The sequence below is a fragment of the Glycine soja genome, chromosome 2 (assembly GCF_004193775.1).
Source record: "Glycine soja cultivar W05 chromosome 2, ASM419377v2, whole genome shotgun sequence".
In the NCBI taxonomy this organism is placed as follows: domain Eukaryota; kingdom Viridiplantae; phylum Streptophyta; class Magnoliopsida; order Fabales; family Fabaceae; genus Glycine; species Glycine soja.
The window spans coordinates 4,051,799-4,170,440 of record NC_041003.1 but is presented as its reverse complement, the minus strand read 5'-3'; the positions used below and the strand labels follow the sequence as shown (position 1 = coordinate 4,170,440).

General features: G+C 31.6%; 15 protein-coding genes and 1 pseudogene across 24 annotated transcripts; 6 read left to right on the top strand and 10 right to left on the bottom strand.

Moving 5' to 3' along the window:
- Positions 1 to 3,502: 3,502 nt before the first annotated feature.
- Positions 3,503 to 5,010, bottom strand: LOC114369666 (rac-like GTP-binding protein RHO1). Its single transcript, XM_028326909.1, has 3 exons — positions 4,536 to 5,010; positions 3,711 to 3,798; positions 3,503 to 3,630 (listed from the first exon to the last, which is right to left on the bottom strand). Exons 1-3 carry the CDS (start codon positions 4,632 to 4,634, stop codon positions 3,503 to 3,505), a joined length of 315 nt encoding a protein of 104 aa, XP_028182710.1. The 5' UTR covers positions 4,635 to 5,010.
- An 8,453-nt stretch (positions 5,011 to 13,463) lies between these two features.
- LOC114370499 (GDSL esterase/lipase EXL3-like) lies at positions 13,464 to 16,226 on the top strand. Its single transcript, XM_028327863.1, has 5 exons — positions 13,464 to 13,797; positions 13,920 to 14,050; positions 14,154 to 14,387; positions 14,847 to 15,102; positions 15,771 to 16,226. The coding sequence occupies exons 1-5, from the start codon at positions 13,515 to 13,517 to the stop codon at positions 15,962 to 15,964; spliced, it is 1,098 nt and encodes a 365-aa protein (XP_028183664.1). The 5' UTR covers positions 13,464 to 13,514; the 3' UTR covers positions 15,965 to 16,226.
- A 3,014-nt stretch (positions 16,227 to 19,240) lies between these two features.
- LOC114369656 lies at positions 19,241 to 21,461 on the top strand (annotated as a pseudogene).
- Positions 21,462 to 23,780: 2,319 nt separating this feature from the next.
- LOC114381357 (F-box protein At4g35930-like) lies at positions 23,781 to 26,434 on the bottom strand. Its single transcript, XM_028340598.1, has 4 exons — positions 25,997 to 26,434; positions 24,891 to 24,965; positions 24,677 to 24,786; positions 23,781 to 24,355 (listed from the first exon to the last, which is right to left on the bottom strand). The coding sequence occupies exons 1-4, from the start codon at positions 26,408 to 26,410 to the stop codon at positions 24,094 to 24,096; spliced, it is 861 nt and encodes a 286-aa protein (XP_028196399.1). The 5' UTR covers positions 26,411 to 26,434; the 3' UTR covers positions 23,781 to 24,093.
- Positions 26,435 to 32,507: 6,073 nt separating this feature from the next.
- LOC114381316 (protein MID1-COMPLEMENTING ACTIVITY 1-like) lies at positions 32,508 to 38,124 on the top strand. 9 transcript variants are annotated; one of them, XM_028340555.1, is made up of 9 exons: positions 32,508 to 32,901; positions 33,230 to 33,330; positions 33,495 to 33,925; positions 34,870 to 35,285; positions 35,505 to 35,605; positions 36,422 to 36,493; positions 36,819 to 36,925; positions 37,352 to 37,445; positions 37,644 to 38,124. In XM_028340555.1, exons 3-9 carry the CDS (start codon positions 33,512 to 33,514, stop codon positions 37,694 to 37,696), a joined length of 1,257 nt encoding a protein of 418 aa, XP_028196356.1. In that variant the 5' UTR covers positions 32,508 to 32,901; positions 33,230 to 33,330; positions 33,495 to 33,511; the 3' UTR covers positions 37,697 to 38,124. The 9 variants fall into 9 exon arrangements, 7 of the variants coding, with proteins under 7 accessions (XP_028196356.1, XP_028196346.1, XP_028196364.1 ...); XM_028340545.1 differs by having other exon boundaries at positions 33,193 to 33,330; XM_028340563.1 differs by having other exon boundaries at positions 32,508 to 33,012.
- Positions 38,125 to 42,294: 4,170 nt separating this feature from the next.
- LOC114381308 (SKP1-like protein 1A) lies at positions 42,295 to 44,091 on the top strand. Its single transcript, XM_028340528.1, has 2 exons — positions 42,295 to 42,691; positions 43,657 to 44,091. Exons 1-2 carry the CDS (start codon positions 42,398 to 42,400, stop codon positions 43,828 to 43,830), a joined length of 468 nt encoding a protein of 155 aa, XP_028196329.1. The 5' UTR covers positions 42,295 to 42,397; the 3' UTR covers positions 43,831 to 44,091.
- A 501-nt stretch (positions 44,092 to 44,592) lies between these two features.
- LOC114381299 lies at positions 44,593 to 51,967 on the bottom strand. Its single transcript, XM_028340519.1, has 10 exons — positions 51,810 to 51,967; positions 50,164 to 50,200; positions 49,887 to 50,034; positions 48,901 to 48,969; positions 47,635 to 47,664; positions 46,749 to 46,781; positions 46,021 to 46,091; positions 45,543 to 45,624; positions 45,080 to 45,172; positions 44,593 to 44,940 (listed from the first exon to the last, which is right to left on the bottom strand). Exons 3-10 carry the CDS (start codon positions 50,016 to 50,018, stop codon positions 44,881 to 44,883), a joined length of 570 nt encoding a protein of 189 aa, XP_028196320.1. The 5' UTR covers positions 50,019 to 50,034; positions 50,164 to 50,200; positions 51,810 to 51,967; the 3' UTR covers positions 44,593 to 44,880.
- A 9,247-nt stretch (positions 51,968 to 61,214) lies between these two features.
- On the bottom strand, positions 61,215 to 66,047 carry LOC114381290 (la-related protein 1C-like). Its single transcript, XM_028340514.1, has 6 exons — positions 65,404 to 66,047; positions 64,618 to 65,137; positions 64,385 to 64,541; positions 64,191 to 64,281; positions 62,421 to 62,492; positions 61,215 to 62,286 (listed from the first exon to the last, which is right to left on the bottom strand). The coding sequence occupies exons 1-6, from the start codon at positions 65,779 to 65,781 to the stop codon at positions 62,011 to 62,013; spliced, it is 1,494 nt and encodes a 497-aa protein (XP_028196315.1). The 5' UTR covers positions 65,782 to 66,047; the 3' UTR covers positions 61,215 to 62,010.
- Positions 66,048 to 70,611: 4,564 nt separating this feature from the next.
- On the bottom strand, positions 70,612 to 73,030 carry LOC114381280. The gene is made up of 5 exons (XM_028340503.1): positions 72,760 to 73,030; positions 72,567 to 72,685; positions 72,424 to 72,481; positions 71,919 to 71,996; positions 70,612 to 71,089 (listed from the first exon to the last, which is right to left on the bottom strand). The coding sequence occupies exons 1-5, from the start codon at positions 73,028 to 73,030 to the stop codon at positions 70,896 to 70,898; spliced, it is 720 nt and encodes a 239-aa protein (XP_028196304.1). The 3' UTR covers positions 70,612 to 70,895.
- Positions 73,031 to 75,902: 2,872 nt separating this feature from the next.
- Positions 75,903 to 81,022, top strand: LOC114381257 (pre-rRNA-processing protein esf1-like). 2 transcript variants are annotated; one of them, XM_028340479.1, is made up of 8 exons: positions 75,903 to 76,050; positions 76,247 to 76,809; positions 76,896 to 76,967; positions 77,088 to 77,293; positions 78,292 to 78,454; positions 78,653 to 78,781; positions 79,198 to 79,901; positions 80,342 to 81,022. In XM_028340479.1, the coding sequence occupies exons 2-8, from the start codon at positions 76,264 to 76,266 to the stop codon at positions 80,637 to 80,639; spliced, it is 2,118 nt and encodes a 705-aa protein (XP_028196280.1). In that variant the 5' UTR covers positions 75,903 to 76,050; positions 76,247 to 76,263; the 3' UTR covers positions 80,640 to 81,022. The 2 variants fall into 2 exon arrangements, with proteins under 2 accessions (XP_028196280.1, XP_028196287.1); XM_028340486.1 differs by having other exon boundaries at positions 75,918 to 76,058.
- Positions 81,023 to 81,345: 323 nt separating this feature from the next.
- LOC114381272 (aspartyl protease family protein 1-like) lies at positions 81,346 to 86,135 on the bottom strand. Its single transcript, XM_028340495.1, has 10 exons — positions 85,590 to 86,135; positions 84,590 to 84,728; positions 84,075 to 84,313; positions 83,532 to 83,756; positions 83,275 to 83,410; positions 83,106 to 83,188; positions 82,930 to 83,026; positions 82,785 to 82,845; positions 81,842 to 81,913; positions 81,346 to 81,756 (listed from the first exon to the last, which is right to left on the bottom strand). The coding sequence occupies exons 1-10, from the start codon at positions 85,892 to 85,894 to the stop codon at positions 81,566 to 81,568; spliced, it is 1,548 nt and encodes a 515-aa protein (XP_028196296.1). The 5' UTR covers positions 85,895 to 86,135; the 3' UTR covers positions 81,346 to 81,565.
- A 5,774-nt stretch (positions 86,136 to 91,909) lies between these two features.
- LOC114381248 (aspartyl protease family protein 1-like) lies at positions 91,910 to 96,377 on the bottom strand. The gene is made up of 10 exons (XM_028340467.1): positions 95,753 to 96,377; positions 94,882 to 95,029; positions 93,843 to 94,081; positions 93,528 to 93,752; positions 93,291 to 93,426; positions 93,134 to 93,207; positions 92,951 to 93,050; positions 92,785 to 92,842; positions 92,440 to 92,511; positions 91,910 to 92,306 (listed from the first exon to the last, which is right to left on the bottom strand). Exons 1-10 carry the CDS (start codon positions 96,043 to 96,045, stop codon positions 92,077 to 92,079), a joined length of 1,575 nt encoding a protein of 524 aa, XP_028196268.1. The 5' UTR covers positions 96,046 to 96,377; the 3' UTR covers positions 91,910 to 92,076.
- A 3,319-nt stretch (positions 96,378 to 99,696) lies between these two features.
- Positions 99,697 to 102,793, bottom strand: LOC114381240 (CSC1-like protein At4g35870). Its single transcript, XM_028340455.1, has one exon. The coding sequence runs from the start codon at positions 102,392 to 102,394 to the stop codon at positions 99,974 to 99,976; it is 2,421 nt and encodes an 806-aa protein (XP_028196256.1). The 5' UTR covers positions 102,395 to 102,793; the 3' UTR covers positions 99,697 to 99,973.
- Positions 102,794 to 106,940: 4,147 nt separating this feature from the next.
- On the top strand, positions 106,941 to 111,957 carry LOC114381232 (probable protein phosphatase 2C 46). The gene is made up of 5 exons (XM_028340441.1): positions 106,941 to 107,348; positions 107,446 to 107,980; positions 108,445 to 108,812; positions 110,630 to 110,866; positions 111,322 to 111,957. Exons 2-5 carry the CDS (start codon positions 107,662 to 107,664, stop codon positions 111,580 to 111,582), a joined length of 1,185 nt encoding a protein of 394 aa, XP_028196242.1. The 5' UTR covers positions 106,941 to 107,348; positions 107,446 to 107,661; the 3' UTR covers positions 111,583 to 111,957.
- A 1,222-nt stretch (positions 111,958 to 113,179) lies between these two features.
- Positions 113,180 to 117,065, bottom strand: LOC114381214 (probable serine/threonine-protein kinase PBL23). Its single transcript, XM_028340419.1, has 7 exons — positions 115,710 to 117,065; positions 115,341 to 115,541; positions 115,007 to 115,075; positions 114,726 to 114,794; positions 114,454 to 114,513; positions 114,046 to 114,368; positions 113,180 to 113,729 (listed from the first exon to the last, which is right to left on the bottom strand). The coding sequence occupies exons 1-7, from the start codon at positions 115,849 to 115,851 to the stop codon at positions 113,289 to 113,291; spliced, it is 1,305 nt and encodes a 434-aa protein (XP_028196220.1). The 5' UTR covers positions 115,852 to 117,065; the 3' UTR covers positions 113,180 to 113,288.
- A 368-nt stretch (positions 117,066 to 117,433) lies between these two features.
- On the bottom strand, positions 117,434 to 118,295 carry LOC114381222 (putative germin-like protein 9-2). The gene has a single exon (XM_028340430.1). It carries the CDS (start codon positions 118,213 to 118,215, stop codon positions 117,598 to 117,600), a length of 618 nt encoding a protein of 205 aa, XP_028196231.1. The 5' UTR covers positions 118,216 to 118,295; the 3' UTR covers positions 117,434 to 117,597.
- Between the last annotated feature and the right edge of the window lie 347 nt (positions 118,296 to 118,642).

The following is a 118,642-nucleotide window of genomic DNA, read 5'->3' as shown; positions in this document are numbered from 1 at the left end:
TTGTTTAAAGTTTGATGTATACAAACTTCGAGCCCATTACAAACTTTACAATTAGGATGTAACTTGGTAGTATTTATTTCAACCGTGCCATGCCTTTATTTTATTAACCCTAATTTGTTAGATACATAATTGAATTAGCTTATTCGTTGGATATTTTACGATTCTTGGTCTTTATATTTTTTTAATCAAAATGATGAGCATGAACATCAAGATAGGGAGCTAAATCCCAACTAGGTTGGCACCTAAGAATTCAATCATCCTCTGCTATCAAACCATTTTTGTTTTAGCATTAAAAATCTCAGACCAAGCAACAACATATAGTGGGTGGACATTAGAATGGGTGGTGGAAGATAGAACAAGGCTGCAACTAATTTGAATTTCTAAATTTGCTTGGGAAAGCTTGACGATTAAATGGAACTTACCAGTCTGAAGAAGAAAATAGGTGACAAGATCGTTAAAACTAATCGCTTACTTGGGTTCTTCAATGTAAGTAATTACGGTTTTAATTAGACAGATTTCTAGGAATCTCCTACTGATTGAACCTTTTGACTTTTTTGTATACTACCATGTGTGATGTTTTATGTTTGATAACTGTTGTTGTCTTGTATACTAAGCATTACTTATCAATATATGCACGTAACTTGATTGGCAAATTACAAAGAATTATACTCAATTTTATGAGTAAGTATAGAGGTAAGGTTTTAGTAATTACTACTATCTTTTTACTTATGATGGTAATGTCTAGTTTGTAGGATTAAAAGACAAACAAAATTTTGTTTCTTAATGATGCAAGGATTTATTCAACACTATTATACTATTGTTGGGTACTTATTATTTTTCAGATATAAAGGAAAATCATCTTTGAATATTCATATTTTTAATTCACTACAATTTGAGATAAATTACTAATCAATTACTTAGTAATAAAAAGGGTTTAAAACATCAAATCAAGACTAATTCGTGCCATGCAAATTTATTACATATAACATGAAAATATGAAAATTCTTATTAGTATACAATGGATTTTTAATTTGTTAGTATTGTGTATTTGCCTTATTAATCAAAAACAATAATGCTTACATGGTAAAATAACTTTTTCAAACAAAAAAAATGTTAAGCAATAATAATATGCTAGAGTTTTCTTTTGTCTCACGTGTAAAAATGGTTTGTTGAGTATTAAACTAGTATTTGTTTTATATTAGAGCCTAACATTATGTGCTCAAAATGAAACCTCCTCATCCATAATTTCAATCAAACCGCAAAAAAAATTATTAAGGGAAACAAGGAAAAAAAATCAATTATAAAATAATTAAACAACAACTAAAAAATAACTATTTTTTTTAAAACATAGCAAGCATTATAACAAAATATAAAATATTTAAATATATTCAAGCAAATAAGATTGTTATCCTAACTAGGATATTCCAATGTATTAATGCATAAAATATAAGTTCATAAAAAGGTGAGAACCATGAAAAACAAATTTGACAATTAGAATTCACAATAACTCCAAAAAAGCAAAGCAACAACCACCTTATGCTTCAAGGAGATCTAGAGTATGTCAAACAAACACCCAAAAGACTCCAACTTCTTCAACGAAGTGAAGAAATGGAATGAGAGAAGGGCAATATTAGGTAGAACAAATGGTTTTCATCAAATGATTGAACATAGTAAATCACAATATTGAACAAGCCTTTTGTGCTTTACTCTTCTTTTTCTTTTGCTTTGGTGGTTGAAGGACAACTCTTATGGCTGCATCAAATACTGCCTTCACATTCTGCAATAAAGGTCAAATATAAATTTATGACTACCAATTAACTTAACCATTGTGTGAAAAGAAAAAGGAAATACATTTAATTATATACCTGTTGTGATTTCGAACTGCATTCAATGTAAGCAGGTGAATTAATCAGCTTCCTAAGTTCTTCTCCCTTCAAAAAGATGAGCAAATTTTAGATTAAAAAACAAAAATTGATTACAAACATGCACTAGAAGTGTAAAGCAAATAAGCAATTAGAGGTCCACAAAAAATAATACTTACTTGAACAGTGGTAATGGGTACGGCACCAGGATGATCTACGAAGAACTGCTTATCATCTCGAAGGTCTGTCTCATTTCAAATAAAAAAACGGTAAAGGATTAACTCTTAACTGAAAGAACAATTGGTGATAAAATATGTAGAGGTTGAGAAATTTTTTAACAAAATCATTTGTCCCTTAAATAGAACAACACATACAAAAATTATTCACATATTATTTATAAGTATTAATACTACTATGGAGATAGGATCAATCCATCTACACATACACTATCAATAAAAACTTTACCACGATGAATTATAATTTATAATGCAAGTTATTAAAATTTTACAAGATTAATATTATAAGTAACTTTTTTTTTGTTAAATGTTACTTAATATCACACCTCTAAAGGAGAAAAATGGTAGTTTGAACCAAAATACCTTGTTAACCAATTTCAAATATTATTTTTGCATTTGATAAATACATCATAGATCCAAATAAACAAAGTCAAGCTTGATAGCTAAGACCTCTAGCATTGCACTAGATAGACTCTCAATTGCATTCATTATAGTTGTCCATAAGAGTTGAACACTATGTCTAATCAAATGGATAAAGGAGAAACAAAGAAAAAGTTTATATTCACATATTTTATTATTAACAATGTCTAAAACTTCACTAATGATGAAGAACGGTTAAACACTATCAATTATTTAATCCTCCCAGTAATTAGTTAAAAGTAAAACACTACCAATTATTTAATTAATCCTCCTAATAATTAGTTGACGGTAAAATGTTAATATAAGTAATGTAAAAATCCTACCTTGCAAAACATCCTTGTACAAAGAGACAACAAATAAGAGTAACATCAAACTAAAAATATTCAATGTATGATCATAATAATTGCAACTGAGAAAACAAATAGAGGTCAAAACTTTAAAATAAAAGGAGATATGCTCAATATATACCAAATATCAATCTTCCATTTCTTTCTAGATTGTAACAATCATTTTAAGTAGTTCATCTTTTATAAAATGAACGCAATAAAAAAGTTATAAATCAATCACATTATTATAAAGTAAAGTACCCAAAAAATATCAAACTATAGTATTATATGGATCATGAAATTTATATAATTATGATTCCAAAACACAAAAGTTGCTTAATAGTAGTATTATAAATTAATGTGCTAGAAGAAGCAATTAACAAATGCACAGTATCATAATATCAAACATTAAAAAATTAGGTAGAAATTGATTTACCAAGCTTTGTCCCAACCAAAATAATGGGAACATCAGGTGCATAATGTTTCAACTCTGGAATCCACTGAAAATGAAAATAACACACAATTTATTAGCACTTTTTAATTAATATAAATAGGATATAGTTCTTTACAATTATTATGGAAACATCACATTTACATTAAAGGTAACATGTAGAAGTGCATTCTAAATTTGAGCAACACTAGGAACTTAAACTTTGGACTATAGTGGAAAAAGTACCTTCTTGGAAACATTTTCATAACTGGCCTTGCTTATGAGAGAGAAAGCTAATATGAAAACATCAGCACCACGATAACTCAAAGGTCGTAATCTATTATAATCCTCTTGACCTATTCCACATAATAGAATAATAAAAATCTAAAAAGAACTCAACATCCCAGAATGGACAAAGAAAAAATAACAACAATACCGGCAGTGTCCCATAATCCTAGATTAACAGTGGCTCCATTCACAACCACATTTGCGCTGAAATTGTCGAAAACAGTTGGCACATAATCCTATTTCCAAACAAAGTGAAGAGATGCAAAAACAATGATCATTTTTCTTTATCAATAAACATATTTATAAGATAATATCATATATAGCATGAAACACAATCCCAAAATATATTGACAACTTGGGATAAATTTAGCACCAAAATCTCTTTATTTCCTTTATCGCATTCAAATCAATACCCAACACATCAGTGCATGTGATTCTAGTATTCTTAATAATAATAATAATAGTATTTTGTTACTTCCATTATGCATGTTAGACACCTTTTGTCGTTTCCCAATGGAGAAGACATGTAGTTATACATAAAACAAATCATACCCCCCTAATTATTTCCTTTTTCTTTCTTCTTTCTTAAAAAAGAGTTGTCATATAATAAATTGAAAAAGCTCTAGAAAGACTACATATTCTTAACCTCAAACAATTGAGAGAGGAAACATTTTCATTTTGTCAAGCAAACTTTTCAAATAAACTAATTAGACTTGCAAGCAATTAATTCTACTTCAAAATATAAGTTTCTCTTGGAGAGCAGCCAAGAAAAACTCATTCTCTTTCAACCTTTTTGTCCATTTGTCAACATTTATCGCATTGACCAATTTCACATTTTTAGATTGAACAATAGTTGTAGCAACTCATTCTTTATTAAATCCAAAACTCTAAAATCCATTCCAAAAAAGGAAAATTAAAAAAAAAAATTATCACTAATACACAGAAACAAAATAAGAGGAAGAAAAGAACTAACAGTGGGGAAGGTGTTGCTGGTGTAGGAGATTAGCAAACAAGTTTTGCCCACAGCTCCATCCCCAACAGTGACACACTTGATGAACTTAGAAGCGCTCATCTTCAATTACCCTTGACTCACCTCAAAAATGAAACCCTCAGATCATTCACCTGAGGACCTTGATTGATAGAAAACTCACCCAAACACGCACTCTTCCAATTTTCTCCTCCTCCTCCAATCAATACAATTTTCTGCTTCAATCATGCATTTGTTTAAGGAAAAATGAATATCTAGAAACTTCCATGAATGCAAAGAGTAAAAATCTGTAAAATACGCACCAAAAGGAAAAAGGCCCAAAATAAATTTGGATGGGGAGAGAGGAATTTGAGATGAGGAAGAAGGAAAATGAGAAACCCTAACCCTTTTGGAGGAGATGGAAATTATGCATGAGGGAATGTGAGTTGTTGTTGCGGAATGGGATCAGAGAGAGAGCAAGAAACTTTCTAGCCCGGGAAATTTTGCTGTTGAAGCGTTCATTATGTGAACCAATCTTTGCCAACTTTGTTAATATTTTTTTTATTTTTTTTACTTTTAGATTATAATTACAGTTATTTATTTGTTTCTTATTTTTATTTTTTTGTGTTTCTTATTTTCCTTTTTTGAAGGAAATTTTATACGATGGATCAATCGCAACCAAACTCGGTTTCTTCTCAAGAATGTTCGGATCGTGACTCTCATTTTTATGTGTTCATAAAAATTGTTTTATAATAAAAATCATAAGAACATAACTAACCAAGGGAAAAGGCAACAAAATTAGCTAGAGAGATGAAGAAATTTTGTTATACTAATCTTTAATTCAATTTTTTTTTCTCTAGTATAAACAATGAATTAAAAGATAATTTTTTATTAATTTCGTGTGGTTTGAAATGAAATTTACTTTATTAACATAACTTTTAATTTTTTTCTTGCCAAATAGTATGAGTCACATAGAAAGGAAGTGATTAACCTTCAATTTTTATTTTTTTCTTCAATATATATAAAACAAAGAAGTTTTCCAACAATGTTTTCTCGCCCATTTTCCCCACAAAACTTTTTTTCCTACCCAAAAATCAACAAAGATTTTCCATCTTTCTTCCAATACAAATATACTATAGATCTCAATCAACGTGACTTAAATTTTGGCATGCAAATTTAAAATCGGTGACTGCTATTAGCAAGTTCCAAAATCGGTATGGAGAACTAATCTATACTTGGTCTAATCAATACCCTTCTCGAATATGCATTCTCTATCTTCTTCTTTTTTAATCTAAAACCCTTTTTTTACCTTTTTGCATGCTCTTCATTTCCTTTCTCTCGTCCCATTCAACAACAACTTTTGCTCTATTTCAAATTTGTATATCGATTTACTCTTCCTTTTCTTTAACATTTGATGCGCACTTCATCCATGATCCTTCATTTCTCCATTGTATGTATACAAGTCAAGCTCTTCAAAACCACCAATGCGCCAATGAATTCAAAAGTGAAGCGTGGTCTTAAAAATTCGCATTTGCTTCTGGCCAGGTCTCTCGTGGATCCCATAAGCAATATTGATTTGAGTGACGAAATGGATCTCGTAGATTTCTGATTTTTTTTTGTTTTGTAAATTAAAACATATGCTTTTTTTGTGTTGTAGGTGGAGATGAAGTTCAATGATAAATGGATTGCGTGTGTTTCTATCGGAGAATAGACTTTTTGTGGACACATCTCTGACTAAACTTTTCATTTTAATACTTCATATCAATTATGTTTCATTTTGTCAAAACAAAGAAGAAGATAAAAAGAGCATATTCTATTATGTTGTTTATGTTAAGTAGTGGTTCGAGTATTGATTTTGTGTTATTGGTGGTGCAACAGAAACAACCCAACTTGGAGCTTTGTCAATACTCTAAATAATGACATTTATTTGTTAATTTTATGTTTTGCTTCTCTTTATCCATTCCTCTAGCTGGTTTCCGTACAATATGTAAACTTTTGTTTCAACAAATTTTGGAGAGCCTCGTCTCCTTTGAATTCCACTTCTAAGAGTCTTTCCTTCCATAACTAAATGGTATTTATCAATTTGTACTCCATTTGAATATGATGAAGTTTAGTATAATCACTTTTTGAAAAATATATTTTTTGCACAAACTGTGTTCTTTAACATTACAAGTGTATCAAGAGTCCACTGATCTTATTTGATTTACTCATTTTCTTTTGCAGCCTTAAACAGGGAAAAAGCTTATAACTCTGTAAGTACTTGATGGATGACGACGAAGAGACTACAAGAATCTAAAATGGCTCCATATATTCAACTAACACTACATTTTTTATTAATTAAATATATGGGAGAATGGTGACTAACTATCAAGTGTGCAAAGATTTGTTAACATTTATGCAGATTTATGGCACCTAATCAGCGAAGGACAAACACGAATGATGAACTTGCAACAACCTCGGTTTGAATGACCAGAGTTATGCGAGAGCAGATGGAATGGAAGCGGAGTCATCACCAAATCAATTGTGCATTCGAACTCTCAATATGTGGGATTATCTGAATTTTGTAAGAATGATCCACCATTTTTTTGCAACAGTGTAAATCCTATGAAAGCAGAAGTATGACTGCAAAAGCTAGAGAAAATTTTGAGAATTATGAGATGTAATGATGCAGAAAAGGTGGATTTTGTTACTTACATGCTTGGAGTTTGATGCAAAGCATTGGTGGAAGTGTGAAACAAGTTTGAAACAAAACCAATTATCACGAATTAGTGGTCCTACCAGCTCAAGTAGAAATACTGTCTATCGCTAGAATAATTATAGTCTAAAAGAGAAGGGGAAGTTAGCACAAAAAATTGTCATATACTGGTAATTAGCATTGAATTAGATTTTTTAGTATAATGTTTGTACAGCGAGAAATAAAGGGATACTAATAATTTATTTTGATTATTGCACATTTTGATTAAGTAACGGCGTAGTTTTTGTAGTATCTTTTTTTAAAAAATGTTTTAAAAATTAATAACAATAGATAGCTGGAAAGTATTCTTGTATTTCTTCATCCATGCAACTGCCCTTAAACTCTTCTTGTTCTCTTTTAGGTTATTTTAATAATATAAGATGAGCAAACCCTTTCTTAATATTTGGACAAAAGATATTTATATTATGAGAGTTTCTAAAGCAATACATTTTTATAACTACGGTAATTAAGATTTTTGGTTTCTCAGTAGGATCTTGAAGTATTTTTATAAGTTTCAACTTTTTTTTTTGTCACCAATGGATTAATCATCAACTCAATATTTAGTCATACTTAAAGTTCATTATTTATCTTCAATGATGTATTTTGTGAGAATCAAAGGAAGATCCTCTCTCATAAATTCAGTACTCATAAATTCAGTATGTGTTGTCAATTGAGCTACAGCCCATTAAGTAAAATAATACATTTTTACACGAGCATGATTATTTCTTATTTTAAAAATAAAGAAAAAACTTATTTAGTAAGAATCATTTTTAAGAGTAGATTAAAAATAAAATTCAGTTTTAAAATAAAAAAATAAAAATACTTTGAATTATCTTGATTTTCTACTTTCAATTTTTTATTACTTAAAAACTTCATTGCTATTCCATTTTCTTTAATCTCTCACTCCTACTCTAACAATTCATTTAAAAAAAATATATATTCAAAAAATCAAAAATAAAAACACAATCAAAGATATCCTAAATACAATATTTGTTTTCTTTGAATACATAAACCAACACTAATAACCCCAAAAGTTAAGATTTTCTTCAAAGAAAAAAGCTTTTAGCAATATAGAAAATGAAAGTCACATAGGAAAAAAAATTATGAGTTTCCTTTCCCATTAGATCAGTTTCAGAAAGATGGAGTGAATAAGTGATAATTGTAATAGAATTTGTACCTTCTGTCTAATGTCATTAGTGTTGACTCCAATCAAATTGCTCTTGGCCATCACCAACCAAGAACATTATCAAACTATCATTCTCACTCTTCCCCACCCCTCTCCCTAACAGTTTCTCCTTCCCTTTCTTCATTCTCTTCTTTTTTTTTTTTTTTTCTTCTTTCTTCATTCATTCTCCCCTTCCTCTTTCCTTCTCTTGAGTTTCTACACCCACATTGTTACATGTATTTTGTTCGTTTTCGTAAACTTAACGGAATCATGATTTTATTATGCATTTTGGCACAACGGAATCAAGATTCCATTTTTTTCTCCGAGTTTTTGGTTATGCAATGAAATCATGATTTCATTGTGTAATAATTTGTGCTACACAATGGAACCACGCTTTGGTTGTACATTATGTATTTAACCACCATTGCACAACAATGAAATTGTGATTCATTTGTACACTTTTTTCACAGAACCAACTACACAACAAAATTGTGATTCCAGTGCATTAGGGGGTGTGAAAATGTTGCACAGTGTAATCATGATTTTGCTATACATTTCTATAACAAAATCTTGATTTTATTGTGCATTTTAGGGATGAGTAATTTTGAAATTTTGAAAAATGATAGGATAAATAACAAAATCCATTGGAATCAAAAACAAACTCCATGTCTAAATGATCTGGAGCATCTGTTATTGGGCTTGGGCCCTTGATTTGCTTAAAACAAAAACAGAAGAACTAATTTCTTTGTTAAAAAATAACTTCTCTATATAGTGAAACTTAAAGTTAAAGGATTGATTTTTTATTTATTCATTTTTTATATTTCATTTCACACACACATATACATTAATATATATATATATATATATATATATATTAATTCAATCAATATAAAATATATAAAATTAATTTTATATGTTATTATTATAATAGTGATTAATGTTAATTAGTATAAAATTATTTAAAATTAGTTTTATTTGTTATTTTATTATAATAATTAAAGTGATAATTAGTATAAAATTATGTAAAACTAATTATGTGTTTGTTTTTATTATAATAACAATTAAAGTTATCATTATTTAATATAAAAATTAGTTTCAATTTTATGTGTAAAAATACTAAATTTTTTAAAAATTATTATTTATTAAAAGTTAGAAATTTAATAATTACAAATAAAAAAAATATTTCAGCTCCTCTTTTATAAGGTTTATGGAACTATCCCTGAGTCTACACGCATTGATTCATACGAATTTCATTGAAAAAATCACCCAAAAAAAAATCAATACGGATTTCATCGTATAACGCAACGCCAAAGTGTGATGCAACGGTAGTTAATTTACCAAGCTAAGAAGTTAACCACATTAATTCTGGGCCAAAAGATACGTGAATTGATCAGTCAGTTATTAGTTGCTTTCAGCAAATATGTGTAGGCACATGCGAAGAAAATATATGAGTTGAAAACACGAAACCTAGTAGAACAATCAGATTTTGTAACCATGTATGTAGGCATGCAAATTCGTTATATATTGGATTATTACAACTTCCTTAATGCATAAATGTGGAATCCATATTTTCTTATATATGTTAAAAAGGACGTAGCCACGTAGTATATCATAATTAATTAGTTGGGTCGATCAGCTTTTGTCTACAGCTAAATATTTTTGCTATGTTGATCCGAGATCTCTTTCCTTCACCTCATCTTGCTTCGTCTCTTCAGGACTACCCCTAAAAAATAGCAGGGATGATCCATAATGAAAAATTCAACACATTATTGTATTCACTGCATTAAAAGAAGATAACGGGTGAGAAGGGTTCAATGGGGAGCTAGACCGTTGGAAAATTGTAACCTTGCCACAATTCAATATGAATGAACACTACAACAAGTAAGCAAGAAAATGTTGCTTTTGGTGGAAATGGAGTACAGAGGTTGGACCAGGTAGACACCTAATAAAAAAATAAAAAATAAAAACAATCATACTAGTAGACTTAAGTATATGAGTGTAAATGAGTTAAACTGATACCGACATTAAAAAAATTAGGCATGACTTGAAAAAAGAACATAAAAATTGAGTGATTCAATCTCAAGTAATATATTTAAACAAGTCTATTAAAAGTTTAGGTTTAACTTGATTAAAAAACCCAAAACGTGAATATTATTTTAAATCTTAATATATACTATTTTAAATCTTAATATAGTATATTAAGTAATATATATTAGAAAGACGCCATTACATTCACAACTTATAATATTAAAAATTTAAACCATAATTGAGTTAGTAATAATTAAATAATATTATTTTAATTTTAATATAATATATTACTAAATATAAACAATAATAACATAATGTTTATAACTTCAGTATATTTAAAATTAAACTTCACTTATAAAAGTCATAATTCATAACACATTTCTGTCAAAAAAATCATCACATAAAATTCAAAAATATGCATAAACTAATTCAAATATGTCATAACATTTAATTTTAATAATACAAATAATATTTATTGGTAATTATAATTAAAAACTAAACAAATATAATTACTAATCATTATAATATTGAGCTTGAAATATATTGATGATCACAATATTGAATTTTTTAATTAATTTTTTTCCAATGTCCTAGAAATCAGTTATGTGGTTTTTTGAACCGTTTTACACTTCTTTACAAGAAATCGGTGTAACATAATAAATTAGTTGTATTTTTTGTGTGTGAGTAATGAATTAGCATTTTTTTTTCTTTTTATTAAGATAGGTTATTAGTCTATTAGAATGCCAATTTGTATTAGTAAAAAAGATTGAATATGTGACTTTTCTTCTCTTTTTTTATTTCTTAGCATTCAATCAATCATATATGTTTGTGAATAACGAATTAGATGTATAGTTCAATCTTGTTGAAGCCTACAGGCATGGCATAAAAGGTTCATGGCTGTTGCCAACTTTCCTCGATTGTCATTACTATTGGATGACTTTGCTAATCATGTTCCATGTGATGTGCCCCATTGGCGATTGCCGTATTCCTATTAATTTTTTTTTACGTGATCTGATAGCTAAGATATATATATCTCTTTCGTATATCGTCTCTAAGTGAGAAACTTTTACTTAATTTTGTGGTAGATATTGTCTAACTAAATATTTTTTTTCACGTTATAAGTAAGAAAGTTTCTTCACTCGGAAAATATCGAAGAATTTCTTTTAGTTGTACAATGCACGTGGTTAAAGAAGACTTGTGAAATGATTTGCTGAGTATGGTCCTGCCAATTTTGAGCTCGTTTTATTTGGAATTTTATGGGGAAAAAAAAATGCTTGTTCTAAGCTGCATACATATTCAGCCAATTAATGTAAAGATTTGTTTTTGTTTAAAACTAAGTAAAATTAATCTTGATAGAATTGATTTTGAAGCGTTGAACTTAATTAAAATGCGCATCTAATTAATCTTGATCATAAAGTTACCTTGAAACATGTGTTTTTCATTAAAAAAAATGTGTGAATTGTCTTTCCGATCTTAAAAAGAAACAATGACTTATAAATTGTTAGAAATCTCGTTGAGGATACTTTAACTATTATTACTTTCTAAAAATCACATTTAAAACATAAAATAATAAACAAAATGATAGTAACATGTTTTTAGACATATATCCAATACATACATAAGCAATAAAATCACGTCTATTTACCCAAAAAAAAAAAAAAGCAATAGAAATCACGTCAAAGGTTTGATGTATGTTATTTTTTATCAGACTCAAACACAGCCCCTTATAACCCTTGTCATAAGACAATTAGCATAAGGATGAAGATTGTCGATAAAATCACGTCAAATGTAATAATTTAGCAAAAGAGCAATAGTATATTTCTAATGTTTCACATTAAGTGGGCGACGCCAAAACAAACACACTCCTTTTTTTATTATTATTTGTGAATGACCTAGGGACTAAAACATCATAAATAAGACAACTTTATTAATAATCATGAGAAAATAAAATATCAGACAAATTTGCTATAATAAAGCAGTGCAAAAAGGACGGTAAAATATAAAAAATAGTCTCTTTTTTTCCATGAATGAATAACCCATGCTTAGTAAGTAAATCTACAACTTGGTTATTTGTTTCTCTATATATGTGAGACTACGAGATTATTCCACTCATTCCCGCCAACTCCCTTATAGCTTCCACTAAAGACCTGACAAAATGCATTACTGGACAAACGCCCCTCATTAGGTTGAAAAGGAGTCACTAAATACAGAAAAATGCAATTATACGCAAGGCGACCATAAACAAAAACGTTTTTTTCTAACATATACGTACTTAGTTAATCAGTGAAATATAAGAATAGGAATAAAAAATAATGATTTTATGTTTTTAAGAGATAAAAATTAATTAGGTTTAAATATATTTTTTTTCTTTAATAAATATCTGATTTTTACATTTGTTTTTTAATAAAATAATAAATTTATTTTTAATTATTGACATTCTTTTAGTCTTAGATAAATTAATCAATTTTTTTATTTTTTCCTTATAAAAAAATTATTCGTTATTAGTCTTGACTAATACAACATTTTGTTAATTTATCAAAAAGTAAATAGAAAATTAGTCAATTTATTATAGACTAAAATAAAATAAAAAAGATTAAAAATAAAATTATTATTTTATTAGAGATTTAACGAAAAATAAAAATTTGTTAAAAAATAAACACAAATTAAATATTTATCAGTCACGAAAAATATATTTAAAATTAAAAATTAAAATAAAAACTCGATCATTTTATAAGAACTAAATAATGAATACAATAGGGAGAAAGTTGGTATATGTCCAATTGTATTTTATTGAAGTAATAGATGACACCAAATGACAAATAAACTATGACATGGAAGCATATATTAGTCGGCATTATAGAAATTATGTATTATTATTAACCTGGCTTAGCTACAGAAGTATCATGCAATTATTCATGGTAAAATCTCTTGCTATGACAATGGCATGATAGCATGATATTGAAAGAGACCCAAAACAAAATCTAGCTTTCTTATAAGTTGCTTGCACCAAACAGAAGTTGCCATTGCCTTCTTTCAAAAGCAAGTAGTCATAGAAAACATGGATTTACTCTGTCAAAAGCTCCTTTCTCAATGGCTTTTAGTCATTCTCTGGTGTTCTATCATAGCCACCATCTTTCAACATGTTTCTGTTGTGAGCCTACCAAACAATGAAACAGTGCCAGCAGTGGTTGTATTTGGGGACTCTATAGTAGATACAGGAAACAACGACTATATCACCACACTTGTCAAATGCAATTTCCAACCATATGGTAGAGATTTTGGTGGAGGAAATCAACCAACTGGAAGGTTCAGCAATGGCTTAGTTCCATCAGACATAATTGGTAGAAAGTTACATACAAACTTATCTGCTCTTAAAACATGTATCTTGTATAATTATCGATAGAGAATAGAATGAACTTGTTCTTTTCTCAATTTCTCACCAACTTCTTTGCTTCATATTCAGCTGCAAAATTTGGAGTCAAGAAATTTTTACCTCCTTATCTTGACCCAAATTTGCAACTTCAAGATCTCCTCACTGGTGTAAGCTTTGCCTCGGGTGGTGCCGGATTTGATCCTCTAACAGCTGAATTAGTGGTACATACCCATATATTCAACCTTGTTCATGTTGTCTATCAATAAATAAGTTACTTTGGCACATCTTAAAGCTAACTCCAGTTTATTTTCTCCTTGTCACAAGAATGTGATGTCATTGTCAGATCAATTGGACATGTTCAGGGAGTACACAAGGAAGATAAATGAAGCGGTTGGAAGAAACAGAACGGCAATGATAGTGTCTAAGAGCATATACATAGTGTGCGTAGGAAGTGATGACATTGCCAACACTTATTCTCAATTACCATTTAGGAGTGCTGAGTATGATATTCCTTCGTACACTGACTTAATGGCTTCAGAAGCCTCAAACTTCTTGCAGGTATGCTTTGGAGAGTCATGAATGTGCACTTTCCTTGTGAATTTTGAATTCAACTAATTTTTAAATGCAAAAAATAAAGAGATAAATAAATGTTAATATTCCATCATACGTCATTTTACTGCCACCCTCTGGACAACGGTCAAATTTAGGTAGAGCAGATGATAGTGGTAGACAAATGGCATCCCACATTTATGACTAACATTTTCAGTTCATTGCATTAATTCTTTTTAAAGAGGGCAAATAGTATATCTTGAATAGTATCAAACATAATAGTTGTATTGTACTGTAAAGTAGTCAGAATACCAAGCTTGATTCACTGTTTGAATTTCTCTGCTTTTCGACGTCTTGGTAAATCACATACCAAACTTTGGACTTTGGGATTTTCTTTTCATACCTTTTATTTATTTATCTTTCTCCAAAAAAAAATTCTAAGTAAAAATACATATAAATGGATTGCAGAAACTTTATGGCCTAGGAGCTAGAAGGATTGGAGTATTTGGTTTACCAGTCATAGGGTGTGTGCCTTCACAAAGAACACTTGGTGGAAGCTTGAATAGAGCCTGCTTAGATTCTTCTAACCAAGCAGCAATGCTCTTCAACTCGAAGCTCTCCACCCAAATGGTTGTGCTAGGAAAAAAGTTTTCAGACTCTAGGCTTGTTTATCTTGATTCTTACAACGGATTGCTTAACATGCTTCAAAATCCTGCTAAATATGGTAATCACTAATCAATCACTTCATTACCTTTATTAAGTGATCATGGACCACATATCCTCATTAATTTCTATAGCATATGATTAAGTGTTATTTTTTTTTTCATAAATTAAAAAATCTGAATACATGTCATATAAAGATTGATTAGTAGCACGAATAGGTAGCAGTTCAGGACCACGTATAATTTGTCTATCTCTATATTAGTCCATTACTCCATTTATACCTTGCTGCCTATATACACCAATTTTATGTCATTATATGTGCCCTCAAAGTCACACTTAACTCAGAATGTAACATTACATTACATTCATAGAGATTTTTTTGTAATGAAAGAAATCAGTCACTAGCTGCATCAAATTCATTTGCATCTTCATATAATTATTGTGTGTTTACTCTCTGTCTCTCCTTCATGCACTTTCCATGGAACCTACCAATTAGCATGGAAAGCCCTCAACTCCCAAAGGCAATAAAAGAAGATCCTCGTGTGGCAGCGGTACTATCATGACACAAAAGGTTATGATGTGGGAGATCGAGATTCTATATAATCTACCTAAGTTGTGTTTATTTAGTAGTGATTTTTGTCCATTGTTATATCTCTTGTGATCATTAGCACTTTTTCATTTCTTGGACTCATCATTTTATTTTTATTTTTTTTATATTTGATGGTCAAGGTTTTGAAGTGACAGATAGAGGGTGCTGTGGCACGGGGAATATAGAAGTGAGCCTTTTGTGCAACCGTTACAGCATAGACACATGCTCTAACTCCTCTAACTACATATTCTGGGACAGTTATCATCCCACACAGAAGGCTTACAATGTCCTTAGTTCTTTAGTGCTTGATAACAAAATTAAGGACTTCTTCTGAGAACAATTCGAGTGTCTACTTAATGTAGCTTTATTATGTTTTTCTTCTCGTTCTCCTAGCTAATGGGTAGTGTGCATGTGTTCCTAGCTAATGGGTAGTGTGCATGTGTTCCTAGCTAATGGGTAGTGTGCATGTGTTCCAATTAGAAGTTGTTGTAAGGAGTACTATAAATAAATTTAAACGCCTCCATGTGACCATGTACCACGTAAGTTCACAGTATTTGTATGGACCTATCATTACTTTGTTATGAGAATATATTGGACATGTTTTTTTTTTTATTATTTGTTCCTGCAAATTTTTTTATTATTTTACTATGGGTAAAATAATATGTTTGAGGTCCCCTAACATACATGTAGTTTCCCAATTTTGATAGCACTCAGCATACATATGTTAAGGCAAATTTAGCCTAATAATAATAAAACAGTAAAATATTTTTGAGGTCATGTAAAATTTTAAAAAATATTAATTTTGTACTCAATTTTTTTTATTAATTTGATTCTGTAAAAATAAAACATTTTTTTTTGTCCTTAGTGTAATCTAACGAGACCAACATACTTAGGTGTATATTTTGATTACAAATGAATTAAACAATCTATGATGACTATACTCCAAAATGAATTAAACAATTTTTAGCGGTTAAAAACTTTCATAAATTACAATTTTTTATCACTTTTTGATCAATTTTTTCGTGATTTCTGATGATGTTAGAGGATAAGATGAAACAATAATAATTTTTTTATGTCTTCTGAGTGTGTTTGAGAAAGTAAAGAAAAAAGAAAGTAATTAAGCATATGAGTCACATCAAAAAACTGTTTAACCAAATTACCATTAAAGGTAAGAAAAAATATATTTTATTTTAACATAGACCAAATTAATAAAAAAATTATGAAGATGAAATTAATGTTTTTAATTTTACTTCACCTCAAAAATATTTTATAATTATTATTAGGCTAAATTTTCCTCAAAATATGTATGTTGACTGCTATTAAAATTGGGAAACTACATGTATGTTTGGACTAAATTGGGAAAATTGGAAATACTTTTACTCTTACAACAATAAATTATTCATTCTTTATAGGTTTAATGGGATATTTTATCATCAAAATTTGGTTATTTTACAAATTATATTATTAAACTTTTATTTTTGTGAATTTTACGATTCAATTATATAATTTTTGCAAATTTTACCATTTTGCTAATCTTTTGTTTAATTTCAAACGGGATAATGATACGCCGTGAATGAGTTGGCGCTTCACTGTCACCTTGGATGGTAAAACCTGAAAATTATAAATAAATATATATATATATATATATATATATATATATATATATATATATATATATATATATATATATATAAACCTTCTTTTCAGCTTTTTAATACCCTTTAATCGCACAATTCTATCTCTTATATACTTTTTCAATACCCTTCTTAAATTCAGACGCATATTTCCAGGTTTATTTGCAGCATAACAATTGCAAGTTAAACATCATACTACATATGATTCATGCCTCAAAATTACACAACAAATGTCTCAAAATATAGCCTAACGAATAAACACCTGGAACACGCTGAAAAATGAACTGATTTAATTTTTTAATTTAATTTTTCAGCCTTTCAAAAAATAAAATGTTACCGTATATCTTCCAAAAAAAAATAGTAATTTATTTATTTTTTATAAAACAAAATAATTATAGTTTATATTTTTCATTTTTAAAATTATATTGTTCATTGTTTTTTTGTATTTTATATTATTTGATAAAATAAAATAATTATAATTTATAATTTTCAGTTTTTTAAATTATCTTTTTCATTGTTTTTTATTATTATTTTTTATCATCCACGGTTTATATATATATATATATATATATATATATATATATATATATATATATATATATATATTATTTTTATTTTTTTTAATTTTCAGATTTTACCATCCAACGTGGAAGTCAGTCTCCAATTCATGCACGGCCCATGATTTTCCGTTAGACATTAAACAGAAGATTCACGGAATGATAAAAAAAAATTTAAAAATTAAATAATTAAATGATAAAATTCATAAAAATAAAAGTTTCGGTAGTAAAATTTATGAAATAGTTAAAGTTGAATGATAAAATATATAAGTCTTGAAGTTTGGAAATGTACATTCTTAGTTTTGTCTCATGATAATGTTCATGTTAAAAATGTTACTAACACATTATCTAACATTCTTTTTTACCATTTGCAATATTGGTAAAAAAAAATTAAATTTTTTTAATTCTCACTTCTTATTTAATAAGTCTCTCACGAGTTTTATAATTTTTAATAAAATTTAACTAAAATTATTAAATAATATGTTAAAAAGAGTTGTTAATATCCCTCTCAACCCTCTCTCTATATAAACTAATCTTTCTATATTTATCCAAGTTTGATGATGACCCGTATTTGTGATGAACACACCAAATATGTCTCATGACAAGGGATTTATTGGAAACTTATGTTGAGACTCTAGAAAATGCTCTTACCATAATAGTTTTAAAAAATTTCCATTCTCTTCATTAAATTGATAAAAACAGTACTATTTCTAGTTATCTAAAAAACTAGACTGTTAGAAAACTTATTTGAGTTGGTTTTTAGTTTTTTTTATTAGTTAAAAAGTTTGTTTGAGGATTCGGTAATTAAACTTTTTAAAATTGCATTTATCATTTTTAGTAGCTTTTGACATTATTTAAAATGTTGTCTTTTAATTTTTTTATATTTTTTTTATTCTTAAAATATTTATTTAATTTTTTTATTATTCTTTTTAAATATATTATTTTACATTTTTTTACTATTTTAACATCTAATTTTATCAAACACTTATGATTCAATAAGCTAATTTAAAATATTTTATTGAATACTTATAATTTAATAAGTCATTTTAAAAGGTTACAGATACCATCTTCCAAGCATAGTCTATATGTAATCTAAGATTTACTTTCCCAAAGTAAAAGCTGGAGTCCAAGCAGCATTTGCACGATTGCTGTTTTCCTATCAACAGGAAAAATGACTAGTTATGCATGTTAACAGGTACTTTTAAGGAAACACATTATATGTATGAGCCATGTTTCGTAAAAAACATGAAGACAAGATTTCCTAATGGTGGAATAACTACAGGTGCCTCACTTAAGCAGTAGCTAATACCAACAAGTAAATGGATATTGAGTTCGAATCAACAAAATATGTCAAGCAATCGCCATTGTAAATTTTTATTGCTGCAGGAAACCGTAGCATAAGAGTCAAATTCAAATCACATGATGAAGCTTTCATCCCTTAAATCTCTTGATGCATGCTTTTTTGTTTTTCTGTTTTATCCATTTGCTGTAACAGTCACATCACAATCAAAATATATTAATGTTGAAACATCAATATAATTGTTGTTTCAATATATTGAAACAATAGTGAAGGCAAATTTCAAACCATATGGGAGGGATTTCATTGGAGGAGAGGCCACAGGAAGGTTTAGCAATGGCTTACAAATAGAAGAGAAATGATTTCTGCGCAACAAATTATACATCAAAGAGGCGATAACAGACAAAAATACGAGATATAATAATTGATGTGACAGAAAGAGATAGACATAGAAAGTAGCGTTGTATGAATAACATAATTCTAAATAGAATTTGCCACTAGAAAATGCTGTCATGGTTCGTTATGCTTAGAAATTTGCATATAATTTCAGCTGAAATACTTGGAATAAAGGAGACCTTCCACCCTATCTTGATCCAAATCTGAAGATCGAAGACCTCTTAACTGGGGTGTGTTTTGCCTCTGCCGGCTCAGGATATGATCCTCTAACGGTAGAAATAGCAGTAACATCACTCTGCAGCCACCACCATTGTCTTTGCGTCTTTTAATATTTCAATTCTATTTTCAACTTTGTTTTACAACTATTCCAAAACAGTTTTTGCATTTATGTTGTATCAGTCGGTGTTGTCAGTGGAGGATCAACTGAATATGTTCAAAGAGTAACATAGGAAAACTGAAATCAGTTGAGGGAGAAGACAGCTCTCATTCTAGCAAAAAGCACATTGCAACATACTTTTTGACACCATTCCACAGAGAGTATAATATTGAAGAGTATACAAGTATGCTAGTCAATATATCTTCAAATTTTCTACAGCTATGCTTTTGATGAGAAAAATATTTAAATTCAAGATAGAAATAAATATCAATGTCATGTGAACTTCAACTATATTATCAGTTAATGCATTTTAATAACCAATATTAACTCATTGAAAGGTTCGATCCATCATTTTGTTGGCAAAATATTTTTTTCAAAAGAAACAATAATTGGTACAACCTAGGATTTAAAATAAAAGAAGCTATAAGTTTTTTGTTATATAATGACGACACTAAGGTTTGAACCTAACCTCAGGAAAAAAAGAAGTTTATGTCACAATTTGATGAAAATGTCATGCAATTTAATGAAAGAAACTTTATAAATTTGGAGCAAGAAAGATTGGAGTAATGAGCCTATCACCATTAGGATGTGTGCCACTGCAAAGAACAATAAGGGGAGGCAGACAAAGGGATTATATATGTAGAATCAATAAACCAGGCAGCCACAGTCTACAACTCCAAGCTTTCTTCTTCAATTATGGCTCTCAACAAAAAACTTTCAGAAGATAGGCTTGTCTACCTTAAAAACTATAGTGAATTCAATGAACTAATCCAACGCCACAATCAATTTGGTAAGTTTCTTCATCTAATTTAGCCTTATACTCTGTTGTGTCACCATAGCTAAATTTCATGGTAAGAAGCCTATATTAGGTACTAACATTTTTATTATGATAGAGAAAGAAAAGGATTATCAATCAAATTAATGTTGGGTAATCAACGCTCCCACAAACAAAATTATCTACACCCATAAAAGATTGTGAGAACACAACAAAAATTACACCATAGAAAAAATAATAACAAACACAAGAATTAAACATAGTTCGACACTTCTTGGTTACGTCCACAGAATTTTTTTAAAAGTATTTACTTATTACAAAAATGATTACAAGATTGTAATCCACCCTAAATAGTATATCATTCTATAAATCCGAGTACCCCATTCAATGGTTACAAGAAATAATAATACTTTCACACAAAGATATTTTTATCTCAACAAAGTAACTTTATTTTACAATTTCTCTTCTCACATATTCTCTCTTCTCTTCATGTTTATCTTCTTCACTAATTTTCTTCTTTATTTATAATAAAGATTATCATCAACTATAATAAATAAGTTCTTTTGGAAGTTAAAACAAAAATAACTTTGAATGTATCCACATTCAAATAAGATTCATCTAATAAAACATAATCTTTCATTTTACATTTAAGTCATCTAAACCTAATAATGAAAATTCAATTCTTAATATATATTAAATACACCTTATTTTTTATTTTTTAGCTTAAAACTCTACAATTACATTATGAATTATGATTCCATGAGTGACTGCTGCTTGTGGATCAGGTGAAGGATAGTACATGGACCAGGCCCTGTCTGTAATTCTTTGTCCTTAAGAATATGTGAAGATGCAACTAAATGTGTTCTTGGACATGGTTCACCGCACAGAGCGAACTTACAATAAAGCTTGTAAAAAAGAACCCTGATAAGTTTGTTTGAAAATACTCTCCTTTTTGTACCGATTTCGTAATTCAATTGAGATGAGTTATGGCTGTGAAACGAGGTTAAACTTGTCAGACATTGATACTTTAATTTGCTTTACGTATTTTGTATATGAATTCATATCTGATAACGATATTTTCTAATATTTTATTGATATGTATGCGTGAAGTATTCAAACTTATAAAAATGTTACGAAAATCTTATACAGCTACATGTGAAGACATAGAATTATTGTCTATTAATGAAAAAAAATAAAAATTGTCCTCTAGATGGATAATCTAAAGAAAGGAATTAAATTGATACTATTCCTATTTATAGACAGTGAAATGTGATTTATGATGACAATAGTTTATAATATTTATTTTGTTTTTACTAATGCTTAAGAAATATGTTGTTAATTTGGATTTGCAGAATTAGGAATATATATATTTTTAGAATAATTATGTCGTTGTATCAGATACATATCATATATACCCCCTTATAAAAAATATAAAAAAAAGATACACATCATATATCCCTCTTATGCTTTATATGTAATATATAAAAAATGGACTCACTTTTTTTTAAAATAATATTGTGGGTTCAGATTAAAAACTATGGTTCACGTCAGTACAAAGTTTTGTAAAACAATAATTACAATCGTTCGATTTCACGATTTGTCTGAGAAGCTTGTGGTTGGGACCCAAATCATTCCGTCCTGTCCTTTTAGTCTTCATCAATAACGACCACAACACTTTGATTTGACGATTTGACGCAGAGCACTACAAACACTAAACTAAGCTTGGATGCAGTCAAATACCTTGCAAATAGTGACGGATAGATGATGCAGCTACGAGAATTTGTAGGACTGTTTTTATGTTTGAAAATCATTTCTGATGGAGTTTTGGATGGAATAAAATAAAATCCATTCTATTCTTATCAAATACAATCTTCCTCTTCTAATCTTTCGTACAGCCTGCTCTTTCCCTCCCATCCCCTCTATGTTATGGAAATATATATAGAATGTGACCTAATATCCATATAGGGAAAAAGTTTTCTTGATATAATATATCAAGTTTTGGATTGCACGGGTACACAGCATTTTCCAATTGCAGGATTTATCTATAACTAATCACTACTAATCAGAATATATGTTTCTTATTTTTGTTTGGTGAAATCAGAATACATGGATGCATTGGTTTAAGTTTTACTTAAACGATTTCTAAGATTTAAGTTTAAGGGTTAAAAAATGACAACTCATAATTACAGTGAAATGTCACAATACATTAAGTGTGTTTGGATGAGGAGATTTAAAATTGTGAAAAATTTTAAATTTTAAGAATTTCAAATACTTCAATTAAGATTTTTTTATTTTTAAAATTTTGTTTGAATAAAAAAAACTAAAATTGTGAGGGTAAAAAAAAAATGAATGCAAAGAGAAAAAAATATATGATTGATGTGCTAGTTATACATGTCTTCCTACGTCAATGTTTCATGAACTCTGTTTGAAGAATAGGATCATTGGTGCGATGAAAAAATCCAAGTTGGAGAATAAGATTTAGGAAACTTTCAAGAATAGAAGAAAAGACAAAGGTTATTAAGGAAATGCGCGAATATTTTTGAAGATTTTTTTATAAGAAAAAAATCTCAATTTCTCACCTTTTAGAAGGAAATTGAAATTCCACATTTTTAACGATTTAAAATTCTGTTTTAAAATTTCAAAAATTTAAATTCTTCATAAAAAAAACATCCAAATTCTAGATTACAAAAATTTAAATTATCTAATAAATTACTTTTTTCAGTTAAATTTTTTTATCCAAATGTACTATAAGTGACTTTTTGGTAAATATCCTCAATCAATTTCCTCTACTGCAAACACATTCCAATGAAAAATCTAAAATTAAATTATTTGGAACGTCTATGTTGAACTTGAACAGTTAAAAATTTGTTTCACCCAACTAAACAGACCTGACATATCAGCCATTTGGTAGCATTTCCTTTGCCTGACGTTCCACCCAACCGATTATTAGGCATTAACTTAAGAAAAACTAATTCAATAAATTTCCATCTAGCATGATAGCATACATGCAACCACTGGTCGTTCTCCATCACAATATTGTAGCTAAAAGTAGAAGCAACTTGCACTTCGATTTGCCAACATATTTCAACATACTCATTGCAATCAAGAAAGCATATAGGTAAAAGAGCACAGCCTTTGATTCTAATACGGAAGATCCTTCAATTGTTTATAAAGGAAACTCGCAATTATTCCAGGCATACAAAACATATACAAGTAATGATTATATAATAAATATTATTACCACAACCATAGCCAACCCTCCACATCTATTTAGACATATGAAATATCAGCTAAACTGCCCCAAGACAGACTACAAAATTGCCTTTTTACTATCCTAACATTTGCTAGAGAGACCGAAAGAGAATATACACAGCAGAGAAACATGACTATGAGGCAGCAAAGAAAAAGGAATTTCGAAGACAATTGCTTCAGCGAAGTTTATTCTGAGCAACTGCCTGGCATAGTTCATCTTCATAGAAGAGAACTCTATTCGAAGCCAAAGATTTGCATAGGGGCTTTGGTATAACTGATGGCACCAAGCAGTGAGAAGGGAATGTTGACTCTGGGAAAAGAACAGCTGTAACCTGCTGCATCTCAGAAATTTTTAGGCGAGAAGAAGGTCGAAGCCCATGTCTAGGTGCTTTAGGTGTGTGTGGGCTAGGAATCCTAATTCCCTTCCCATCACCCTTGCTGCAAAAATTAATAGCAATGTGATGAATACCTGCATTAAAAACTTCAGGCAAATATTTTGGCCACATTTGGGTGAACTTCTCCATAAGTACTTATGGGAAAAAGGTAAAAATGAATTTAGCTTCTTCTACAAGATAAGATCAACTTATGCGCTTTACTTTTGTAAAAGCTCTCTTATCTAACTTCTCCAAAAGCTAAGGTGTATCAGTTGATTTTAATTTATGGAAAAACCTTAATTCATTTTCCCTTCTTATTTTCTTTCCCTATATGTGTTTATAGACAAGTTTATCCAAACCGGACCTTACTGTCAGAAACACCTACCACAAAAAAGGCCAATGCTCAGTAGGGCAAGGAGTCGTTGTACTTAACATCTCTTGCCGAGAGCGATCTGGAGTAGTATTATTGAAGTGAAACTGTCTTGCCATTATAACCTAACAATATTAGAAAGAGTTAGTCATTAAAAAGTAGCCAAAACTATAGCAAAATCGTAAGAGAACATTTAAAGGCATATAAACACAGCAGAGACACAACTTACAGCTTTTCTAATTCTTTGAGAAACATGGAAGACAGCCCTCAGTTGGTCATGGTGCAGGTGGCATAGTATTTTAACCTCAATTAAGTCAGAGAGAATGGGTCAACATAACAGAAATAGTTCAAACAGATAAGAATTAATACATAACTAAGCCATTTGATTGAATACAGTAAAATGCAAATATAAAAAAGTAGACTGCATATGTTTGTGTTTGTAGTTGTGCGGATATTGACAACCTTAATAATATTTAACAAGATTGACTAATTCCTGATTTCCTCCATAATTAAAAATAGCATGTAGGTTAAAACAATAAAGACACACACAAACACAAGAGAGATAGAGAAAGAGATTCCAGTTATAATAATATACTCCGCAAAAATAAAAAGAAAACCAGATATAATTGAGCATACAAAATCAATAAAAGCAAGCGAGAAGAAACAGGGACCATCCCTCCTCATCAATCTCAATCAGTTTTTCCAATGGCATTAGTAGTTTGCACCACTTTCAAAGCAAATATGCAGGATAATATTGTGCAATCAACAAATTAATATTCCTATATGAGTACTTTATCATGGTATTAACACATGCTACTACGTTCAAAGAAGTCAGAACACATCACTGAAACCTACAGATTACAAATACATAAAACACTGGCAAGCCATAAAATTCAACAAATCAAAAGCAAAATAAAAATAATAAAAATGAGTCAAAACAAAAAATACAAATGCAAAACATCAAACATCCAAGGACACATCAACAATTTCCCTGACATCAAATCGAAAATTTACACAACCAAGAGCAAGGCAAGCAAATAGGAACACAAGTATGCCCCAACACATTCATTAACATACCCAAATTCCAGAACCTAAGATCGTAACCCATTAACATTGGTTTTCAACAACAGAGAAACGCAAACGCAACCTTCAATTCACACAATCACTATTCCAATTAACTCATTCGAAAAATAATAATAATCTCTTTTTCCCCTTCTAGCTCCCCGGAAACAACAAACACGCACCATTTCCATCCAAACGCTCACATATCAAACAAAATACCCAAATTAGAGAAAAACTCATTAAATTAACAACTCTAGAAAACCCCTAACATACCAACAAATCCATGGGGAGAGACTCAAGCTTCGACGATTCCGATAGCGAATCGTCGAGGCGAGGGGTTTTGGGGGTCCCAAAGAAACCACCGTTGTGTTTCACCAAATTCACCGGCGACAACATCAAAGGACTCTTATAGAAAACCCTAGTATTCTTCTCCCCATAATACCCATGCGCAGAACCACCACCACCACCGCCACCACAACCACAACCACTCTTTCTGGTGTGAAAAAACGCCACTCTCTTTTTTCCGAGATCGGTGCAGCAACACTTACTAGCTCCACCACCACTCGAACCTGAAGAAGGCTTGGAGCACCGAAGCTGAGCCAGGGCTCCGGGCCTGAGGTACTTGTTCTTCCCGGAGCTCCGAACCTTAACCTTCCAACCTTTCTCTTTCGGCGACACCTTCCCCATTATTATTTCTTCTCTTGTTCCCAATAAACGCACAAAATTGGAAAAATAAAAACTTAACATTAAGAAAGTGAGTGAATGAAATTTGAATTTGGTCACACATTAAGGTGCCCGCCAAATTTCGCTGAACTCGATCTAAGTTTGATGACGTGGCGTGCTGTGGGTCCCGTTGTAGTCATTGATACATTTCGGGAGGTTCAAATTTGGAGATTATTTGTTTTCTCGTCGCTATCCTTATTTGGTTATTTTATTACATTAATTAGGTTTTAAAGTTTTATAATGAGTGGGTTCTGGCATTTTGAGAGTTACACCTTTTAAGGGAGACAAATAATACTTCACTATAAAATTATCAAATTAAATACATTTAAAATTAGAATTTAATACAATGATATGTAAAAGTTTTTTTTACATTAATAAATTAATTAGAAATTAGTTTTATATCACTTCTAAAATTGTTATCATAACTTTTATATCACTAACTTATTTTATATTACTGTTGTTTTTGTTTTCCTCTTACTATACATTGTACTGTAGTTTCAGTCAACAAAAAAAAAATTGTACTGTAGTTTGTAAATAGATTTTTTTTTCTTAAGTTTATAATAGGAAAACTAATTATTAGAATTATAAATAATAAATATATATTTAATAAATGTGGTAAATAAATTATTAAGTTATAAAATTTTAATTATTAATTTATAATTAACTGTTATAGATTTATTTTATTTTTATAAAGAGTTTAATAAATGTATATTATTAGTATAAAAAACATGCATGATAAAAGAAGTATTGTTAATCATTAAAAGAATATTTTTTATATAGACTACGAGATCTTTTATTATATATAAAAAAAATTCTTTATATATTTAACATAATTATAAATTAATAATTAAATTTAAATAATTTTATGCTTATTCATAAAAAAATTAGAAAAGTCAAAAAAGTTATCATTTTTAATAAAAAAATCTAAGATAATTATTATAGAATTAATATTGTTGAAATAATAGAGGAAAAGACCATGTTCATTAAATATTTTTAAAGTCTATTTTTTCATTGGAAGGCAATCTTGTATTTTGGACAAGAAATAAGAAAACTCATAATAACTGAATGACTAATTTGCCCCTACTTGAAGGCTGTGCCCTGAGAAGGTGGCAACCCTCGTGTCATAACTCATGAGTGATTCAATGCGCAAAAATACGGATTCGCCCCTTTATTAATTCAGCACTCGCACGTGAGTTCCGCGCTTCGCAAAATTACCGAGAGAACAGATAACGACGGCATGTACAGTAACAGATAACAGATGTACTTTCAAATTTGTTATTTTTATGTTTTTGGAAAGAAATGTTATAAAAATCATTAGAAATATTTTTGATTTTGTAATAATCCTAGGCGAATATTAAGTAGTCATGTCACCCCAAAAATGGAAGCACACTCATCATTCATCAAATTGATGAATTGACAAATAAGAAATATATATACACAAACGTTAATCATTTCTACACTTTCAATGTAGTTTTTTTTACTGTAATAAAAAAACTACTTCCCAATTTCTTAATTCATCAAATTTTAATCTCTTAAAATTAATTTTTGAGTCAAAGAAAAACACAATACTACCATCTATTATACGAAGATCACTCATGAGTTTCAAGGTTTTCCCAAAGCAACAGGCTAAAAAGGAAATTAATTCCTTGATTGAATTTTGGCTGTGTAGGTCCTCCCTTGCGGCGTTAATTATTATGGTTACACAAATTGTCTTTTGAAGAGGACTATAAGGATGTGTTTAGTTTATATTTTTATTTTTTGTTTTTATTTTTTGAAAATTGTTTTTATTTTTAAAAGATTTGAATTCTGAAAATATGTTTGGTTTGATTTTTTATTTTTATGAAATAAAAATATTGAAAATTATGATATATTGACTTCTTGTTTTTGTGTATTTTTATATTTGCTTAAAATTACATTCATTACCACCGTAATTTCATTTCAATCGAAATGAGGTTTCTGTTCTCAACTGAAAATACTGAAAATGAAAATTTATTATTTTCATTTTCTAGTTATTTCTTATTTTCATTTTCACTAAAAATGTTTTCAAAAATCCAACCAAATATATTTTCATCACCATTTTTTATTTTTAGTAAAAATGAAAACAAAAAACAATCAAACTAAACGCCCCTAATTTATTCATCCACTGAAATATCCTAACAAGTATGGAGTAATAAGTCTGAAGTCTAACAAATAATGATATGCTTTGGTATATGCTGGTAAGATATAGGTAATCTTTCCGCCACTTCTTAAAATAATGACGACAAAATTGTTTACCAACCTTGTGAAATGCTCTAGATAAAACGAGTATTTGAATTATTAATGAATGGCGAGGTATCAAGATTAGTACACATAGTGGATTTTCCATATTTTCAGTGTGCTAATTAATGGGCTGTGAGGAGTTGCAGCGAGTGAATCAACGTCACAAGCGGAAAGATTACTTAAAATATCTCCAAATCACTGTTTAAATGAGTTATTTAATTTTAAGTAAAGTTATTTAATTTTTTTCTATTGGAGTAGATGATATAGCGTTCCTTATATAAGTATCATTGTTTTACAAATTTATATCAAATAAAATATTTTAAAATTATTATAGGACCCTGAAAATTAATTTAATTACTCACTTTAACAACCTTAATATTGGAGTGAATTTCATATAAAATGTATAAATTTATGCAAAATTGTAAAACTCTATAAAATTATGATAAGCAATTCATCTAAATAACTATGATGTATTGTAGATGCTCTTAAAGAAACTCAAATAGTTAGAAACAAGTGATTAATATACTAGTTAAAGTTGAATCATTTGAATACTACTTTGTCAGACTTTACTTACTTATATATTGGTCAAACTTAGGATTAGTCAAAACTTATTTTTCTTGATAAATCGGAGGGTTAAGATAAAAAAAATTAGGAACATTCTGTGCTAATTTATACCCCTCCGTCCTTAATTATAAAAAAATTTCAACTAATTTACGTCTCTTGAAAAAGTAATTATTACATTAAATTTATCAATTATTTGTACTATAATTTTAAAATTATCCCTTTATTTTTCATTAATATTTAGAGAGAATAATTGAATAAAGTTATGTAGGAAAAATCTGATTAATACATTAAAAATTACACAAAAGTTTATAAAAAGGAATAAATAATTTTTTAAAGAGATTTTTATAATTAGATATGGAGAAAGCATTGTGTAGTTCATTCTAATCGAACTAGACATTAGTGATGCTCAATATCATTTCATTTTAATGCCTTATTTGCGAGTAATAGGCATTTATTGCTTCTTCTTTTTTTTTTACAGAATTATTTCAGAAATACAACTTGGGCATTGATAATAGATACAGGGACTACCTTGAACTAATGTTGCTCTAGCACGGTTGATTTGGATCCCCTGCAGTAAAAAATAACTGTAGGAATGCAGTTTTATATTTCACCACACACCTTTTATTATTAATTAAATAACATATCAATAAAAAGAAACAAAACAAAAGTATGTGATATAAAATTTAACCGCATTGCATGCAATTATTTTTTCACAGGATCCAAATCCTTATTATAGTATCCTATCCAAACTTATCCATTTAGATGTCTCTAAAGTCTCATATTTCAAGTTCAAATTCAATTAGAAATATAAAGTTGGTTGAGTAGTTAAAAAGAAAGAGAAAGAAAAAATATTGTGAGGTTAATTTATTTTACTAACAAATTAATCATTAACATTTATTGATAAATAAATTAAATTCTGCCTTTACTTTTGCAAACATTTATCAGAACATTAATATGGATCGCGGACAATCCAATACGGAGATTGCTTTTAACCTGTGCAAGACAGTTGCCATATAGAATCATAGAATTGACGTTCAACACGGAATTGAATGTTACATTGTGAATGGTTAATTCTTTTTATGTACATTTTTAATGAGATAAGATATCATAACAAAATAGATAAAAATTAATAAATTAACATAGTCTAATAATTCGTTTATAATTTTTTATTTTTATGTTGACCTCTCTTTTACGTGAGGGTATCATATAAATAATCACGTAAAAGAATGTGTTCCGTGTTAATTACATTTACCAGTTTATAATTGGCTAATGCTACTATTCATTCACGAAAAAAGAATGAAACTCTGATTGGTTTTCATATTCCTCTCAACCGAGAAATTAATAGGTGGTACGACCACCACATCATTTATGATGCCAGTTAATAATGATGATAAATAATTAAAATCTCTTAAATTAAGAGATGATATAATTAATTATTATTAGATAGTTACTAAATATATCTTTAATTTAGTAGATAAGCTTTTGATCATATACATGTCATATAACTATTGATCCAAATAATAGATAATGTGATAGCCTTATATCATCTAATGATTTTTTTTCTTATTCCATAACTTTTACTCCAAGTCTAACCCACTTAATTTGTCTATCTTTACTTCTAATGAATGTTTTCATTTGAAATTCTTACGATAAGAAAAGTTTAAATTAAACATCACAAAATTTACTTTTTTTCCTCTTCATATATTGGTGTTTTACATTATTCTATGGCAACCATATAAAAAACTTTCGCAAAACTTGGGAGAAACCTTCCTCTGCAGTGTCACCTTTTTTTCTTTTAAATATTCTATTCCATATTTCAGAATCTTGAGTTTTTTTTTAAGAGTGAAAGGGGCTTAAAACCAGATTACAACGGAGGATCAGCCAGAATAAAAACAAAAGGGAACTACTATTAGCACCACCAGATTTTGCTAATTGCATACTCATGTAGGTGCTTTTTACCCGTACTCCAAAACTGTCATGTCAAAAATTGTACAACAAAAACATATTTCTGTTGTACATTGATAGTTATATAACAGAAATGTGTTTTTGTCGTGTTTTTTTGGGAAACCCATTTCCTTTACAAAAATACATTTTCAATGTGTAATTAGTAATGTACAATATAAACATATTTTCGTTGTTATTTTTTTCTGATAGTCTTTACAAAATAGAAACATGTTTTTGTTTTACAAATTATTCAAAATAAAAAATAACCAAAATATGATTTTGCTATGTAAAAAAAGTAGCACATTAGTGGTTTGAGGGAGACAAGAGATAAGAAAAGAGGTGGAGAAATGAGAGAGGAAGAGAGAAGGGTTGGGTGAGTTATAAAAGAGGAAAGGGAAAGCGAGAAAGAAAGGGAGAATAATTGAGGGTGTAGGAAAAATGGAGAATGGTAAAATGGTCAAATTGTTATAATTAGTAGTGCCAATAACAATTTAGTAGTGAGAATAGTTGTTCCAAAAAAAAAAAAGCTGCTCCACAAAATTAGGAGGAGGAGTTTGAAGTAGGCATATGTTTCATGCTAAGTTTGACATTTTTCCTTATTTGAATTCCTTTATTAAATTTTAAAACTTGTCGTTCGATATTGTTATTTTTTTATACGTTGACGTAAATTTAGAAAATTGACTTAACTAATTAAATTCATTTTGATTAAATTTAAAATATATTTTTGTACCTTAACTTTAATCTAAAACCTTTCAATTAAAATTTATTTTATTTTATTTTTATTTCATATATTTTGAAAATTATCTAAAGAAAAGCATAAGTACCATCACCATTAAAAACAATAAAGAAATTATTGACATGGTATTTTATCTTACTATTGATGCATATTTTTCTACCTTTCACACATTAAAATTGATGAACGGCTGAAATCTTAAGCAATTTTGTGAAAACGAGAATCTTTTCCCCCATTTTGGGGGTAAAAAGAGGTTAAGAGAGGTAGGTGGCTAGGCACTAATCACTTTAGAGCTTTCTCAAAACAAGCTACTCATTCATTCACATACATTGGTCCCGCGTCGGTGTCAACTACCAGCAGCTAATGATATTTTAAACGCCTTGTTTGGATTACTTTGAAAGTTTTCTGCCCGAATTAAGTTCCAAACAAAACACATTCTCATCTTCAGTGTCGCTGTCCATCAAGTTAGAGTATGGGGCTATGGACACGTCAAAACAAATATAAGATAGATTCAATGGTTAAGAAAAAATAAATTGCAGCGCATTTCTTTTATTAACGAAAATTAACACTTGTGTTGCGATGGCATCACACAGAACAGAAGCACTTACAGTATGCTTGGTTTCCCGTTTCGAACGTGATTTTTAGAAACTAATATTTATAACTTCCACGTCTCAAATGTGATTTATCCATCCTCAACGAGTTTTCAAACATGCTATTACATTCACTTGAGTTGAGGCCAACACCACAAAGCAACAAAGAACCGAAACTGTAAGGCATAAAACCAACAACAGAGAGAGAGAGAGAGAAAGAAACAGTTTCTCAGGGCACGTTTCTGTTTTTTCTTTCTTTCTTACTACACAACAACAAAAGGCCCTCCACGGAAAGCAATACCTGCAATTACTTGAACTCTATATTCCTTTTTTTCCCTTCTGATTTTGACGTAGTTGTGTAGCGTGTGAGTCTTTTTTTCTTCTTTCTTTTAATGATTTTTTTCTCTTTTTGTTTAAAGCATAAGCCTTGCATTCCGTTACGCATTGTGAGCGTGAAGCCTTGAATATTCTAACAGGTTTCTTAACTGACAACACCCAAGATACTGTTTTTCATTTTCCTAAGCTAGACAAAAAAAAATAGTGTGATTAATCTGAACAGGTTTTTTTGTGAAATGGGTGAAAATTGCGGTTTATAGAAGTGAATGAATAAGAGATTAAGAGTCATTCACTCACTCAAATTATTTCTTTTTTTTCAGCTGGTTGAATTGCAATTTTTTTTGTGTTGCACTGCAGCGCCAATATCTTGAAAGGCAATGTTGTTTCTGAGTAAAGAGAACGCCATGCAGGGGAAGATTTCAAAGGCTTGAGATGCCAATTTATTTGCATAATCAAAGGTAAAAAATGAACTCTGGCATCTAAAGTCTACAATAGTTTTAATTTTAACCCTTTATGTAAAGAATCATATACATTTTCATTTTCCAATTCTGCTCATTACACCAATGATTATGATTTTTTTGTTTGGAACTGTGATGTGAGCTGATGTAGATGGATATTTTAGGTTGATTTGAGGAGAGGATGGCATCTTCTTCATGGGAATATTTTGGGGAGATTGCAAATGTGGCTCAGCTAACGGGCATAGATGCAGTGAAGTTAATTGGGATGATTGTGAAAGCTGCAAATACAGCACGGATGCACAAGAAGAATTGCAGGCAATTTGCGCAGCATCTGAAGTTGATAGGGAACTTGCTGGACCAGCTCAAGATCTCGGAGCTTAAGAAGTACCCCGAAACCCGGGAGCCTCTGGAGCAGCTAGAAGATGCCCTTAGAAGGTCTTACATTTTGGTCAATAGTTGTCAGGACCGCAGCTATCTTTATTTGCTGGCCATGGGATGGAACATTGTTTATCAGTTCAGGAAGGCTCAGAGTGAAATTGACAGATACTTGCACCTTGTTCCTCTCATTTCGCTAGTCGATAATAATCGACTCAGGGTATATGCTATTCCTTCGCTGTACTTAATTGTCTTACTCAATACTCATTAGTCACTGGAATTATTCTTTGAACATCTTAGTTGCTGTTGATCAACCATTGTCGTGCTAAGGTTATGCCTACTTCAAATTTGCATTGTTTGAGTAAGTCATCTCTGTTAGTTTTCCATTATTAGGGGGAAATTTAAGTATTCCCTAGGGATGTAATTCAGCTGGTCCTCTGGCAGAAGCAATAAAATCCTGCGTAGCAAATGTAAATCTTGGCTCGTAAAATTTAGGGTCTTGGGTCTGTGACTTGCATGTGCTGAATTTGTACAGGAAGCCAACCACATAATGTGGTTTATTTGATGGTAGATGCAACTCAGTAAACTGGGCAGTGTTCTTGAATATATGAAATATGCATTTGTAAGGATCCATTTAGATTAATTGTCCCAACGGGATTTGAGCAACCACTCTTTTTGAAACTCAGTTTATCGAGATTATGTCTGCTCCCCCCATGTATATTGACAACTATATCCCCCGATGCTTTGTGTTTCACTACATGCTATAAGGATAAGGTGACATTTAATAATGTAGAACTCCAACTCATTAGTCAAGATCAAGGTTATTTTTAAATGTTTTAAATAGGACTTCTCATCCCTTTCCTTTCAGTCCATTCTCTTGCATCCAATCATAGCCTTAGTTATCTTTTCTAAAAGCATCCATATAAAAGTCAGTATCAGTAATCATTCAAGCATTAGTGAAATCCCAATTCTTTTTCCTCGTGTTTGTGAGTAGGTATGATGGTGTTTCACACAAGTTACAGCATTTTGCTTTTGGATTAATCAGAATTTGCAAATTTCTGAACCTTTCTAAAGACTGATCTACTTTTTATTGTAACTTTGATGGACATTTGTGTTCATAAATTTGGTCTGAATACTGTTAACAATCACTTGCTTATTTGAAAGATTCAGGAGAGACTTGAAGTTATTGAAAAGGATCGATGTGAGTATACATTAGAAGATGAAGAGCAAAAGGTGCAGAGTGTTATTTTGAAACCTGAGCCTGAAAAAGCTGATGCTGTGGTGCTGAAGAAAACTCTTTCCTGTTCTTACCCCAACTTTTCTTTCACCGAAGCACTTAAAAAAGAAAATGAAAAACTTCAAGTAGAGCTACAACATTCACAAGCAAATATGGATTTACATCAGTATGAATTCATTCAACATTTGCTAGATGTCACAGAAGTTGCAGCTCTTTATGATTCTAAAAAAAATCACAAGACAGTAGAGTACAGTGACTACAGTTATTCTGATGCCAATGGTGACAAAGCTCATTCTTCCAATGAAAAAATCCACAAAAAGAATGACACTCATTCCGCATCAGGGTAATCTTATCACACTTGTCCAGATTTCATGTGTTTTGGGTAATCTCAGGAAAACTACTTGACCAACATTATAATTTATAGCAGTTAAAGGAATTTTGAGCCATTACATATCTGACCTCTAGGAAGACTCAATGTTTTTCCTTAGTTATTACTGTTTTTACCTTAAATATTACTTATATTGAATTGAGTCTGATGCTTCATTTGCCTGGTTTCAACCAGATCATCAGTTTCAGAAAAGGATCTGCTATCAACTGGAGGTTCATATCATCGGGAAGATTGGCATACTGATTTACTTGCTTGTTGTTCTGAACCTTGTCTTTGTATGTTCTCTTGTTCTGTTTTCTTCGCCCAGAGGGTTATTACAAGTATATTGTGGTTCACTGTATCTGTAGCCTTATTAATCAGAATTGCATCCATTTACTTTTCAGTTAAGTTAGCAGTACTGTTTCAAAACCCTTTCCATGAATGGTGCAGAAAAACACCCTAAACCCTAATGCACATATCTGTTAATTTGTACCAGTAGAAGATTGGTAGTTGGTCTTTTTTTCTGTATATTCTACACCTATTATTGTGTGGTTATTCTTTATCTTCATACATATTCTTATACTCAGGATGCCTCTGTTGAGGTGCATGAGAATTTGATGTTTAGGAAATAGGAATGAGGTGGCTTACATGATGTAAATGATATATTTGTGTTGGTGGACACGTGTTTCACTATGAAGATTGAGTGAGGATAGAAGTTGGTAAGGGTAATTGTTGGATTTGAATTTCTTTTCGCATTTTCCTTGAGTTAAGTTGTAGTAATTGTATAGGTGTAGTTTCAATGAGCATAATAACCCCTTGTTCTTCAAAGAAGTTATTGAGGAAAAAGATAAACACTGTTAGGATCCAATTGCAAGGAATGGAGCTTGAGTGCCATATTAGAAGTATGGGAAGGCTTTGGGCCCTTCAACTACAATAGCTAGCTTTTGTAGAGTGATCTCCCTAGTTTGTTATCAAATACAATAAAGGAGGATCAGTAGTCCCCTTAGCAACACTTAAAACAAGAGAATAAGGGGGGGAAAAAATCTCAACAGAGCTCTCCAATCCTTCTGTACTTCTCATCTTAAGTAATAAGTGGATAATTTGATTTGCAGGTTTTAAGACATGCTTCTATCCTTGTGGGACATTGTCAAAGATTGCTACCGTTGCAAACAACAGGCCAATATGTAAGTGAGCCATAATGTATTGTTAACATGAAAACGATGAATTTATATCTGAATTCTGTTTCACTTGGTGTTATTTGACTAACAAAGCTAGAATTAGACTAGATCAAGTTGCTATCATTATGCAAATTCAATATAGATTCTTCACCTACGAAAAACTTCTTTTTTGGTTGCCATGACTTCTATATATATTTAAATCAATACTAAGGTTTTCTTTAAGTTGATAATATTTTCTGCTTTTTATATTATTCTTACTATCTATTTGGTTCATTTGCCACACTAAAAAATGAGGTCGTGCTGCTATAATTTCAATTTTGTGGGTTTTCAGCTTCTGCAGAAGCATGTAATGAATTAATGGCATATTCATTAATTTTATCTTGCTGTTGCTATACTTGCTGCATGAGGAGGAAGCTTCGGAAGATGTTGAACATCAGGGTAATGCTTCCTTCCTTTTGCATAATACGACCTTAGGTGCCCTCTTTTCTTTTCCTTGTATTATAAATGTTCAGATAAAAAATTTGTAGCCATCGTTTTCCTTTGCATGATGAAAGACATTCACATTACTCCAAAGGATAAACTTAACAACTATTTTGTAAACATGCGATAGCAGCTGGCTGGTGGCTATTAGCTAATATATCTAAGTATTCTGTATTACTATTTTGTTCCTTTTCTTCTTGAAATTTATACCAAATCTGATTTATTTTTATTCGATCCCGATGGATCAATTTACAAGGAGACATCAAATATAAAATATATTTGTTAAGGTTGGAGTACTCTTTGGAATTTAGAGTTATATGGAGACTTGTTTTAGTATTTTCTGGTATCTTTTATGTTTTATTAGCCATTTACATTCTATGCCAGGGGGGATTTATTGATGATTTTCTTTCTCATTTGATGTGTTGCTGCTGTGCCCTTGTGCAAGAAAGGCGAGAAGTGGAGATCCATGGGGTTGAAGGTATGACTTCGTCATTCAGATTTCTCCACACTTGGCATTAATTGGGCTTGTCTTTCCTTTACTTGGCAAAACCTATTGAATTGGATCCAGCTGGGTGTCATAGATTTCGATTTGACTATGGTATTTTATCGCACTAATATGATGCTGATTGATTGGTGCTCAAACTGCATGTAAAATGTGTTTTAAACAATTTTGCAGGTCCTGAGAATACCAACACAAGACCTCCACCCTCACAGTACATGGAATCATAAGTAAAAAATTAGATTGACATTTGGCTGTTTAGGGCTTGAATAACGCATAAATTAGAGGCAATTGGTTATTAGAACTGTCACAGGAAGCCAGTGCCTATGCATTTTGATTATCACACCACTTGAATGTAAAGTAACTCGTCTGTTTGTTTTTGAAAGGAAGTAGTTTTCTGTTTTATGTACCCAAAAGAAAAAGTAGCCTCGAGGTTTAGCTGATGGTGCATCATAATCTTTTTTTCCTGGTTTAATATAGTTTCAGTTAATTTTAGGCAAAAAAAATTCATGATCATTATGATATAGTATCTTCACTTTCACTAGTTAATTATTAGACTATGTTTAAGGATCCCACTCCTTCCAAACTCTTGTTGTGATACTGTACATTTGAGAACTAGGTAAACTTTACAGAATTAATAAAAATAAGTGGTTTGACATTTGTATCCTTTGATTAAAGTATTAAATGTATGATGTTCAGTCCCTGATTTAGGAATGAATTTGCGATGCTTAAAATGGGTTTGACTCTAAGAGAATTAGTTGGTATATACTGAATATTTGAATTACTAATGTAATTGTGTCAACATCTAATCTTTGTTCCTCTCTCACCCTTCTTCCTCCTTCTCCTCCAACTTTTGGATTGAGGGGTCATGGTGGAGTTCGCATACGGTGATAGTGGTTTTGTTGTTGATTTCAAGAGACAAGTAACGTAGTGGTTGAAGGTTGAGAACTCCAGGTGTTTTGTGTATTTTAGAGAAGGAATTAGGAAAAGATTAAAAAATTAACTTTTTAACCAAAACTTAATGTCGTTTGGAGAAGGTAATGTTAAAGAAAGGAAGAGATGCCAGGCATAATTAAGACAAGTCTTAAGAGAATAATTGTAATTTACTAAAAGAAAATGAACTTACATTCCTATAGATAATTTCTTTAATCCCATCATATTAAATCTTTAGTGTTATAGTTCATGTATTATTTGGTTCAAATCATATATATATATATATAAGATAATCAAAGAAAACATATATTCGATTAAATTTAATAATTTATTTTTAGAAGAACATTAAATATAATAACTATCAATGTAATAAATTAAAATAATTAAAATATAATAATAATTTTAATAATCTAAATTTTTGCAATTTCAATTAACATAACAATAAAATGTGAGAAATATAAATATAAGAATAATTTGTCATCCTTATAGAAGGGGCAACATAGTTTAGATTAGATAAGACAAAGGAAATTCAATCAAATAAGAGATAAAAAAAATAGTAGAAAAGTTAAAAGAGATGAGAATAATTTATCTTCAAGAACTAAGATATAAAAAAATTAGTATAAAGTTAAAAAAAATCTCATCTTTAAGAAATTGAATAAAAAATATCTCATCTTTTACTTAATAGTATTTATCAAGATGTAGTTCATTTAGAACAATGTACTACTAATACATGAATTTATTTATTGTGAAATTTAAACGGTACTTAAATTGGATTTCAATTTTCAACCGGATAGAAAGAAAAAAAAGTCATATCATCTAATTTTTAAGAAAGTAAAAAATATTAATATTAAAGATATGATTATCATGATAACGCAATAAACGGCATTTACGAGGTCGGGGCCCACACTAAACACTACTCAGTGAAGGCTCCGAGTCCCATCTAGGCTATAAACAAGGAGAAGCCAGGCACACACCTGTTACCTCGAAAAACAACAATCATTCACTTAGAGAAAGCAAACGCATAGAAGAGAGATATTGTGATATATGTGCATGCAAGAAAATGGAATCCAATATTATATTGTGATATTGTGATATTTGTGCATGCAAGAAAATGGAATCCAATGTTATATTGATAGTAGGAATATATTATACATACACGATGTTCATATGCTTTACACATGAAATATTTAAAAATTAATTAGTATAGAATATCAAATTAACCTATATTTAATATTTTTGTAATACAAATGAAATCAAATTTTTATTTCATTATACTTAACTAATAAAATTTATTTCGTGATTTTTTTCAAAGTAAATACCAATTAACTATGGGTATGTGTTCTAATTTTTTTCATACGGTAAACAAAAAATGTATTTAAACAAACTCAGGTACAAACTAATCAATTCTGAATTCAGTATCAAGTGATGTTAAATTTAGTGAATTGTAAAGCAAGGTTTGTATGTTAAATCGGTTTAAGCAATAAAGAATAATTAAATGACAAATATACTATCAAAGTGGAAAGGTTGATGATAAAAAGTCTGACCTAGACAAAAGAAAAGAGTAATTGGATCAATAAGTAAGATTTTTTTTTTGACAAAATAATGCAAAACATAAGTAATACCAGTGTAACACTTAGCAACAAAATGACAATAGAGGAAGGGTAAAATAACATATTTGTTAGCTCATTAGGGAGGTACCCACGGGTTGACTCATTTAAAAATGAAAGAATAATAAAAATAGGAAGAGAGAAACCAATTTTCTAAAGCCAGGTGGATTCGAAAAAAATATTCTTCAAAAAATTTAACACACCAAAACATCACTATCACCCATGAATCGATACTCAATCCCAAGTTCATATTCAGTTTTATGTTGTTTTGCTATCAAGTTAGAACTATCTTACTTTTCTTGTCTATATTCTTTTCTCTTCCTACTATGTCTCGAAAAAAAAAATAGGAAGTAACATAATACCATCTATGTGTAAAGAATACCTTTGTATCTCTCGATGGAGAAGCGCTTTCACTTCCACTAAAAAAGAACAAAACCAAGAAAATAATTAAGGAAAAAATAACTAGTTAGCAAAAGAATACCGTTATAGAGGCCAATACCAGACTCTTTGGGGTTGATGTTGTACAAAAAGCCTTTGTATCTCTCCATGGAGAAGCGCTCTCACTGAAAAAGAACAAAACCAAGAAAATGATTAAGGAAAAAAAAGAAATGGGTAACAGAATAATACCGTTACTACCCTCGAAACAAAACCCAAACAAAACTCATTAAAATTACTCATTTACATATATTTAAGAATGATAATTGCAAGCAAGCCTGCGTGAACTTTCTGTTCTTCAAATTTTCCATTATAAACCAAACAGACCATAAAATAAAAATTGACACGTGTCAACAAATAAAGTGAGGTTAAAAATGTAATTTCTCTAGGCTAAAAAGACCATAAAACCAAAAAAATTGGCATGTGTCAACAAATAAAGTGAGGTTAAAAATGTAATTTCTCTAGACTAAAAAGACCATAAAAACAAAAAAATTGACACGTGTCAACAAATAAAGTGAGGTTAAAAATGTAATTTCCCTAAATTACTCCTTTATATTAGATATATTAGATAAGTGGTTTGACATTTGTATCCTTTGATTAAAGTATTAAATGTATGATGTTCAGTCCCTGATTTAGGAATGGAATTGAAATGCCTAAATGGGTTTGACTCTAGGAGGATTAGTCGGTACATACTGAATATTTGAATTACTAATTTAATATTATAGCTTGATAAAAAGATTTGAGTAAAAATATATAAGCCAGCAATAGCAGTGTCATCGTGTCAACATCCAATATTTTGTTTCTCTTGTTCCTCTCTCACCCTTCTTCCTCCTTTTCCTCCAACTTTTGGATTGAGGGGTCATGGTGGAGTTGTCCACGACGCAGACAGTGATGGTGGTTTTGTTGTTGATTTCGAGAAACAGGTAAGATAGTGGTTGAAGGTGGAGAACTGCATATGTTTTGTGTATTTTAGAGAAGGAATTAGGAAAAGATAAAAAAGCTAACTTAACATGTTTTTATTGTTCAATGAAAACTTAATGTCGTCAGGAGAAGGTAATGTTAAGACATAATTAAGATAAATCTTAAGAGAACAATTACAATTTACTAAAAGAAAATGAACTTACATTCCTATAAATAATTTCTTTAATACCATCATATTAAATCTTTATTGTTATAGTTGATGTATTCTTTGGTTCAAAACATATATTCAATTAAATTTAATAATTTATTTTTAGAAGAACATTAAATATAATAACTGACAATGTAATAAATTAAAATAATTAAAATTTAATAATAATTTTAATAATCTAAATTTTTGCAATTTCAATTAACATAACAATAAAGTGTGAGAAATGTAAATATAAGAACAATTTGTCATCCTTATAAAAGGGGTAACATAGTTTAGATTAGATAAGACAAACAAAATTAAATCAAATAAGAGATAAAAAAAAATAGTAGAAAAGTTAAAAGAGATAAGGATAATTTATCTTCCAGAACTAAGATATAAAAAAATTAGTATAAAGTTAAAAAAAATCTCATCTTTAAGAAATTGAATAAAAAATATCTCATCTTTTACTTAATAGTATTTATCAAGATGTAGTTCATTTAGAACAATGTACTACTAATACATGAATTTATTTATTGTGAAATTTAAACGGTGCTTAAATTGGATTTCAATTTTCAACCAGATAGAAAGAAAAAAAAAATCATATCATCTAATTTTTAAGAAAGTAAAAAATATTAATATTAAAGATATGATTACCATGAAACGCAATAAAAAACGGCGTTTACCAGGTTCACACTAAACACTACACACTGAAGGCTCCGAGTCCCAGCTAGGCTATAAATAAGGAGAAGCCAGTCACACACCTTTTACCTCAAAAAACAAAAATCATTCCCTTAGAGAAAACAAAAGCACAGAATCGAAAGAAGAGTTATTTTTTGAGAGAGATTGGGATGGCTTCGACGAAGAAGATCACACTGAAGAGTTCGGACGGCGAGGCCTTCGAGGTGGAGGAGGCGGTGGCGGTGGAGTCCCAGACGATCAAGCACATGATCGAGGACAACTGCGCCGACAGCGGAATTCCTCTCCCCAATGTTACCAGCAAGATTCTGGCCAAGGTTATCGAGTATTGCAAGAAGCACGTTGAGGCCAATTGCGCTGATGAGAAGCCCAGTGAGGATGAACTCAAGGCTTGGGACGCTGATTTCGTCAAGGTTGATCAGGCCACACTCTTTGATCTCATTCTGGTGAGGATTTCTCTTCTTTATTTCTTTTTCTTTTCTTTTTTTGGCTTCTTTTGATGGTTAGGGATTAGGGTTTTTGCGATTGGGGGTTTCGGTGTTTGTTAGGGTTACGTGTTGTCGTGGCCTGAAGGTTTGGTTTGTATTCGATTTTTGTTATGTAATGTTTTATTTCTTGAAACTTAGGATTTTCTTTTGATGTTGTTTGTTTAATACGTTGGTGTTGGGTAACGAGAGTGGAGTTGTGGAACCGCAAGAATCATTTGGGATAAATGTGGCCCCATTGTGACTTTAGAGGCTAGGAACTTGTGTAGGGTTCGTTGAAATTTGTATTGTTGTACTGATGTATTTGTGTGATATGGATTGTAAAATTGATTCTAAAATTGAGTTTTTTGGTTCTTTTGGTATACAAGACAAGGTTCTTTTGGTATACAAGACAATCTTCTAAAGTAAACAAAGAGAATGATTTCTTTATGAATTTCAGGATATATGTATGTATCTTGCTTTGGCAAATTTGCATCAGAGAAGAGTTTTTTTTTTCTTTATCAATGATTGATTATAGCATGTTTTATGTTGGTTCGGGAAAAGTGTGGCTACATTAATTGCTCATGATGATTGCTTTGGTCTATGGCTGTCTCTGCCTATGAAGCACCGACATAGACGCCGGACACGGACACGTGGACACCTATGATGTCCAAAATATAAAACGTAGTATGGATGTCATGTCGACGTCGGATATTGACACAGACATGTGTCGGACACCGGACATGGCAAGGAGCTGGAGTGTCCGTACTTCATAGGTCTCCACACATTAGATTTTATTTGGATTGTCCCTAATGAAAATCACTACCATGGTAAATTGCTGTAGATGGCCTGTGTGTGCAATATTTGTATGTTTTAATATCAGGTTTACTCTTTATTATGTCAATTAACACTGGCATTCCTTTGTTTTATGAAAATTTTCTATCCAGGCTGCAAATTACTTGAATATCAAGAGCCTTTTGGACCTTACTTGCCAGACAGTAGCAGACATGATCAAGGGAAAGACTCCTGAGGAAATTCGCAAGACATTCAACATCAAGAATGACTTCACCCCTGAGGAAGAGGAGGAAGTTCGTAGGGAAAACCAATGGGCCTTTGAATGAGTTTATAATTCTGCTACTTTTTAAATTTCAATGAAAAGATATGCCCTATAGTTGCTAGTTTATTTGTGTTTTATGTTTCGCGTTTCTGACTTGTCTTTTTTTTTTTTTAACTTGTGGGGGCAATCTTGAAATTGTAAGTAATAGTTGAATATGGTGGGAGGAATGCTCTTGAGTCTGGTATCTCAGCTTTACTGTTAATTCATTGTCCAACTCTTCTGTTGCTCTCGTATTAATTAAATGTTAGTGTTTGTTCTTTCGTTAGTGTTTTTTCTTTAGTTGTTATCCCTCTATAATTCGAAAACATCTCTTTTGTCCTTATAAAATGAACAAATTTAATTTTGTTTCCAGTAATTTTATTTTTGGTTTTTATCTCTCCAAATCTTTGAAATTGTTCTCCATAGCATTCATTTTAACAGTTGTTCTCAGATGATTAAATCCTAAATTTTGTTAGGAATCATGTGTTGCCATGACACCACATGCATTATTGAGTACTACTCTATTCTTAGATACAAGGAAAAGAATTATTCACGTTAGTTTAGAAAATTAGTTAATCACATCTAATGGTATCAATTTCAATTATAAACTTTTTTTTTTTCAACTTATCCTTTATTAAAGAATTATTGGAATTAAAACTTTAATTAAATAAACGATATTTTAGAAATAATAATATTAAATATGATAAAATTAGTTTAAATTTTCTTATATTTAAGAAAAAAAAAATCAAATTGAAAACATCTAGTTCATGATGCATGATCCAATCAGTTATGAAAGTGTTTGAAAGGATGACCCAGAAGGCTCATTTAAAAGAACGAAAGTCACTCATACAATGTTTTAACATTCACTTGGTGTTTTAAAAATTCAGGAACTAATACACGATTTCTAAAATCTTAGCTTCTAAAATACATGACACTTTGATATCAAGGACTAAGATGTAGATTTACTCGTGAATTAATATAATCTTTAGAAGCATTGCTACAACATAAAAGCATGGGAATGATTCACCACAGAATGAACCTTAGTCAATTTGCAGGAGAGCATGAGCAAGACATGTTATACATCATGGATCTCATCGCCGCTGTTTGCCCCATAATTTAAATTCATGCTTTTGAACTGCTAATTATGCATATAAACAAACAGATCGGAGAGCCATACATCAGCCAAAAAGAAACCAAATAATAACAAGACATCAAAATTATAAACTTTTGACCAATGGAATGATTTAAAAGAAGGAAGTTCAGAAAACTTTCACCTTCTCAACAGCTTGTGAGGCACCAGACAATACTTGATTGCCTTCCTTAAGGAGTTGTAGTCGGGTGCGCAACATTTGATTATGTTCCTCTCCCTAACAAACCACATGGTGATCAGACAAATGGAATACAAGACTCAAGGAGGAAAAAAGATTCAAAAGTAGGAGAGAAGGGTATACTCTCTTAATTGGTTTGCTTAGAGAAGGTAATGTCATTTGTGGCCTGGCCAAACTTACTTTGTAGAAACTTTCAAGTTCAAGACATTACCTTTCATTTGTATGTCATATTTGAGAATGAAAAATATAAATTGTCGATTAGAAAGAAGTGATGGGATGATATGAAAATAGTTGCATCAAAAAGATTCAGAGAGATGCACAATCCCTTAATCAATGAATCAAAAAGTACTTGTTTTCTAGTCCACTTGCAGCATAATTTGACAAGGATGCATTCAGGTAGTGTACCTACCAATTGAACCATATGCTTTAAGTGTTGGATTTCATTCTTCTTTGCCATAGACAGATTCTCAGCAACATCCATTATGTTACTCCTGCATTTGTATCAATGTTTCCCTATTGAGTTCAAATAATCATCATATAATAATCAATAAATATATGATAAGCAGGCAAACTGAATAACTATCGTGTTAAAAATATATAATAATCAATAAATATATAATAAGCAGGGAAACTGAATAACTATCATGTTAAAAATAATAATCAGCATTGCTCCCCAAGTATAGTCTGAAACCTCTATCAACATAGACAAGAAATGGGATTAACTAAATAGAATCTCGTGAGGTCGAAGATTGAGCTTCAGTAATTGTCAATATGATGGCTGATATGAATGGAATTTTTCAATATGACCACGTCACCGTTTATTATAATTGTTCTTCCACGTCCTACAATAAAATACTTAAAATGTTCTTGGCAAAATCCAATAATACCTATCTGAAAACAAGACATCCAGATCTTGTTCTTCTACAATTTTCTCCACAGCATCAAGAGTAGCTCCTGCCTACAAGAAAGATAAACTCAAAATGAAAGACTAACTTGGATGTAGTAGAATATTGCAAGTGGATGCATGCATGCATGTCCTACACAGAGTATGCCAGTGGGTGGCCCAGTAGGCCCAACAACAATCGCTAGGATGCCCCCCTCCCCCCCAACTTATAATATACTCTATTTTGGTCATATCAGAAAAATGTGAGATCTCCAACACACTTTCATATAAAAATGACTCTCACTAGATAAAAATTTTAAGATTTCTTATGTCTACTTTTATAAACTATTTGAATTGAAATGTACTTGATATATGGTTTATTTTAAAAAAATATATAAGAAAATTGAATTAAGAAAAATAGGGTGGGACACATTTTCCATGGGGTTCCTAGACCCTAACGGGAATGAGATTGGGTTACATTTTTTCATCCCCACCTCTTTAAAGCTGACCATGAACCTGCCCCGGTCATTGGTGGTGGCACAGGTGGGGAGGGCAAAAGCAAAACTCAGCTTGCCCCTTTCTGTTGCCATGCCTAGTTGAAAGCAGGCCTTATGTATCGTTGCAATCCAAACTAAATTGCATTATGTGAATGTCGAGCAACCAAATACAAAATTATTCAATTCTTTGTGTAAATTTTAGAATAAAACAACAGAAACAATAGTTCAGTTATACCTGTGTTTGAAGACAGACAGTCTCAAACCCATCCTGTAAAAATTAATTGACAGCATTTAAAATTAACATTTTTATCATAATAACAAATTCTTGGAGCTAACTGCTTCAAAGGTGTGAATAAATAGTTAGAGGAGACAAGTAATTAAATACATCTTTCCTGACAAATCTGAAATCTATCAACATGTGTGTGAAAGAGGAAAGATAAAGCAAGAAAACAAAATTGCACAGTTACAACAAATCATGAATATGATCCAATCATTTTAAAAGAAATAAAATAAAAGTAGTAAAAACTATTACATAACTATTTAGGATAGTTTTTAAAAGAAAACCTTGGTTTTAGATTTAGTTTATTACAAATTATAAAACATTTCTCTATATCTAAAATGCCCACCAAACAGAGATATAAAGTGGGTTGCATGGCTAAGATGGAAGGCAAGAGGGAAAAGGGCACAGGTTTGATCCCCTCTAGTAACAAAAACTAACAATTAACATTTGCCGATTAAAAAAAAAAAGTCCACCAAACTCTCCAAAGTTCCTAAGCCGATAAAAAGCAGAGTTACAGTGAGATATTCTAATGAACTTCTGTTGCTTGTATTCAACATACACTAACTAACAAAAATTTCAAGAAATAAATTTAGTTTACTGACTCAAAGTCTCAAACCATAGATGACAGATTGATAATGAGTATCTGAAATAGTGAAACCTCAGCATCGGGCTTTTAACTTGAGAAATAGGTGTGACCATGTGACTGAAGGAAAAACATCAAAAGTAATATTTAGATAACATCCTCAATTATTGCATGAGGCATCTCATCAGGTGTTTACATTGGTGATGGAATAGATTCTACATCTGACATTACTCACATCAGCACTTATCACAAACATACCTCTAAGTTTTCATGCAACGAAGTAATGACCTGAAAGGTATGATACAAAAAAGGCAATTAGAATACACATAAATGAAACTCCCAGCATTTCATGACACTTAGCCTTTAAAAAATAGAGTAAAGGAATTTATATGCATTGCATTCAGCTGAGATAAGAGGAATGATATACAAACTATACATAGTGTTGATATAGCTTGATTAGCTAATAATATTCATTGATTCCTTTTATAATAAGCAAAGAAGATACTTGCGGAAAATAGGAATATCAAGATATCAATCCCAATTTGACATATTTTATTGTGTAATCTTGTATTTTATAAAATCAGTGCAGGCTGAGAGTATTTTCTTGCAAGCGCTTAAAATTGTTCTTTGGTAGGTTGGTATTAGAGCCTTTATGCTTTACAAGAAAAGTTAAATTTCAACACAAGGTAAAGTGTGCCTGTGCATTGTCTGAACTTTTCAAGTCTCGTAAGGCTCTAGTGTGAGGAGGCATGTTAGATATAAAACCCATTCATAATTTCATAAGCCTTCACTCAATGATTAGGGATAGTAGCAGTGGCGGACCTACGTGTGAATGAGGGTGTGCATTTGCACCCCCTCATTTTTTAAAATTCATCAAATTTGTAAACAAAATCTTATATTTTTATATTTTATTTTATCTATATTTATATAAGTGAATCCACTGATTTTATTTTTTATAATTTGCACCCACTGACTTAGGATCTTGGATCCGCCACTGGATAGTAGGTTTATGATACACATGTTTCTCGATAGAAATATGCTTGATACCAACAAATATCTTGTTTAATTTCAAATCTAACTAGATGTAGCTAAGTAATCACAGTTAAGGCCTTATTCATATTACTTAATTCATGTGTAAAGTGTAAAGATGGCTTTTTTAATTTGACCTCTTGTTGATAGTCAATAGTCAATACCTTCTGTGAACCTACTTAGTATAAGTGGCTGAGGAATATAATTATTATATAACTCTAACTATAAGGCTGCACCAAAAAATTTCCAAGAATAACACTGACATAAATTGTCAGTATAAATTCTCATCTGAGAGTCAGTATAAAGGAAATCACTGAAATCCAAGGGATCACTGCCCTGATTTCAGAACACAATTGATTTGGAAAACCAGATATGAAAAAGATAAATGATGACCTAGGTCAAACTCATTGTCACATTTTTATTATTGGCTAAAACTTAATGTAACATTCAGAAATATATTTCTAATATGAACAAATTAATATCAAGAGTTCATACCTGAAGAAATAGGCGATGGAGCAATTCCTTTTCAATGTTAGAGAAACTTGAAAATGCTTTATAAAATTCCTTTAAGCATCAAAACAGAAACATGTATCAATGTATAGCCATTTTAAAAGGCAAAATATTAACATAACTTTAGATTTATGGTTGACCAGTCTTACTCTAACCATGGGATAATGAGTTTCTCATCACAATATGAGTTAGTGCAAAAGCATCTTTGTAAAATTCCGATTAAGCCAGTATCACAGTGGAAACATGCCATGGCTATCTTTATAGAGCAAAAGCATCTGATCTGAACTAGTGACATAAATGTGGGTAATATTTTATGCGTCTATAGACTACAAGGAAGTGATACCACACAATTGTGATGTGAGTTACCAACTCATCTTTAATGTATGTGTCAGAAGGTATTATTCAAGAAATCCTCAATATCAACCTATCATTAATCATTTCTTTTGGTCTAGCTTAGTAGTTGTTTACGTCATCTAGTTTATTGACTTGAACTCCTCACCAACTTCTTCACACTAATTACAGGACTAACGCAAAAGAAGGGTGTGGCACTAGTGCTTGTGATGCAATGTGATGTGAGAATCAACAAATCTAAATTCTAAAGGGGACCAATACATGAAAAATAAAATAAAATAAACACAAAAATACTTGTCGATCCTTGTCTTCATATATATATAAAAAACACTAGAAAATACTTGTTGATCCTGGTTTTTCCCAGGGAACTGTGGTTAGGGGTGGGGAATTCAATTCTCACATCTTGATATCCCCTTAAGTCAAATAGTTTCTACTAACTTAAAAGCTTAAAATGTTGGGGATATTCAGTTTCTCTACTAACAAATTATTATTATTATTATTATTATTATTATTATTATTATTGGAAACAACATGCAGGGTTAAGAAGTTTTTTTTTTACATCCCCCTTTCATTTTACAACACCATGAGAAGTGAGAGAAGAAAGAAGAAACGAAGTGTACCTCCTTTGAGCATGAAGTGAGCAAAGATCTAAGAGAATATTTGAAAGACTTGTTCAAATTGGAGAACCTGGATCCAATTCCATTAGAAGGCAATAATGATGCATTGGCACCTTGTTCAGGCATTTTTTCCATTGCTTACAATCAATGACTAAGAAGAATAACCAAACACAGAACAGAACAGAAATAAAAGCAAAAGACAAAAGGTTAAGCTCATGCATGCAAATCATATGTCATTGAAGTGAGTGAACTGTGAAGCAAAGATGTGACCAACAATTACCTGCAATGAGTTCCTCTGAAAGCAATAATGCAGCAACCTGAAAGATATAGCATGTAAATTGGTAAACATTGGAAATATATGAGTTAGAAATAAGAGATTGTGTAGATGGAAATTGAATAAAAATTGCAAGCATACGGCACTCAATTACTAGCATTATGAGCTATACTATAACTATTAGCAAATTTTGGAGTCTTGTTTATGGACCAGTTGTCAAAACAAGTTTAAAGTTACATATTTACACATTATGTGAGATTCATAAACATTAGAAATGACCAGAACCAACAGAAACCAAACAATAACAACAAAGAAAAAATTCCCCACCTTTGACAGGGATCAAAGAGGAAATAAAAATGCATCAAAACTTGAATAAAAATGCATGTTAGGTAAAAAGCTATTTTTTCCCTTAAAATGTACACAATTGTTTCTTTATCACATTTTCTGTGCTTCCAAATGAATGATATCACCAAATCAGTTACTTGATAGTGTTGACTGTTGACATCAAAACTGCTTCGCTACAGCCTACTGTTACTTTATATTGCAGAGGAACCACACAACTAATCAAATTGTCAGCAATTTGTCAAAAGCACTCACTCAGGATCCAAAACCAGATATTAGGCAGCACCACAGTAGGGTTCAAGGCTTAATACTGCACATGAACTAGAAGCTTGATTATTTAGGAATATAAGTTGAATTTCTTCTTTTATCCAAAAAATACAAAACCAAATCCATGATTCTACATCAATCCTTTGTATTTTCTCTTCTGCAGCCTTCAAACTCAGAGAAGTAACAAGTTGACAGAAGCAACAAATGACATGCTCTTAAAAATACTGTTAGAAAATTTGGATCCCCTGTAATTGCCTCCTCCTTTTCTACAATGTCTATGATTGATAAGAAACCTGGAGAAAAGCTAAGCCATGTGGTCTACATCTTCTGCTACACATTTCACATCAGTCTCAATTCATGTTGAACTAATTGAACATTATCACACAGGGAGGCAATGTTGCTGCCGTGTTTCTTATCATGGGTCTCACACAGGTCCTGATTCATGCACAATTACCCATAACAGAAAAATCCAGTTCAGATTTCAGAACCCCCACCCACTTATATGCCTCGAACTTGCACTATGTTGAAATCCAAAAGTATACATTCAAGACAGCACCAAGTGGTTTCAAGTTGAAATAACTTTTTTTTTTACTCCATAATAATAACCACCTATAAAGGAAAATGGGTTGTAACCTAGAACTTGTCTCAATTCCTGATATTCTTCTCCTATAATTGACTTCGCATGGGCCTCAAATAAATCTAGCCATCTCAGTTCTATTCGATCACTATTAGATTCATAAACCTCATTGACTTCGTAGAGTTGTACATTCCTTGAGCAATTTCACTAATCTTGGCTTCTCTTAGGCCAGTTTCTCTCTGTCTTAATACATGCCCTAACTAATTCTACTAGAATCTTACGAAAACCAAATGAATTGCTATGGAAATTTACAATTCGTAACCCTAAGCCAATGGTTTGTTCTGGAAAAACCAGTTGCAACAAGCGGTGGTGGAAGCAAAAGTGATTGTGACCTAATTACAGTAACAAAGAGAATCAAGGAAAGGAGAATGGAGATAGTGTAAATAGAAATCACAATATCATATACCGTGTAGTGTATTGTCTCTCTCGCACTCTCCCGATTGCAAAAACCCGGAACGGAGATTTTGTTGGAGGATTCAAAGCTGGGTGTGGCTCTCAAAATTTTGACCCACCCTTTCTTTCCCGCCTTTTTTTTATTATTTATCAATGTGTCTCCGCTTTCTAGCCATTCCATAAACTGTTTCAGCTATTTTTATTTGTAGGGATAATTAAGTTTTTGTTTATAAACTTCTTCGTATTCAAATTTTAGTTTCTCGTTTTTTTATATAACTTTTAAATATTTATTAATTTTTTGTCAACGTTTTTTAGTCATCAATATTAAAATGAATCCTTAAGTGCTAATTTAACAAACGAATGTTCATGATAACTACGTGATATGAATGTCATATGACATTCCAAAAAAGTTTTACGGGTATGTTACATTTTTTTTATAATGTTATAGATGTGTTAATGTTTTTGTTGTTATTTCTAGTCCTTACAAAATTTTTAGCTTCTGATTTTATGCCATGTAAAATTTTCATATTTTGGTTGTAATTTCTCAACATTTAAATTTTAATTTTTAGTCTTTAATTTTATCATTTCATAATATTTAATTTGTTATTTATTCATGCTTATATCATAAATATCATCACAAAATATTATTCAAATCATAATTAGTAAATAATGAAAAAGGTAGAAGTATAACTATGTGACTCATACACTAGCTAACCCTACTTGAACTTACCCAAAATACAATGAACACACTTAACTCATAATTCAATTGAACAAAAGCCTCTTATCACAAAAAAAAATGGAACATTAACATTATTTTTTATTAGGAATACTCATCCATTGATTATGGTTAAAATTATAGTTGTTAAAATTGGATCAAACCAAATAATTGAACTAGTTCGATCAATAATTTATATTTTAATTTGACCTGATCGTGTTAGTCAAATCAGAATACTTAGATTTACATAATTTGTACTAGTTGACCACTTCTTTTTTAACAATTCTTAAAACAAAGTAGCTATTTGAAATTTCATGCTACCATTTTTTTCAAAACTACTGATTAAAATTTCAGCCCAAAAGGAACTAGTCACAAGTGAAATGACCAGCCCGTTCCATGTGCTAAAAGTTCTTATCAGATTATTGAATTTCAAAATTTAGACCTAAAATTAATCCCAAAAAGATTAATTTGTTCAAAATGGAGGATAAACATTGGTCGTCAAGTTTCATCTCATAACTCCACAGTAGGATCACTTCCTGCTGCAACTTAGGCGCAGCTAGCATGTTATGTACATGAATAAGGTCATGACACCATGACTTGTGTCCTCGACAATGACACCAATTTTGATAGCAATCATCGGATTACTACCAAAAGCATTAGGTCTCCCCTTACTTTTGTAGCATAGAACCAGCCCCAGACCATTATTCTCAATGACATAATTCCATTGTTTCTAATCTTATTCATAGTAACACAATACTATTTTGAAATTGTAGAATTTAACAAAAACAAGAGTAAACACAAAACATAATCAAATTTAGAAAATCATCAGTCCAAGGATCAAATTCTTGCGGAAAAATTATCACAGTTTCAAGAAGTTTTTGAATCCATGAACTCACATGCCAACACAAGTTCCATTAGATAATCATCTAAGAACATCTCCAACGAAAATGGTTACATGAATTATTTAATTACAAGTAATATTGCTTAATATTTTTTCTTACTAGAACACAGTTGACATGATATTATTTAATAAATTTATATCAAAAATAAAATATTTTTAAGTATTGTAAGACCCATAAAATTAAATTAATCATTCACTTCAACAACTTTAATATTGTAGTGAATTTCATGTGGAGTGTTTAAATCTATGTAAAATATTTAAGTCCCCAAAATTATGATAAATAATAAATTTAAACAATTATTTAGTATAGATGCTCTAATATGCATTCATAAAAATTGAAAACATAGTGGCATTTTATTATTAACATGAATTCACCCATAATTATGCATTGAGTTAGGCAATCAATCAATTATCTGATCTCACAATTAGATTAATCAATCTAATCACATAAATATGTCATTTGGGTTCAAAATCAATCTTAAATCTTAAATGAATGCCTAAAAATACTCAATCATGATCATTTAAGAGTTGTTTAATATATTAATAGAATATATATATATATATATATATATATATATATATATATATATATATATATATATGAATTATTTAACTATAACCTAACATTGGACACGTCAATTAACAAAAGATACAAAATTCAAAATAAATTACTTAAATTGCATTCATTAAAGATGCTCAAATGAAACGTTAAATATTTATCACTTCTCAAAATTTTGGAGGCACAATAATAACAATAATAATTAGAGATACAATTTGCATGAAAGCCAATTTTTGATGAAAAAATACAATTAAGCCTAGTTTAAAAAATTGACTAGTGCGTCCAAAAACCGATGGTTTGTATATCGGGTCCGAGTCAGCTATCAAATCGGGGATGTCATTGACCTGTGCGACCGGACGGTGTTTCAGGTTCAACCAGTGAACCACCATGTGTTTGTGACCAGAACTAGCTCATGCTTATTTTCAAAAATAATTGAAACGACGTCGTGTGGCCCAAGACGTTAAAATTTTCTGGTTCGTGTTGCCCAAAGCGCTGAAGTTGGCTAGTTCATGCTATGTGAGTGGCCCAAGAAATAGTGAGCTTGGTTGTTTCTGTCCACAAGCTTGTTCTATGTTTAAAGCTAAAGTGAAATACAAGAATGACCTCCACATGATTAAGTCTAATGGCTTATCATTCTCATCAACTATTTTTCTAAAATTTAATGATTGTAATATCTCACTTTAAAAGAATTAATATTTTTTTTTTTACTTACACATGTTCTTGCAGTTTAATTGTTAATTTACTGATCATAGTCCAGTGATCAGTATTTCGATTGAGTGGATTACCTGTTCAAATTTCAAAACTATGATTGAGCCTAATATCTTAATATGATCCTTGTAACATTAATTAATTATAAACTTTAAAGTAATTAAAGTTAGTATTAAATAGATGCCTGTTGGGCATGTCAGAAGTTGCTAACCGGGACAACCGAGACATGACTGTTCAAACACATTCAAGGTACAAAAACAGTGCAACAAAACATGAACTCAAATTAAAGACCGTTGATGCTTAATTTGACATTGATCACTAGTGTTCCCAATTTGTCACGTATCCAAGTAGTTCCCCCCAACCCCCCTCTCCAAAAAAATCCAACCCAGCTTCATCTTCCAAACATCCTTCATCTTCCAAACATCCTCTACCCCAGCAAGCAAATGCTGTCATCATCATCAACATCAACCACCACCACCACCACCACCTGCCACAAAAGAAACAACCTGAACCACAAAGCTCTCTCTCCCACAACAACAAAACCCTCACACTTTTCACACCTAACCCCAATAAGCATAAGCAGCAGCAGTAACAGCAAAGCCATGGAAGATGTTTGGGAAGGCATAAACATAAACCTCACTTCATTAAATGACCACAACACCAACACCTCCAAAGGTGCAAAATTTCAAGACTTTCTATCTCGACCCTTCACCAACTTCAGTACCATAGCCTCAGCAGACCCTTCTCCTCCCGTGACTGCTCTTACCTTGAGCACGCGTTCTGAGTTCCACTTTGACCCTCTCACACACAAGGATTTGCAATTAGGGCAACCCCACCACAAAAATGGCTCAAAGGTTGAACCTTTTGGTAAACCTTCGGGGATTAAGAGGATTCTCCAATCTGGGGACATGCGAAAAGCAAGACTCATGAAGAATCGTGAATCTGCTGCACGATCAAGAGCCAGAAAACAGGAAAATATTGCTTCTTTAGTTGATTTTTCTATTTCTATATATCTCGCTTTCAATACCTTTTATAGAGTGCGACAAATATTGATAGTTTCGGTTTTATACAGTGTTCTTTGTCTTTTTTTATTTTCTTATTTTGTTTTTTTCTTTCTTTCGTGTAGGCTAACTTGTTTGAGTTGAAGCAAAAACTTAAGCTCTTGCAAGAAGAGAATGCGAGACTCAGAAGACAGCAGCAACTGGTTCGATTCTTTTCCCTCATTTGGTTATTGCTCTTTACTGTACTTACAGTGCATGTTTTGATTCCCATTTTCTAAATGAACTTTGCTGATGCAGGAAAACCTACTTTTGAATAGTAAAAAGAGAAGAAAGTAGAAGGAAAAAAATATTAAAAAAAAGTTAATTTTTAAAAATAAAATTTCAAGTTTTCTTTCTTCTCATTTTTAAATTTTTACTTTTTTAATCTCTTATTTTTCATTTATCCTATATATTACATCAACTTTAAAGAAAGTGAATTTTAATATCATAATTGAAGAATGTTAATGATGCATATTTTAATATTCTTCTGAATATAATTTTCATCATTGATTAAAATTTATAAAATTTATAAATTTCATTTTTTTACATCAATAAGTCTTTTTTTAATTTTATAAATTTTAATTACTACCAAAATTTGTGTTAAAATGATTATGTTAGGAAATTAATTGTTAACATTTCTAATTTTATGTTTGTACTTATTTTGTTGAAGAAAACATATTGATTATTTAAATCATTGCCCTGAATGAAATAGTCTAACAATTATTAAGCAGTGACAAACTGGTTATATGTGTCTCAAAAAATATGTATACATGTAAACCAACAACCTTGGAAACAAGTAATATCAGTTTGTATCAGTAAATAAAATATTTTGGTAAAATGTGTATATGTACCCAAACTTTCATGTTAGGTTATATATATTATTTGCATGGATTTTTGGCCATTTGGTGGATTAGTAGCTCCCGGGATGAATGTTTTCTTTGTTTTGCTTGCAGTTGCGTGAAACCGCAGCCAATCAGGGGAAGAAGGGCAATCTATATAGAACATATACAGCTCCATTTTAAGAACCATTTACTATTTGGAGTCCTCCTTTTGCCGAGTTCCACGTTCCACCAAGACTGAAACGTACCCTTTAAAGTATGATGATGTAAGTATGTAACTGTCAGAGCAATGAAAGTACTCGTGGCTGGGTAGTTGTAGTTTTTACACGTTTATTTTTATTTTATTTTATTTTCAATGTAGTAAAAGTCTTCGATAAATGATTATCTCAAATTCTGAATAGTTACTCCACATGGGTCTAGAAATTTTTACCATTATTACGTTTGATTTGTTTGTGGCCTACTGCTTTATAGCTCTTTTACTTTTTTAGTTCACATACTACTGCATTCAATTATCTGCTTATATATAGTATTCAAAGAAAAGATTTACAGGAATTTTTATCGGTTTTGAGTCTTTTAACATTAATTGCCCCCTTGCTGGAAAAGATTTTGTACTTATGACAACATTTCTGGTTAGGTAGTATAATAGTTTTCCGACGCCTTCTAGCGTCTAGTTTTCCACCTAAAGAGGTTTGGCATAGTAAAAACATGTTAGATCTACAAGATTTGAGAGTCTGTGCAATGATTTGTGGTAAAAAATAGGCCACATAACCCATTAGGATACTGTTTATTAAAAATGATAGGTTTACACTTTTTGAAAAAAGTCTTTTTAATTAAAAAATAGGTTCTAGGCTTTTAAAAAATTTAATTAAGCTTGATACGCTAACTTGTTTGTATAATAATGTATATAATTATTAAATTAACATTATTAATAATAAGTTTGAGAGGCTTGTTGACCTACTTAAGCCTATTTATGAATCTTTTAGACCAGATGAGACCTTTAAACATATTAGGTCAAGAATTAAAAACTTTTTTTTATTGAGTAAATAAATTAAGTTTAGACTTAGTAATTGTGATGTAAGTTATGCTTATAACCGGACTTGATCTTACTTGTTTTTACTCTTAATTAACAAAAATACTCTACAAGAGGTTTTTTACTCGATTCTTACTAAAAAAATTCTCTTATTAAGGGATTTATCCATGTGGCTTTAACCCTGAAGAAGTATGTGATGTTTCCCTTCCACAATTTTCAGAATAAATAAAAAAAAGTATAGTTTTCTTCATTTAAAACCAATGCTTAGAGAATAAGGTGCATAACCACAAATTAAGCACATGGCCAATTGGAAGATATGCGGCGCGTTATAATAATTATTAGACGACATATGATTTTATGATTTTGTTAATTTAAATTTAATATAAAATCATGTAATTTAAATTGCGGTAGATAACCAAACTTGTATTTTGCGTTTGCAGGTACTGTGCGAAGTTTCATGTATTATAAAAATGATATAATTAATATAGAAAAAAAATTCTTATAACAATTTTTATATCATTCATTTATGAAACGTTTTTCTCTATTTTTCTTCTTATACACAAAATATTATATATAAAAAAACATTGTACATTCATGAAAACTGCAGCTAGAGTCAAGGATTAATGAAGAGGATGGACAGTTTCTGTCACCAATGCTTCTTTGACGCGGAGTGGCGCATACGTTAATTTTCTAAACTCTACTAGCTCAGCAAATTTGCCATAAAAGGTTCAGCAAATTTACTAGAGTCAAGCTCAATTCTAGATTTAGCAATAAGGGTAAAGATCAAGATAGCATAAGATAGTGAGATGTCAAGTTCTTCCTCTACCTTTACCATGTTATTGGTGAAAAACATAGGCTAATTGATGGGCAACTCAACTCTAAGTGCACACATAAGAAAAATATAATGCTCATAAATACTACCATGGTTACCATCTCTGAAATTGATGGTTTTACACAGTGCATAGAGAACCAATTTTCCTTTCAAGGTATGAATCTCAATGTGATGATCCCCCTTTTGGGCAATAAAGCAATGTCTTTCAAGAATCTGGTTAGAGCAACAATTTTATTGTATTTCTTTCATTCTTTTGTTCTTGTAAGTTTTTCCTTCATACTTTAATCCAATAACTTTAGGGGAAATAATAATCTTTCTTTTCAGAATCTTTGTGGCTATCATTCTAGAATTGTCAAAGGTTTTTGTAGAATACTCTTACTAGATCAGGAAAATAGGGTCCTTGGAGGCCAACAAATTTCTCTAGTCCTTATGCTTGCATGAATTATTGAAAGCTGAAAATAGATGAAACTCATCCTTGTTGGTTCCTCACTATGATTACGACCATGTGTTTGAATTTCTTGCTTCACTTAGAACACAAAACATTAGGGGCAGGAAAGAGGGATAAAAATTGAATCCTATTTTTCTTTACCTAAAACACAAAACATCGTGAAGAATGAGAGAAAGAAGGGCAATAAAAGAGATAGAGAATCACATTTGTACACTTAAATTTAGATACTTAAAGTAAAAATAAATATTTTATGTCCAACTAAAAAGGTATTTCTTGGTAATGTGATATTTCTTAGAAACTAGGTGTAGCGTAGAAAAATATATATACACACACATAGGAAGTATATACGAGAGTGAAAAAAATAATATTAATAATTAGACCTTATCATAACTAATAATATCAAAATATTAGTCATGTAAATTTGTTAATGTTACGTTAGTTTTTAAGAGGTTACATATTTGTGATATTAATCTTAATCATCCTCATATAAAAATAACCTTCTCAAACCATATATTTGTAGAGTTTGATACTTCCATATATAAAATTTTGGTAAGGATCAACACACGCAAAATATCAAATTATGTAAAGTACCCATTTCATAGTATCTTTTTAATCCTTAACCTTTTTTTAAAAAACTATTTTTAGTCCTTTAATTTTTTTTTATGTTTTTATTCCTCTAACTTTTTTTTCATATTGACTTTTAGTTTTTAAACTTTTTTCCCCTTATTTTTAATCCCTTATCAAGATGAGAAATAAGGAAAAAAAATTAAAGTACTAAAAGTAAGAATGAAAAGAAAATAAAAAACTAAAAGCAGTAAAAAATTTATGGACTAAAAGATAATTTATCCATTATTTCATTTAAAAATATTTATAGTATTTTCATTATTTATGTATTTTTTTAGTCTCTAAAATTTAAATGTTTTTTTAGTCCCGTAAATTTGATAAATTGATCTTTTTAGTCTATCATATAATAAATTGACACCTTAACACATTTTTTAGCCATCATATACTATTTTTTCTTCTTTTTTTACCTATTAGAATTTACATTTAAAATTGTCACAAAATATTAAAACTCATCACAAAGTTTCAATATGAGAATTAACTAAAAAAACATTTTTAAATTTTAAGGAATAAAAAATCACCTCCCCCACAAATTAAGAGTGTTTCAAGGATGAGAATAGAAAATAAATTACATGCACACTTGCCTCAGTTCACTTATTAATTAAACGAGTACTTTTACATAAATTGATATTTGGCGCATGTTGATCCTTACCAATTGAAAACTTTATACAAAAAATAATAATAATAGTTTTTGTGCTTTCACAAATGTTTAATATGAAATAAAACAATTCTTTGAAATAATACATACAATACTTATTGGTTTCAACAAAATGTCAGTTTCTTTTCAGAAATTTTATAAGCTTTACAAAATCTTCAAACTACAAAAACTTAGCACCTAGTACCAGTATATTGTCCCATATAAATAAAAGGTTAAAATTTCATTTTCATCCTCCGATTTTATAAAATCCGAACTTTTAGTTTTCCTATTTTCTAATTAAGACATTTCATTTCTCACTTTTAAAAATATAATTTTAAACCTCCAATTTTAAATTAAGATATTTTGTCCCCTACTTTAAATAAATCTATAATTTTAATTTTTTTTTCAATTTCAAACGTTAATTTATATATTTCGTAAATATTAACAATTATTTTTTAAAATTATTTAATTACTAACAAGCTTAATTTATTAAAAAAAATAATAACTACGGCCAACAAATATAAAACTGACATAAGGAACTAAAATCACATATCTTATTAAAAGTGATGAACTATCTCAATTAAAAATTAAAAAAATTAAAATCGCATTTTTTAAAAAATGAGAGACAAAACGTCTCAATTAAAAAATAAGACTAAAATGATAAATTTGAAAAAAAAAATGAGATTAAAATTATATTTTAGCCCAAATGAAATATTATTATTTTTAAGTAGATAGTCATTTTTCATCTTTAAATGTGTCCTACGCTGACAAATCTATCCTTAAAAATTTAAATTCCAATCCTCAAAAGTAAAAAAGTACAACAAATCTATTTATTCATTAAAACAACGCTATACACATTTATAGACATTTTTAATTGTTGTAAACATAACATTACAATCATTTAAAAAATAAGAAAACAAACATAAATTAAAATAAATTCGTCCGCACTTACAAACACTAAAATTTGAATTTTCATTATTTAAAGATAAATTTATCAGCACATTATATAAATGACAATTTATTCTTTATTTTTTTGAAAGCATACCCGTTCATCGTACTTGCATGCAGACTAGTACAATAATCTAATAAAAAGATCATACGAATAGCATAAAACAAAAAAATTAAACGAATTACATCAGTACATGTTAGAACGTAGGGGTATGAAATAATTAAGACATCCCGATCACATACAGCTGCAAATTAATAGTTTTGGTTTGAATAACCCCACAGGCCACAGGGGCAATTTATGCCTAGTAAGAGTTTAAATAAAGTAAAACCGAGGACAACAAAAACCAAGTATGGTCATTCCAAAGATGATGTGGGGGGAAATAGCATCATACAATCATTCTGTAAAGCAGTTGTGGGACAAGCTCCATCAGCAGAAAGCCATCTTTCCCCTTCACTCACAGTCATCAACTAGTAGCTATCAAACTCATTCAACACCCATGATCATTGATCTCACATATAATGCTCCTAATCCAGGTGGGAATATGACCCCAAAGATTTTAAAAAGCAGCTTAGGGGAATTCAGGGGAATAAAATAAAAAACAATCCCCACAAAAGCAAGCTACCATCCCGCCACCAGAATAGGAACATTAAACACCATATAAACAAGTAATAATCGCAAGGGTCATGCTACTAGCTCCGAAAACACAGAATATATAAAATGCGCCTTTTACGGGCCATTTTTTACCATTTGGTTTTTTTTCTGTTTTATAAAAAAGGTATTTTCCTCCCATTTCTCAATCATGTTTTCCTAGATACCTCACGAGAAATCATGTCCCACTGTGCAATATGTAAAAATTGAGACCATGATCCCTCCTGCTTCTTGCTTCCCTCTGAAGAATATTCTTCAAAAAAATGTTTTAAAGAACATCTGCAGCTCTAATTTCTTGCAGAAATAGAATGATCTGAAACTTGAATACCGACTTGAGCAGTACCCTCGCTAGTGGAATGGAGATATTGACTATTCAAATCCCCAAAAGGTCTATTCTGTGAAACATCTAATACTCCAGCATCGTTATTGTTAGTTCTCTCCAGAGTAATGTTTTGAACTCGTTCAGCCAGCTGTCCAACGGTTTGAGAACCTCTAACATTAGGAACCTGACCACCAGGCATGATCCATCTCCTCCAATCATTTCTTCTCCTTATTTTGTCACCCTATAGTTTAAGAGGAATAAATTTAAAATAAATGAGATTTAACAAACTAATATAACTCAAACAAACAATACCTGAAATACTGTGTTTACTTAAATTTTAAAAAGTAGAAATTCAAGGCAAGCTTAAGAAAATACCTGAACTTCAACAACAGATGAGGTTCGAACAGCATCTAACACAATCTGGATATTTTCGGTCAAATACTTGACCTGGGACAAAAAAACTTTAGTCATCTAATGGTGAATGATGCTTCTTCAACCCACATTTCCAAAGAAGATATTTGCAAAAAAAAATAAAATTGGTCAGAATGGTACTCCCTCTGTCCCAAAATAAATGTCAAATTTGAAGCGGGAAAAAATTGTCCCAAAACTGTCAAGTTAGCTTTTCATTAATTGTTTTTTCCACTAAAACCCCTAATAAGTGTCACTTTAGATGTAATATTGATACTGAGGTTAGCTTTGTAAAATTACTACTCTCTTTAATCAATTTATTAACTTTTCTTAGTTTGTGTGACAACCTAGAACGTCACTTATTTTGGAATGGAGAGGGTAATTGAATTCTTGAAAAATAAAACACAGAACCACAATATATGATAAACTCTACTCTGACAGACTATCCCACATATAAGTCGGCTTTATAAGTGAGAGTCCAAAAATCAAGCACAGGAGGCAAACGCCTAAAGACAATCATACTCATTTACTCATCCATTTTCATTTCACCTATGTCAATAAAAATCAAATTCTAGATAATTCAGCAAGTTCAACATCCATATACATTATGGCCACTTACATAAATGACTGAACAGTTTAATTTTAAATCTGATGATTTAATCTTCTTGAGATCCTCTCTATATTTGCTATGCTACATCAGGGTTTACGCAACAGTAATACCTAGAAAAATAGGTAAGACAATACATTCATTGCATAGAACACTTTGTTTACTGCGGGGATGACTTTATCATCTTCATCATCATTGACATCATCAACATTGAATGAAGTTAAAAGAACTTTGACTTTGAAATCCAAGGGAAAAGACAAAAGTGAAATTAAAAGGGTTCAATACTTAGTTTCTTTGAGACAGTTATGTATTCTTGCAATGGTGGTGGATATATGCATGTATAAAATAGATTTTATTATTAGAATCCTACATTCACTGGCATTTCAAAATTCCAGCAAAGATAGTTAAAGAGAAAAATACACTATCAAAGAAGCCCAACGCATGCAAGAAATTTCCTGTTAGTATAATAGGTCAACTAGAAATAATTTCATATTATCATCACATTAAATTAAGTAACATAAAAAATACATAACTAAAAAGAACTCAATTTTGACTGAAGCTGTTTCTAATCACTATGTAAACAATTCAATTAATTGCTGAAATAGAAACTTAGTTCAGATAAGGATTGCAGCTTTTAGATCCTAATCCCATGCTTAAAAAATGTGGCACTTACCATGCAACATATCTGTTGCATACCTTGAATTTGATATAAATATTAAATACTGATCTTAAAAGAGTAAATTCATATTTCCCTCAAACATTTTCCATTGATATAATGTGAGGACCTCTGCAACCATAGGAAGACAAAAAGCATATGCAACACAAAAAATATGCTACCACTGTTTGTCATCCCATGATTGTCACTGAGAGAACAATAAAATTAAAGGGTAAATCGGGTCAGAAGAATATTTTCCATCAACCATTATCCAATATACAACAGAAAGTTTCAGGTAAATGTTAGAGGATATTAATAATAAAAAAGAATCTAATCCTCCAACAGAAAAATTATTTATATAAAATGTTTTTTAAGAAAATGGAGTATAGTATATTATTAGTCAATTATAAACACAATCATGCAGCCAACTTCAAAGATAAAAAACCAACCAATCAAATACACCCAAACAACTTACTTTTTTGAAGCCTGCTATTAAATTTATAGTAACCCAGCCCTGGTCATCCATGTTCCGCCGCAAGTATATATCTTTAACTAAATTTTCATTGCTGCAAAAGACAATTTGTTTGTAAATCTACAGTCAACATTCTAAAACACTTAAAAATCATTAAAAAAATGAAAATAGTGGCTGATCAAAAGTATAAGCAACACCTGAAATAGTAGTCAATCTGGTTGACAATCTTAGTATGCAACTGATTATCTGAAGGTTGGAAAAACATTGCATTAGGCGGTATTGGAGAAACAAAAGGAACACCTCTCATTGATTCCAGTGGCGGAGGTGGAACATATATCATCTGAGGAGGTAGTTCTGCAAATGCATACAATCATCAGACCATGTACATAAACACTAAAAGGTCATCTTTGCATTCATTAACAGCACATACCAGGAAACCCAATAGAGCCCCCATAAGGGTGCAATGGAGGAGGTGGTGGAAACAATGGAGCAGGATTAGGAGGCAGTGGAGGCCTTATAAACCTTGGACCAAATCTCGGAGACATAAAGTTGTCTCTACCATTAAAACTTCGGTGATTATTCCAGTCCTGATTTCCACGGTGATCCTGATCACGCCTGCCCCCATAGTTATGATGGTGGTGACCATCTCCGCGCTGATGTGGACCACCGCCATTCCGGTACCTAAAAGAGTTTCGCTGTGGCAGGTGATCATTAGGAAAAAATCCAGCTCTGGGTTGATGCTCCTTTGGTGACGAATTATAGTTGTGGGACCCAGCAGGAGCAATCGGACCTTGAGGCCCAGACATTTGTGGTGGATGATGCCCTCCATTAGAAGAGGTGTTCGAATTGCTGCGCTTAAAAGACTTCTGGTGAGTCTGCACAGTGTTGTTGTCCGCATTAGCATTATCCCTAACATTCCTCTGTGGTGAGGGAGTCACGCTTCCAGAACCCTACAATACACACACGAGAAATTATAAAACCAAACAACAAATATTCCCGAAAAGGTAAAAGATAAATTCAATTTGCAACCGCCTGCCTCATCAACCTTGATCTAAATTCTGACTAAATAGAAAGACTACACTGTATTGTTTTTAAGTAGATAAAATATGAAAGAGAAACCAACAAACACTAATAATCAGAGCGGAGAATCACCAAAAAAAATATGGCAACGTAAGCTTTATTTAATATTTCAAAAGAAATCTCGAAAGAACAAAACCTGCAATGGTGGCGGCAAGGAGGATATGTCCGTGGAAGTCTTCGTCATTTCGGACGGCGATGGCGACGGAGACGGCGATTTGGTCGGAGCGCGAGCGGACTCCGCTGGCAGCGGCCAGGAATCGGCGCCAATGACGGAAGAAGAAGCGGCATTCGAGGGTTTATTCCACGCAGGCCTTTTGCCGGTAATGACATTGTTTCCGCCGCCGTTGTCAGAATCTTCCGTCGGCGGAGAATTGACCGCGACGGAGGCGTCGACGACGGGTGGAGGCGGCGGGGAGGTGGAGGAAGGAGGAGCAGCGGCGGCGACAATCTGGCTCCAGGGCGAGGAGACGCCGGGCTTGGGGGAATGATCGGAAGACGCACCGCTCATAGCCATAGAACTCGGAATCGCAACAGTGAGCGTGTGCGTTAGGGTTAATCTCAATCTCAATCACAATGATCGAGGAGAAGGTGATAAAAAATTCGGATTCGGAGAGAGAAAGAGAGAGCGTGTTAGGGTTTGATGATCTCTTTCTTCCGATCGCAAGTGGGAGAGGTATTCGGTTTGTTAGAGTGTGAGCATTTATAGGAAGAGGGAAGGGAAGAGAGGGTGGCGTCACGTTGTTTGCTGTTGTGCTTTTTTCCTCGCTTCTTTCTTCTTCTCATTGTGACTCTCAGAATCAGAAAATACGCTTCTTATACCAGGTTTTCTGTGACGTCGCACTTTACCCAAATACCCCTACCCGCGAATAATAATTTCATTCTCAAGATAGAATATAATTGCACTGTTTTATTAAAAAAATAGTAATTATTCAAATTTGTGATTTTTACTCAGTTTTAATTTTAATTTATTACTTGAATGTTCAGTATTATTATTATTATTATCTTTTCTATGATTTTTTCTTAAATAAAACCATTTTTTAAAGTTATTATCAGTCATTAATAAGCATGACAATTAAAACAAAAACTTGTGGATATTTGTCTGAACCTGTCTTGATTTTAATAGGAAAAAATTGTTTTAATTGAATATGATTTTGAGTTTTTTTCTGACTTGTGAAAGCATATCTAAGGTCGAAATTGACTTCAGAATATAACTCCCCACCATATTACACATAAATATATATATATATGTATGTATATATCAGATTTAGGATTTTATTTTTATAATTATTAAATATTAAGTAATTATTTAATAGCTAAATAATTAATAAACAAAGCAAAAATGTACAAACGTTGGTCACGCACGTTGATACTTCACAATCTCTTTTCATATGCCATTAGTAATATCAAATGATAAGGTTTATGTTTAACTGACATTTCATTTAATTTTTTAGTTTTTTTTAACGATTTCATAAATAAATTTTTAGTAGTTTTTAAAATGTTAATTTTTAATTTTTTATATTTTCTTTTATTTTTTATCTTTGATATATTTATCAAATTTTTTATTATCATTTTTAAATAAATCACAAATTTATATTTTTTTATTATTTTATACTTTTCAACTCATTTAATAACTAGTTTTACCGACACATCATCCTTGACTAAGTCAAGTTATTTTACATTTCTCCTCATGTTCTCCTAAGAAGGGTTGAAGAGTAAAAAATGATTTAGATAATACCTTAAAAAAATAGTTATTTCAAAATTAAAAGGAATAAAGATAGACAACTTTTTTAGAAATATTAATATTAAAATTTAACAAAAATTAAAGAAAAAAACATATTTACTCAAAATTTATATAGTTATCAAATTTATAGTTTAATTAGACTTTCTCAATCCCCAACTAGTGTGGACAACGTGCTCTATATAAACGTAAAATCAATTAATTAATCAACTCAATTATTCCAACTAATTTCATTGATTCAGACCAATAATGCTAACATGATTGGTGCTCGCATTTTGATCTAACTTGGGCAATAAAATCAAACAGTATTATTTGCATTTTACCTTCTTTCTTAAGACAATTTTACTTCAATGGCTTGTATTAATCAAGTTTTTTTTTTTATGTTACATGTGTATTTATCATGTTTACAATATGTTAAATTTAAGGAGTTGCTATCCTGTATGAAGAAAAAAAATATATTTATCACGCTTATGAGTGCTACTTAATATGTATACAATTAAAAGAAAAAATAAACTATAATTAAATTAAGTAGATTTCTCAATCCCAACTGGTGACAGCTTGCTCAATACAAACGTAAAATCAATGAATTGTTGATCAACTCAATTGCTCCAAACCTCCAACTAATTTGATTGATTTATTATCTTTTTTCTAACACTAACATGATGTACTTAATGAATAACGTCCAACACAGTTGATAAATAATTAAATTTTTTAAACACATCAATAGAAAGTGTTTGATTCTCTGATCATATGTAAAACTAATTTCTTAAACACTAGTTTCTCAAGACAAGTTAGTTTTACATTTTTTCAAGGCAGAAGGTCACATTAAAGAGTGGTTTTTCTAGTTTTATATTCAAGTATTTATATTAAAAGATAATCTAACGGAATGACATGGATCAGCTAACAAAAAGTTATATAAAAAGTAGCATGTCTTAATACAATCAAATAACCAAAAAATCCTAATAGTAACATTTTTAAGAACCTAATAAATAAATAAAGCTTTTTTTTACTGAAATAAATAAAGTGTAGTGCCAATAATAAAATAATCCTTAAATTTTTTTAACTTTTTTTTTCATCCTTAAATTTTTTTCATCTTGCTGACAGAAGAAAAACTTAAGATACTAAAACTAGTTTAAGAAATTCAGGAACTAAAATATAAAAATTAAAAAAAAAAGGAATTAGAAAGATTTTTTGACATGTCACGTGTCGAATCTTTCTCTTTATGGCCAACCAGAAGAAAAAGTTTTTTAACCATTAATATTTTTTAACTTTTTTTTTCATACTTGCTGGAGCTGACAGAAGAAAAACTTAAGATAGTAAGACTAGTTTAAAAAATTCAGGAAATAAAAATAAAATTAAAAAAAAAGGAATTAGAAAGATTTTTTGACATGTCACGTGACGAATCTTTCTATCTTTGTGGCCAAGCAGCAACTTCTTTGCAAATGTTTACATTTTTTACATGAACAGAAATAACTCCTATTGATATCTCATGCTATTACCGTTAAGATTTTTTTTAACTTGGATAATTACTTTTTTTTCACATGGTAACACATAACTCTGTATAATGTGCTGTTCAAAATTGTTACAAAAACAATTGCGAACAAACTAAAGAGGGTGCTATCAGATATAATTGAGGAATTCCATAGCGTTTTTGTTTCAAATAGGCTTTCTATAGACAATGCCTTGATTGCTTTTGAATGTTATCATTTCATGAAGAATAAAGGGAGAAAAGGGTTCATGGACCTGAAACTCGATATGTCCAAAACATATGATGAAGTGGAGTAGCTTTTCTTGGAGAATGTTATGATCTCTATGGGTTTTCCAACATGTTGACTTTCTCTTATGATGAATTTTGTTTTAAACTATATCTTTCTTAGTGATGATGAATGGAAGTCTACTCAGAGTATTCAAGCCACATAGAGGCCTTAGCCAAAATGATCCTCTATCCTCATATTTGTTTATTTCATGTGAAGTTCTCTCATCTATGTCCATCATATATATCTTGGGAGCAAGGAATGATCCTCAGGATTAGGTTGTTTCCCTCGGCCCCAACTATCTCCCAATGTTATGAGTTGTTTTCTATTATCACAATCGATTTGTGATAAGATTGACTAATAACACTTTTTTCCTAGGAGGAGATATAGATGAAAGGAAGATTAATATAAAGTATATAAGTGAGATTCCATTTTGTGAAATCTTTTAACTTGGCCATAATTGCTAAACAATGGAGGTTGTTGGTGAATGATGACTCTTTGGCATACCGGGATACTGATAGGAGCAGAGGGGAAGATTATACAGGCTTATGTTGTATCCTTCCTCCTATCACTTACTAAAGCTAGATATTTTCCAAATAACTCTATTTGGGAAGCTAATAAAGACTACGTGCCAAGTTTCATGTGGCCAAGTATTTGGGAAGCTAGATAGTTAATTGAAGAAGGAGGTCAATGGAGGATTTGGCAATGGGAGAAAGGTAAATATAACAAAAAATAAGCGGGTGCCTCAGCTTCCAAGGGCAAGAATACCTCCCCATGAATGTGAAAGGATGGGAGAGGACATGATGGTGTGTGATTTTTTCTTACTGAGCTCGTGTATATGGAACAACGAATTCATCTCACATTTAATTTCCCCAACAGCATCAGCAAGTATTCAAGCAATCCCAACTACCCTTGCTTTGACATAGGACTGGTTTTTTTTTTCCTTCTAAAAGTATTCAGTGGATAGAGATTATTTGTTGAAATTGGGGTACCACATTGCCAACTTGAGATTCAATAGTGAAGAATCATCATCTCACTACTCCGAACATTTGCTTTGGAAGAAAGTACCGAGTGGTCAATGAGTTAATATTATATTTGCTCCAGCGTTGTGTAAAAAGACCTATATATTGACATACTTTGATAAGTTTTTCACCTGGAATGTCGTTTATTTGGATAAATTGTTTTAATCGTGCATTTAATACATTTGAGTAAAAATATTTCTCTCTCTCATAAACTTGAAGAATTTATGTATGAAAATTTCAAACGAAAAACTGAGACAAACCAATTTAGATTGAATCAAATTTACATTTTAAACCCAATCAATGAGCTAATATTGAAATATATTATACTTCATCAATTGTTTTTTTCCCTCGAACGATTCAAGTCAATCTGCTAAAAACGAATATCTCTACCACTTCTATTTCAGCCAAAATATTTCAAACACAAATTTATAATTTAAATGAAATTTCATTTGGCTCTAAATTAACACCGCTGAATGTTGACAAATGTTCCCACCAAAAGTTTTCCAATATACTAGCATGGTTCATTCTGAAACTTCAAACATCAGAATTTAAGTCCAATTACAGAAGAGGGAGGAATTTGTGAAGTGTAAATCGAAGTTTAAACATAGATGGTATCCACCCATGATAAATAGCGGATTTATTCAAATTAAATATGTTCTCCGGAACAAGAACTCAGAATCATTATAAGTTAAATTGCAATTGATATTTATGAATCTTGTTCAAGAGAGAACATTGCAGGTCAATAACCTAAGCAATGAGAGTTTTTCATATGTCAACGTCGAACAGAGATATATCCAAAACGTAAAATAGCAGATCCACATTCCTCAAGCTCAGATGAAAGGATCCAAATTCCTCCCATATTTATCATTTAGAAAAATTAGTGTCCAAAAGAAAATTCTAACATGCTTCCTTTCCAGGCATAAAAATTAGTCATGCTTCAGCATACACATATATATACACACCCCACCTTAGTCAGGCACTTGTGCATTTTTTAACAAAACATCCCTGACACTGGAGTAGCAAATGCTAAACAACACGATGGAATATCAAATTGCATCAGAGAAGACAGACCGGATGAAACAAAAATCGTTTCCTATCTTAAAAACAATGCAAACTACAATGGCAAAAGCATGACAGGACAGGGAATGAACTCAGCAAGCAAATTTGCATCTATATGCTTTGTATGAATCGCTTCCATGCTAATAACTACCAAATCCAAATTAAGGTCATCAGCAACATCACCAATAATTGCTGTTGGCTTGTTGCCATCACCAAGCCTCTCTAGCAAGTTATAGTCCTTCAACCCACCTGCATTTTTATCATGAAGCACAACAAGTAGATTGAACAATAATTGATAGCAAATTAACAATCCTTAATTTTAACCCAACTTTACCGCAGGAATGTTTGATTGAAAATGATAAAAATACAACCCCAAGATCCCTAATCTTTTAATGACTTCAAACTACATGAAACTCTTATACTTGCAGTCCTGTATATCCAATATAATCCTAGACAATTAACTATTCATAAAAGGACAGAAACAGAATTTAACTAAGCCATATTCAGATAAATTTCTCCAGAAGCACTTATAGGAGAAGAAAATAAGATAAAATGAAATAAGCTTCACCCATGAGGTAAAATTAGCTTATGTACAAATTGAAATCAGCTTTTGGAGTAGCTAAATGAAATAAATTTCTCCCACAAGCTAAAATTTGATTATGAAAGAAACTTTTTTCATTTTTCCTTCTTATTTTCTTCTCCTATAAAAGTATTTATGGAAAAATTTATCCAACCAAGGCTTTAAATAATAAAACAACATCAAAAGTCTTTTCTCACTAAAGCAAGGTTGGCAATGGCAACATGGATCAAAGTAAAAGCCCACATACTTAGTCAAGAACCAATTTTTTTTTTTTGGAAAGAACATTCAGAACAATTCATATAAAATAAGTAAATAATCATTGCATAAAAACACAAATCACCCATACATGAAAACTTGCCATACAAAAACATTCAAAGAAAATGATCATGCTGTGAAGGGATGCTCACAGAATAAGAAAACATATTATGGTATTGTACTTTGAAGGGTCTCAACAGATAAAATGCAATAAGTGAAACAAAGAAAATAGCTATTACAAACCTTCAGATAGATGCCAACGGATACTGGATAGTTGGGTCTCATGCTCAGGCAGTGACTCCTTCTGCTGTTCGTCAATAACTGCAAAGCACATAAACCCCGTTGCTCTTTATGTTCAGCTTAATTCCAAAGAAACAGTGTCTGAAGGTACCAATAGAATCAATTATTTCCCCAAAATAAGTTAACTCAAACACACAAATCTATAAATCATGCATACAAAAAAATGTAAGAGGATTGTTCCCTTTACAATTTAACACAACAACCCTGATGCTTGGGAGCTGAATTTTTAGTAGAGACCGAAACAATCCTTCATGAGAAGCAATCATATTGTTCGAGCCAGATAGGACCATTATGAACAGTAAAGCTCTCTTTGCAAGTATCTAGCATAAACATTATACAACTCTTTTAATTTGAAAAATTTATCCACACTTTTCTTCCTCTCCAAATTCAACAAGAGGTTTGCACTTTGCACACACACACACACACACACTAAGTTACAAGAACTTACCAACAACAGTAATGTCAGCTCCATACTTTTTAGCTAAAGCAGAGGTGGTTGCTATAGCCTAACAACAACAACAACCTCAAGTCAGTGCTTGATGAATAAACACAAAAATTAAAGTACATCATCATCACACTAGAGAGACTCACTTGTCTTGTACTCTCAGAGAGATAGGGATTCCTATCCGTAATAGGCAGAAGCAGATGCTTGAATTGCGTAAACGCATCACTCGCCACAGTTACTTCCAGCTCCTGCGGCTTCGCCTTAGCTGAATTCAAAGCAAATGCAGAAAATTAGCGGCTTTTAACATTAAATAAATAAATATACGTATATTTTTTTTACCTTTGTGAGCGATTCTGCGGAGCCTGGAGAATAGTGAGTTTTGGGGCGGAGAGTGGGAGAGAGGTTTAAACAGTGTGAGGAAATCGTCGACGAGAGCGATGGGTTTGTTGGGAACTGAGAGCAAGTAGTGAACGAACGCCATGAAATGGAAGCGGTGCGGTTCAGTGAAGATTGGGGTTACGTCCAGAAAAAGGAGACGACAACAACAACAGCAACATTGTAACTTTGTAATCAAATGAGAAGAGATAGATAGCATGGACGTGAGGTACATGGAAGAACGTGTATTGGCGCATTGTGCTCCAGCCACCTGTAAGGGTGTTTCAGGCTGGCAGCCTAAGCAAGGCTTTAGGCTAAAAAACAAAAGTTTCAATTTTTTTTTACTAATATACCTCAAATAAAATTTATTATAAAATTATATTTAAAAATAAAATTTAATTAAAATATTATAAATAACAGTTAATCTTTTTATTGATATTTTCATTAATATCATAACTTTGTTTAGAAAAAAAAAATTAATAATTAATAACTAAAGAAATTTAAAAGCTTTTTTATTCTCATTATTATGTTCTTATTCAATTCTAATTCAATTTTCATTTTCATGGTCTCTCATACTTTTTCTCTTTTTCTAATCTAATTTGCTTCTTTAATTTACTTAATTATTGTTTCATTTTAAATAAGTAAATAAACTGTCTCATTTTTAAATTTGTTTTACGTTTTCAAATCCTTCAGTTATGATAAATTATTTATTTATTATCAACTATTGTTATGATTTAAAGTGTGTCCAACTAAAAAGCATGAGTAAAAATTTACTCCTCCAAGTGAAAATAAGAAAATTTCAAAAATGTCTTTGAAAATGCAATTCGTTATTTATATTTATTCTAAAATTTCAAAAAATGTCTTTGAAAATTTGGAAAAATAATAGTAAGTAGTTAAGTTTTTTCTGAATTAATACAATTAAGTAGTTCTTTTAAAGAAAGTTAATGTGAATAATTAAGTATTGGAATTAAAGTGATGGTATAGAGATTTTATTTTATTTTTACTTTTTTCAGTTATTATATTATTGATATGGAGTAATAATTGTTTGTTGTCCTTAACTAACCTTCTATTGATTATCTTTTTATTTCTGATTTTACTTTCATCACACTTTCAACAATCAATTATGATTTTTATCCTAAAATTTATGTTGAAATATTATATTAATTCAATAGTTTGCATCTAATTTAATTAATTCTTATATTTAATTTTTTTTCAAAGTATTTTTTTTATAAATAATTAAATAAATATCACTGTAAAAAAATAAATAATTAAATATAATATTTTTATTTACAAATATAGTTATAAAATAAATTTTATTTTATAACTATTTATAAATAGTTATTTTATCATTTTATATTTTAAAATTTAAAATTATTTGAATTTAATAAAATTTAAGTCCTTTTTAAATTTTATAAATAATAATTTTTTCATACAATTTTATTAATATTTCAAATAAAATAAGAAATATATGAAATACTATAACAAAATATTTGTTAAAGTTTTCTCTATCAGATTGAGGTTTTGTTCTATTCTTGAAGCGAAATTTTGGACAATTTTGTTTTGTTTCGAGAATGGCGGGAGAAACGAATCTCAAGAAGATTATTTTAGAATCTAATTGCTTGGAGGCTATTAAAATAATAAATAATAGCTTATGTGTTGACACTCCTTTTTATCAAGATGGTAGATATGATTCTTAAAAGTTTAGTAGTGTGGTTCATGGTTTTAGGGAATCAAACATTTTAGTAGATTCTTTTACAAAACATGGTATGATCAATAGTAGAAATTTTCTATTCCTTTTCTTCAATCATTCATTAAAAGCATGTAAATGTATTTGTTTACTATTTAAATAATACTTAATTTGGTTTTGGGACTCTTTGGCCAGACCATTCAACAAAAAAAAAAAAAAACATAGGATAGACTATGATTTCAAAAAATAAAAAGAAATAAAAATTAATTATATGTTAAATAAATAGGGATTTAAATAATTAAATAATACTTTAATCAATCAAAAACAAGGGTTCCTCATTACAATAAAATAAAATAAAACCAAAATATTTTTATGAAATGATATTTTTAATTATATATTTTTAAATTAAAACCTAAATTCAAGCTAAGCGTGTTGTAAAATATTTTGATTTTTTTAATATATATGAATTTGTAAGAAAAATGAATTAAAAAATTTGAACTGAAACTAATAAGAATTTTATGCTAGATATCATGTATCATAAAGTATACCTTTTTAAAATTATTAATACTATTATGCAATATAGTGTGGTTGAAGACCCCATTAATTATTATATTTAACTGTTTTTTTTTAAATTTTATTTTGTGCTAGATATCAATCGATTGTTGCTATTTAGCATGAATATCCTATGCACGCAACGCACGAAAGTAACATTCAATGGTTGGGCTTTTTTGAAAAATAAATATTAATTGAATAATTAAAAAAAATCATAGAATACACAATTCGTGCGTTTTGACGAAAAATCTTTTCGTAACATTCAGGATTTCCCATATCAATCATTAATCATAAACTTGAACGGATGTCTCAAAAATATTTTAACCCCATTCATTGTTCACGTCTTTCATCGTAAAAACAATGTTTCAAACACAAAGAAGAAAATGTAAAAGAGCAAAATGAGAGGCTTTCAATTTTGATTTGTTGGTATGCAAATATATAAAGAATTTCAATGAGACAAAATCAGAAAGAATCAACATTAATTGGGCATTAAAATGATTGTGCAATTGTACCGAATCAGAATATTATTGATTTGAAGATAAATATTTCCCTGTTTATCATATTTTTAAGTTTTGAAAAAAATAAAACTCCTTTATTAAAGCGTAAAATGTGTACAGATTCAATCAATAACTATCTTTTATATAATATATACTAATATAATACATAATATAATATATATGATATTGATATGATAATTAAATTAATGTAATTTTTAGATTACATCTATCTAACCTAATAACAATAATAATACATGATTTATACATTTAAGGATATTTATTTATTATAAATTTTAATTTTAATAATATAAAAATAAATATTTATTGAAGACTAAAATACTACCAATATACTAATCCCAGGCATAAGAATATGATAAAAAAAAGAGAGAGACTAAAACAGTAATTTTAAACCCTATTGGTATTTGCTGGTCCTCTTCCTCCTCACTATCTGCGCCGTTCTTCCTCCCCTGTTTCGTTCCACTGAGCAACACGCTATCAGTTGCATGACATAATACAGAGGTGATAAGGTTCTTCAATTGTCATGTCTAAGATCATTTTTTATTTTTTTCAATTGATTGGTTGCTTTCTTTGTATTTTCCTTTGTTTCGAAAATGATAGCTATTGGTGTTTTCAAGTTCAACTCTTTGATTGTGTGAGTTCAATGCATTTTTTGGTGTATGGGATTACCCTAGCCTTAACTTTCTTCTATTGACAGTGTTCAATTAGAGCATAATGGGATCCAAAAATGCAAATGGGAAGAACCACAAGGACAAAAGGAACAAATTTAAGGATAATTTGAGTTCTAGTTATTCATCACCCAGTGATGCCAAGGTTATCCTCATCAGTGATCCTCGATATTCAAAGGCTCACACGGATCCTCGGTTCCGTGAGGCTCCAAAGCGTGAAACGAAGGTGGCTGTTGACTCTCGCTTCAACCGCATGTTCACTCACAAGAGTTTTTTGCCCTCTTCTGCTCCTGTTGACAAGAGAGGCAAGCCCAAGAACAACCCAACCTCTCAGCTTGGTTCTCTGCGCCATTACTACAAAATTGATGAAAAGGAAGTTGAGCAGAGTAGTGATGAGGAAGAAGAGAATGAAGAGGAATTGTTGAAAGCCAATCAAGTGAAACCGGAGAGTGACAAAGGAACTGAGTCAGAAGAGACCAGTGAATCTGAGTCAGAAGAAACCAGTGAATCAGAGTCAGATGTGGATACAGATACAGAAACAGATGAAGGTGCAGACGAGGAAGTTTACGAAGACGAAGCCTCTGATGTCAAGGTACTGTATTGCATTTCTCATCTCTGATTTGTGTTACGCTGTTTTTAACATGCATTGGTCCTTTTGAAATATTATTGTGTGGACAGGAAGACATAGCAACGATTGACAAAGAAACACATAGGGTTGCAGTGGTTAACATGGACTGGAGATATGTTAAGGTATGCACGGATTTCAAGTCTAATGCGCATTTTCTGCAATAAATCTTAATATGAGAAATATTTAATTTGAGCGTGTTGGGATATGTTTGGCTAAAATGTCGCTTGTGTTGTTTTTGCTAGGCTGTTGATTTGTATGTATTGTTAAGCTCATTTGTCCCACCTAATGGTCTGATCAAATCGGTAAGGGTCTATCCATCTGAGTTTGGCCTTCAACGTATGAAAGAGGAGGAAGTTCGTGGACCTATTGGTCTATTTGATGATGAAGATAGCAGCAATGATGACCTTGACAATGAGAAACTGCGTGCATATGAGAAGAGCAGGATGCGGTAAACAACTATCAAAACACTAGTAATTTGATATACTGTCTTCACTTAAAGCTGTCAAATACATTTTCACCATGTATTAAGTATTACTTAATAGTAATTTTATCAGTTTATAGTGTTTTCTATCATTTGTTATAAAATTATTACTTTGTCCTTCTAGAACTCATTACATCAATGCATATGTTTTTGTGATATAATGTTCAGGAATAAGGAATATTTTACATGCTAGTATTGTTGAACTAAAGAGTAATGTTTAAAGATGATGAATAAGGCAAAATCACTCAATTGTTGGTTTCCTCCTACCTTTGTTATCCCATTTTCTTATAATCTAGCATGATATCAGTATGATCAATAAAATTTTAATGGCATGCATACTGATGGGCATTAAGCTCCCAAAACACAAGGGAAGTTGATGGATTTCATGATCCAAATACTCATCAGATGCCTAAGATCAGGCCCAAGATCATTCAGTCAAGCTGAGTTCCTTGATAATGTATGGGACATTTTTGAATCCCTTGCAGCTTTCCAAAGCCAATGATGATTGCCCCTTTGCCAGAATCAACATTTAGTGCTTCTGGAGTTCTTGATGACGGTAAAGGGAACCAAGTTCTGACGGAGGACCTCTGACACATCATTCTGATGACTATATCGTTTCCCAACTAAGTGGATTGGATTACTTGTGTTTTATGGTGATGATCCAGTTGGGTGTGTCTCAAGATCAGAAGACCTTAGAAGCACATATTGTTATTCACTCTTGTATGTCAAGACTCATGTCTGACGTCTCACATGTCATTCATATTGATATGCCAATTCAGATATGTGTTTGAGTAAACTGTTCTGTAATAGACACATGTATCCATAACGTACAATTAAGAAAACTGAAGTGACCTTTTCAGCATTCCAAGTTCAGTATTTTAATAGATATGTTTACCATGTAATTTACATTTGTTTCTCTTTTTTCTCTTATCATACTATGTCTTTATTCTTTCTCTGCTTGCCAGGTACTATTTTGCTGTGGTGGAATGTGACTCAAGTGCCACAGCAAATTACATTTACAAAGAATGTGATGGTCTTGAGTTAAAACAATCATCTAATGCGCTCGATTTAAGGTTTATTCCAGACAACATGGAATTCAAACACCCGCCTCGGGATGTTGCTACTGAGGTATTTAAGATGTGATTGTAGTTGACATTCATTAGTATGCCAGATTTGAAAATGCAATTAGAAAATTGATTGAGGTGGAGTGGACTATTTAAATTCATAGGGTCTCTTTACGTGAGTGTGTGTGTGCACACATTCATGTACATATTGCTGTATTTATGCAGTATAACAGTAAATGGCAAATTTTGACTCTTCTTGTAGGTGCCTGCAAATTATGAGTGTAAAGATTTCTATTCTCGAGCACTTCAGCACAGTGAGGTTAATCTTACTTGGGATGATGATGAACCTCTTCGTGCAAAGACATTGAATCGGAAACTCACTGATGAGCAGGTCAGCTTGCATACTGTGGTTAATTTTTTTCCTATTTGAAAAATTCTTGGCTTGCATAGTGTCATTCCGTGACTTAAGTATTCCCATCTTTTATATAGTCATTTCTACATGGTGTTATTTATAAAATTATTTAAAGATCCCTCATACATATTGCAAGAAAATATGCACAATTTATTGATGTTTGCCACTATGCCTGTAAATATCTGTGTCATGTACATGTATATGCTCACATTTATATTTTACAGTGCCAATGTTTCTATTACATGCATCAATTTTTTTCTATCTGCGTGTAAGCAGAAATTGAGAAGCATGGATATTCTTGCATATTTCTTTTTTATTTATTTATTGTATTTATATTTTGCTATTTGCTTCATGTTGAACTTTTTTTTTTCATATATTACCTTCCTCTTTAATAGTTAGCCGAGTTTGAAGTGAAGGAATTCTTGACTTCTGATGAGAGTGAAAGTGATGATAGCAAGGATAACAACGAGACAGATGATCAGCCTGATAAAATGGCAAAAAAACGAGCCAAGTACCGTGCTTTGCTCCAGTCTGGTGATGATTCAGATGGAGGCAATGAACATGATAATGCCCAGAATATGGAGGTCACCTTCAATACAGGTTTGGAAGATTTAAGCAAATATATTATGGAAAAGAAGGATAAAAAATCAGAAACAGTTTGGGATGCATATTTGAGTAAAAAAAGTGAGAAAAAGAAGGCCGGGAAAAATAAAAGAAAGTATTCATCAGATGATGATGATAGTGATGATACTGATCAAGAGGCAACTGAAGAAGCAGATGACTTCTTCATTGAGGAGCCTGCTGCTAAGAAGAGGAAGAAGCCACAAAATAAAGAAGATGAAGAACAAAGGCACGAAGAGATTGATGGGCTAGACAAAGCGAGCAAAGAGGAGCTTGAACTGCTACTTGCTGATGATAAGGGGACAGATACTGGTGTCAAGGGATATAATCTAAAATTTAAAAAAGGCAAGGGAAAAAAAAGGAGGGAGAATGGTATTGACGAGGAGAAGATACCAAGTAATGCATACAATGATCCACGTTTTTCAGCTCTTTTCTCACCAAACTATGCAATTGATCCTACCGATCCACAATTTAAAAGGTATTTTCGGTTTTATAGTGCTCTTGTTCTACTAATGGGTAATTGTAGATAGCTGCAAAACAGTTAGAGAAGTGCCAACTTCTAGTTTTTCATCATGAACATTTCTCTCCCATAGGGTGAAAATGAAGTATTTTAATCAAATATTTAAAATGTATTTCTTTTGCATGATAATTTTCTTTCAACTAAAAGCTTACGTGCAGCTGGCAGCCAGATTTCTATTAAATTAATAGCAACTTACATGTTATGCCAATTTTATGAATGACATTTGTTCATGACTGGTTGACTTGCTAATATTTTCATGTTTAACTTGTGGTACACTAGTTATGATTGCCAAGATTTGATGTTCTTGATCTCTGATTATACTCTGTTTCAAGAAGCTTGTATATGCTGTTTTCAATGTAGCAAACTCACTTTTATTTTATTCCAAAATATGTTTGCAGGAGTGCAACATATGCCAGGCAGCTAGCACAGAAGCAACAGAAGGATAATGCGGATCCACCAGTGGAAAGGGAACCTACAAAACTAAAAGGAACACAATTGTCTTCTGAAGATTCTGGTAGGATGAAGGATGAGGAAGAAGGATTAGATGCTTTGAAGTCAAAGAAAGATAAATATGAATTATCATCTTTGGTAAAATCAATTAAGATGAAATCAAAGCAAGTTCAGTTACCCTCTGATAATAAGACAAGGAAAGATGGAAAATCATACATTAAAGGTATGAAGAAAAAGAGGCACTAGCTCTGAACCTTTTGGTTCAATTAACACACTTGAATGCAGGAGGGGAATTGGCCTCTTTTATGTGCTATAGAACCCAGCAAGGGAAAAAGAAACAAAGCAGTATTATTAAAGAAGTGTAGACAGAAGGTGAGCAATGGAGGTTCATGTAGTTTAATCTTCTGCCAAAACGTTGAATGTCTTGTTCCTGTTCAAATCATCCTTTTGAAATTTTGAATCCACATAATTGAAATGCTTAATTCATTTTTATTTTGTTGCAACTAAATGTAGTACGACATCAATTAATGAGTTTGATATAGTCTTGAAACTTGCATCCGTTTTATGGTTGTGCCATGATCACCATCATGTTTGTCAATCTAGATTTGAAAATATTCCTTTACAATTAACTGCTGAGAGTTTTCTCTTCTGGGTTGTATAATAAGATTATTTTTCTTGTTTAGTTTGCACATATCAAGATGAAGTCGTATTTTGGGGATGATTTTACTAAATCAAGTGTATGCAGGGTGCCAGCTAACTGCTATACAACTTACTCCCTCCAGTAATACCAGGCGCCATTTAGAAGGAATTGAGTTTTTATGAGACATTTTACAATTCTTATGAAGCCTTTTTTTCTCTCGCTAGTTACCATTATTAGATACTATTAAGTATTTGTGCTTTTTATTGGTAGAGGAGCATAATACTCTAGACTTTAATATTTTCACACCACCCATGACAAATTAATGATTAAAATTAGAAACTGGATGGAGTATTATATAAGAACTGAACTTTCTCTAGTTTACATCTATGTTTGGTACGCTATACACAAGGCCATCAGAGGCTATTATGACTGGTGGAAAAAAAGGGAAGCAATAATGCTTCTCGTGTAATCAACTATAATGAAAAAAAAAAAACTACTTAAATAATACATGATGGAATGGGCATAGGAATGCTCAAAAAATGGCTATAAGTGGCAAAAGGACCACCACAAATGTAAAGGTAGGTTTAATCCTGAATGATCGATTAGGTGGGTTAATCGATGGATTCGATGTAGCCACGGGATTCACAGCGATAGCAGGAGAAACAGCAGGAGAGGGCGATGGTGTGTTAATTGGTGATGTATTTGAGAGCACATCATCAGAACCTGACAGGACCATATGATATTGTTTAACAAGAAGATAGATAAAAGTATGCTAAGTTCAAATGCTTAAGAGGTGAAATGTACTCACAATTAGTTTCCTTCCAACCAAGATTCATGTTGTCACGATCAAAGACAATTTTGTAACCAATCATGAAGTTTTCTGCATCAATATAGATAAATATAATTAATGTTGCATGCTTGTATCAATAGTTCAGCAACAACTCTATGGAAGCCATACATGTTCTTGTGATGATATTGATTTATGATTTGCTAAAACTAAATAGACGAGCAGCGTGGTACCTTTACCAAAGGAAACAACTTGGATATGTAATTATGCTGTAGTTGTAACTAGGGATACTCATGACCTGTCCGTCCCATTTCACTAACCCATGCCTCATTTGTAGCTAACATTGACATATTTGAATTTTAGAAGTTAAATTTGGTTTATTGTGAGGATGGACTAGGGTTGTCTCAACCCAACTGGTGTTTTATATTCTTTTCAAAATATGCACTTTTTTTTCATGTATAAGACTTTTTGACTGATAGCATTTTACATAATATAATATTACACTTATATTGATACTATTTCGATAAGTATATTCTAAAAATACACCTTAATAATTTTATATTTTTTTAATTTCATGATTTATTTATTTATTTATTATGTGTACAATATTCGCATTAAGGTTTAAATTTATGGTCTCGTGTATAACTACAGGTTGACCCTAGTGGGAGTTTAGTTTGATGCATAATGTTAGATTGATATATTGTGACCATTAATCAAGGTTAAATTAGTTTTATCTCATATTGTCGGTTCCTGATTGTGTCGAATTTTCGTTCAAATAAATAATTATATATAAAATTTTGGTTGGTTAGGACCAAAATAAATTGTCCCAATCTGTTCTATCGTCTATGAACGCTCTTAATTGTAGCTGCTACGTTAATAAAAGGCACCATGATTGATAATTCTGAATGCAAAACTTTATGATGATATATTCTATCAAGAAAAGTTTCATCAGTTAAATACTCACGTCCAATGATATTCACGCTGTCACTTTTCTGGATTCCCAAACAAAGAAGGTCTCCTTCCTCCTATATATCACAAAAGGAAATGAGATTAAGAAGGTTGAGAATCATTAGATATCATAAAATCAGAGAAGGATTTTCAGCTCTTACCTCACTAAAAACTTGTACTATAGGATCCATGACATAATAATCATCTCCACCTTTCATTGTTAGATTCAAAAAGGGAACTTCAATTGTCTGATTTATACTGCAGGTAAAGTGGAAATCAGTACCTAATCGTTTCAAAAGAAAAATAAGTTGATGGTTTCTCTCAAAGCCAATATCACCTTATGTCATAACAATACTCAAAGGGGATATTAGAATCAGGTGATTGAGATGAGTGCCGATTTGCTTTGACTTTTGAATTGTACTGCAAACAAAATTTTGACAACTCATATGACATGAAACTCCTTATCCAATCCTAAAAAACTATAATGTAGATTGTAGATTACTTACCATCTCACCAAGTCGTGTATAAGCTGGGTCATTTATGTATGTAAAAGAGGTACCAGAGTCAAAAATTGCATGAAACTCAAGATCAGCAACACTATCTTCCACAACAATTTGTGTTATGGTGATGTTATAAGTTGGACTGACAAGGATTAAACAAGCACTATAGTTAGACACAAGAATTTTTCTTGTTTCTGTCGTACTCTTTTAAGAGTGAAAGTGACAACTTGTTGAAAGAAGAATGAAAGATAGAATCCACTCACTGCAATTTCCTGACGTTGAATGGTGTTTTTCGTTGGTCCGGGCTGCCAGTATCACCGAACGTGATTCTTCCAGCACCATCAGGTCCAAAGCACATTGAAAAGGAATTTGAAATAAGCCCTTCTTTGGCTAGGATACTAGGAACAGATATATTATCCAATCCAAGTCCAAATAGGCCATTTGGAGCTGCCCCATTTAGAAACACCCCAGTTTGAACTTGGCCACAACTGCAACAGATTAATTAGTACCAAGAAAATGAGAAATACCAAAAACCAAAGGTTAATTACAGAAAGCAATTTCAAAGAAAGATAATCAAACAGAAGCAGTGATATTGAAATGTTAGTTTAAGGATCAACCTGGTAACTAGGAAATCTGAGGTCATAAACCTGACACATTCACTGGTTTCTAGGATATCACTTGCTATGCCTTTTCATAGACATTCTAAGAAGCAAACTGATGGGTTTTGGCTAAGATTAAGAATGTATTGAGGCTTCAAATGTATACACAGTCAATAAAAATTCTCAGTAAGATGTTGAGTATTTTACCCAAAAGCAATTCTTGTGTCAGCATCTTTTGTTTGAACATCATCTGTAATTAAGTGCAACACATCCTCTACCACGAATCCCCTAGATGAAGTATCATTTGAAAGATAATCAATTTGATATCGACAAGTACTGCCAGCTGAAGGACACTGTTGTCTTTGTCTACAAAAGGTGTTATTGTTGCATGAAACTTTATTGCTTGTGGATGACTTGTCAGGATCATAGGTATTAAATTTAAGTATCTGCCAGAGAAAAATTTTAAAAAAGGAAAAAGAAAGAGAGAGGTGATGATGATGATGGTAGAGTATGAATTGAATCAGTTTTACTCATGAGTCATAACGAAACTATAGAGAAAGGAAAGGTGAATCCATTTAACCAAGAATAACTAACCATCGAGATATCCAACAATTAATCATGATGCAAATTGAAGTTTCATATAAGGTCCTTAATTTTACCAATGGAACATAGTAATACAAAAATAACGTTAAATGATTAAGGTAGAATATGAATATGTATACCTTTCCGGTTCTTGTCTTTAAACCACTTTGCACACAACTGATACAATCACAAGGTAACCAAAACAAGTCACTCCCTGTATCCAATGCTACCAAAAACCATAAAGGTGGTGTCCCAACCGAAACATTGGCAAAATGCAAACTGAAATCCAAATAACAAGGAGAAATTATTAGTACACAATCATCATAGAAAATGCCTAACAATACTCATCATTACACTTTTATTGTTATCTTCAAAGAGGACAGAAAGTGAGAAGAATAAATATTCTTAGAGATACGATGGTGATACACATCCAATAATTTATATAACATCATTTTTTGTATCTATCATTCTTCAGCACATTATTTATTGCATCTTAAAATTTTCTCTTTTCTCTCTCTTAGTACAAATAACATTTCTCCTATTCTTATATATAGCTAGGCTCAGTTTTCTTTAGATTAAATATTATTTTGACCAGTGTACTTGTCTCCATTTTGATCCTATATGTAAAAAGTTTTAGTTAACGTGTTTTGATCCCTGTGATCAGTTGTCTTTAGGAATCAAAAGGTATTGGCAAAGACATTAAAAATTCATCTTTAGGACCAAAGCTTATTACTATTAAATTTATTGGTGGAACGAAAACGCATTAAATTCACTCTATATGTTAAAAACATACAAATTTTACATATGGAACCGTAACGTGCAGAACTGCATACAAATATAACTACCAAAAATACTAAATAATTAAACTTTTTTTTTATTTAACAAACAAAAACACTTTGGCATCAGAATTCACTCTATTAACATAAAGTTCTCAGAACTTGGAAGCTTAATATATTTTTTTCTCCAAAGGATAAAATCTGCCCTTTCCCAACACATATTCTTCCATGCTCAAAATTCGACACAAAATTCAGATAAAAAAAACTGACCCAGAAAAGTTTTCTTCCAAAAAAAAAGTACCAACAAGAGAAAACAAGTAAAAGTTAAAAAATTGACAAGAGGGGGGGTGGAGAATTCTCATACAATCCAGAGGAGGCAATCCGGTAAGTGACATTGCCGGCGGTGAAGGTGAGAGGCGCGTGGTGATCAGCCCCGGCGAGTTTCCGGCCCCGGAATATGCGATCTCTGTGGGCCATAACAGCATAGTATTGAGGAGTTCCCTTTTGTGGAACATCATCAATGCCAAGCATCCCCTTAACCGGATCCGAGAACCTGTGGTGTATGTCAAACCCAAATGTGCCCAAACCATAACAACTTTGTGAAGCAGATAAACTCAACACCACCAAATACACCAACATCACACAACCATGGCCATGGTTACAAGCCATGAGTTGAAGGTAAATTATGTGGCTGAGTTTTGTTTTGCTGAATTGTTGTTGTTGTTGTGCTCTGAATTTTGATGGTTGACGGAAAATAATTGTTGAGTGCAAAGACCAAGACAAGAACAAAGAAAAAAAAATATAGTACTATGGTATATGGTGTTTGACACAAATAGTGTTTGATTGAGAAAAGGAGAGAGTGGTGTTGAGAATTGATTAAAAAAGAGTGGCGTTAAGGATTCTAGTTAGTTGTAGCCAACAGTTTCAACTGTTTAAGTGTCTACCTTCCCAGCCTGGGTATGATTCCACATGTAAAATGTGGGTCCCATTATCAATTTAATCAGTGCCATATATATATTTTTTTTAAAAAATAAATAATAAACAATAAATTAGTTTATGTGTCCTTATCGAACTATTCTTGATTTATTGGTGTTATTTTCCAGCTAAAATCCGAGTTCTCAGTAACGAGCGTTAAACTTTAATCCGTGTAAAGGGCAATAACGCAGAGTTTTTAATGTTAGAGCAGTGATAATTTTTTTTTTTAAAACAAAATATTTTTCGGTAAAAAAAATAAAACAAAAACTTCTGATTTAGTTCTTGATTGTTATATATATTAACACTGTTAATTTTTATAATAATTATTTAATTTTTTTTCTTAAAATCATCTCTAATTAATTAATAGTATGGAAATTTCAAATTAATAACATATGAAAATTAACCTCTAAATTTTATCTTTAATTTTAAATGATAAAAATTATGTTTAAGATAGTTGAATGTCTGTTTTGTACATAAAAGAAAAAAAATAATCTGTTTTATAAGTTAAATTACGTTAAAAAAATAAATTTATTTAGCTAGTATAACACATATTTTTTTTAGTGTATTTAAGAAGTAACTTGATTAATCAATAAAATTTACGTTGAAGATTCAGGTACGTAAATTTCATCATTGACGTGCATTTTTGCTTTTTTTTTTTTTTCCATTGATTCTCGCACGTGCCACCTTTTACTGAGTCTGTCTACATATCCAATATCTGGCTACCTTAAGAATTAAGATGTACACATGCAATTCCACAACTGAACAACCACCCAATTGAATCCTTTGCACTGCCCATCCATGTTGATTTTTAATTCTGTGGTATCCACTAGCATGTTATATATATATGAACTTGTACGTTTTCCCTTGGTTCTGGTGCTATATTGAATAGTTCTATTGTTTATAATGTTATAGTTTTATGCTTATATTTTATATAAAAGAAATGAAATATAAGGTTGATTTGATGATGATTTAAAAAGAAAGTTTAAGGATGAAAGAAAAATGAAAGAGGAAGAGATTATGAATTTGAATTTTTTCTATTGAAATTTTAATAAAACTAACAAATTAATGTTTATTGAAAAAAATAAAAAAAAATATAAAAATAAGTTTAAGTTTAAAAATTATAGGTTTAGTTGTTATTCTAGTCTTTAAAATTATCTCTACTTTCTATACGATTTTTTTTTGCTAGTTTTAATTTTTACACACGCGAGTTAAGTTTTGATCAATGCTAGCTGTTAATATCATTACTAATGCTGTCAGTGAAGGTTCCCGTTTATTTGGTCAAATCTTATTTAGAGTAACAATTTTAAATCCTTGACTTTATAAATAAAGTTCCACAAACTTCCGACGTGATTGAATCTCAAATCTTCTTTATTAACGTTATATATATATATATATATATAGGCTAATTATAATCATACTGCATCTTGATCTTTACTTAAAGCCTTATTAATTATCATCTTTAACATTAAAGCTTATCAACTAGAATAGAAACGACTTGACTTAGTAAAAAAAAAGTTATTGTCAAAGTTCACTACTAGTACTTTTGGTACCTATCATGAAATTTATGGCATTATTTAATGGTGCTAAAGTACAACTATACTCCTAGTCAACCCCGTTAGGGAAAAGGATAAAAATCTTTTAGCTGTCAAGTGTCAACACTATATATGCATAACTAAATGATTATTTTAGTTAAATGTTAGTAGTTTAAAGCTTTTATTTATTAAAAAATAAATAAAAAAGAAGGATAAAAGATACTTCAAAATAAGAAACAAGGAATAGAATAAGGAACTCAAACGTGCAACACAAGAAATAAACTTATTATGGGTATGTCGGATGAAAAAAAAATCATCAAAGAAGGTATATAGGTAAAAGAATGACGAAAGGAGGGAATAAAACTAGGAGAAAAACATATAAAGGTCATTACAGGTGCAATTGCAAAATAAATTGCGAAAGAGTTAGAGTGTTTGATTAAGGTAATTGACATTTGCAAATTGCATAATTAATATGGATGCCTTGTGGTGAAAGAAATTTCTTTTGGTTGACTATAAGTATTTTTTATGAGAGATAATTTATTCGAATTAAATAAGATTATGACGAGTAATAATTTTTTTGAATATTTAATGCAAATTTAGTTTAAATATGTAAATTAATACTTTTGTAAAGCTTACAACGAACACATATAGATCAAATATATTTTAATTAATATATTATTACTTTATTTAAATAGTTATACGAATTTTTGCATCCATATTAACGATAATCATTCTATATTTTAATTATCATAACACGTTGTAGGTTTGTTAACGGCCATCCTAAGAAAAGTCCACGTTACACAAGCGATAAGCTGAATAAATCAAGACTAACCCTCAAAACTAAAAATGATAAAAATGTAAAATCCAACATCATTTCAACTTTAGTTCTATTTAAGAATGTCTCTCTAATCATATCATATAGTTGGAAGAAAAGGAGAACAATAATAACGAATTATCACTTGCGTTGCAAGTGTTTTTTTTTTTTTCCATCAAGAATGTTTTTGCAACTAATAATTTAAGATTAGTTTTTTTTTTCAAACATAAATATTAGTAAATTGAGGGTTTTTTTCGAATATATAATTATGAATCGAATTTTTAATAACATGGTTGGAGAACTTAATTATCTACTAATTATGAAGATTTTAATTTGTGAATTGTGAATAGGTCATTTCAGTTTAGGCAAGCGGCAATACGTACGTAAGAATTAGGGGTGTTGATTATGATCGGTGAAGTTATTTTACCCAGTCTTTGCTTGTGGCTGCAAGCTTTTCTTTTTTCTTGTTTCTGTTTTTTTTCTTGTGATGCATGAATGAATCATGAAAACGACAGTGCAATTGTCGAATTGAGCCAACATTCTTCACCAAAAATCTCTCATCTTTCAATTAGCTCCAAATATTTGTGAAGCATGAGTCATGACCAAGGTGAGTCTCACAATTGGTACATTTCAATATCATGCTAAAAAGTTTTTTTCTTTAATTCTTGTACATGTTAATTGAGTATAGTTGTAATAATAGGACAACTCCCTTTTCTCTCAAAACTTGTTCGTAAAAAAAAAAACACTTTTATTCCCCCCCCCCCCCCCCCCCCCTTTTAAAAAAAAAAGAGAATAAGAGAGAAAGCCCTTTTAAAAAGGGGAACTATTTTATATTTAGATATAATTAGTATTGAGAAAGAGAAATGATCACAGAAAAGGCCTAAATTTGTTTGAAAGAATTAGAGAAAATACATTTCCCCATAATATCATCGTTGCTATTACAATTTAAAGTATAATATTATATAATTAATGCACATAAAAAAATAAGAAATCTATTCAAATTTTGTAAATATCTTTATGTTTCTAGATACTATGCTTAGAAGCTAAAAGTTACTGAAAAAAATGTTTATCAAACAAAAAAAATAATTTTTTAATCAGTAAAAAACTAAAAACTAATCAAAATGACTTATCGAATATTATATTAATTGTTGTTTTATGTACTACAGTATGCTACATTGATGTCTTTAGCAAATCATTAGTAGTTGAATTGATGGTGAATTTCCATGTAAAAGAAGGTTTGGGCCTTAGCGAACTAAGTCAAGTAGTTGGACACATGCTCATTAAAGAGTATTCTTTTTGGTGGGTGTCCTTGAAAGACTACTAATACCAAGAAAAGTAAACACACTCATTCAATCAAACATTTGTCCCTCATATCTTAGACCTCACAAACTTTATTTTCTAGTGTTAGTTTTTTAAATTCAGTGGAAATCAAGATCAACGATTTACAACATTTCCATTTTCTACAGAGGTCTATTTTCTGCGGAGATAATGTCGGCATAAATCTGGATCATGACACTCAATTAGTGTCTCAGTCAACCAATAATTAATATATAAATAAAAATGACTCCTAAAGATCAAAACACAGTTGCTTCCCATCGAATTTTAATTCCAGAAATTTCAAAGGAGGAGACTTCTAATTAATGCAAGTTGTATAATATATTGACTCAAGGTCGTGGCAATTGGTGCGTTTTGCAACACTAAACGGAATGAAAAGAAACTTAATCCAATTTCATATAATTATAACTTATCTTGCTTGTCAAGTTTGTTAAATTTTATAATAATTAATTTAAAAATATGCTTAAAATTATTTTTAATTTTTTTAGAGGAAAAATTATTTCATTGATTGACATTATAAAAATCTCTAAACTAAATAAATAAATAAATAAATAAATTGCTATATTATATTTGGTCGAGTTTTTAAGCTAAATTTTAAAATAGATCCGGTTTAGAAAAGAAAGTTATCTATACTCATTTGTTTTTTTTCTTAGGATTGTAAATTAATTTGTGTTTACATTTTAATTTTTGAAACTAGCAAAAAAAATCATAGGAGTATTTTAATTTTTGTAGCTTGTGATAGAATATTAGTTTTAATCATTAATTAAGGCCATGTAGAAAACAAAGCACACAATCACTATCTCTATTTCTTGGACGGCTTTGGAAGACTTGCAACAGCCAGTGAAAGAAGAAGAATCACACGTTGGGATAGGACGAAAATTACACAATTCGTCCCATAATATCTTTATCTGGTCAGAAAATATCACCCTGTCAAATATGTTTAAACCATTTCTCTTTATGCTTGTGAAATACTGAAACCACTCCTTTATGCCTGTTTAATTAGTTCAGATTCGGGCCCCCCATTACCAACATTCCCAGCATGAACAGTAAACTTGAATATTTTGGTAAATAAAGTTGCAACTTGAATATTCTGGTAAATGTTTTTTTATATATTTGGTAAAAGAAAAAACCCGTTTAAGATACAATTCATTTAAGAAATAAAGTAATGGAGACGACTTGAGTTATTTTTGTTAAGTAGGCATTTGAAATTTAGAGAAAGTTAGAGAAAGGATTAAAGGTATAAGAAGAGCACCATTACAATTTACAAGTGAGATTATATACACAGACTATACTTGGACCAGTAAGATTAGTACACAAACTAGACATGTATACTTTAATGTTTTTCTTATCTTTGTATCTTTTTCAGAAAATATTACAAACTGAATATTTGAAGCAAAATTCAGCAAAGAAATCTATGAAACACTTATACTTTGGCAACTTGGTTAAGACCTATTCTTGAGAAGAACAAATGAATATATAAAAGAATTTATGATTACCATTCTTTATGGTTCTCTCGCGTATACATAAAAATCTTTTCAAGGATTATTGACGTTTGCCATTTTATTTTTATTCTTTTTTCTCCCCTTTAAATCAAACAAACACATTTAGTATATATTTCGACCATACTTGAATCACATTTGAACTAGTGAATCACGAAATAATACTTTCGGTCATAGTTTAAAAAAAACATTGATAGATACCGTTCAATGGTTCGATAAAATGAAATTAATGAGGATTATGTGTACCTTCCCAGTTCCCAGGTTGCGGTACAAAAACATGGCCTCGTGGATTGATGTTGAAATAAAACCTACTTAACACGCCATCGAAATTATTAACCTTTTTCTTTTTTTCTTCTGTTACTTGCATTTGCCTGGATTGACGTTGAAATAAAACCTCAAAAAAGTTCGAATATATAAATTAAATTTATAACTATGCCCCCTTCTGTATCCCAAATTAAACTTATAACTTGAAAATATGTATCCTCCTCCTTGGATAAGTAACATAATAATAATTGTGGGAAGGGAAACATACAACGCAAATGGCATTTGCAGTGTCATATCATATGATTCAAGAGAGTAAAATTCATACATATATTCTTCAACACTATATCCACATACACTAATATCAACATATGTAGATCAAGAATATGAGCTAAAGTTTACCATAAACTACCACTGGTCCATACAAATGAATGACTATAGAATATAAACAAAACACAATACAAGAAATCCGAGGAAAGTTGGAAGTGAAGAATGGCTACAATGTGAAGATGGTGATGCAATTGACCTCTGAGAGTTGTATTTGGATTTTCTAGTTGAATCAGTGGCAGGGTAATTACCAAGCCCTGCAGCAACAGCAGGAGGCACATCTGCGTGTGAGCGTGGTCTTGTTGGGATGGCATCATTATGATCCTCAATGTCGTAACCTGTTTAAGGGCTCAAAGTGTGACCATTTGTTTCTTAGGCATAAAAGCTCAGAGGTGTATGATTACGAAATTTCAGTATATAAAACAATAAATAGAGGAGCACAGTAACCATGAGAAGAAAATAAACACTGACAATCAAATTTCTTCCATCCCAATACGAGCTTTTCTCGGTCAAATACGACACGGTAACCAGTCATGAAGTTTTCTGCAATCAAAGTCAGAAGCTGAGGGATAAATAATCATCATAAATAACCAGTTCATGAGAATGAACATATATGATACAGCAGAGGAAAAAAGAAAGCAATGAAGCAATGCTGCACTGATACAAGACACCAAGTTGTCAACAAGATGCACTCTTATTTTTGGTTTGATTTAATCTCAAACTTATTCTTAAGCTTGTCACCAGTTGAACCTAATTCACTTCTGGTTCATAAAGCACATCCAACTGTGAACTATACAGAAAGTATGAGAGACTTACGTCCAATTATGTTTAGTTCAGCACTTTTGACGACTGCTAGACAATATACAAGTTCGCTCTGTAAAATGATAAGGGAAGGAACATCTTATCAGTTATATGTGCATCCTCAAAGCTAACACTATTTTTGGATACATATATAGAAGAGAAATCGAGCTGGAACTACCACCTGAGTTGAGATAATAATTATTGGATCATAAACAGCAAAATGGCTTCCACCTCCCATAGTTAAACTCACACTAGGAATCAGGCTAGTATTTGCATCAGGACTGTCCATCAAAAGAAAGAATACTTAGCTCTGAAAGAAAATGCTAAAGTGAATTAAAAAATAATATTCCAATAGTCATATGACCTCATATCATAACAATATTCAAAAGGGATTCTTGAATCTGATCTATGCCGCCTGTCTTGTACTTGGGAATGAAACTGCAATATAAAAATTTTGGTAAATTGTTTACAAATAACATCTAACTAAATGTAAGCAGATTTTGTCCCATTTTAGTACTTACGCTCTCGGTAAGCCTTGTATAGGTTGGATCAACCAAATATGTAAAAGAGGTCCCAGAATCAAAAAGAGCTGTGAATTCCACATCAATTACAGTTGTTCCTACACGTACTTGAGTGACTGTGATGTTATAGGTAGGGCTGTGAAATGTATCCAAGCATAAGAAAAGTTATTTTTGCAAGTATTAGTATTACTTTAAATTCAGATAATCAGAGGCAAGTAACAGGGAATTACCACTTACTGTGATGGGTTCAGATTAAACGGAGTCTCATCTTGATCAAAACTTCCCTTGTCCCCAAAACTTATCCTTCCAATGCCATCACGTCCGAAACACATGGAGAATGAATCTGCTGTAAATCCTTCCCTTGATAACATGCTAGGAACTGATATTTTCTCCATACCTAGCCCAAACAAACCATTGGGAGCAGCAACATCTAAGAATGATCCACTCTGAATTTGTCCACATCTGCAACACATGTATTGTAATATCATTGCTAAAATCACTCGCATAAGTGTAATATTGATTAATTTTGGTAATTTTAACAAGGAAACTAACCCAAATATGACATTTGCCTCAACAAGGTCATGGTGATTATCTTCTTGTGTTAAGTGCAGAACATCTTCCACTAGTATTCCCGATGTAGACGTTTCAGCAGAGACATAAGAGACCATGTAGGGGCAATTACTGAACGTCCCCAGGCATTGGCTGCGGTGCGTACACAAACTGTTGTTACAAGTAACCTTCTTGCTTGTTGAAGATCCATTAGGATTGTATACATTAAGGTCAAAATCCTGCTATAACAATGATTTTTATTCAAAAACAAAGCAGGGGCAGCAAAACACAAGACATACATATCTAGGAATGTAAGAATCATCTTCAACATATCATAGAAAACTCACTTAAAAATATTTTTTCACACAAAAGGAATGATTATAGAAAGGGGAAAAGAAAAGAGAAAGGTTATAAACACATTCTTTAATATCAGAGTGGATTACATTAGCACCCCACTAAATAGTGTGTGTGGCCTAGGTTATTATTGAATAGGACCTAAAATTTACCTAGACCTTATTTGGAAAAATCTTTCCTTAAATGCTTATTAGAAAAGAAAATAAAAATTTCGTACCCCATTGCCCAGAGGCTCTTCGCTATGCGAAGGTATGGAGGAGGGATATTGTACGCAGCCTTACCCTTGCATATGCAAAGAGGCTGTTTCCGGATTTGAACCCATGACCAACAAGTCACCAAGGCACAACTTTACCGCTGCACTAGGGCTCGCCCTCTGTTTCCGGATTTAAAATGAAAAGCCTTTGCAATAAGCTAATTTATAGATACTCTCATTTAGCTATTCCAATAGCTAATTTTAACTTATGCATAAGCTAATTTTAGCTCATAGAAGAAACTTATCCAAACATGGCCCTAATAATAGAAGCATGTATCCTAGTGTATGTTAAAAGAAGTTTCTTTATTGCTAGCATCCCTTAGAAGAAAATAAACTATGGCAAATTAGAATAGAGAAACATTGTGTAATAAAAAACAATCTACTATAGAAACAACTTCATTTCATTCCCAAATCAAGAAGCAAAAGAGAGCATACAGTAGCCAAGGCTGAAGCAAAGGCTGTGCTATCAGAAGCAGCACATCTTGTGCAATCACAGGGTACCCAGAACAGGTCACTTCCCGTATCAAGTGCCACCATGAACTTCACTCCCGGTGTCCCTATTTGAACTGTCGTATAATGCAAACTGCATGAATCTCCAGAAGAAAAACAAGAGAAAAATAAAAATGTTAAAGAAAACCAGGAACCAGTTTGAAGGAAGAAAAAAAAAATATTACTAACAAAATTCGTAAATTTACCAAATCCATTAACAACGAATGGTTAAATTTAAGCATTAATTAAATATATCTAAATAATTTCTTCTTTTCTAAACACGACCGCTCTCCTTTAAAATTCGAACCTTGTGCAATTATCCGTTCATTAAATTATTTTAAAGAAATTATTAATTCCATATTTCAAAGAATTATTTAATTTTCAATTTTTCATATAAAGATTCTCACATTATCAACTAATTAAAAAATCAACCAATACATAACTTTTAATATACTTATTACACCCCAAATAAAAAAAAATACTTATTACAAAATTCAATCTTCTTAAAATTTATGGTTAGACAAGTAATAAGGGTATGATGAGAATGTATATAAAGAAATTATTAATTTTTATATGTCAAACAAGAATTTTATTTTCAAATTTCATATAAGGATTTTTATATTATGAACTAATTAAAAAATCCACCAATACATACTAGTATCTTTTAAATATACTTGTTACAAAATTCAATCTTTTTAGCAGTTATGGTTAGACAAGTCATAAGGGTATGATCAGAGTGTATCTAAATTAAATTCTTGAAAGAAACCTTTAAATAATAATAATGAAAATAGATGAGTGAAAAAGAATAGAAAGGTACAATCCGAGGGAGCTGATGCGGAAGGTGGAGTTGCCGTCGGAGAAGGCGAGGCCGGCGTCGATTTGGGAGAGCTTGCGGCCGCGGAGGAGGCGGTCGCGGTCGGCGAGCTCGGCGTAGTACTCGACGGTGCCCTCCTCAGGCGGGGCGGGGATTCCGGCGGCGGCGGAGTGGGACCACTTCCTGACGGGCTCGGAGTGGCGGTGGTGCATCGTAAAAGTGTAGACGTGGCCGTGGCACTGACAACACTCCCAGAGGGAGAGGAGCGACACAATGATGAAAACGGAAGCGAGCATTTTTCTTGGTTTTTTCGATCTCTCTAATACGCTAAGAAGAAACCCCGCATCGAAGTGGTGGAGCCTACCTAGGGTTTGGAAGAGAGAAAAGAGAGAAAGAGAGAGGATCTTGGCGTGATGTGATTGAGATCTTGGATTGAAACAGTGATTGTTTTGGTCACTGAGATCATGTTTGGTGAGTGAGCTTTATAATATGAATATGAAAATGTGAGTGGGTTCCATTCCCACCACCACCGCGCTTTCATTTTTTACGCTTGTGAACTCCGATGGCGCCATGGCGGGTTCTGCCACCTTTACTCATTCACCTTTATCTCTCACTACTATATCCAAATGGTTATATTATTTTATAGGATCTTATATATACTGTTTGTTAAACAGATGCATATAATTTATCTGAATTTTTAAATAGAATCCTCAGATTTAATGAAAAGCAACATAGTATTAATTAATAGTAATGGTTAATTAGTAAGATTCATTTAAAAGGTGTTATAAATAAAGGTCTCATTGATGTATTTAAACTATATGACAAAACTATAATAATTATGTGTTTGAAAACCTATTTGATCCAATACATAAGGCGAGTGTGAAACTGACGTTCAACATGAGTTTAATTGAACTCAACTAAGTAACCAAACAACACTTAGAATAACGAAGTAATAAAATTTTAATCTAATCTATTAATGCTAAACAATCCAGAGTATGCAATTCACCATAATGTCATATTGCTATTAGCTTACACAACAAAATTATTTACATGACCTCATTTTGAGTCTACGAAGCTCACGTTACGTATTTACATATTAATCATTAAGAACATGTTCTTTAGACTACTTATACTCTTCTACAAAAATTCCTCAAATGTTATTTCTACACTAAGAAAACTTATGTAAACCCTTTCCTTCAACAATGCTTATTTTTTTCCCCACTTTTCTGATTCACATGGGGGAGTTAAGCAGAGGAGAAACCAAATTTATCTGAGAGTTTGGTTCGTGCTAACGGTGAAACAACTTCCACTTGATGAAGAAACTCCACATCGTGAACCAATGGATTCTCTGTTCTACGTGGAGGAGAGCCAGAATAACAACAAGGCAAGCACCCATTACATTGGAATTCCCTTCCATCTGCATTCTGCAATAGCATTCACCAACCATTCATTATGAACAACTTATTCAATCCAATTCTTCAGGCTAATTACTTCTTTTTATTATTTAAGAAAACTCAAACCTTTTCGGTGATCATATTGAGAACTCCACTTCCATCATTAATATTTGGCTGACTGGTCAAAAGAAAAACAAATCAGAAATAAGTCCATAAAAGGAAAGAAGTTATTCTATTCAAAGAATAAAAATGTTAACAAAAATGACTCAAGGAGACTCATGTGTCATAGTGTCAATCTACATTCAGAAAAAGAGAGAGAAGTATAAATGCAATAAGCAATATTACGTGAAAAATTAAAGAAGAAATACAGAAAAAAAGAAATAAAATATCTATATATTATTACTTAAATGTAATAACATGTTTTTTAAAACAACAATCATGCATGACTATCTTAATAGTATAAACACTTATTTAACACTTTTTACTTTTTTTCCTATTCATATCACATCATATTCATAGCATTAATATTTCTTCCTCTTGTGTGTCTTTCCCTAATGATGCAGACTAACATTTGATATCTACAAAACATTCTTTTTAAAATCTCAACTATATATTAGGTGAAATTTACAAGAATCTCAATAACAAGTATCATTTCTTTTTCAACGAAACTTGTGTAAATTGTCAACCAATTATAATGTGTTGAAAATAATACGTCAAATAGTGTATTGTTAACATTATTTGTTAAAATCTGTAAAAAAAAAAAAAACGCTCTTGGACCAAAGAAAATGAATCAAACCTGTGTTTGGTACATTTGATTGGCTTGAGGAATTCATGTATTGAAGGTGAAAACTTTCTAGGCTTTGGGCAAAGGGGTTGTGATCCAACCCTTTTTCTCTCCATGCCTAAATCGGCAAGGTTGTTTTTCATTGCTTGATGATGCATGTTCCTTGTATCTTTGCCTCTCTCCCAAGTGATGAATGAAGAACAATGGAAGTCACAAGTGAAAGGAGCAAATTACTTGTGACTCGCTATTCAATCTATTTATCCCCTCGTTGAATTGGTTATAGTGCAGACTATCAGTTACATTGAAAGAATGAATAGCCTCACGTTTTAGAGAGAAAGTTCAATGTGACAAATTAGAGATGAGTGGAGCCACAATGGATTTGAAATTCAGAACATGCTCAAGTAGGAAGATATATGCACTTGTTTGGACCAGAGTGAATGTAGCATTGGTGTTTGACCATGTGGCAAAGTCAATTGCAACATTGAACTGATTGAAACCATTCATTTTGTCTTGTAAATTACTAGAATGCATATTTTTTGTTTGTTTTAGTGTAATCTGGGTAGTGTTACTTAAACGTTTATGCATTTAATGTAACTAATTATTATTCATTACGATGAATTTATTTATTTAATAAATTAATATTTAGTATATATTTAAATTAGCTGCTTTTAACAACAACAACAATACAATCAAAATATTTAAATGACAACCTTCACTTTTCTTTTATTACGAATTAAATTAATTGAACCGCACTTAATTTTATATATTGTAGAACTCATCTTCAAAAATTGAATAATTTATGACTTTATTTTATATAATTTGTTTGTAAAAATATATATTTTTTAAATAAAGAGTAATTATTCCAAGGAAGCAAACCACAATATTATTGTGAAGATGCCCCCACTGCATGTGAGTCATATCAGATATAGAAGTGTCCACAAGGTAGAATTCCTACCAGTAAACTACAGCCACTTCATGTTCGCAAAAATAATTAGATTTAGAATATGGATTTTAACGATAGTGTATGGCATGATCCTTATGACGGATTATAGATGACATGATAATACTACATACACATACGTCGCACCATCTACATATCATCTTATAGTTTTCTTTTTAAGAAATCATCTTATAGTAATAGCTAGGTTTTATATATATATATAGATCAACGTTGCGGATTCTGTTCTCTAAGAGTTCGGGAGTATCTTTCTGCTCGGCTGGGCTGGTTTTTATTTTTTCATATTATTTCTACACATTGTTTACTAAAAAATAATTGTTGTTTCTTAAGAGTGTAAATTGTTGGAGACGTGTTAATCTCATAACTTCCTACACCTCTTAACAACCAATGTTTAGGAAGACAATAGTTTCTTGCTTAGTTGCGTATAGTTGGTTCTCTACTTCTCCTTGATTTACTTTAGAAAATGTTGGTCGAATTAAGAATCAAAATTGATAAAACAAGAACATAATAGTAAATAATATTTCTGTACATTGTTTTTTTATCAGTCTCTTGTTTAAAATGATACCAAGCTATTAAAACAACAATTAAAAAAAAAAGAGGAATTATTCGGCTTTCACTTTAATTTTCTTTGGGCGGGAATGGGGCCAGCACTAGGCACAGCACCACTTTGCCCTAAGCAACACGCTCCTTTTCCAACGAAAATAAGCCCAACATTCCCCCCATAATTTCCCTAGTAATTTGGGGATGAAGATATTAAAAATGTTAGCAGAACACATCACCTCAAATCTGCAGAAACTAGAAAGCAAGGAACTTCACAAAAAATGATATGGTACATTTATTAACATCCTGGGCAAGCTTTGGAATTTCGTAAGAAAAGAAAGAGAAGAATTGACATGTCATAAGTGCGTGTATAACAAATTATGAACATCAGTTACATGAAGAACCCTCTTCCCTTTTCTTCCCTGGCCCAGCGTGATCCCTGTCCCATCTCTATCCCTCACCACTATTTTTTTTTTCTAAAGTTACATATTTGTTTGGGAACAGATGCATCTTTATAAGATAGCAAACAATGTATATTAAAGCATGAGTCACCTTTGAGGGGTATCCCAATCAAACCTGGGCTGTGAGAAGACCTCATAATCAATTGGCCTAGTATCAACAACGTTATCAACTGTTTGAATGTCCTCCAAAAGAGTTGATTGAAAACTATCATTACTCGAAGGCAGTAATTTATACATGACTAGTAATCCAAGAGTGAATATGGCTTGCAGCTTCGTAGAGTCCCCTTGAACTGAGAAGAATAGGAGCATGGCAAGTAGGAACAGATCAACACAGAAACGCATGATGCATATTACAGTATCTATTAACCTCCCATCGTTGCCTGCAGGGAAGCCACGAACTCGATATACAAACAGAAAATTGTACTTGTCAACCACATATCTATACCCAAAATAAACAGCACCAACAGGGACCACAAGGGGATTAAATGAACAGTATACTAGAGTCAGGGCAAAAATTGTCAAATTAAAGGCGTAATACTGTGCAAAATCGAATGTCTGCTTGGGAGCAGGCGAGCTTCCAGTGATTGGATAAACAAAGAGATCTTGTCCTTCAACATTATCCCCATTGGCAATGTCATAAGCATTGTCATGCATCAGTGGCCTCTGAAGACTATTTTGATTATCTATGCCCTGATTTTCTAAAGGGTATTCTTCACTTTGTTCTGGCACCAATTGAAGCATGTCATTCTTCCTAAATTTCTGAATGTTTCTTTTGATCCAGGGAATGGGTGCCAAAAGATCATAAGAAATCCCCAAGAAAGTGCTTGTGATCAGAAATGCAAGTGAGGAGAGGCATGATTTGGACAGGATCGAAGCACTCATATACTGCTCAATCCTCTTGCAATCTTCTCCATCCAAATAGCACCGCCCCATCTTCAAGATCATACTCTCTAACGACGATTCCACCAAACCCCTCAAGAGAATGAGATTCACAAGGAAGAAGCAAACCATCTTCATGAGCGCAGCTCTTTGCTCCCCAGACACTGTCAAATGCCGTTCAAACTTCGATAGATATGAAAGAGCCGAAGGGATCACTATATACATGCTAACAAATATGATCATATTGGGTAAAAACTGAAAAATAAGGCTTGCAAGCCAACTAGAGCTTTGCACCCAAGCCAACCACAGCTGTGCATTATCCATGGCTTCGGCATTGATAATCCTCCCAGCACTCTTAACAGCACTGATCACTGCAAGCGGTGAGCTGAAGAACAAAAGCATCAACAACAAACAAGTGTTCACAAACACCCGCCGCAGCTTCAGCGACATCCTCGGCGTCCCCATGTTCTTCCAATAAATGTCAGTCGCCAAGGGAGCCCGCTCAACCTTCCACTGATTCCGCCGCAACCGCAACTCCATAACCGAAAAGAACTTGCCAATCCTCCTCCTCTTCTCATTCTGAAAATCCTGAACAGCCTTATTAGCAGTATACACATCCCTAAACATAACAAATGCAACACCAGCACCGGGGGCACGCCCTTCTTTATAATCAGCCAACTCACTCTCCAACTCAGCCCTCGACTCCTGCAACTTCCTCAACCTCTCTTCATCACTATAACCAAACCTCCTCATAAAATCAACACAAAAACCCTTCAACCACTTCCAACAACAAATCACCGAGCCCCACAATCCGGCAGGGCCACCACCGTTGCCACCGCCGTCACCGTCCTCCGGCAAAAGCCGAGAGTCAATCCTGGCCACAAGCCACGAAATCTCATCCCTCACACGCAACAATTCATTAGCTAAATCATCCAACGCACACAAATCCATAGGGACAATAACCTTATAAACCTTCCCGGGGTACCTATACTGAAAATACTCATGCAACACTATCCTATCAGCACCTATGATTTTGGGCAAACCCTGAACCATAATAGTGAATATGGCAGTGGAATTCACGGTGGGATCGCTCAAATTACCGTACCCGTCTCTGAACCGCGTGATCCGAAGACGCTCTTCAGTGGCGGAGATTCCGAAGTGGACGAGAACCGCGACGAGGACGGCGAAGAGGAAATGAATCCAGAGCAAGGGGGAGCCTTTGGGGATGTGAGTGATGGTGGTTTTGGAGAAGCCGTCAGCGAGGGGGGCGGTGCCAGCGGAGAGGTTGAGGGGGAGGAGGACGGTGAGGGCGAGGGCGGCGAGGGAGAGGAGGAGGGCGAAGCTGCCTCCCTCGATGAGGAGGAACTGCGCCGCGTCCGCGCCGCAGTGGCGGGCGATTTCGCGGCCGGTGGCGTGCCAGACGGCGAGGAGCTTCGAGGCGAGGGCGGCGGGGCCCGGCATGCGGCGGTGGTCGCTGCGCAGCTTCACGAGGAGGAAGATCAGAAGGCAGCACGCGGAGCCGATCGCGGAGATGTTCAGCAAATAGTCGATGTTGCCATACCAGGTGCCGAAGGGGTCGCCGTCGTCTCCGCCGGAAGACGACGGCGGCGGAGGGAGGGGGTCGACCATATGAAATTAGGGTTCTCTGAAGTCTGAACCCGAATTTGGCGGAGTTTTGCTGAGAATTGAGTCGAATTTGGAATCGAATCTAATAAAATTTATATATTAAAAGAATTTTTGTTATAAATAATTATAACAATTATAACATATAACATAATAATAGAATTTCTAATGGATTATCGAAGGAATTTGAAGTGGGGTTCGTTAGGGTTAGGGTTAGGGTTGGGAGGATAATTGATGGAAGGACGAAAAGGAAAAGAAGGAAGTTGGACGCACGACACATGGAATGATCAGTTTTGTTTTGTAATCACTGTACTTTTATGTTCTGTTTTTGTTGTTGCCTTCGCGGCTCCGTCTGCCTGCTAACTTGTGTAGAACGCTAGATCAATCTCAGTATTTGTTTGGATTTAAGATAAAATTATGGTGCATAAAAGTAATGATATTTCTCCAAATATACACCTCAAAGGTATGCTTTTACAATCTTCTATGCAAATATACATTTATTCCTTTCCTTTGAAGAACAAGCTTGATTCCATTTTAGGATAAAAAAAGTAAACTTTAGCGGTTAAAATAAAATATATATTTAGTAATTTATGTTTTGATTATATTTGAGTTTCGTAATTTCTCAAATGGTGTTATGTTGATTGTAGAAATTTGAAACTAAGTTTTGAGGACTTGTCAAAACTTATTTAATAACTTTTCATAGTGATTCTAGTCATGTGAGAAGTTATCAAATAATTCAAATGGTTTCCCTTAAAAACAATTTAGGTGATTTGTTGGACTTAGAATCACAAGTCAAGTGATGGAAATTCTTTTTATTGAAACTAATGCTTTTTTGTGCTCAAATTGAAGAAAACCTAATTATTTAAATTATGAAACAATTTGAATAATAAAAAAAGATATGTTCAGATAAAAAATGGTTATATACATAGTAAAAATTGTGAGAAAAATCAATTTCACAAGTAATTTAAAGAATTTTTTTTAGAATTTTTTGGTTGCTCATTGGATTCATTTTTTCACATAATTTTACGTATCTATATTCTTTTTGGGTTTGAATATCAAATGAATTATATATTTTTTATATATGTGAATTTAATGAGACAGAGTTAAAAGAAGATTTGAAATTATGTCCCTAAATAAATAAAGAATGATCATTATTTTGAAATGACCATTGTGACTAACTTTAAAAACATAAAGAATTCAATTGAAGTTTTTGAAAGATAAAAAATCAAATTGATTATAATTGGAAATATAAAGGACTAAAAATATATTTTAGTTTCAATTTTATTGTGAGAAATATTTTAATGATTTTAGGAAAATATAAATATTTATTAAATATATAAAAGGCTAAATTATATTTTTAGTTCTCCTGTAATATCAAATTTGTAATTTTGATCCCCAAATTTTTAATTACAAACATTTGTTGTCTCATTTTTTTAAAATTATGCAATTTTTATCCTACAAGAAAATCTCCATCTATTGATCGTCAATTTATAACATTTACTATAACATAATGTTAGTTAAGACGAGATGGCAAATGATATGCTCATATTTTTTATTTTTTTTGTGTTGGCCAAATCAATGACCTGGAGAGTGTGCAAATTGCTTCTCAATCCTCAATACCTTTCGATCCTCCACCGCATCAACCCTAATCAATGACAAATTTGCGAGTGACATGTAGGAATCAAAGGCATGAAAGATGTTTAACCTCTCAAAGATTTCATAGTTATAATGATAACAAAGATACTAAACTTTGATGAAGTGATAAGTTATGTAGGAAATGTTATGCATCCATTGCATAAAAAGGTACAATGCTTTTAACTTATATGCAAAAAATTGTTGATCTTGCATCGAAAGCACATAAGTGGACTTATGTCCAATGTTTTTAAGAAAATAGTGTCCAAAGTGCTACATAACTAATCATGTGTCCAAAGGTTTTCATGAAATATCCAGTATCCAATATGATGTTTTTTCATCCATCGCTTAATGAAAAACTTGCACTTTGATTTATATAAGTTTTTCATCAAGGATTATCATGTGACCAGGGACATCTTCAAGAGGGGTAGGTAGAGGTCCTAACCCCCCTCCCTCAACACTTTCTTTACGTATATAAGAAAAAAAAAGAAAAATTAAATAAAAAATATTAATAGGAGAAAATAATAAGAAAATAGTTGTTAATTTGATAATTTCCTATTAATAATAGATCTTATCTCTAATCCCACACATAACATTAATAGTAAATATTTATGTGAAAATTACGAATATTGAATAATTACTTAATAAATTTAATATTTGAATAATTTGTAAAAAAAATCTAGTCCCCTCTTTGATGAATTTTTAGATCCGTCTTTGCACATGATGAACTCTTTTAGGATGTTTGGATATGATATTCTTGCTTGTATATGATATTCCCGATATTTTTCAATATGCTCTGATGTTTGGATTTCAAGCATTTAATGGAAAAACAAGAAATTTCAAAGTAGAAGTACAACCTCGTATCAAAAGTAAAGCCACATTTCAATGTTCAGCAGTAACACAAGACTGAAGTGTTAATATACAGAAAAGGAGTACACACGTTCTGAAGAGTGTCCGTACTTTTTAGGGGGGAAAATGATGTTTACTCTTTTTCTCTTCTGGACACACCAAAAGAAAAATATAAGAGATGTTAGTAATGATAGTAGTAGTTACAAGAACAATGACAATTATGATATAAATGGTAATTGATTAATGATAATTAAAATATTTTAAGATTGTGTTAATTGAATTTTTTTAGACATTTAATGATGTAAGTGAAATTTTAATGAATTTTTAAGTGAGTTATTTGATAAATCTAAATCATCTATTTGGATTGGATGACAATTATTAACATCTCTCATCATAAGATACTCATCTTACTTGATAATATATATGAGAAATAATATTATATATTATATCAGCATAATTTTAATAATTATTATATTATTTTATAATTTTTAAATGATTAATATTTTTTTAAGATTTACCGTTAGATTAAATTTTTTTTCACATAAATCACATATGTAAAATTTTATATTAATAAAAAATTATTTACTATCTCTTTTATATAAATTAAAATCAACTTAATATAAATATTTGAAAATATACTAAAATAAAAATCACTTAATTATTTTTTTATTGTTGTTTAATTATGACAAAATTTGACACAAACAATATTGATAATATATAAATATAATTCAACGTTTTTATTAATAAAAATTATAATTTATATCAAGTTATAAAAATAATATAATAATTATTAAAGTTATATTTATGTGATTTGATTCCATATATATATATATATATATATATATATATATATATAAATTGTTATTAAATGGTCAATTTTTCATCCAAAAAAGTGATTTCACCTTAAAAAAAAAAAGTGATTTCAAGTATATCTTTATTAAACCAAGAGCAAAACCAGCTTACACTTAATAACATCTTAATTTCCTTTTTTCCATCCTCCTTAATTTCCTTTAAAAGTCAGCATGCACTTAAATATCTCATTAATTATTTCAATAGACAGTTTGATCATCATTACTTCGATGGTCGTTACCACATTAAAACTTTCATTCCGATTATGCTAAGACGAACCTATAACTCTAACTAGTTTTTTTTTAAAAAAAATATATAACTATGACTAGTTAAATTTCAAAGAAAATGTAGAATTATATTGTTTGTGATTTTAATCGATTCATTTGTTTTTTTTTTTCTGAGAAAAATTGATTCATTTGTTAAACTATACAATTATATATTATCAAAATTATATGTGTTAATTTTTGTTATAATTTAAAAAACAATAAAAAAGTAATTAAATAACTCATATTCTTGTATAATTTTAAAATATATTTATATCAATTTTAATACACATACGATCTTGAATATAAAAAAAATCATGTATGCTAGTGAAAGAATAAATAAATCTTAATTAATTTTACCCCATTTTTTCTCTCGGCAATTTTACCCTATTTAATAAAATTATTTCTAAAATACTTTTCCTTTAATTGAGATTGCATTCAAGAGAGAATATACAAATATTACCAAACTGATATTTCATGCATATCAAATTATGCTTTACCTTACCAAAAAAATAAATATATTATGCTTTAACACGACAAAAAAAACCCGGAAATTCGAGGATGGAAAATCAAACCCAAATGAGTAAATTAATACAAAAAGATGATTAAATGATGAATTTAACATCCCCAAAATAAAAAATAAATGTGATGTCAAGTATATCTTAATTGAACCACTAGCAAAACCAGCTCATAGTATTTGATTGTTTTCCTTATCAACACATCGAATCTCAATTTCCTCCCATTCTCAAACGCTACAATTTCCATTAAAAGTCAGCACACACTTAATTATCTCATTAACTATTTCAATGGACATTTGCATCATCATTACTCCAATGATCGTTACCACGCCAGTAAACTAAAACCTTCGTTCCAGTCATGCTGAGTCGATCCCATAGATTATGACTCTAATTAAATTTCTCCAACAACAAAACTAAAAAAAAAAAAAGCAGAACAAAATTGGCAATGACCATAAAACAGAAAAGAAAAGAAAAAGAAATTGATGAGAGTGTAATAATATTCACAAAATTGAGCGAGAGAGTTAGTTGGTGTAGATGACCCCTTTTTCTTCGGTGTGTCGAGAAAGACCAGCAGAGTAGAGAAGATAATAGAAAGAAAGAAAAAAAAATAGAATAGAAAAGAAAAGGAAAGCGTATTCAGTTTTGAGGTCACTCACTCCCACCGATGACTGATCATCATTAACACCTTTTTCTTTCTTCAATTATCCCAAACCTCTTCTTCTTCTTCTTCTTTCCCTATCACAAAAACGCGTCAACAAAACACAAAAACCCTATTATCACCACACACTTCCTTTCTTGGATCTGTAGATCTAACGCTGTTGCATCACATAACCGTTCCTCTGCAACCTAGTATTGCTCTTTCCAACAACTCTCTGCTGCTCTATTACTTTTTTATTAGTATTTTATTTCTCCTCTTGTTAATTTTATTGTTGTTTATGTTTTCCAGGTGCTGTTTTCACTGAAATTCAACGCTTGAATTTCTTGGATTTTAGTGTTTGGACTTTGATTTGAAATTGATTGGTAACAATAGAATATGTGTGTTTATTATTAGTTATTTAGTTATATAATACTAATAGGTGAGGGAGGGTTTGTGGGGGGAGGGGTTGGAGCATCCATTTGTGGATGTGAAGGAATAGGAGGTTGTTTTGGGGTGAAATGAGGGATGCTATCAAGGTTGATGGACTTTCTGACTGCCTGCTGGCGGCGAAGAGGATCCTCCTCCGACGGCAAGGGTTCCGAGGTTTCCGGGCGGAAGGAAGGGCTGCTGTGGTACAAGGATACCGGGCAGCACTTGTTTGGTGAATACTCAATGGCTGTTGTCCAGGCCAACAACTTGCTCGAGGATCAGAGCCAGATTGAGTCTGGTCCTCTCAGCTTGCTTGACACTGGCCCTTATGGGACCTTTGTTGGTGTGTATGATGGACACGGTGGGCCTGAGACGTCGCGCTACGTCTGTGATCATCTCTTCCAACATCTAAAACGTAATGGCTTTTTTAGTTGTTATTATGATGAACCTTCATGTCGTAGAGAGATTTGCAGGCGTTCTACGCTGTTGAATGTGTATCACATCAGGTTGTTTGGCTATAGCAGCTACATAGAATGTAGTTAAAGTGGCGATGTTGATGCCCCCAAAGATTGATGTGGTACATTTTCAGTAGTATGGAGCAAGAATATTGTCTTGCTCTAGGAGCACCTATGAATTTCAGTTGGACAAAACTTAGATATAATTCTATAGGTTCTGTTCTCCAAACAGAATTGGAGAATCATCTTGATAGTCTACGTAGTAAAGTTTTGCATTAAAGGGTTATGCATATTACCAAGGTAAACTCCAATTCTGATTGGAGAACAGTACAGATGTATATAAGTTTCGTCCTTTTAGTTATACTCATTACTCAATGTTGCTTGTGAACATTTGTATTGACTTGTGTGCGTGTATTTTTTTAAGGATTTGCATCTGAGCAGAAGTCCATGTCTATGGAGGTTATTCGGAAGGCATACCAAGCCACAGAAGAAGGTTTTTTGTCAGTGGTTACCAAACAGTGGCCCATGAATCCCCAAATTGCTGCTGTGGGATCTTGTTGTTTGGTTGGTGTGATTTGTGGTGGTATCCTCTATATTGCTAACCTTGGTGATTCCCGTGCTGTGCTTGGCCGGGTGGTCAGAGCAACTGGGGAGGTTTTGGCGATCCAGCTTTCGTCAGAGCATAATGTGGCCATAGAATCTGTGAGACAAGAGATGCATTCTTTGCATCCGGATGACTCAAAAATTGTGGTTCTAAAGCACAATGTATGGCGGGTGAAGGGTCTGATACAGGTAAGTTTTACATGTGAATCTTGGTGTTTTATTTTTCTCTTTCTTTTTTTTTATAAATAAAAGGCAATCCACATCTTTCCCAAATTCTTCTGTCCTTTTGCTTTTGAAATTGGAAAATTTAATTTATTGTTTTTAGTCTATCAAAAACTTGATGGGATGTGTTATTAGACTACATATTTTCAGTAATTTAATTTTTTTAAGCCATTTAAAAATATAATATATAAAATGATTTTTAATTTATTGATGAGATTGAAAATTTGATTTTCATGCCAAGGACAGGAAATATTGTCTCAACATTGCTAGTCATATAATTGGAAAAAGGGTTTTTAATCTTTGGGTATAAGCATCTCCTTTCATTAGTTGAACCATTTTTATTGAGATATAAGCACTGGGTATCTATTTACCCTCTGTGCTAATGAATCTATTTCTATCAAATTAGTTAGGAATTGTGACAATGTGATCTTAAGTTATTTTTAAAATGTACAAACATCCTGAGAGGTATAAGTAAGTTCTTTTTTTTTTGGGGGGGGGGGGTGGTGGTTGGGAGTACCTTCTGTTTGTCTCTTTTAGGGATATTTAGAGCTTATTTAGTCGCTAAATTTTGTCTACTGTTTAGTTCTGCAGTTGTGTTGTTACTGTAATTTCTTCTTGCAGCAAGCTATTGATTGAGTCAATTATAGTAGTTTTTGAGCGAATTCAAGACTGAATCAGTTTTCCACTTTCCGGACATGTTTAGATGGGTTTTGTCTTCTGAATTCAAATTTGATGTTATTCTTGCTGGTTCTCTTCCATCTTGTCTATGGCCATACAACATTGCAATAGCTTTTATGGTTGTGCGTCTTCCAGCTATTTTGTCAAGCTATCTTTCTAACCATGCTCATTGTTGTGTATCACCTCTCCAGGATCTCTTTAACTGTGTTTATGATGGAGATTTTTCTGAGTTGTCTTTCCAAGTTTCATTTTGGACCCAGCTTATATTTTTAGATGTTGTCTTTAAATGTTTATTTGTAAAAGCCTTGTAAGCTTTAGCTTAAAGAAGAGTGCTAGAATATTAGGATAATTCATGTGTTAAAAATATGCTATGTTACTAGTCTTGTTGAACTGGATTTGTACTAGTACTTGATCTTGTTTGGTAGAGTGAACTAGGAATACTAACTGGTTTTAGTTTTAATTTTTTTTATTTAGTATATCGTGTCATACAATTATCAGTCAGATATGGTTTGTCTATTTTCCATTAAAGCCTTATACTTCCAATGGAAAGAATGCATTAAGAAATGAAAGAGAACAAAACAGGAGGATCAAGAATCCTCCAAAAGCTTCAAAGAAGACCACTAGAGAACAGACATCAGCTCAAAGAGCAATTAGTCCCCTTTGCAAGTCGGACCTAGGAGCACCCTTAGAAAAACATGTGAATAGAAACTCTCTAGGAGGCTAAGTAGAAGAAAATGATCTCATTGCATAAAGTTGTGGAGGATGATAGTTATTGCTAAAATTCATAACAGGGGATAGAGGAAGAGAGACATGAAAAGGAGAACGGGGAAAGAGAGGAGAGGGAGAGAGCAAGGGAGAGAGAGTGGGGAGCGGAGCAAAACAGAGAAGCCAACTTTTTCTAAAAGCTCCTTCACCTAGCCTTTTTTAAAATGCAACCCGTTTTCCCTTTTTCTTTATAAAAATTAATATACTTAAATTTTTAAGAGTTTTTTATAAAATGTGTTGGCCAAATTTCTTCTTTTTTGGAGAAAAAAAAAGCTAGACCAAACATTACCTTAAACTTATCATGTATAATACAACTTAGTAATGAAATTTTTGTGTGGCAGATTTCTAGATCCATTGGCGATGTATACCTAAAAAAGGCTGAATTTAACAAGGAACCGTTGTATGCTAAGTTTCGTGTGCGGGAAGGTTTTAAGAGGCCCATTTTGAGCTCTGACCCATCAATTTCTGTCCATGAACTTCAACAGCATGATCAATTTCTCATATTTGCTTCTGATGGTCTTTGGGAACACCTTAGCAATCAGGATGCCGTTGATATAGTTCAAAACAACCCACACAATGTAAGATAAATGTATTATATGGTTGTTTCTATTGCTTTATATTTTTTATTGCTTAGTTACTGTAGTTTTGTTCAGTCATAATTTACATGCCCCTAATCATTTCATTAAGTTTAAAATGAGTTGATTCATGACTTCATTCATGTACTCTGTGAGAGCATTTAGTGCTTTAAGTTTCTTATCTCACTTTTCCATGCACTAATAAGTCATTACTGTTTTCATAATTTCGTATAGGTCATGCTAAAATGCTCTCCTCATGTAAATGCTACTGGTTACAGTCTTGGATGTTAAAATGAGTGACTGTTATTTATTTTATAGATATGCAGAAGTGTTTTAAATTGCTTACAATGCACAATTTTAACGAGAAAAAAAAGATATTCTTAGAGATCAAACACTTTAAATAGTAGCACCAAAGTATAAAAGATAGATGCTGGCATTACATGCTTTATATCTTGCAGGGAATTGCTCGGAGGCTCATCAAAGCTGCGTTGCAAGAAGCAGCAAAAAAGAGAGAGATGAGGTACTCTGATTTGAAGAAAATTGACCGTGGTGTCCGCCGGCATTTCCATGATGACATCACAGTTGTAGTTGTATTTCTTGACTCCAATCTTGTCAGCAGAGCCAGCTCAGTAAGAGGTCCTCCTTTATCGGTGAGAGGAGGTGGTGTTCCCCTACCTTCTAGAACTTTGGCTCCCTGTGCTGCACCTATGGAAACTTAGTTCAGGTTGATGAAGCTGGCTGTATGATCTGTTATGCTTCTATTTAGTGTTGTACCCTTAGCAGACATTGAGCTCTGGTGATCCACCAGATTGTATATCCAATTTAACAGAGATTGAAAAAATGTTCGTTCAATTAGTACAATGTAACAAGTGACTTGGGGTATGTAGCTTGCGTGAGTAAAGCATCATGGAAGTAGAGTACCAAAGCCAAAGGTGACCTTTAATATTTCATCATTAAGAGGGAATCATGTTTGCATTGCATCTCATATTTTTCTCGTCCAGTGGAGTGATTTCTGTAAGTTTTTCGTACACTCCTTTGAATGCACAGTTAGTTTGTTGCACGCAATAGGAAAACTATATAGATAAGTATCCAAAGTTCGTATTGCTTGCTATCCTTATTTCTTTTGGTTTATGTTTGATACAAAAGGATGATAAATATGAATTTTGGATCTAATGGTAGGTACGGAAGAGGTGGGTACACTATCTTTGCAATTTTTAGGTGGAAGTACCACGTGTTTCTTCACACAGTAATGCTTTTTTTTTTTTTCTTTCTATTTTAAATTTAATATAACTGGATTTGATGATTGAATTAATCTTTTGACTTGAGATGAAGAATACGTGGCATAATACGCGGTAAGGAAAGTAAAACAATACGTTGATAGGAAAATTTAGTTATTGTTGCAATTGTTATCAAGGAGCTCTGAATTAGTTGATAAATCTTTACGATTTAATTTTTAAATGGTCTCACTAAATTATATTTATTAATTACATTTTTTGTCCCTTTATTTTGGACTATGAGATTTTGGTCCTTTAGTTTTTTTATTTTCAAGATTAAGAAACTTTATTCATTCGTCAATTTTGTTTTAATGAAAACTTTCAGCTTCTTTTTTTAATCAAATACTTTGTTTTTTATGAATAATTAAGATGTAAAGTAATTTTAAAAGTTTAGAAATAAAAAAAATTGAAAGTTAAATTTGAAAGATTTTCTAGTATGTGAAATTATCATTTTTAAAGGAAAGCTTTTAAGATATGTCATTTGTTTTAGATGAAATATGATGCTTTAATAGATAAATTTTGAATAAAAGGTTTAAAAATTGATTGAATTTTTATATTGAAGTAGAAAATGAAAATTGAACAGCTTCAAGGATGAAAATCGATAGAAAAATAAAATATATTTAATTTTAAAAATTAAGACACTTAATTGGCTTGAAAAAAATGTAGGCTATCAAAATTGCTCAGAATCCAAATTAAAGAAACCAAAAGTGTAATTAAAATAATTTAGTAATTTATATTTTGTCTAAACTTTAATTCTAAATTTTGTTTGATAAATTATTACCTAAATGAGCAATTTCTTCGTTCCTTTTCTATTCTCATTTTGACTCATTTATGTGTTTTTTTTATATGATTCTTTCTTTTCCAGTTCCACGACCTATGTTCACCAAAGTTGGAAGAAACCTTCTAAAAACAGTTGAAAGAAAGGAATATAAAAAAAAAAAAAAGCAAAAAACTGAGATTAGAAAATACACAAAGAAATTGCTCTGTTTATCTCCTTTTCTCCATCCCCGGCTATGTTTACCCCTGAATTCTAAATTCAATATAGGAAAAAGAGTGATGAATGTGATTCACTTAAGGTCATATCTTACATATGATCTCATTTCTCTTGTATTCTCCTCAAATTGTTCTTGTCAATGCCAAAGCTAGTACTGTTATACTCTATCCATGTCAATACTAATACTATTATTTTCTAAGCACCTTAAGTCTGTGCTCTTAAAGGAGAAACTATCCATATCAACATGAAATTTCTGTAATCCAACACTGTCAATACTAACAAAGCTTTGTGAACAATCGTATGATTCAACTGATCGCCGAGTCTCCGACTTTGTTGATTGTTGGGATGAGCCAATTGGTGTAAGGAATCCCTTTGAAGATTTCTTGTTATTGAAGCTATCATTAGCTGAGTAGAGGGCTTGCTCTAGTTCTTGACACACCTGGCTCATTGTTGGGCGATGTTTTGGTTCTTCAACCACACATCTTAAACCAAGTTGCCCCATCTTTAGCATAACTTCCATGTTGCATGGCTCACTTTGACATAGTAGATTTGCATCTATGATTTCTTCAACACTACACTTCTCTAAGCTTGGCCTTGCCTGCATGACATACTAATCTATTGTAATGAAGTAAACAAACCATAGTGATCATCTTAGTTTAATACTAATAAATCATTGGTTTGAGTGGTATTGGCTCAGTCCTCTAAAACAAGGTTTCAGATTAGAGCCTTATAGATGGAGAAAATGTGATTATGAAGGGAGACACCATCAAAGGTGGCAAAACCGATGTATATTCCGTATCAATAGCATGATAATGAAAAAAAAATCATCTTAGTTTATTATCATTTACCAAATAGGACAATAACATAAATGAAATCTTTGGAATGGAAGATTAGGGGCTTTATGCATTGCTTACCCAGTCAATAATATGTTGATTACTTTGGTTTACAGTGGAATCCACCACAGGTCTAGCTGAAACAAGTTGCAAAAGTATGATACCGAAGCTATAGACGTCGCTGAATTTGGTCAAATGAAAGCTTAAACAATAGGCAGGGTCAAGGTACCCTGGTGTCCCTTTAATCTGGCTGCTGACATGTGACTGATCACCAGTTGGCCCTGATCTTACTAGCCCAAAATCTGAGACCTTAGCCTCAAAACCTTCCGCTAATAGGATGTTACTTGGTTTGATGTCACGGTGAATAATGCTTGGTTTCACCCCTTCATGCAAATAAGCTATGCCTACAACAAAATGTACCAAACAATTCTATTTTAATTAGAGGATTTCTGGTTAAATCAACTGGGGACTAGCATTTAAAGGGTGAACCTCTTGCTGCTCCTATTGCTATGTTTAGTCTTTGCTTCCAAGTTAAGCTCGTTTCGTTTCCTACAAAAAATCAACATTCATAGCCATACATTAGTAGTGTCAAAAATCAAAGATAGGAGCTAATCATGAGTTCTCTATTCATGGTTTAAATCCTTTTTAATCAAAAGTGCTCTATGTTTTTTTAATATCTAGCGGGGAAAAGAAAATCCTTGAGCTTACACATAATAGCTTTGACTATAGTCTGGTTTAAGAAGGATAAACAATAAACTTACCCATGATGTACTCAAGCAGTGAACCGTTTGGAACATATTCATAGACTAGGATTTTGGCTCCATGTCGTTCTGATCAAGGCATAATTAGGCCAAGTTAGCATAAAACTGTATTGGAATAACTCCCTCTCAACACTGAGAATTGCTGTTGCATATATAAACTACCAAAGCAATGTGCTTTTACAATGAATATCATCGATATCAAGAACATCAACTGATGTCTGAATTTTTTTTACTCCATTTAACTGCACAATCAAGAGGGAACTTTTGTCAGTCATAGTCACCTGGTTCTTCACAATATCCAATCAAACCAATAAGATTCCTGTGCCTTACAGCTGAGAGGAGCCTAACTTCTGCCAAGAAAAAAGAAATAATAGTCAAGAATAATAAATTGAATTTTCTTTTCTGTGGGAGTCATGGTTTTAATATACAATTGTGGTCACAGTCGCAGTTGCATTGCAATTATCAAAACTGCAGGCAGATGATGTTGCATTATGATTGGAGATAAAAAACCGCAATATATTTGCGACCACAATTGCGATTTTAAAACCATGATGGGAGTTGTGAGGAGAATTGGCATGAGTCAAACAGGCAGAATTATCTTTCATTGGGGCTAACCATTTCTGAATTCTTCCACACTTGAGAATGATTCAGAATGAGCTCTCTTAATGGCTAGTGTTCCTTCTAAGTCAAAGGTTCCTTTGTAGACATTTCCAAATGCACCAGAACCTAGCAAGCAATCTTGGCTAAAATTTTTGGTTGCTCTCTCTAGTTCCTTAAAATCAAAATACCTTAATGATATTTTATCATGTTCCTTTCCTGCAACAATGAAAAAAAAAAACTTCAAAGATTCAGTGTCACCTTAGGTGAATGAAATACTAGAATTTGTAAGAATTTCTGAGTTTGTTTAGACCTCAATTACTACTAGACTTACTTGGTTGATGATTTTTCATTTTTTGTTTGTTTTTACAACTGCATCTCACTCACCTTTCAAAGTCTTTCGTTGCTTAAGAAATGGAATGACCTTTCTCCAGAAGAGGCAATAGAGTAAGGCCCCAACCATTGTTGTTAAAATGCCAGCAATAAATTCCAGTAACATCTTATGTGCAGATCCACTCCTATTTTTCATAGGTGGTTGTGCTATTGGCAAACATCAAAATTTGCAACCTTAATATTATGTTCTCTGCGAAACTACAAATTTTGTGACATTCCTTTTTCTAGATTCAATTATTGGGGGACCCATGTTACATAGCAGAGTGTTGCATGTCCTTGTTTTTTTTAAAGGGCATTCACAATTTGACTTACTTGGTCATACCTTGGGACGGCATAAGAGCCAAGACATTCCCATTGTGTAATAATGAAAAACATAATCTATCATAAAACTTTCATTTTCAGGACCAACAAACAGAGAACAGTACAAATGATGACTTAGTATCTGTTAAGAAAATGACTAAAACAAAAATAGAGAGTATCATAGTACTAATTCAAGAATTAATATTCGTTGTTGCCATGTGCATGCTTGCAAAGTTGGATAGACATGCCGGATAGACTTCAATATAAGTATCCCAAGTTTAATATTATATATGATAATCATAGTAATACATGGGACTTTTTGACCGGGTAAAGTTTGTTTGATTAGCAAATTGTTAACGTCCTTTAGTGTTTGGATTGACCCGCATATTGCGCTTATTGTTTAGCTTAATTACTGTAATGGCGTAATCAATGTTATTATTTATAGTTTATTTTTTATGTTATTTTTTTTATACCTTGTTGTATTTATTGATCTTGTTTACATTTTTTTAACTATACAACCCTAAGACTATATAAATAAGTACTGTATAAATGTAATTCTTTTAGAAGATATAAATGTATTTTATATGCACCACAAATAATATTTTTCCTACCTATATCCCTATAATACCAACATAGTATTAGTTTCTCCTAAAAAGATCATAGCATTAGTTGAAAATAGTTTCTTCCTTCTGATGTGTTGAGTCCATAGATGGATCTTGCACTAATTAAACCATATTTTGTATTTTTATTTGCTCCCATTTGCAATTTTTTTGCCCTGTCAATATCAGTCTTAAACTTTTGTATCACTTTATGTTTCTATTTCAACATTTTTAATGCAAATTAATTTCATTTTAGGTGTTCTTTTTTGTAGATTAACTCTGTTCTATTCTATCCTATCTTTCGACAATTTGACTCCATTCCATTTTAACTTTCCTTAGATTGATTGATTTAGACCCACTCAGTGATCTTGGATCCCAAATGCCTCCCCATATCTGATCTTTTTATTTCTTGTTATATTTTCGTATACAAACCTAAGTATAACATGTGCACCGTGTAAATAATATTTATATTTTCCTTTTCTTCCTAAACTCATGAAAATTTAACATAATTAAATAATGATTAATCTATCTATCTATATATATAATTAAACAAATCGACATACCTCAATTTGTCAGAGGCTGTCAGGCATCTGCGTAGATCATGGATCTGTTGGAAGACAAGATTCCAAGCAAATTAATTATATGGCTATGATGATTTTGTGCTGATTGATATTTCATAATGCTACCCGCGAGTATCTGTCTTAATACGTGGATCTTCACCACCTTTGGCTTGTTTATTTCTATTTTATTTGTGTATTCATACAAGGAAATGCTTGAAATTTTCGCTGTTTAAGCACACTTGGGGACAGGGTGTGAAAATTCAGTGGCATAATACAATTCACAGCCCCTACTTGACCAAGTTAAGTTAATTATGAAAACATGAAGGTTTTTAGATTTCTTGCTAATATTCACACATGCAGAAGCTACAGGAACTTTATTTAGAGACTAGAAGGAAGTAGTACATGAAAGCTTAGCTTGCAATTCTAAGGTTTGTTTAGGCCAGATCTAATCTTCTTCACTGTATAAGTATCAGTCTTGAAAGCCTTGGCAAGGATTACATCATCAATTCCCGTACTAAAAATAGAATGAGGTATTGAAACCGTTCCTGCATTTGCACTTCCAAAAGCAGATATAGCAGTGGCTGGAACTGATTGTGGATTATACTGATAATGTATCAACCCTTTAGGAAATATGAACATATCACCTGATTGAAGGTTTTGTGTGTAAAGTGTGCGAGTAGTGTCAACAAATCCTACTTGCAGGGAGCCACTTACAAGGAACAGAAACTCGGCGGCACGGGGGTGGATGTGAGGAGGGTTGATGCTACCAGCAGGGTACTGAAATAGTGCATATGATATACTTTGTCCATTGAGAGCAGGAAATTCAACCAGGGTTACTTTTGTTGCCTTGAAAGATTGAGGAATTTGATGAAGGACTCCTCTTAATCCAGTGTAAGTAAAGAAGCTTCCATTGACACTGCTATTCTGTGGTGAAACATAGTCATATATGATATCTGGATCACTTGCCAGAGCATTGTTGATGATAAGCAAGGCAGGCACTAGCAAGGGAAAGAAAATCAACCCTAAGAAGTTTAGGGTCATGTTTCTAATTAGCTAGTCGAAGCAGAGAAAGAAAGTTAACGACTCTGGTTTTGTGTGGTTCTTAGTCTTGGATAAACATTTTTTTTGCCCTTATATGTCCTTTTCCTGATTTCAAATCACTATTATTTTGGTTGTTGAGTTGTGTTTTGGTGTGGCATTGGTTTGAGGCTTAAAATCCACTGGGCCATTATGCTTTCTTGTGTGCAAGCCTCACAAAAAAGCAATGTTTTCTGAGCTGGAAACAACTTTGTACTGAAGATTTTGAAGCCAAGTGTTTTTAGGATAGTGACATCGTTTCAAGGGTCATTTTCCTTATTTAATTTGTAAGAAAAAACACTACAACATAATTAACACAAGGAACTGGCTGGAAAAAGCATTGTTGCTATTCAGTAATTTAGCCTCCTGTTTTATAAGTGATTTCGCCACT

What these genes read in the sequence shown, in the direction of transcription:
- LOC114381232 (XM_028340441.1), top strand. Translation starts at nt 107,662, where the DNA reads ATGCTATCAAGGTTGATGGACTTTCTGACTGCCTGCTGGCGGCGAAGA. An exon ending in TCTCTTCCAACATCTAAAAC is followed by an intron (nt 107,981 to 108,444) that starts GTAATGGCTTTT and finishes TATTTTTTTAAG; the next exon opens with GATTTGCATCTGAGCAGAAG. An exon ending in GGGTGAAGGGTCTGATACAG is followed by an intron (nt 108,813 to 110,629) that starts GTAAGTTTTACA and finishes TTTGTGTGGCAG; the next exon opens with ATTTCTAGATCCATTGGCGA.
- LOC114381280 (XM_028340503.1), bottom strand. Translation starts at nt 73,030, where the DNA reads ATGTACCTCACGTCCATGCTATCTATCTCTTCTCATTTGATTACAAAG. An exon ending in TCTCTGAGAGTACAAGACAA is followed by an intron (nt 72,482 to 72,566) that starts GTGAGTCTCTCT and finishes TGTTGTTGTTAG; the next exon opens with GCTATAGCAACCACCTCTGC. An exon ending in CCGTTGGCATCTATCTGAAG is followed by an intron (nt 71,090 to 71,918) that starts GTTTGTAATAGC and finishes ATAAAAATGCAG; the next exon opens with GTGGGTTGAAGGACTATAAC.
- LOC114370499 (XM_028327863.1), top strand. Translation starts at nt 13,515, where the DNA reads ATGGATTTACTCTGTCAAAAGCTCCTTTCTCAATGGCTTTTAGTCATT. An exon ending in CTCTAACAGCTGAATTAGTG is followed by an intron (nt 14,051 to 14,153) that starts GTACATACCCAT and finishes CCTTGTCACAAG; the next exon opens with AATGTGATGTCATTGTCAGA. An exon ending in AAGCCTCAAACTTCTTGCAG is followed by an intron (nt 14,388 to 14,846) that starts GTATGCTTTGGA and finishes AATGGATTGCAG; the next exon opens with AAACTTTATGGCCTAGGAGC.
- LOC114381240 (XM_028340455.1), bottom strand. Translation starts at nt 102,394, where the DNA reads ATGGTCGACCCCCTCCCTCCGCCGCCGTCGTCTTCCGGCGGAGACGAC.
- LOC114381299 (XM_028340519.1), bottom strand. Translation starts at nt 50,018, where the DNA reads ATGGAAAAAATGCCTGAACAAGGTGCCAATGCATCATTATTGCCTTCT. An exon ending in CGTTGCATGAAAACTTAGAG is followed by an intron (nt 46,782 to 47,634) that starts GTATGTTTGTGA and finishes TAATTTTTACAG; the next exon opens with GATGGGTTTGAGACTGTCTG. An exon ending in GATGTCTTGTTTTCAGATAG is followed by an intron (nt 45,625 to 46,020) that starts GTATTATTGGAT and finishes ATACAAATGCAG; the next exon opens with GAGTAACATAATGGATGTTG.
- LOC114381316 (XM_028340555.1), top strand. Translation starts at nt 33,512, where the DNA reads ATGGCATCTTCTTCATGGGAATATTTTGGGGAGATTGCAAATGTGGCT. An exon ending in TTGTTCTGAACCTTGTCTTT is followed by an intron (nt 35,606 to 36,421) that starts GTATGTTCTCTT and finishes TTTGATTTGCAG; the next exon opens with GTTTTAAGACATGCTTCTAT. An exon ending in TGCAAACAACAGGCCAATAT is followed by an intron (nt 36,494 to 36,818) that starts GTAAGTGAGCCA and finishes GTGGGTTTTCAG; the next exon opens with CTTCTGCAGAAGCATGTAAT.
- LOC114369666 (XM_028326909.1), bottom strand. Translation starts at nt 4,634, where the DNA reads ATGAGCGCTTCTAAGTTCATCAAGTGTGTCACTGTTGGGGATGGAGCT. An exon ending in CCAGCAACACCTTCCCCACT is followed by an intron (nt 3,799 to 4,535) that starts GTTAGTTCTTTT and finishes GTTTGGAAATAG; the next exon opens with GATTATGTGCCAACTGTTTT. An exon ending in AGGATTATGGGACACTGCCG is followed by an intron (nt 3,631 to 3,710) that starts GTATTGTTGTTA and finishes TATGTGGAATAG; the next exon opens with GTCAAGAGGATTATAATAGA.
- LOC114381272 (XM_028340495.1), bottom strand. Translation starts at nt 85,894, where the DNA reads ATGGCTTGTAACCATGGCCATGGTTGTGTGATGTTGGTGTATTTGGTG. An exon ending in GACACAAGAATTGCTTTTGG is followed by an intron (nt 83,757 to 84,074) that starts GTAAAATACTCA and finishes AATCTGTTGCAG; the next exon opens with TTGTGGCCAAGTTCAAACTG. An exon ending in TAGTACAAGTTTTTAGTGAG is followed by an intron (nt 82,846 to 82,929) that starts GTAAGAGCTGAA and finishes TGTGATATATAG; the next exon opens with GAGGAAGGAGACCTTCTTTG.
- LOC114381214 (XM_028340419.1), bottom strand. Translation starts at nt 115,851, where the DNA reads ATGAAAAATAGGAGTGGATCTGCACATAAGATGTTACTGGAATTTATT. An exon ending in TGTGGAAGAATTCAGAAATG is followed by an intron (nt 115,076 to 115,340) that starts GTTAGCCCCAAT and finishes TTTTCTTGGCAG; the next exon opens with AAGTTAGGCTCCTCTCAGCT. An exon ending in TGGATATTGTGAAGAACCAG is followed by an intron (nt 114,795 to 115,006) that starts GTGACTATGACT and finishes TGCCTTGATCAG; the next exon opens with AACGACATGGAGCCAAAATC.
- LOC114381222 (XM_028340430.1), bottom strand. Translation starts at nt 118,215, where the DNA reads ATGACCCTAAACTTCTTAGGGTTGATTTTCTTTCCCTTGCTAGTGCCT.
- LOC114381357 (XM_028340598.1), bottom strand. Translation starts at nt 26,410, where the DNA reads ATGGGGAAGGTGTCGCCGAAAGAGAAAGGTTGGAAGGTTAAGGTTCGG. An exon ending in CTCTCCCCATGGATTTGTTG is followed by an intron (nt 24,966 to 25,996) that starts GTATGTTAGGGG and finishes GACTTAATTGAG; the next exon opens with GTTAAAATACTATGCCACCT. An exon ending in CTCAAAGAATTAGAAAAGCT is followed by an intron (nt 24,787 to 24,890) that starts GTAAGTTGTGTC and finishes TAATATTGTTAG; the next exon opens with GTTATAATGGCAAGACAGTT.
- LOC114381257 (XM_028340479.1), top strand. Translation starts at nt 76,264, where the DNA reads ATGGGATCCAAAAATGCAAATGGGAAGAACCACAAGGACAAAAGGAAC. An exon ending in ACGAAGCCTCTGATGTCAAG is followed by an intron (nt 76,810 to 76,895) that starts GTACTGTATTGC and finishes TTGTGTGGACAG; the next exon opens with GAAGACATAGCAACGATTGA. An exon ending in TGGACTGGAGATATGTTAAG is followed by an intron (nt 76,968 to 77,087) that starts GTATGCACGGAT and finishes TGTTTTTGCTAG; the next exon opens with GCTGTTGATTTGTATGTATT.
- LOC114381308 (XM_028340528.1), top strand. Translation starts at nt 42,398, where the DNA reads ATGGCTTCGACGAAGAAGATCACACTGAAGAGTTCGGACGGCGAGGCC. An exon ending in CACTCTTTGATCTCATTCTG is followed by an intron (nt 42,692 to 43,656) that starts GTGAGGATTTCT and finishes TTTTCTATCCAG; the next exon opens with GCTGCAAATTACTTGAATAT.
- LOC114381290 (XM_028340514.1), bottom strand. Translation starts at nt 65,781, where the DNA reads ATGGCTATGAGCGGTGCGTCTTCCGATCATTCCCCCAAGCCCGGCGTC. An exon ending in GGGCTCTATTGGGTTTCCTG is followed by an intron (nt 64,542 to 64,617) that starts GTATGTGCTGTT and finishes ATGCATTTGCAG; the next exon opens with AACTACCTCCTCAGATGATA. An exon ending in TAATAGCAGGCTTCAAAAAA is followed by an intron (nt 62,493 to 64,190) that starts GTAAGTTGTTTG and finishes TTTTTGTCCCAG; the next exon opens with GTCAAGTATTTGACCGAAAA.
- LOC114381248 (XM_028340467.1), bottom strand. Translation starts at nt 96,045, where the DNA reads ATGCTCGCTTCCGTTTTCATCATTGTGTCGCTCCTCTCCCTCTGGGAG. An exon ending in TTTAATCTGAACCCATCACA is followed by an intron (nt 93,427 to 93,527) that starts GTAAGTGGTAAT and finishes TACATTTCACAG; the next exon opens with CCCTACCTATAACATCACAG. An exon ending in TAATTATTATCTCAACTCAG is followed by an intron (nt 92,843 to 92,950) that starts GTGGTAGTTCCA and finishes ATCATTTTACAG; the next exon opens with AGCGAACTTGTATATTGTCT.